This window comes from Medicago truncatula, chromosome 7 (assembly GCF_003473485.1).
Source record: "Medicago truncatula cultivar Jemalong A17 chromosome 7, MtrunA17r5.0-ANR, whole genome shotgun sequence".
Lineage (NCBI taxonomy): Eukaryota > Viridiplantae > Streptophyta > Magnoliopsida > Fabales > Fabaceae > Medicago > Medicago truncatula.
This window is the reverse complement of record NC_053048.1, coordinates 38,860,607-39,004,068: the sequence shown is the minus strand read 5'-3', so window position 1 is coordinate 39,004,068 and position 143,462 is coordinate 38,860,607. Positions and strand designations below refer to the sequence as shown.

Sequence of the window (143,462 nt, the reverse complement as noted above, 5' to 3'; positions counted from 1 at the left end):
AATTAAAAGAAAAGAAGGGAAAAATCAGTATCTCTGACCCATTGCCAATAGTTTCAAACTTCCTGACACATGGTAATTACCTTTTGCAGAAACCACATATACCCTAAACCAGAAATTTCCAGCAAATGAAGTAAAATTTATAGTGAAAAAAAGACAGATAAAATGCATTGTTTAATCAACCAATCCAAGTGAAAATTAAATTAAAACAGGGGGGTTTCAGAATCTCTGAACAAAAGACAAAATTTTCAAACCTTCTGACAAAAGTTTAACACCTTTTATAGGTGCTCTGTGAGTGGAAACCCCAGAGAGCACCGCAGAAGCCTATAAACCACACACAAAAAAAAAGAAAGTAAAAAGGAACAGGCGTAGCACCCAGCTACATATCCTCAGAAACCAGAAAACCCACAGAGAGCAGCAGCAGAAGCGAAGAAGGGCGGATCCCGCTGGTAGTGTATGGAACAGTTGGATTTGAAGAGGTTCTATTGTAAGATTAATAGATCACATTAGAATACAAAAAGCCTGCATCTCTAACCCATTACTTTCACCATAATATAGCACACAGAAGTAGCACCTAGCTATGAAATTGGCTGAAAACAACCAGCCACTGCAAAAGAGGTAAAAAACAAAATAGAAATAGCAGATATAGAACACAGCTACAAAACCTCCATGCACAGAAAACCGACAGAAATCAGCGCCAAATGCGGAGAAGGGCGGAACTCGCTGGAAGTGAATCGCACAGTAAAATTGGAAGCAAATGCTTTGTAAGATGTATAGATTGTCTCATCCAATCCATTAAAAATTGGTATAAATTTCAATATATTTATGGGCCAAAAATTTAAATTCTTTGACTTTTGAGTTACGTGGTTCAAGTGGCTTTACTCATTTACATACTTAAAGTTATGTGCTTTGAACAAACGAATTGAATCTAATGAGCCAAACCAAACTGTTAGTGAACTTTAAACGAACTAAACTTGAGTTGGAAAAAAAGTTCGTGTCAAACTCGAACCGAGCCAATTCTTAATGAATCAAGTCGAGCTCAAACAGATTCAATTCGACTCGACTCATTTCCAGTCGCAGGTGTATATATATATATATATATGAAACTTTGGCTCTAAGAAGATTAACATTCAAAAAAATAAATGTTCGATGGTTTCCTCCACGCCACAACCACTTCTTTTAGGAGTGTATGGTGTTCTATTTTGGTTCGATTGGATTTCATAATGTCTTGTTTAATGTAGTAGTGTTTGATCATGCTCATCAATTTGGAGTTTTGCATTTGTGTCGAAGCAAAACGAGTGATGAGTGTAACATAATTTGATTAGTTTATGTGCGGTCAATTTGAAAGAGGAAGAACAATATAATATTTCGGCAGAAAAAATTAATTTTAATCAATTGTTTCTTTTAAGGAATTTTGATAATTGTTAGAAGGCACCAAACCATACTCATGGTCCGGACCGACCCTTTAAATTTAGATGCCTTGAACGAATCAAGAGAGTGGTGTCCTTATAAAAAAAAATTCATAAAAAATGATAAGATTAAGAAAAATGAACCAAAAGACTATTAAATATTTCATTTGACATTGTGCAACAAAAACGCAAGTATGAATCTTTAAAGTGTGAACTAATTAGCAAATTCTTCCTCTTCCTTTTCCTCTTCTTTGATTTGTTATTGTTTCCTATAAAGAAAATTGACCAAGCATTTAAAATTATTTAAATAGTTTTCTCGTTGAATTTTTTGTTGCAAAACCATTGATAATTTGTTCAAAACCAAGGTTATTCACAAAAAATCCATCTCTTTATTATTCATTCCATATCATTATTTCAATTTAAGTGCCCCAATTAGACCGTTGATTCTTGCTTTCCACAAATTACTCATCGGTTCATTTGCTAACTGATTTTTTGGTACATGTAGTCAATATATTTTAATTTTAATATGTATGTAATCAATATTTTTTGGTTTTGTTACATGTAGTTAATTGATTTCATTCAATCACACCATTTATTAGTTTTGATTTTGTAATGCTCTTATAAATTATAATTTTGTCAGCAACTACCATTTTTTTAATGGTAGTATATATACATATATAGGTAGTAAAAATAAATTTTTTAGTGCCCCTAAAATTATGGTGCCCTGGGCTATCGCCCCCGAGCCCGTGCTCAGGGTCAACCCCTGCTCTTGGTTGTGGCTCAAATATAATGATGGGAGTTTTGGTTATCGAGTAAGTCACAATTTTGCCCATTGAAATCGTACGATTTGGACATTTTGTGTATTATTTTGGACACGTTTTGCACTTAGAATTTACTTAATGGTATTCCATTTTATTTGTAAAAATAAAATAAAGCGTTTATTTAAGTTATATTTTTTTGGTTTGGAGATGTTCGCCCCAAATTTTTATCGTTGTTCCTAGGCCATCTCCGGTGATGGTATTATATCGATTTTATATAAGGATGAATTCATTTCTTATTTTTATCGATTTTATAAAATGACATATTTTTTCTCTTGTCAAGTTTCTTTCTAGATTTTTTATTTCAAAAATGTTTTTTTTTTTGTTACTTAAATTTTTAGAGAATGATAAAAGCTTAATCTTTTGCAATTTTTACATAATATGATTACATTTTGTCCACGTTTTTAATTTGGTCTATGTTATTAGAAACATTGTTGGATGAAAATGAAATTGTATTATTAGATAAAAATTTAAAACATTGTTGTAAACATGGCTAAAAATATGGTGTTTTAGCTTTTGACCTTGATTTTAATGTAGCTTCTAAAAAAAAAAAAAACTTGATTTTAATGTAGAAAACAAAAAATTATATCCAAACCGCATTGGTTTAGTTTGGTTCGAATTTTATTTTTAAAAGTCAACCGAACCGAACCAAACCAAACCACACATTTTTTTTATCTTGTGGTTCAATGACTTTTAACCTTAAAACCTAACCAAACCACAAACTCCACTACAGCATACACTACTAAAAAATTGACATTAAAAAAATTCAATGGTTTCTTCATACCACAACCACTTAAACACAATCCCATTCGTAAAGACAATACTACGGTTCACAAAATTATCTTTACACAAAAGAGGTGCAAATATGCCCCTAACTCTAACCAACAAATTTATTGAATAACATAAATAAATTTCAACCTATCTGTTACAGTTTTGACTATGTCGATAATAGAAGGTGGTTTAAAATAAGTATCCCCACACAACAGTATAAAGTTGACGGCTTACAAGTGACATATTTATTATTTTACTTATGGCATATACCATAAGTGTCCCTCCCACACATGATTGTATTATTTTCTGAAGAAATGAGCTAGTGAGCATCAGTTCTCCCAAGTCCAAATATCGCAAACATGAACTTCATGAAACAATACAAGTGGACAGTGATCCTGGAAACGGACTCTGCCCATGAAATTCATTAGACCCGTTGAAACCTCGACTGCTCCAATTATATATAAATAATAACAAAGAATGAAATATGATAGCAATGTACAAAATCTTCAAATCCTTTCTGGCTTTGGCATTATTGCTGTCCAAGAGAGAACCCTTAGCGGATCTAAATTAAGAAATAGGGCTTGTCTCCAGTTGCGCTCAGAGAAGATTGATAGTGAAGGAAACATATGGGTGAGTATCCGCTTCACCAGCTAAGCCAGCCATTCCAGCACCTACCTCTTCATCGGTTTTCCAGTATGCACTGCACAAATTTATTGAAGGCACAATATTACCATGTAAGAATAGTCAATCAAATTAAGAGACAAATATTACAAAAGCAAAGACAATTAAATATTGTCTGTATGTATCAAAACATGAGAAGCAAGTTTTGGTAAAGCATAATACAGGGGATGGAGTCTCAGATTGAGTTTTTGAGCAGAGTTAGCAAACATAAAGTTTCCTAACTGTTTTTCTAGCATCTCAATCAATTATATTTAGAGAATCAAGAGAGTAGAAACGTTTTAAATTCCAAATAACTATCCACTAACCAATAACCATAACTTCTTACTTTCTAGAGTAAGTTCTGTATATTGGTCACAACAAAGAGACCAGTACAGTGTTTTGTGATTTGAATTTGAATAATAAAGAAGCATATATATTAAGCAAATATATGTGTTAACATATAAAATAAAAAATTAGTTTAAATTTAGCATTGTTCAACACCAAATATGTACATTCCTAACTGTCAAAATGTGAATCATGTTTGGAGTTTGAGCCTTTTAAAGAATTTCATGAAGAAGTTTCATGAAAGTCTCAGTTGAAGTACTGTCAAATTTGGCAGTGACTGACTCTTCAAAAATGTAAAATTTAAAGGCTTTCTGAAACTTTGCATGTCTTCCTTTATATCCAGCAAAAACAAGTGAACAACCCTCCCCCTCAAAGGAAAAGATAACGTGGGAACTTAAATCCATCAGTTAATCAGGCTTGGTAGTGTCTAAGATTACTACAAGCCATATAATTTAAATGAGACAGCACAAAGATTAATTAGCTACTTGCCTGTTTGAGCTATCACTCAACCCTTCAAGGATTGAACGTACTTTCTTCTCGGCTTTTACAGATGGAGCTAAGACACATGCCTGGAATAAACAGAAGACCCAATAATGATCAGTGGTATAAAAAAAAATTGTTTGGGGGGAGGGGGAAGGTGATAAGACCGAACTTCTTGTCTAGAAGAGTAGAGTACCAAGAAGGACGGAGGCAATCCATATCTCAGAATGCTTTCAGAAAATAAGCGCACAGCACAAAAGTGCATCCAGGAGCTGAAAACCTTCAAAACGTATAAAGTAAAAGTTGTCAGCGAGAAGAACCATGACATTTTAGAATAATAACACGTCAATCGTAAGCTAAGTCACTCCATAATGTCAGCCTCGGCCTGAGAGGCTAGTGAAAAACAGACGCATCAAGATATAAGAAGTACAGCTTCAAAATAGTCATTTAACTTAGCATACGTTTCCCATAACCACCTTGGTTTTTCTAATGCTATCTGAAAATTCAGTCTTAATATGTTCTTCGGTATTTCTACAAAATTAAATGAAATAATGAGCAAGTGCATAATACCTCTCCATAACTGGCATAGCACCATTGCAGCAGAGAACCCCTCAAACTTTCCTGATCTTGCATCAATTTATCCAACTCCTGCTTTCGGCCCTCATGTGTTTCTGGACTGTATTCAAAATCACGAATCTGAATACGAAGACAAAAAATTCCATTAAACACCTGTCACCAAATTATGAATTGATATTCGATACTAAAACACTCAGCATTATGTGTCTCACAAATTCCACTATACAGATATTACCAATATTAACAAATTGAAGACAATATGCAAAATTAATTAAAAGAAATACTTACTTGGAACCCTTTTTCACGTGCACTAGTTCTAAAATTGTCTGCCACACGATTGAAGAGTGTTACAGTATAAAGAGCATATTCATTATCCTCATACAACTTCTTAGAAGATCTTGGGACCTAAAATATTTAACCTAATTAGAAGTAGAACAAGGAATAAAGCAATGAAAAACAAAAGAAAACTTGGAATTATTCAAAGGTGTGAACAAACATTATTGGAATGTTTAGATGAATTACAGGGATTTTTTAGTAATAACCCATTTACAATAACCACAAGGAAGTAGTATTCATATTTTCTAGTGAATATGGATATATCTTACCACATAGCTAGTCAATGTTTCATAGCTTTCAAGCCAATCCTTCTGTGAATACTTAGAAACAATCGCAAGGAGGGTAGTTAAATGTTCTGAAGTTATAATGTCCTCTGGTTTTACCAAGTTAGAAAGATCACGAACTGCTAAGCTGAAATAGTAAAGCAGGTCAGCTAAGAAATAGGATACATTAAATTTGAAAACTACATAATTTGTAAAACATCCGCACCTTCCAGTTTGCTTTCGGTTTATAGCGTTGAGCTGACTTCGGATATTATTATACTCGGAAACACGGACCTGGCATGAAAGACAAATTTTCAATGCCCAAGTAGAAATATCAATCCACGCAATGCAAAATAAGTAGGGACTACAGATGTTCTTTGTAATATTTCTCATAGAAAAAAAGTTCATTGAATTATTATGAAATAGATCAAAGTGCCATACTATTATACTATAAGACAAATAAATCTTATATCTTTTCACCAAAAAGTAAATTAATCTTATATTAATTAAGGGGGAAAAAAGGACAAATAAATCTTATGTTGTCCATCACTCCATCATTGTGAAAAAGAAGAGTTGCTACCTTCAGAGTTACATATGCTGAAAACTCTTATAACTACAATTATTTGCTTCATCGGATTTTGGCATTTTATTTGCAGTATAACCAAGTGGACGTCAATTTGCTTCATCTGACAATTAAAGGCACATCAATTTTTTTTTTTAAAGGTAAATTATATGACAGGCTGGCCCGCCAAGCCCACAGTCTGCAAATGGCCGGGCTCAGATAGTATTTTTAGAGTCCATATTTAAATAGGGATTTTAAGCTCAGCACAATAAACCCAAAGTTTATTCCGGCTGACCCTAAAATAAATGGGCCGGGTAGAATGTTTTAACAGCTTTAGAGCCAGGGTATTATATGGTTGGGATTAAAAACATGATTCACTCATTTTTTTTCCCAACATGAGAGGATCCACTCCCCCCTTAGATCAATAAAGTATGTTATTTTATATCATCAAGGGAACAATTTTATTCTTAAATCTTATAATTTCAACCTTTCTAGCGAAATCATGCATTTGCTTTCTCATCACCTCTAAATCCAGATAATCCATATGCTTTATTATTTTTTTCATCTCCACCCATCTGTTTTATGCATAACAATTCCAAGATAGTCTTCCTGTTAGTTAAGTACTCCCTCGGTTCATTTAAAAACACCCCTTCTCTGAGTGTGAAAGGGTGCTTATAAAAAGGGATGGAGGAAGTATTAGCTATCAAATTTCAATATCCAAAACTTTTAAGTTTAAGATATTTCTTTAAGATAGCAGCATGTTTCTCATTCATGGCTAAGAGGGATAGAAGTAAATTCCTATGTAACTTCAGGAACTAAAATGAAATTCTTTTAAATACGAGAGACCGAGCTGAAGCCAACATTGCAGATGAGGACCAAACAGCACAAAGTAAAATTCATAGGACAAATCATCCAAGACATTGGGGACAACAAGAAAATTGTCCATATCTTCTACATTATTCTCTCAACAACTTCTACCCAAAAATCACCCAAAATAGAATCTAATGTAACTAAGGGGGACCCTTGGCGCAACAGAAAAATTGTTGTCACCTGACTGAAAGGTCATGGGTTCAAGTCCTGGAAACAACCTCTTGTGTAAAAACAGGGTAAGGCAGCGTATATTACACCAAATGGTGGGATTCCTTCCCAAACCCTGCATATGAGGGAGCTTCAGTGCACCGGGCTGCCCTTTTTTTAGAATCGTATGTAACTCTAATAGCGGCCATAAAAGAGCATGTTTCTAGAATGAGAATATTGTAAGTTTGTATACCCATCTTTGACTCTGAAGGTAAAGTAGAGAGAGAAAGGTGAATCCTTCACCATAGGTGTGAATTGGGAGGTGGTCTGATCTTGTTCTTTTTCTCAGCATTGGGAGATAAGCTTATGGCTAAAAAACTATCTCTAGACTGAGTTGTGCAATAAACTGATCTCAGTTAACAGTTCAATAGTGGCAGCACAGAAAAGGTTACATGAAGCACATGGATCAAAGTAGGAAAACTTGGCATATTTTTATCAACCAAACACAAAGTTCATAGATTCAATACTCTGCTCCCTGGGATTTGGATCTCTAAAGCATAAGGGTAACATTAGAAGGAAATATTTGATGGCAAAGCGGACTCTTAACAAATCAATAGTTTATGACAAATAGGGATATATTTAATCATTATAACGACCACTAAATTTCATATCAATGTTTGAGATCCTCAATTTGTCCCTCTTAAGAGAATATATAATCTGTGATCCTCTTCACTTTAGAAAAGCCAAGATTGTTCCCCTCTGGCATCAATTTAGGAATTAAGCATGTAATGATACTAATTACAAACCCAAAATTAAAAAGACCAAGCTCCACAAACTGATGTATCAGCTCTAAATAGCACATAATTACAAATATAAATGTTAGCTGGCCACATTGGGAGCATTTGCACTCACTGAGATTACAATCTTTCTCATTATTATATATTAGCTGGCCAACAAATACCACATATATATAGGGGTACTTCAACTCAAATATAAATAAGGTACAAAATTAAGAAACAGACAATCAATGGGGAAAGTAGAAAACCCGTAAACAAACAGGACCAAAATATGCTATCTAAGAAAACACTGAAGCTGTTCCGCAGACCATTCATATATGAAATATCATAAATTTAGTGCCCCACTAGTATTTCGTATATGAATATTGTGTCCCAGAACTAAACTTTTTGGATCCGTCGCTCATTACAAATTTTGCAGAAGACACACTGTTGAATCAGGTATAAATTGGTAGCAATAAAAAAACTCAATGAACCAAAAGAATGCAAAGACTTCAGTTAGCCATACAATAGGAAAGAAAGTTACAATAACCAACTAGTTGCTATCTCACTAGTTGTCAATTACGTATCGCGGAAAATTGCAGTTTATTCAAACCCCGGTCTTTTGTTTTTCTTTTTTCACAAATGAATTTGCGTACTTAATTAAAAAAAAAAAAAAAACTAGGCAACAGTGCTATAGCGCCATCACATCCGCTATTTCACAATATTTTGTGCTAAATAACATATCACAGAACACTAGAGATTTGTTCAAATTCTGCTATGCAATAGCCCTGTAGCTGCTATTCAACAACACTAATAGTATAAATAAGGGAATGAATGACAAATGCATATAATGTTATTATCACATCCATGAAATCAAACATATTGATCGAATCGAACTAGGACTAGAGATTGTGAAGAAAACGAAAAAACCTTGAGATCATCCTCAATCTTAGCGACTTGACTATGAATGCCATCAACAATCTCTTTCAAAGGCGACATAGTCGGATACTTAGCATCATCCCAAACAAATCTAGATCCAATACAAAAACCACAATTTCAGTAAAAAAACAACAAAAACACAGATTCATAGATCAAATATAAAAAGAGAGAAAACAAAACCTAGTCAAGTATGAATCAACAGGAACTCCATCAACGGTGAGACCAGCAGTATTAACACCGGAAACTCTCTCGAGTTCCTCAATCTGACGCCTGATCTTGCTCGAAACACCTTCCATGAAAGCATTAGACTGCATAAAAACGTTCGTCGATCAAATCAGAGGAAATTACGCGATTGAAATTATGAGAGATCGTGAAATTGAGAAAAGAAAGAGGAAAATCGGAAATTAACCTTGGTGAGATCATCGCTGAGGGAGAGAAGAGAATCTAGGGTTCCAACACGGAGATTAGGAATGTTGAACTGTGAAGAAGAAGATCGATGGATTAATTAAAAGGATTAATTAGAGTAATGAAGCGTGATGGTTAGTTAAATAGATAGTTACTCTGTAAAGAGGAGTATCGAAGGAATGCTTAGAGATATTCTGCTGCAATTGGTTCCAAATCGAAGATGAAGAGTTGTTGTTCTGGACGGGGAGAGACACCACCCAGTACCTGTTTGCCATTTTATTTTTTACGAGTGTTGGTGTTTCTGATGATGATTGTGTTTGTTATCACTGCATCTCAATGTCCAACTTCGTATAAACACATTTTATTATTATCAATTATCCATTCTTAAAAATAATAATACAAATTTTTCGTCCAAAAATAATGTCAGTTCAAGAAAATAGTTTTTTTTTTTTTTAAAGAAGAAAATAGTTTTAATTATTGAGTTTATTATTATTTTTGTCAAGTAGAAGGATGACTAAAAGTTAAACAAGAAATTTGAGGTAAACAACATCCTTGTATATTCGTCGGACATTATTGAGTTCAATTTAATGTCGGGTTTTTTTTTTGGGCAACTTCTTTACCGATCAATAAAATATGGGTATATTTCTCAAGAAACATGTGGGTATAGTTAGTTGAGTTGGCACCAATCAATAACATTAGGAACCATCTACTTATCTCGAGCTTGAATTCAATCATACCCATGATTTTAATTAAACACACCAGGATCAAACTCTTATTCTTTTGTCGTTTTCGAAAATTATCTTCAAGACTTTTGCTCAACAATCAACTATCAAACTCGATGAAAAAAAATTTCACTCAAGGAAGCAATAAGTTGAAGGAATAATTCGCACTCATAAACTTCATCATCATGTGGTGAATCTAATGATTATACCATGTAATATTACTGAGATTGATCGTTCCAACCATGTTGAAAATCTAACAAACATTGAGTGGGAACAATGTGACTAACTTCTTTTCATGTGGCTTCTCACCACTTTATCCAACTCTATTCTAATATGAGTTGTTTGATGCATTCATTCGTATATAATTGGGATAAAAATTCATGTGTTCTACAAAACACATATCACTACAAAGTCGAGACACTCCTATTTGAACTCAAGAATATCACGAAAGGTGAAAAATCAATTGTTGAATACCTTTCACGCATTCAAAACATTGAAGATACCCTTAAATCTATTGGCAGATTAAACTCGCATGATGAGAAACTTTAATTTATTCTAGATGTACTTCTTGTCATTGAAGCAAAGTCGATGATTCTTTCACATGAATCGAAAATGGAAAAGATGAATGCACATTCTTACCGAGCCTCTTCCTGTTGGTATTTTCCAAGCCTACGAAATTAAGGCGGATCCACCCATCAAATTTCAAGTAATCGCAAAAATTCTCTAATCATAATGGTGGTCGCGACGGTCATAATGGATCTAATCGTGGTTGCGGCGGTCACTTTTGAGGTCACTATAAAGTCTAGTTCAAAATTGGCTACAAAATTGGACATAATGCAAGCACTTCTTACCGTGCATGACCACTCAATCATGGACAATATTAAGGATGTTCAAAAAACTATAAAACTAAACTGCAAGTAGCAATTCGTGAATTGAACCATCGATTCAGTTCATGATTTACTAGTGTAGTTCGGTTCAACTTAGTGGTTCAATTTAGTTTTTTTTTTTTTGACAAAATTTTAGTTTTTTTTTTTAAATAGTCCAATATTTAATTTGGTTTGTATTTTTAATACTAATTATAAGATAATAATAACAATAGAAAACAAATCAGTCCAAAAAAATTAATTCAATTCAAAAAGTATATTTTATTTTTTAAAAAAAGTTAATTATGGTTCAATTCGAAAATATAGATCAGTTCAGTTTTTATGAAGAGTGGAAACAGTTCCGTTGGATATTTGTCTTGAACCGAACTATGAACACCCCGGTGGCACACTACACCGCATGGATGGAATTAATGGACCAATTACAGTCTGTGTTATGTAGACCTCCTCCTGGTTTTACCAATCCTCGTCGTCCATCTCTAAATTTTCAGTTAACACCACTTAGTCAACCACAAACTTGCCTAACTGATGTTGAAAGTCATGGTACATTGAGACTTTGTTTGGAAGTTTGGAGGGAAGAGGAATGAAGGACTTTGGAGGGAAAAAAAAAATATAGAAAAAAAATGAGAAATCTTTCACATTTTTTGAAAGAGTATTTATTAAGAGAGTGATAAATTAATGTAATATATTTTTTATTTTAAGAATAATATAACAACATACATATTAAATTTGAAGAATTCACATAAACACTCTCAAACCTCGCAAAACCCTCTTTCAATATCTTCTATTTTTTCCACTTATCCCATCTCCTCCAAACTCGCAAACAAAGCCCGAGTCACTGACTGAAGTGCAACATACCATATCACCAAAATAATTTCAGCAACTTTGTTATCTCAGCAGTCAGAGGTGATTTTTGGAGCAGTTGAAATCAAAGACAGATAAAGAGTTGACCAAATAAAAAACATGCATCAAGATTTGCTCCCTTAAAAATAAGAATATGGAGAGAATAGTCAATTGATGTCCGATTAATCGAGGTTTTGGACTTTGTCTCATGCCTTAGTTTTTTTTTTTTTTGTGGTGGCCGAGATTTGAACCTCAGACCTTACATATATTATGCTTTGTCCATACCAGCTGAGTTAAGCTCACGAGGACAATCTCATGCCTTAGCTGATTAGATAGATTACGAGTTCCCTTTGTTTCAGAATTTTTTCAAAATAAAAATCTATTTTTTTTTTCGTAAAAAAATCACTTTTTTCATTTTCAAGTGTTTGTTTACGATTTTTAAAAAAATCATTTTATCAAAAAAATCTATTTTGATCCTAAAATGAAAAGCTATTAGGATTATTTTTTTTTAAAATATATTTTTTTTCAAAAATAATTTCAAATTTTTTTTAAAATCTCTATAAAAAAATCTCTAAATTCTTTTAACATAAAATCTATTTTTTTAAAGTTGAAACAAACGATCCTAAATCCAAAACGTGGACAGAGTACTCATTTCCATCAAATTAGAGACATGGTAAACTTGGTCGATTGATGGAGAAATCAACAACTTAGCAAACTAGAAATTTTCTCAATCTTACATTATGTAACTTTTTATTTTTGACGATTTATATTATGTAACTTGTGCATTGTAAGTACGTCATCCATCCGGAATTAAATATAATAAAAAATGATTCAAAAAATAAAAATAAAAACATTTGTCTATTTAGTTTGTTTTTTTCCCTTATATATATTTCATTCCAAATGGACCAAGTAGCAAACCATGTTAGTTTAGCTTTACTTGATTTTTTTATGGTATAGTAGCAAACCATTGTAAGTACTAGTCATATAGATTTTTAATTTTTTTTTAATTTTTATGGTATAGTCATATAGATTACTTCGAAGACACCAACAGAGAAATGAACTTTAACATCAAACGATCTATACTGGAACATTCAAGATAATTTATGTAGATGTTATCCACCAAAAATTATAAACAATACATCGTAGAGCAGTCCCAACCTTGTTCAAGAGAGAGGAACACAAAAACATGTCCACTGACTACTCTTTTATTCTACACAATTCCTCCCATTGTCATGACAACCACAAAAAGAACAAAAAAACACACTTTCATCTTTCTTAGTACCAAAATGGAGGAACCCACCTTCCTAGTAACCATGTTAGTGCCCTTCATATGTAGAAATGACCTCAATAGAAGTCATCAAGTGACAGATTCTCAACAGAGCCAAATGTTTCAACTGATCCAATTCTTGAGTAGTTTGTCATTGATCCACCCAAAAAATCAAGTGGTGAATCATTTGAGATGGTTGTGTCATATATAAATGACATGCTTGTATCATTCATTGCAGGATAAGCTACATCAAAGCAACTTTTGTTCACCTCATAATCATCGACGAAGATATGATTGATTGTATCATTAGCTTCTTCCATATACTCATCTTGATCACAAGCTTTCTTTGCCTGAATTACCTGTAGTAATGCATATGACAGGAAAAAAAATACATGGTTAAGAAGAGATTAATGGAATTTTAGAATTGAAAAAGAATTAGTTCCCCTTAGTTTTCTTGTTAAGCTCATACATAATTGTGATTTTGATTATCTTGGTAAACCATAATGGAGTCTCCAAAGCGTAGACCATGTGTGCTAACAAAGTCTCCTGAAAATATTTAACAAACTAATATTTTTTTAAGCAAAGTTTAACTCTCAAATGGAATTAGAGAAGTGTTTTAAGTTAAGTCAACATACCAGTGTTTTCAAGTACATACATCCGACTGTTATTGTTAGGCCAAAACCTGCATTATTCAATATAACCTTATTATGAGTTTACCCAAATCGACTTTAAAATACAATTTCAAATGAGTGAACCATTCTTTATCTAACGGCTAAGATCTGCGACCGTGCATGCACGTGTGTGACTGTACATGGAATCAAATTCCGAATGTAATTTCATTCTGATCTTATTTTGTGGCTATGACAATTAACCAACAATGTATGAACATAGCAGACCTGTACTTGAAACTCCATACATGAAGACCATCTAAATCATCCATGCTGAGAAGAATTCCTTCCTTCGACTCAAGGACAGGAAGGAAAGCCTCTGCTGCTTTCTGCAAGTTATAATAAATTTATTATATTATAAGGTTATGATGGTTTTAAAATGTAGTTAATTGAAACTATTTTACAGATATTGCTACTGAGAAATTAAGTCTATAAGCAAAGGCCAAACCTTAGGCAACACCATTCTCCTAAGGGAGCTAACATCACTGTTCTTCAACTCCTTTTGGAAAAGGAATCTCAACCTCCTATGATCGATTTCCTAAAAACAGAATGAAAATTTTCAAGGCCATTTATGGTATTAACTAATTTAATGTAAAAAACAACATTGAACAAAAGCATTATAGTAAATGCTGCAAAAAGTTGGGACAAATTAGTAGTATAAAATATGTTAAACATTCTACAATTTTAGTGTAACTAAAAACATCAACAGGAACACCATATTATATTTATATCCAACATAAGAGCATCAAAGAGTAACGGTGGTAAAGAGGCAGAGTGCCCAAAGCATTGTCTAGCACGCCTTATGGCTATCTTGAAATACACAAATTCCCACACCACCAAATATTTAGGGAACCAAAAGTAGGAGTTTTCAGCTTCCAAGGACTAGACATTGACTAAGATAAAGACAATCTATAGTCAATAGTTCTTGTGATCACTCAATCAAGTCGATCTAAGTTATTGGACAGAGATCAGATGACTCACGTGACTTTCGCAAATTGGGAAGTTAGAATGACAGTTGTCCGATCTTTATAAATGATCGAGATCCCATCTTGAAGTGTCCGTTGACCCATAAAATCAACTTTTTTAATTCAATGAGTAACGTGTATATGATACAATCAGAGCTACCGTTGACCCATAAAACCGACTTCCAAAATGAGTAACGTATCATGACATCGTTGACCAATAAAATCGACTTTTGAAATGAGTAATGTATACATGTAATCGTTAACCCACAAAATCGACTTCAGAAATGAGTAGCATATACATGATATCGTTGACCTATAAAATAGACCTCGGAATAGAGTAACGTATACATTGATATAGTTAAAACAAAAAGACAAGGTCACCAAAATTCTATAAGCATTACTTCTACATATGCTTCGTACAAAACAAACCGATGAATAGTATTAATTAACATATGATCAAATTAAATCTACATTATATAAACTTTACTATGAATGAATAAAAATTATTTTGGTCATTGCCCGTGGATCCACGAGGCAAATTCCGTACAGACATAGATTCTGCCTCTTCTAGCAATGAGATAAAAGCCTCTTCCTTTTTCCATTTTTATACATATTATTACCTGGATGCGCAGTATTCTGACACAATGCTATACTAGTACAAGACATACACAAGTTTGAAAATCAAAATGTTTTGACTTGTGTCTAACAACTTCGTTTACTACACATCCCATACATCCACTTCCCTTTTATTTAATTATTATTGTATTTTTTTTTTTAACTAGATTGTTCTATTTAGTTTTATCTTCATTTTCTTGTGTGGGTGTGTATAAATCAGTGTAGGTATGAAAATACAACAATGTTAAATCATTTTAGAAAAAACTTCCTCATCCATTGTGGTTTGACCTAATTCCAGAGATTAGTCTTTATATCTGCAATTTGATTGCAAAAGATATTCAATTCAAAAAAAAAAAATTGGCACAAATCCTATTAATCTATTTGCATACAACTCTGCTCCATTAAGATCAAACTACTAGAATTAAATCTGTTCAAAGAAGCATTTCTCAACGTGTATTAAAAATCTATACATTTAACATAGGAAAAGCTTGTTGTGAAAAAACATATATTAAAATAATTGTGAGAATCACGAGACAAAGAAACACAAGTTTTTGCAAATCCAACTAGGACAGACAGATAATAAAAAACACAGATCTAAAATATTTGAATAAAAAAGAAAATGAAGAGAAAGAAAAAAAACTCACACGTGCGGGAGGGAGAGAATGAAAAAGAGGTGGAATTGGAGAGATTGGCACGTGCGAGGTAGTAGTAGTAGTAGTAGTAGTAGTAGAAGAAGGAAGATTTTTGAGATGAATAGTGATGGTAGAAGATGAAGATCTTCTTTGCCTAGCCATCCTTTTCTTCCTATGAACAGTTCCAAATGCAGCAGCAACAAAACCATGATCATGATGGATCCGTTGACCCGACCCGTTGTTGTTGTCTCCTTTCACGTTGACAAACCCTAGCTCATCTTCAACACCTGCCATGAAACCACACGCCTCGGTTTTCTGAACCACAACTTTCTTCTTACCTTCTCCCTCATCCATCATCATTGCTATCTATCTACTTTCTCTTTCTCTCTCTTTGGTTCTGAGTGTTTGTGCAGATAATATGAACGACGCTCGGCAATCACGAAATGGGTTTTGGGTTTGGTGTTAATAAAACAGATCAATGGTGTAACTAGTTGAGTGGAAGAAGTGAAAGTTGAGTAGTGGATGGATGATTCTGTTTTTTGTTCTATTTTTAGCAACAACAAGGATTTTTGTGAAAACAGTGAAACATTTTTATGACATTTGTGCAATCTGTATTCAATCCTCTCCCTTTACTTTTACCATCATGATATTTTTTTCATGACAAGTTCTTAGCTGTAAATGGGTTATGGGTAATGGGTAAGTTAAGTTATTAGTCTCTCAACTATAGTAGTACATACATACATACATATACTTGTGAATATGAACCAAATGTTATGACCGGATTCATTGGTTGTTTTAATTTTGTTTTGGCTTTTTCTTTGAATAATGATAATGTAGCTTAATTGCTAGGTATAGTTAGTGATGTGTATGACTATGAATGTGGCTGTATGTGAATGGGGAGTGAGTAAACCAGAGTTAAGTTTAATTGCATAGGGGTTAGTGTGGTGGTGATGGTGGTGGTTAGAGAATGACCAAACAATGAGTGACGGATGTATATTCAACAAAGACGAAATTTGTTGCTTCATTTTTCTATACAGGTGTTGCTAAAGTTCTGTACCTTGCACCAGAATTCAATGGCCTTTGTTTTAATTTCCATTTCTATTTCTACTATTAGTGGAGCTGTGAATCTTGCTTTCTTTCATCTTACTATACTACATTAACCATATAGTAATAATTTGAAATTGAAAGTTGAAAACTGGGGGAGACCTAAACTAGACAAATTAAAACAGGTAATAATATAGTTTTGGAGATTGATTGATATTGATATTGATATTGAAATTACTTGAGTGAGATGAGAGTGTTATTTTTGCATGTTATGTATATATATTTGATTGCCACGTCAGGTGTTAAGTGAGCACATGGTGATTTGATTTGAATCGTGTGAGATTTTGATATGATAAGAGACTATGGGCCACGTGATTGTTTTCTTCCTCTGAGAGGAGAGGAGGGGAGCAGAGTAGCATTATAATTGCTGGTTTTGATTTTAGTTTATTTTATTGAATATTGATTTTTGATTTATACAGTTGGTTGATTTCTCAAGTCATATGTGGATTCCAAAACTTTGTTGCCTCTCCACCTGGATAACATGCACAGGGGCTTTTTACTTGTCAATTAATGACATTGATCATATTAACTCCAACTAGTTGCGCAAAGTCTGCTCCTTCAAGTAGAGTAGTAACATTTGGTCAAAAAATAAATAAAAACAACTAGAGTAGTATTCCCTCTCCCTCCTATTATGATAATATACAATCAAAACAACTAAGTTTTACTTAAAAATTATGTGCTCCCTCCCTACCTTAATACTTGACACGCTTGACCTTATTGCGTATGTCAATACATAACTTTGAGTTTAATTATCTTGAATAATATATATTAGAAAAAATTATGAAAATTCGATATTTTAAAAATACTCATCGAGACAAATCTAAAAACATCTTATATGATATTATTTATCTTTGTATATTAATAGAAAAATACGATTAAAGTAAATTAGATCAAAATTGCACATTTTGAGATGGGTCATCTATTACGGAACGGAGGGAGTAATTATTATTTGATCAAATGTAACAACTTATTTCAAAGATAAAAATTTTGTTTATAAAATCCTCAACTAATTTATTTGGGCTAAAATAATTAAAGAGAAAAGGTGGGCTAAAATAATAAAAGAGAAAAAATTATGAATTCCTCAAATAATAAAAGAGAGCAATAAAAGTTAATAGATAAAAGTGGGCTTTATGGTCAATTTACTATTAAATAATAAAAAAAAACAATGTCAAAGAATATTTGTTTATAAATGTGATTGAAGAGAATGAATTTTCAAAATTTTATTATCGACTTCCTTATATTAGCACATAAAGATGTGCTTCCCCAGATATAAACAAATAAAATTTACAATGAGCGCAACACATATATTTAATGGATTTTTGCATATAAACAAAAAATACATATTTAATATAAATATTATTTTAATGTGTCCTCGTGACCATAATTGAGTTGTTAAGGATAATGCATTGCAATATGCAAGGGTCCGGGTTTAAATTTGGGATTCTCCACTTATTCATCTTGAAACAGGGGCGGATCCAGACTTTTTGTACATGTGGGGCTAAATTTTTAAAAAATAAAATAATGTATATTATATTAAAAATAAGAAATAACATTGTTTGGTACAATAAATTACATTGAGAATCTCGTCTCCTATCCATTTGTTGAAAATGAGTTAAAATGACATCATTGCTAAATGTTGCATTTGTTTGTTTCCACAAGTTTTACACAAGGATCTGAAAGCCCTTTCAACTTAGCAATTTTTCGGTCAGATCGAACACTGTAATATAATTTTTAAGTTGATGGTGTAACGCCACTTCCGACACAACTATAAAATCATTTCGATAAAACCCAATCTTCCTTAATAATTTGTTCACATCAAAAGCTACAAATGACTTTACATAACTCAAATATAAAATTAAAAAAATAAAAATAATGTAAAAGAGATAGTTTACTTATTTACTGACTTATTCTTTTGTGTTATATCTATTGTTTAAAAAAAAGGAAAAAGCATGTGGGGGAGAAAGATGAGAGACTTGAGAGAGAGCGACAGGAGACTTCATGGTGGCCGGCCCAAATTGGCTCGGTGGCAGTCGCGCCGGAGCTTTTCTCCGACAGAGAGGTTCATTGGGGGGGGATAGGGGTCCAGCCTGGGAGGCAGAAAATGGGGGGGATAGGGGAAATTGGTCTCTAGTTAGGTCTAGGAAGAGGAAAGCGACGCAACCGGAGGATCGAGGACGGGACAGGTCTAGGGAGGTTTTGCACGACAATCTTCCAGGAAAGGACTAGGGTCTGCGCGACATCAGATGAGGGTTTGGCAGGATCAACGACGTTCACATGGTGCAGACATTGGGAAGTCACGATGGTCATCTAGGGCAAATCGTGATCAGCAAGGTGCATCCAATGATGATTACAATATTGACAGACGCACTAAACTGATGCAACAAGGTGGGTTTCCAGTTAATCAACAACGTTACAGTGACAAAGAAAACTGTAGCAAGGCAAATTGCAGCAAGGCAACTTTCTATTTTACTAATTTCCCAGAATCTTTGCCTGTGTTCCGAGTGCGACAATATTTTGAGGTATGTGGTATTCTTTCCGATATTTACATTGCAAGACAACTGAATTTGCGTGGTTAAGTCTATGGATTTGTTAGATTTGAGTCGGTAAAGAATAGAGACAAGCTAGAACAGGCTTTGAATAATATCTGGATTGATGATTATCGTGTGTGGGCAAGGGAAGCTAGGTTTGATAGATTTGCTAAACTTGATGAGGAGGTTAGGGTTTCTAATAATGTTGTTCGAAAGGCTGGACAATTTCAGCCGGTGGTGTTAACCCATGGTGTTGGCATAGAGAATGTGAGATTGGGAAAGAAGGAGGAGGAGGTTAGAGTCGTGGCTGAAAAAAATATAGTGAAGGTTGGTTTGGTGGATGTTCATGTAGAGAAGAGGAGAAAAAAAATAAAGTCGAAAAATTTATATATAAAAAAAAGAAAAGAATGTTGATGCTGAGGGAGAGGTGGGTATAAAAGACGTGTTGAGGGTGGAGGAAGGGGCGAATGAGGTTGAAGGGAAGAAAGCTAGTTTATAGAAGGTGTCGAAGATGGAGGAGAAAGTTGACAATTTTTGTCCGTTTTTGTATAATTCAAAACCGGAGGACCGTGTTTGGGCTAGTGAAGGTATGGTGGCTAGCGTAGTGTCGGGAGACTCATCTTTATCTCTTCAACAAAGGGTGGAGGATGCAGGTTTTTCGAATGTAGTTGTAACTCCAATGGGAAGTGACAGGGTCTTTCTGTATTGCACGGGGGGTGAAGATATTTGGACAGTGTTCAATGATGTCGTACACTTTTTTGGTATGTTATTTTCGGATTTACATAGATGGTCATCTGAGGATATTATTTATGAAAGGGGAGATTGGATTATAATATATGGCATACCTGTTCATGCATGGAATGAAGATTTTTATAAAATCTGTGTGTCGGGGAGTGGTCGTTTTATTCGATCAGATGATTGCACGGCGGTGGATAGGGCGAGATTGGATTTTGCTCGTGTTCTTATTTCGACAACTTTTTTGGAGGTTGTTAATTATACTTTTGAAGTTGTTATTGATGGTTGTAATTATTTGTTAAAGTTGGTGGAGGAATGGGATTGTAATTTAGGGGAGGATGCATTTTTATCGGAAGAAGAACCGGATTCTAGGTTGGAATCGTTAACCTTCAAAGATTATGCTAGTTTGGAGGATTTAAACGGCGAGATGAATGATTTAGTGGATGATCTTAAAGAAAAATGGCTGAATGGGGCTGATTTACATGCTGGAATTACAAACACAGCAGCTGATCCTTCACGGGCTGTTGTTGAGTCGGAGATGCCAGGCGCAAAAATTTTAAAATCGGTTGACAAACTTGATGTAGGTGTTTCTAAGGTGGAGTCCATCCAGAATCAAGCCATTCTTAAAGCTGGTTCATGTTCGAAGGAGGCAAAGGAAATTTCATTTTCTATGCTAAAATCAACATCTAAACCGATCAAGTGCAAGTATAAACAGGCGGGTGTTGCTCTTAACTATTCTGTTGGGTTTATTAAAAGAATTGCAAGACTTCCATCCAAAGATAGAAAAGAAATTTTAAAGGTCTTAAAGAAACAAAATCGCAAAAGAAAATTGATGATTAAGGCTTCGAAAGCAGCGTCAAACTCGTTATCCAATTCTTCAAATAATTCTAATTCTTCTGTTAATAAAGATTGGGAGAATTGGGTTGTTCTTCATGGTAAGAAGGAGGTGGCAGCGGAGGATGTTAAGGATATAGGTAAGGCGTTGGGTGTTAATTTTAAAGGGGACAAAAACAACAGTTTTAATTTATTATCCAAGGAAGGAAAGAAAGAATGGAGGGCGGAGAGAGGGAGTTCGTTGTTGAAGGAGGGTGGGGAGGGTGGCGGAAAGGTGGGGGAGGAGTGTTAGGTGTCGGTGGTGCGGGTTTTTGTCGGGGTGGAGACTGGTGGAGATGAAGATACTTTCGTATAATGTAAGAGGTTTGGGCAGCTTTGAGAAGCGAGCAGAAGTACGTAATTTTATTCGTGAAAAAAACCCGTTTGTGGTTTGCTTGCAAGAATCAAAGTTGAGCATGGTTGATGATTACATCATTAATTCTATATGGGGTAATGTTGGTTGTGAATATTCTTATCAGGCTTCTATAGGGGCGTCTGGAGGTTTGTTAACGGTTTGGAATCCTTTATTGGTGGAGGTGTGGTGTACAATCACGTTCAGATATGTTTTGATTATAAAAGTGAAGGTACTTTCTACTGATCAAGATTTTATTATTGCTAATGTTTATGCACCTTGCGATACGTTGGCTAAACAAGATTTATGGGTCCGTTTATCTCAATTTTTAACTGCCAATGGTGATGTGAATGTTTGTGTTTGTGGGGATTTTAATTATGTTAGATCGGAGGAAGAGCGAAGAGGTAGAAATGTGGTTTTTCGACAGGTGGATGCAGACAATTTTAATAACTTCATTGATATTAGTTTTTTGATTGATTTACCAATATGTGGCAGATTATTCACCTGGTATCGGGGTGATGGTGAGCAGGTTAGATAGATTTTTGGTGTCCTCAAAATGGTGCGATTCTTGGCCTAATTGTATACAGGTTGCGTATCAAAGAGGTTTATCAGACCATGTTCCCTTGGTGTTGAGTGTCGATGATGAAAATTGGGGGCCTCGCCCTTTAAGGCTGCTTAAATGTTGGGCAGATTATCAAGGGTATACAGATTTTGTTCGTGATAAACTGAACTCCTTTGTTTTGGATGGATGGGGCGGTCATGTGTTGAAGATCAAGCTTAAAATGATTAAAAATTCTCTTAAGGTATGGCATCAACAACACTCAAAAAATATTGAATCCAAAATAGCGGAAGTTAAAAATCGTATGTCCTGTTTAGACTCAAAAGGGAAGGAGTTCAACTTATTGGAAGAAGAAACTCAGGAAATTCGTGAGTTGTCTGTCAAATTGCATTCATTGTCACGTGTGCATACTAGTATGAATTGGCAGAAAGCGATGATGAATTGGGTTAGAGAAGGTGATGCAAATTCTAAATTCTTCCATAATATGATGTCCAACAGACAGCGACGAAATTCTCTTCACTTGATTCATGTTGATGGAGTTCTTGTCGAAGGAGTTCAGAACATTCGTGCGGCTGCCCTTAATCATTTTGCCACTCAATTCCGTGCTTCAGAGGGTATCCGACCTGGAATTCAAGGTTTAAATTTTTGGAAGTTGTCTTATGCTCAATCAGGTAGTTTAATTCGTCCATTTTCTCTTGATGAAGTTAAACAGGCTGTGTGGGATTGTGAGAGCTTCAAAAGTCTCGGGCCGGATGGTATTAATCTTGGTTTTATTAAAGACTTTTTGAATGAGTTGAAAGATGATTTTATGAAATTTCTTCTCGATTTCCATCGTAATGGGAAGCTGATGAAGGGTGTCAATTCCACTTTTATTGCTATAATTCCGAAGGTGGCTAGTCCCCAGAAGCTTGGTGATTTTCGACCTATTTCTCTTGTTGGCTGTATGTATAAAGTGTTGGCAAATGTTCTTGCAAATCGACTACGTTCTATTTTGAGTTATGTGGTGTAACACCCCGTTTTTCCCAACATAAAAATTTCTTAACAAATATCAGAGTAAACATCATAAACAGGATATTACATTTCACATAATCATAAATAGTCAAATAACAATTTAACTTTCAACAAAATACTTCAATCATCGTAGCGGAATTATGTCATCAATCATCAATAAGTTTGGCACGCAGGCCTCATCATAATATCTCAGTTAAACAACTTAAATCATAATATCATAGTCAAATACGTAAAGGAAATGAAGCATGCAATCATAAACCCTATCATGTTACGTATCAGAGCAACCTAATCGACTCAGTGAGGAACACGTCACTCACAACAGCAACACAGCACTCTAAGCTCGATCACCTGCAAGTTACTCATACGAAGAGCAACATTTCCAAGCAGAAGGGGTGAGATTTCACAAAACAATAATATTAATCAATATAATTCAACAATCGTAATTAACAACATAAATCTTCAACATAAACATCTTAAACATCATAGCATCTTAACATCATTCATCATTGACTCGACTATGCGACTATGCAACTTAGACCTCTTTATGCATGTGGTACCAATTCAGGGCATGAGCCCCCATCGCTATTTGAGTATTAAAATATTTTCAAGGCATAAGCCCCCATCGCTAATTTGAGCTAATGCTCCATCGTGTTAAGTACTAAGCTCCAGGGCATGAGCCCCCAACATATGTATGCTAATGCATGGACTCGATCTCTTAAAACATCTTAATCATCATCTCTTATGTAACCAATAATTTGGAGGTTCAACATCATCTTGATCATCTTATATCAACTCATGCAACATAGTTAAATAATAATAGCAGCATAGGCAGACCTCACAATTTTTACCTCAATTTTTTTAGAGACTGATAAATGGCTAGGCGGAGTACCTTTAAAGATACAATTTAGTCGTCTTTATGATTTATCGGTGCATAAGGAGTGTTCGGTGGCAGACATGGAGCGTTGGGGGTGGGTTGAGGGCGGCAATGGGTGGGTTTGGAGACGGCGGTTGCTAGCCTGGGAGGAGGAGAGTATGAGGGAGTGTATCACTTTACTGGATAACATTGTTTTGCAGGTTCATATTCAGGACCGTTGGCGGTGGTTACTAGATCCTGTTCATGGATATAGTGTTGATGGGACTTATCGTTTTCTCACAAATTTGGAAGTACAGGTGGCTAATGATGCTTTTATTGACGTGTGGCACAAATTGGTTCCGACAAAAGTGTTGCTTTTTGCTTGGCGGCTGCTTCAAGATAGAAATCCTACAAGAGCAAACTTGGTGCGTCGTCTCATTCTTCAACCAAACGACAATTTGTGTGTTGGAGGGTGTGGACTATCCGAGACGACGGGTCATCTCTTCATCGGATGCGAATCTTTTGGTAGTGTTTGGGTTTTACTTTGTCACTGGCTTGGGTTTTCTTTTGTTCCTCCAGGTTCTATTAAGGATCATTACATTCAGTTTACTCATTTGGCGGGTTTGTCTAGATCTACTCATGTGTTTTTTAAGGTTATATGGCTTGCTTGTGTTTGGGCAATATGGAAGGAGCGAAACAACCGTGTTTTCAATGATACGGTTATTGATCTGTTACATATTGTTGAAAAAGTTAAGTTAAATTCTTTTCTCTGGCTTTCTTCGAATATTGAGCCTATTGCTTTCGGCTTTTACGATTGGTGGAGACATCCCCTTTATTGTATGGGTGTGATTTAAGTGTTTGGTCCTTTTTGTTTAGGTGGTGGCATCTTTTGTTAGGTGATGTGGTGTTGTAACAGATATTAGAGGATTCATCACTTTAGCACACCTTGTGCGGGGTGAATCACTCTGTTTTTGAGTAATATATTCCATTTTGATTTGTTCAAAAAAAAGCATGTGGGGCTTTAGCCACACATTACCCATATGTTTATCTGCCCCTGCCTTAAAATGCTGAAATTTTATTCATTATGTTATTTGATCGAAAAGAGACATTATTTTAATGCTGATAGTTTTCATTTAATATCTTTAAATATTTCAAGATATTACCGATGTAATTGTTTTTTTTATATATGTTAATAGTAAAAGGTATGTTAACTTTTATTTCAATTTTTTTTATTACTCAAAAAAATTCTAAATTTAGAATTTTTTAATTTAATTTGAAATGGATGGAGTACAATTTTTTAAAGAAGTTAAAATAAAACTATATTAATCAACGCATCATGTCCTCCTAGTACAAGATCTGCGAAAGTTGATAGTTGAAAAAGTTTACACAATTACAACAATAACCAAAGTCCAAAAAGAAACATAAAAACATTTTAAGTAAACGCTTTCAAACACATAAGAGGATTAAGCCTTGAAAGATGATAGTCGAAACTGAACTTGGAATATTCCGATTTCAACCACCAAAAAGACTGAAGCTTAATATTGTCAAGTAAATGTTTTTGAGTTTGCTCTTTTTGCTGAAAAATTTATTGTTTATTTCCTTTCAAATTACTCAAATGCAAGAAATCATAATAGATACAAAATTGATCGGAAATACATTGAAGCTCCACCAAGATGATAAAATTGAAGAAAATGGTCTAAAAGACACACCAGATTAACTGTGCCAAAACCTATCCATTGTGAAACAAAAATTCAATCTGTACCAAAAAAATCACAACGGGTAAACGGATGATCCACGTCCTTACAAGAACCGCACCCTCCCACACAAAGTTGTGCATTGTTTTGAAGCACACCTTGTTTGATTAATTAAGTTGTCTTTCGTAGGAAGGTGATTCCGAAGCAACCTCCAATCAAAGAGACTTACTTTCAAAGGAACCATCTTAGGCCAAATCATGTTAGTAGTCGCACAAGTGATTTTGTTCTTCAACTTGGACAAGTAAATTATAACACAACTTACTATACATTTTTGTGATGGATGAAGATGTAATTACTACTTGTCTTCATTATTGTCCTGCAAAACAACAAAATTCACGCCAACATTTTATTCCCAGTCAACTCAAACAATCGTCTAAACATGTCCTTCAAATTAAGGTTCTCCCTCCAACCATGGATCCCACTAAAATAAAGTGGTTAATTTGTCCCCGACATCACGCCCTTTGTTATCCTTAAACCAGCCCTGACACCCTCACCGGTACTAGTAAGATTTTTCTACCAAAATGAATCTAATCTCCCTACATCACCAATTTGACTCCCTTCCTCTCTGTAACGAGCCTTCAACAACCTATATCATAACGAACTCCTTTTCTCCTTCAAGCTCCTAACATCATTTATCAAGTAAAGATAAATTAAACCCTTTAATTCTCCTTACATTAATATTGGGTACATTACCCTCAAGTGATTATACTCCACTCGACATTTATGAATATAACTGATATCCTTTCCTATAAACATATTGGACAAATTCAAACATATTATTTACTCAATACAAAAAAAAAAAAAAAAAAAAAAATATTAAAAAGCTAGTAGGATTGGGTCGTTTGTGGACGAAAAATAAAAGATAGCCGCATATATTTGGTGCATTGAGGTGCGGATTCAAATTGATTAATTCTTGTTTTTCCACACTTAATTTGTATGATTATGTTAGAATATTCATGTGAGAATAAGTGAAATATTTAGTGTTTACTAAATATGGAATAATTTAAAGATGGAAAGTGTAAAGAATAATGCAAAGGTACTCTGGAATAAGAGTAATAATAGGAAGGAGAGTACATCAGAGATTTATAATTGTTTGAAGTATTGTTCACTCAATTTTTAGAATGTACGTTACTATAAAATGTTCAGAAGTTTTGTATTTTAGATATCACAACAAAAACAAATAGAGTGTAACAAGTGAGTTTATTAATTAGAAGTTTATCTTTCTTCTTAGACATTTTTCATACAAGTTTATTGTTCTAGCTAAGTTATTTCGTGTTCAGCTTTAGTAAGTGCATATTTCATATCATTATTAGAAGTCAAAATTCTGTTGCGGCACCACCAATTGATATCAGAGTCAATTGTAAAACTTTAGAGTTATAAAACTTTAATTTTTTTTATCCAATACAATGACTTTTACTAGTGGATCAGTCAAGGTAGGTAAATATGAAATATGCACTCACTAAAGTTGAACACGAAATAACATAGCTAGAACAATAAACTTGTATGAAAAATGTCTAAGAAGAAAAATGAACTTCTAATTAATAAACTCACTTGTCTAACAAAACTTTGAACATTTTATAGTAACGTACATCCTAAAAATTGAGTGAACAATACTTCAAACAATTATAATCCTATGATGTACCCTCCTTCCTATTATTACTCTTATTCCAGGGTAAACACTAAATATTTCACTTATTCTCCCAATTCAACAAAAAAAATCATAAAGTATATTAAATTTATTTATTAAAGTGATAGTAATAGTAATAACTATTAGAAGAATGCTAGTAACACTCACTTTTTAACACTCTCTCTAGCACTCTATCTTTTATTGGATGAAATCAATGTATGTCTCACTACTTTGTATGTGTTCAATTTTTAAAATGTAGCCCACAATGATTTAAACCAATAAGAGAGTGAGTATTATATAGGGTGTTCAAAAGAGAGTGTTGCTAGCGTTACTCTAACTATTAATATGAGAATTGGGTTAAGCAAATGGACCCAATCTTCTATAATGTGCCGAATTGTTGGTTTTGTAATTTAAAAAATTATGACAGAGCTTTGAAACTATTACCGGGGTGAGTCACGACCAGGTCGCTTTCTTTAAGACGTTTCGCGGCACTACCTAAATTGTGCAAGGTAGACTAGCAACCGCGCTGTCTCCAGGATAAAACAGCCCAGATTCTTTCTGTACGATTAAAGGTTGCACTGCCAGAAATCGCTCGAAAATAACACCTCAATATGGTTTCGAAAAACCACTCCAATATGGTACGAAGACCACTCGAGAAACCAAAGAAAGGAGGAAGAAAAGAACGGTTCATCAACACAAACCGAGGGAGATGAGAAGGGGAGAAAATCAGAGAAGAGGATTCGATTCTCGGTTTTGGAGTGAAGAATCCCATTCCCGAGCCCTCGACCCAGTAACGGTAACCCACGACGCGGAAACGTGGAGCTGAAGCTTGCGCGTGTGGAAAACGTGTGAGACTTGATCCTCCGCGTGCGGGAATCTCGAAGTAGCAAATAAAAAATTATTTTTTTCATTTTCCTGAGCACCAAAAAAATATATTTCTTTGAAGCCAAGCCAAGCCCGGTCCGATCGGTCGGACGGCGGCGTCGCGCGTGTCTTATATATAATTTTGGCAAGCGCTCACTCCGTTCACAAAAGTGGGTACCCCAAGCACACACCCTTGGAAGTGATATCCCACATATATAAACACTACTAGAGTGTGTGATCTACCCAATGTGAGACATAAAATTTTCAATTCACACTTTACACTAGTTTCTCCATCCTTGTGTTTACATTCCAAAGTCTCAACATAACAACTAGTATACTCCAAGTTTTTGCCAATATACACTAGTGTTCCAACACGAATTAATGTTCAAATTTTAACCGGGAGTTGAACTATGCTAACAATTGAGCATGCTCATTTAAAAGGTTGGAATAACACGTGGTTAGAGAGTGATTTCAACTTTGGTGGTGTGGGAATTCAAAGGCCTTTGAATTTGAGGAATGTTTGTGCAATTGCTTACTTTTGAATGAAGCAGTGAATTTAAAAAAAAAAAAATCATACTTATAGAGAGGACTATTTGTGTTGACTAGTTTGCTAATCATGCTTTTGTAAAAATGGAGAAAAAATAAATAAATATTGCTCATTATGCTCTATATTAATCATTTGATCTGTTGGAATCGTCTTTCCTTGCATTTGAGAGGATTTTTTTAATTACTGAATGAACATAATGCTTGCATATATGACATAGTGTGTGGATGATATAGTTGTGAATTAACGTGGGGATTGCATGATTATATGCTGATTTCATGATAATTGTGTGTTTTTTTTAAGGGCGTAGATTCATTTATCAAAAAGATCGAAAATCAAAAGATTGGGAAGACATAAACCTAACCTAGTGAATACAAGTTGTGTTCTCTAACCATTGTTTGTGGCTTCGAGTGCATAGGTTCAGACCCATTGCATCATTTTTTAAACGTTGGAGAGCACATGGAATTTACACCAAAGATCTGTCAAAAATTTGCTGCATAGGAGTGATTCATATTGCCACAACAACACATTATTCTTCTCTTACTTTCCAACATTACTAAAAAATGATATATTTATATTTCGTTTCATATAATTTCAACATTTGCATCATACAATTCTAATTCAAAAGCTAACTTGCCTGTATTCTGTTTCTAGTTTTATTTCTTTCATAACCGTCATAAGCTTGCTTAGTCCTTAAGAAAAGCAAGAAGCTTGAAACCAATCCAACAATTGAAATGCAACTCCACCATATAAATGTCTGCATATAGCATTTCCTTCCCATGCACATTGACATCTCACGCAGCCATATTGAATCTCTTCTGCTTGTGGCATTTGAGTCATAAACCAATGCTGCAAGAAGGCCATAAAGACATGAACCTAAAGGAATGTTTGTGATGAGGATATTGTGGTTCATACCAACACTGTTTGGACCAAATAATTCTGATGTAATAGAAACTGCGGCAGAAAATACAAAGCCAGAACTTAATCCAATTAAGCTTGTGCCTAATTGTAATGTTGTTTTAGTGCCAGATATGGCTAGTAAAATGAAGGCAATTGGTGTTGGTATCAAGGCTGCAGCAAACCATCCAGTTCTCGCAAAGTGTATCTTGCTGCATTTGTCATACAATATTAGTGGATTAGTTATTGAGTAGATGGAAAAATAATCATAGTTTCTTTTTCGCTATAGTTTTTGAAGAATCATATTCAATAGTTAATAAACATTTAACTAGATTCAAGGGTGATTTCATAATTGTGAGAAAATATAATATGATAGATACGACTCAGTCACTCACCCATTAAAGAATCAGTAAGCTTGCCATTTCATTTAGTTATGAAAATACTATTTCAAAGGACCTATGGATGTTATGGCCTCCTTAACTGGGTTGACAGAATTGTTTGGATTGACTGATTTGAGCTTATTTACAAGTATAAACAGCTTTGAAACTGTTTTGAAGAACTTATGGAAACTACATTTTCATATTATTTCCATAAGCTCTCAAAGATAGCTTATAAAAACAACTTATAACTTAACATGACAATTGTTTGACTTAATCTAAAAAAAGAAACAGATTGACTTTGTTTTATCTTTCGATATATAAAAAACTTATACATAAGAGCTTACATGATAAGCGCTAATGCTATAAGCACTTAGGGTGGCACCACAGTAGGCCTGTATACGGTCATTTTCTTATTGTACTATATACATGTGACATTTATCTTTTTCTCTAGTCATATGCAATTTGGTTCTGAGGCCCTCTTATGAAAAAATTCTGGCTATGTCGCTGATTCAATGGATGAGTGATCCCCACCACATAATATTTTCCAACAAGAATTATCATTGAATCTAGTCAAATTCTATCAAAAACTTTATAGTTATGCAACACTATTCCATGTAATTATACTTCTTTTAGCAACATATAAATTATCGTTGAAACTACAAAGACCTCTAACACATACCTGCTGAATAAATCAGGTACGGCTGCTAGAAGGCGACCAAAAAAGGAACATGTAGAATAAAGTGTGACAAGAGAACTTGTGAGAGAACCATGTCCAAGTGATTGAGAAATTTGGCCCAAGTTATTACTATAAACCAATCCAATTGTTCCTCCACAAAAATATGCAATGTAATATAGCCAAAAATCCCACCTACGAATCAACATCTTAGTTGTATGCTCTTCGCCAAGCATTGTAAGTTTCTCTTTTTCCAATACACTAGCAAAACAAAAACTCTTCTCTATCATCATGCTTTGTACACTTCCACTATTCATTGCATCATTATCCTCCATACTAATTAGTTCTTTGTGAAGCTCATGTTCATCATTATTGTCAATACGAGCGAAACTTGACTCATATAAAGAAAAGCTTGTAGGGAGGGTGAAACAAGACCATTCTCTTGAATAAACAATGTATGGCAAGAATAAAAGCATTGCCAGGAGAAAAACCGCGCCGACAAGGATAGCACGAGCTACGGTTGGGGACGATGAGAGGGAATATAGGAAGAGGAGGTAGATGCCTGTAACAAGGGCAAGGATGTTGAGGCAAAGGAAAATTAAGGAATCGCGGTCGCGACAATGAAGGGTGTCGGAGGAATTTTGCTGAGGCTGTGGTTGGTAAAGAATTGGAGGGAGTACTAATAAGGAAATGAGGAGAGGAACAAGGGCATTGAGCAAGAGATAGAGAGTGTCGTTGTTTGAGTTTATTGCATTGGCAATGAGAGTAAATAAAGCTGCACTTACACCATTGAAACTAACACTCAAAGATAATGCAAGTGAACGGTTTCTTGTGAAATTTTTTATGCATAATACATAGCAGACGGTGTTGAACCAGCAGATGCTACACCCTGCAATTAAGCACAGAAAAAATACCTGCAGTATAATACAAGAATATTGTTTTGTTAATATATAAATCAGTTTTTGAGCTTTTCCTAAAAGATTTATGAACATGTAAAATTTACGCTAATTAAAAATATGAGTTTAATTTATATATTTGTCAATTTAACTCATATTAAAAAGGTTTTGTTTTTACCCATGAACATAGCTTAGTTGGTATGAACATTACAATTACAATAAGTAAAGATTGGAATTCGAACCTAAAATTTCTCATTTATTCACCTTAAACGGTGAAATTTTGACTATTAAACTCTACTTGACAAAAGTTCCAAATCATTTATCTATTTTTAGATTAGGCAAGAGGTACACGTAAAGGGATAGGAAAGGAAAGAGGTAAGTGTATGCTGAGTGGCCAAGCCAAATTCATTCATGTGACATCCGTAACATAATGGAAAATTGTGTATTTTTGTAATAAAATGTGTGAAAAGGGTAATGATGTACACAAAATAAAACTTAAATGACTTATACTAATTTAGTATGATTAAACAACTTAAAGCATTATCTTTAAGCATTAGTTTCAATGATTTTTTTTTAAAGAAAGACTAATTTAGTTGTACACAAAATACAACTTAAATGACTTATTTTTTTGAAGTAAGTAAGGCACAAAGATTATCATACGTTAGTTTAGGCAAATAAAATGAAAAAAGGAAATCAAATCTTTCTTTTTGGTGCAAGTGTATCTCCCACTCCCACCCACGGTTAACATGTTTTCATTTTGTCAACTTTTGTAATAATAATTTTATAATAACAAAGATAATTATTGACTATTTAAATTGGTCACTGTCATGGTGGATATTTGTAGCGGAGGATAAGAATTGGTGGCCTCTCACCAATCATGGTGGGTCACCAGAACTGGTTACTCTTCTTCCCTTATTGTTACTTGTCTTGGAGGATAAAATGCCACAATGTTTGACCTTATCAATGTCTTACAGTAACATTTGTCAAAGAAAGATTGGATATGGCATATTATGTGTATTATTTGGATCGACAATCCTCTAATTTATAAAGTGGATGCTCTGGAATATGCAACATTACCCTTAACCTTTGAAAACTGAATACCCTAGTTTACGTATGTTTCTTTCAGAATACTCTGGTCCTAATATGGCTCTGATATAAAGAGCTTTACCAATTAGTTATAAAGGGAGACACTCATCTTACGAGCTCGTTTTGTAGGATTTTAGTTATGATCAACTCAAATTTTAAGATGGTATTAGAGTCTATTCATATTCATTGGATCATCTTCCATTTATATTCGCGCACGCATCAAACCCATATTGGATCATCATCCATTTATATTCGTGCACAAAACCCAAAGTGTTTGACATGAGAAAGAGAAAGTGTCTTGAAAAAAACTCCCGTCTCCCATTGAATAGAAATAAGGCCTGTATACATTGACAACCTCATCTAATCTAGTCATATCTGGATCCTCTAGCAACATTTATGATAAAAGTTATCTGAGCCGTAACTTAGACTCTTTGCATACTGTATGCAAAGAGTCCAAGTTGCGGCTGAGATAACTTTTATCATAAATGTATATTGCAGTATGTAAACACGGCCAAAATTACTGGTTGCTAGTTGCCAAAATTCATAACATAGTCAACAAGATTTCTACCACAAACATAACATGAGCTAAGAAAATGCAAAAATCGAAGTAGCAAAAGTTGCAATAACAACATAGTAGAAATTCATGACATAGTTAGTTATAAGTGATGAAAACTGACCAGATAATAAGGCAAAGTAATGAGTCTTTGAATGACAAGCCATTGAAAACCATAACCAAGAAGCCCTAAAAAAGCAGACATGATCAAAACCACCCACAATGGAAAATACATGAGTGTGACACCAGAACACCAACCAAATGCTTTCCCCATATCTGATGCAACTGAGAGAGAATTAAGCTGAAGCTGAGTTATATCAAGAACTGATTTCATCTCAGATGAATATGATGAGAAGTCAAAGTTTGTCCCTGTGAATGCTTGTATCCAAATTGTTGCTATTAGCACCACCCACTTTCTTGATTCTCCAACCATTTTTCTTCTTCCCTCTTGAAGATTTTCTCCAATTCCTTCTTCCAACCACCAAGAAAATAGGTGATGTATTATATCAGCTTTTCTTTTCTGTTCAAGGTGAATTTGATGATGGCTTGCTTAAAGAGATTAATTGTTGTTTTGTTTGTATTCATTTTTTAGTGAATTTTTCTATTTTTGACTATTGGTTGGTAGAGGAAGGAAAGTTGAGAAGCATGCCATGATTGTTGTACCTAAAGAGAGAGAGGGTAGATTAGTTGAAGGACTTTCTTCCTTTTTTTTTTTTTGAAGAAAAGGACTTTCTTCCTATTGTCTATAGCATGACTACGACTGGATAGTATTAATATTTCATTGAATAAAAATGCAAAAAATAAGCCACTAAAGTTTATGCATTCTAAATACTCTTTCTTGGATTGGCATAAAGTTGCGGTTCTCCATTGTGCCACATACTATGAAAGCTACATCATTTAAATGGGATAATAGAATAGAATTGGCATGTGATGTGCATGTTTTCCAACAATATACCCTACTTGGCACTAGTATTTAAGTTCAAGTGACGCATTCTTGTCCCTTAACTTTGTAAAACTTGTAATTTTGACTCTCCAATAAAAAAAATAGGAAATTGGGTCACCTAATTTTACAAAACGTTGTAATTCTGTTAAAAAGACGCAACATATCTAAAAATAGAGACCATAATTACTATTTTTTAAAGATAATAGCCAAAAGTGCAGTTTTTTTTAAAGATAAAGAGCCAAAATTGTTATTTTTTTTGGGTTTTGGAATGTTAGATGTTGAAAAGTGCATGCAAGCATAATATTTATTTTCAGCATAGAGTTTGAAAGAATTGATTTTAATTAAAAGTGGGTTTGATGTGAATTGATTTATGTTTGGATACACTTACTTAAAAGTGATTCTTATGAGTTATGTTGTTTGATAGTATGAATCAAAATTGATTTTAAATGTGCAAATGACCAAATTAACCTTTAAATTTTATTTAAAACTAAATATTTCAATTCTCATTTTGGATAATTATTTCAGCTTATCTAAAGTTATAAATGCATTTTTATTGGTTCATAAATTATATTTTTTTAAAGGATAAATTCATTTTAAAATAATATTAATTCATAAGATTTATTTTTAATATTCTTTTATCAATTGTTTTTTAATAAAATATAAGAATTAAAGAGTGTAAAAGAATAATCAAACAGTACTTATATGTTATATCCACCGTAATGGAGCACAACGTAAAAGAATGGACCAGCAGCTTTCAACCATGACAAACAACTTGAATGTTATAAAGGATAATAAAGGAACACAACAATTAATTATAGAATTGAATCTTACCGTGAATGCAAAAATTAGAAATAGCTGCTTCAACTTAAAAGTGATTCTAGAATGAAAATCTCGTCAAATTTTAGAAAACCAAACATGTTGCTTTAGTGGTATAATTGCTTCTGTCGATAGAAACGCACGCACGTCTAAGGCTTACAAACGGGAATCCAAACAAGCACTAAACATTATATCCATAACGTTTCAACATATTATACTTAGAGCATTCACAGTGTAGCTAAATCTTTCGGGTACTTAAATGACTTTTGTGTACACATCATTTATTTTAGAGGAATGCAACACTTTCTTTTGAACATCCTCTCTAATACTCACTCTCTTATTAGTTTAAATCATTGTAGACCTATACTTTAAAAATTGAACCCACACAAAATGGTAGGACATACATTGATTTCATCCAATAAAAGAGTGAGTAGAGAGAGTGTTCAAAAGTGAGTGTTGCTAGCATTCCTCTTTATTTTATAATTTTAAATGTTACTACTTAATAAACATTTCAATAAAGTTCATTTATTTTATACAATTTATTAAGTGGGGCCGTGAAAAGTGGTGAAAGAGATGAGTGTTTTCATAGTCATCATTCTATATGGATATCTAACATGGATGCCTATTTAGCTTCATGTGAAATATATGAAGCATCCATCATTGTGGATATTCTCGGGTTTCACTTAGATGACATAGTTTTTATGACATTAGTGTATTTTAGATGAGAGAAGATGATAGATAAATGATTAAAATAAATTATTTATATGAGAGATAATGATTGATTTAAAGAGAGATATGAACAATATCATCAATGTCGACAAAAAATAACGTCAAAGGAAGTGCATTCCAATTGAAATAAAAAATCACAACGTAAGAGTTTGTTGAGGCACAAAATAAAAAATTGCACAATATCTCACCAAAATAGCTACAAAACAAGAACTTTTCCAAGCTTTGAGCCTTGAGAGATCCAGCCGAAAAGATATTGATTGTCATGCATACGCATGCATGACTCATCGAGTTTAACATGCCTGAACCATAGTGTTCCCCTCATTTTGAGGGTTCCTTATGAACCAGTGTTTGATGGTTCCTTCACCAACAAAGTTGATTGATTGCATTGTCAATTCATATATATGTTTTGAAATTCTTCTGAAGCAATGGAAATAGGATGATAAAGAAATGTGAAAGGCACAACCACAAAAAAAAATATATATATATATATATATGAAAAGCAAGGAAAGCCTAGGTCAAAAATAGATAGTGTGGAGTTTTTAGAATGAAAATAGAAATATTGCATTGAAAAATGATGAAAAGTGATGAATTTAACTTTTTAAAAGTTAAAATATTTTTGAATACAATGCAAATTTACTATCTTTGATTTCCTTAACAAGTGTCCTTAGATTGTTAGCAACTTCATTTTCTAAAGAATTTTAATTGAAAAACTTAAGAAAGGTAATTCGTGGGTTTTGCACGATAGATGATTCGCACCACACAGCATTTTAGCAACCCTGATCTTGCTAGATGCTAGAAATAACAGAGACTATTAACTAAGCCAAAGGTAAAAACATCTCCAACCAATTCAATCAGTTCCAGTTTTATCTCAAATTAAGAATATCAATAATGTGTACAACGTTACAATTACAATGGTCGCAACAAATTCTATTATCAATAAATTCATGGTGTGGACTAATTAAATTAAAGAGCTTTCAATTACATCTAACTCAGCTGCCTCTAAGAAACGAGACATATCCATTTCCAAGCACTTTTGTTGTATCAGAGATGTTCTTAGCACAAGATTCCATTCCTATCTTATGAATGAGGTCAGGGATTATTTCCATCATCTTCATCATCACGGACGAGTTTAACACCATTGTACTTAAGAGCATTTACCACAGCCAAAATCTTGGTTTGGCTCTTAAATCCTTTCTTTTCTATTTCCTTATTTACATTTACATGAATACCTCTTCCTTCTCCTTCATTAAGCCCCTCAACTTTGAGCCGTCTGGCCAATACTTCCCCAACAACAGCAGCTGCTTTTGCATTGCAGGACCGGCCACACTCGAGAGACTGCTTGATGTCATGTTCAGCGGTGGATGATGTTGCTACTATTCGTCCGCTGTTTCGATCTACCACATTTGCAGTAATGTACTTTATTGATATGAACAATCTCAGCACATACCGTTTCGTTAAAGTCATTCTTCAATCATCTGATAAGTGGGTTTAAAATCAAGCACATAAATGATAAATCAGTTTCCTACAAACAGAAAGGAAAAAACAATGACAGAATAGGTAATGTCCCACATATTAAAGGAATTCAGGTACTTGATACACAGAGGTTAATTCTTTCATTTTTATTTTTTTTTCATTTCAAGACTTCTTTGTTTTAATTTGTTGAAAAGAATCACATTAATAATTAACAGGAAAACTATCGTCAAGGTTAAAAACAGATGCTCCGTTCAAGTATGGATAGAATCTGCTTTTTAACACCAAAAAAAAGTATTAGTAAAATCTAAATTTCAACTGCAGCAAACATGCAAGTACACATACTGTTTCAAAATAGAATGCAATCGAAGAGTAACTGACATGTAACAAACATACGATACAAGCATGTTCTTCTGCTGTCGGATGCAAGCCATAGAGATTAGATATAACCTAACATATGTATTTGGAGTGGGATTATTATAGACACCGGAACAAGGAAGAGGAAGAATACGGAAATGCATGGAAGATAATCTTCGAACAAAGCCAAAAATTAGCACTACTACCACATGCTTACAACTAGGGGCGGATGCAGACATTACATATTGGTGCAGCTAAAATATGAAGGAAAAAAGAACTAAGAACTAAATTATACTAAAAATAAGAAGCATCACATTGACCTTAATTGTTTAGCAAACTGAGCTACTTGTTTGTCTTGAAGCAATTCTTGTCTCTTGTTAGAATATCGTATGAAATTAACAAGCATATTGACCATACCCAAAAAACCGCTAACATAGCTATGAGTCTTAGCACAAGCAACAAGTGCCAATTGAAGTTGATGGGCAAAACAATGCACATAATAAAGCAGAAAAATGACTTTGTAAACACAATTGTACAAAGAAACCACCATGAAAAAAACAGAATTTCATCATAAAGAACATGCGCCAACTTCAAATTAATTGCGCAACAGCAACAACAACCGAATGAAAAATATAAGAAACTTCAACACACTGTGTACATAACACAACCATAAGCAATTTTCTAACAATTTCTGAACCATAAGCCATATTATAACAATAAGAGACTAATTTCACTAATAATTGAGTTAAATACAAAACTATATCATATAAACAATAAATCAAACACAAGGTGTGCAAGGCAAGGGAACCCAAGTAGCTACAGCTTATGCTTAAACTTGAAAGGTAATGATTAAAAAATACCTGTTATATGTATGAATTGAAAAACAGGGTACTTCTATAACTACTGAAATATGTATGAATTACTCTCTTCAAAAAATACCTATTATATATGGTGTCAATCCCACAGCTTTAGAGTGTAATCACGGAATTGCGGTGTGGGGTGGTGGCGGCTATCGCGGCAGCGATCGTATCCCCCGACTGCGTTTTTACGGGCAGTTCACTTCACTGCCACTCCAACTTGTTCATCATGAAAGGGAAAGGCTGAGTTTCCTAAAAAGCACAAAAACTCGGGTGTTTCTCCAATACGGCTCTTAATTATACATGTGCCCACTCATAGCACTCGTTAAAAACTTTAAAATGAAAACTAGAACATCGACCCTTGCTTTGGAAGATAATATTTGACGGTAATAAATAGCAAAATAATTTAGATGAATGTCATGATTGTAATATTAAGAAGTATAGACGTTGATATTGTACCATAACATAATTTTCCATAAGATATCGTAACGTAACATAATATGTTAAGTATAGTAAGATGCGTTATCATTTATAAGTAAGAGATTATGTTAAGTATAGCGAGACGAGTTAACGGTTATTCCTTTCGAAAAAAACAACATATAATTAGGAATATAATTTTATTTTACTTTAACATTAAATGCAAAAGTGTGGAGGGAAAAATTAGGTTAAGTATAGCGAGACGGATTAACATTTATAAGTAAGAGATTTTAAAAAAAAAAAAAATAGCATATAATTAGGAATATAATTTTATTTTACTATAGATAACCATTAAATGTAAAAGTGTGGGGGGAAAATTAAGTTAAAATTAGGTTAAGTATAGTGAGATGGATTGACATTTATAAGTAACGTAGCATAATAGGTTAGGTATAGCGAGACGGGTTAAGATTTATAAGTACGAGATTAGGTTAAGTATAGACGTGTTAACGGTCATTTCTTTCCAAAAAAACAGCTTATAATTAGGAACATAATTTTATTTACTTTAGATAAACATTAAATGCAAAAGTGTGGTGGAAAAAATTAGGTCAAAATTAGAGATGACATTTTGCATAAATTAAATCTAGAGTTAACATAGTAAAGTCACGCGAAAAAATTAGATTAAATCTAGGGCAACATTTTGCGTTCGGGTTAACTTTAATAAATAAGAGAAGAGATAAGAGATATAGTAAAGTCACGCAAAAAAATTAGGTCAAATCTAGGGTTAATACTGAGTCACAAGTTAACTTTTAGAAATAAGAGATGACATTTTGCATAAATTAAATCTAGGGTTGATATAGTAAAGTCACGCGAAAAAATTAGGTTAAATATAGGGCAACATTTTGCGTTCGGGTTAACTTTAATACATAAGAGATATAGTAAAGTCACGCAAAAAAATTAGGTCAAATCTAGGGTTAATACTGCATCACAAGTTAAATTTTAGAAATAAGAGATGACATTTTGCATAAATTAAATCTAGAGTTAATATAGTAAAGTCACGCGAAAAAATTAGGTTAAATCTAGAGCAACATTTTACGTTTGAGTTAACTTTAATAAATAAGAGATATCGTAAAGTCACGCGAAAAAATTAGGTCAAATCTAGGGTTAATATTGCGTCACAGGTTAACTTTTAGAAATAAGAGATGACATTTTACATAAATTAAATCTAGGGTTAATATAGTAAAGTCACGCGAAAAAATTAGGTTAAATCTAGGGCAACATTTTGCATTCGGGTTAACTTTAATAAATAAGAGATTTTACGTTCGAGTTAACTTTAATAAATAAGAGATATAGTAAAGTCGCGCGAAAATATTAGGTCAAATCTAGGGTTAATACTGCGTCACAAGTTAACTTTTAGAAATAAGAGATGACATTTTGCATAAATTAAATCCAGGGTTAATATATTAAAGTCACGCGAAAAAATTAGGTTAAATCTAGCGCAACATTTTGCGTTCGGGTTAACTTTAATAAATAAGAGATTTTATTTTGATGATTATGCATTCAACCTATTGAAATAATAAAAAAGGGTTAACAGTGTTTTACCCCCTGTAATATAGGTCATTTCTGATTTTCCTCCCTCTAAATTTTCTTTTTGGATTCTCTCCTTGTAATTTGAAGTTTTTTAATTTTGGACCTTCATGAACTTTGACTGTACAAAATCGATGATATGGTAGGGGGTAAACCGAAATTTGCTCAAATTGCAGGAGGCAAAAATTTTCATGTAGGTCTAAAACCAAAAAATCTTTAAATTATAAGGACGGAATCCAAAAAAAATATTTTGCAGGGGAAAAACCGGAAATGACCAATATTACAGGGGTAAAACTTTATTTACCCACAAAAAAGCAATCGTTTTTATTTAAGCTCATCAATTTTCTTTATTTTTATTTTAGAATCATTAATTATGTTTAACCTTTATTTAGATTGGTTATATTTTAGTGTTAATTGTTCAAACTAACCCTCTAATGTATACATAGTCTAAAAAATGATCTTGTAAAAAGAAAAATAAATATTTTAACCTTGTAATTTGATATTATTCTTATTTTTTACCCTCTAATATGCAAGAAGTCTATAAAAGTGACTTAGAAATTGAATTTTTTCATGATTTTTTACAAACATGTTTAAGATGTTAAAATACAAACTTTCACAAAAAAATTATAATTTTTCAACAAGAGACTAATTAATTATGAATTTTTAATGTACTCAAAATTCAAAAAAGAAAATAACTGAGATCTTGACCTAAAAAATAAATTTTGAGTTGATAGATTGTAGAGACATCTATAAAAATACATAGAAAGGAATTACAAAATTTTATAGCATTTTGAATAAACCTCAATTTATTTTATTTTTTTTAACTAAAACGTGCAAAATTACAATTTTGTTCCGATTAAGCATATTGTCACATGTCAAGTTTTGTTCCATAATTATTAGGCTTGGTTATAACATCGTAAGAATCTTCACCGTGGAATTTTATAGTTTTTAAACGAGAGACAAATTAATTAAAAATTGTTTATGAAATTCTTAATTAGGAGGAATGAAAATTCATAATTAATCACTCTTTTGTGGAAAAATTCTATTTTTTTTGTGCAAAATCGTATTTTAAAGTTCTAGACATGCCTGTAAAAAAGCATGAAAAAAATTCAACCTTTAGATCGCCTTTCTAGACATCACATATATTAGAGGGCCAAAAATAAGAAGAATCTCAAATTATAGGGTTAGAATATGTGTTTTTATTTTTACAAGATCATTTTTCAGACTATGCGTATATTACAAGGTCAATTTAAATAATTAACCCTATATTTTATAATGATATGTGAACCAAATATTTTGTTGCATGATTAGAGAGATCAATAACAATCAGATGTTCATTCATCAAATTATAATCTATATATTTATTAACTTCTTTATCACGTAACTTTCAATTAATTTGCATATCTCCTTCCACTACTTATGGTTTTTTGTAATAGTCTATATAAACTGGAAAATTTTAGTGTATAATTTTTCATATTCATCTCCTGTTTTATGTCCACCACTTATCTCACTTTCATTCTCTACCTATTCACACTTGTTTGACAATTACACTATATCTTAAAGCGTTTCTACAATGGTGCTATTGATACTACCAATTCAATAGAAAGAAAATTTCATTTTGGTTCTCATTTTGTACTTAAGTTATTGTTTATTCCTTATTTTTTTTCGGATGAAGGAAATATATATTTTTTACTATATGATGCTTGATATTTCTTAATACTCTTATCATACCATTATTCATTCAAAGTCGTTATTTGTCAACAAAGAAAAAAGAGATCAAAGTCACTCGACTCAGTCTAATTTAATACCAAAAATTTGAAAAGTGGTTCGACCATTAAATCAATGACTCAGTTACCCTCACCGAATCAATCATTGATTCAGTTTTTATGACATAAATAACTATTTTGATAAACATTGTATGCGTTTATTTTCGTATTTTAATCTCTGTATTCATTAAAGAAAGTTATTAATAAACTTTGGTTACAAGATGGAAAATATCAAGAGTGTAAATGTAAAATGATTTTTTTTTTTGTGGTCGGGCTTTGAACTCCAGACCTTGTATATATCATGCATTGTCTATAACGAGGATAAATGAACTATTTTATCACAATCAAGCTCCATCTCAAACTAAAATATTTATTTCATAAAAATAAAATAGATATTAGGCTAAAATATGCTTTTGGTCCCTGCAAATATAGCGAATTTGGGTTTTGGTCCTTGGTAAAAAAAAAATTTTGAAAAGCGTCCCTGCAAAATTTTTTGTTTTTTAAAATAGTCCCTGGTCCCATTTTTTCGATGATTTGTCACATTTATGCATACTTGGCAGATGCTGACGGTGCAAACATGTACATGTGGCATCCAGGTGACAATTATTTTATTTTAACTAATTAAAAAACATTTTAAAATATAAAAAAATTATGAAAATTTAAAAATCATTTATTTTAAGGATTGAATAAATTATTTTGGAAAACACACTGCACTTCTTCTTCACATATCCTGTTTTCCACTTCTTCTTCTTCTTCACATATCATTTTCTTCTCTTCTTCGTTTCACTTCTTCTTCTTCACACATCCTCTTCTTCGTTCCTCTTCTTCTTCGCCGTTCCATTCAATCCTTCATAAACTCATCTGTTTCAAATCGAAATTCCAGAGAACGGCGTGTCAAAATCCAGACCGAAATTCATCTAAATCTAAATCGAAGTTCATCCAAACCTTCATACAAATCCAAATCGAAATTCATCTTGCTTGCAATGATTAAAATGAACTCAGATTTGTCGTGGGTCAATACATGTCGTTGTTCTATCCCCCTCTCTCGGCGCCGTCGACATCTTTTGTATCGCTGTTGTTCATATTCGTTCATATTGTGTTTCTGTTCGATCTATTTCTTGTTTCCTCTTCAATATACGATTTGGTTTTCTGTTCAATCTGGTTAGTGTTGCTTGTTGTTTAATGCAATCTGGATTTTCCGTTCTTGCTGTGTTGTTGCGCGACACTGTTTGCGACAACATTGTTTGTTTGGAGTTTGCGACAATATTGTTTGTTTTGGAAATAGTTTGAGGCTGCAAGAAAGATGGAGAAAAAGAAGGAAATGATAATGAAGATTGATGATGATGATGAATGTGATGAAGATTTGAAGAAGATTGTTTATTTTCTTAGATTTTCTCCCTTTTCTGTTTTTTTAAATTAATTAAAATTAATTGGTCTTTTTAATTTCATAAATATATTTTCTGATTTTTTAATTAGTTAAAATAAATTAATTGCCAAGTGGACAATTTAACACAATCAGAAAATGTCAGGTATGCATAAATGTGACAAATCATCGAAAAAGTGGGACCAGAGACTATTTTAAAAAACAAAAAAATTTGCAGAGACGTTTTTCAGAAAAAAAAATTATCAGGGACCAAAATCCAAATACGCTATATTTGCAGGGACCAAAAACATATTTTAGCATAGATATTAATAAGCCTATTAATAAATAAATAAATAAAATATAAATCAATATCTTTCCTCACCAAAAAGAAAAGAAGAAATATAAATTTGAAGAATATTCCTTCCATTCTCCAACCCCCTTTCTAACAAAACAAAACCCTAACACAAAGAAGAGACAAAAACCTGCGCTAAACCCTCACTCATGGCTGAACCCGAAACCAACAACCACGAAGAACCCACATTCCCCACCAAACGCAAACCCGATCAAGAAGAAACCCATCACCTCCCCAACAAAAACCCCAAGCTAACTTCCACCACCACCGTAGACCAAGAAACCGAACTTCCCACCACCGTCAATTCTTCTTCCGACGCCGTTCCCAACAACGAACCCGAAAACAACACTGACGACGATGACGAAGACGACGAGGATGAGGAGAATTCCGATGAGGAGCCTGTGGTGGACAGGAAGGGAAAAGGGATTATGCGAGATGACAAGGGAAAAGGGAAAATGATTGAAGAAGAAGACGAGGATGATGATGATAGTGACGATAGTGATGACAGCGATGATGATTCTGACGGCAATGTTTCTGGTAGTGACAGTGATTTTTCTGATGATCCACTTGCGGAGGTTGATTTGGATAACATTCTTCCCTCTAGGACTCGGCGGCGAACTGCTCAGTCTGGAGTGCGCATTTCTGGTGGCACGCCGAATGCTGATTAGATTCTACTAAGGTTAGTGAGGTTTTAGATAAATTATTGATATTGTTAATTTGTTGTAGTGTTGTTGGATTAGTTCTGTTGTTGGTAGATTCCAAGAACCGGTTTCTTTGTGTTGTTTTTTTATGAATTGCTATTTCTCGGGTTAGGGAGGTTGTAGTGATATGATGCTATGTAGCACCAACATGACAAGTCTGATCAAAGGCGTGTCTAATGTCCGAAAGAACACCGACGCACGTCATTACATTTAATTATGCCATCCTTTCAAATAATTATTGGCGTCAACGTGTCAGTGTCGCGTTGTGTCCGGTCTTTGTGTAGAATTTTTAGAGAATTAGATCGTGAATGGAGTATATTAGATTGTTTATGAAGTTCATAACAATGCATGGCTTGTAAGAAATAAGAATTCCACATGACAGATTAATTGGGATGAAGACTTGCTGCTATCTTCAATGCCGGCTTTTATTAAGCGTGTGTAATCTACTTTTGGGATCCAGGCTGTAATGCATCGCTCAATAAACTATATACATGGAAAACCTGATTTCTGGATAACTTGCATTCACATTCAGGAGCTTTAAATTCATAATAAGCAATCATGAATTATACCCCTTTCAAAATTTAATATTAAAATGAAGTTGTTTATGCAAGCATAACAGTTGTGATTCTTCCGATTATATGATTGAAGTAAAAATAGCTCAAAATTATATGTTTCAAGGAGAAAGCACTTAGAGCCTAATTAGCTGTATCATGAGCTGTGTTGTGAATCCCAGATAGCATCGCGTAGCACCGACCCCTTAAAATGCTATAGCGGATAGTGGGATAGCCGCTATTTCAAAGACTAAAAATCATTTTAAGAAGTTAACATAAATACTCAAAAATAGACAAATACACAATTAAAGAGAACATCATACTTATTAATTAAAGAACCTGAAGTACTTTAAGTTATAAAACTTAACAGAGAAGAACATAACAGAACTGATCTGAAGTTGGAAGAAGAACAAAACGATTGTTTGTGAACAAGAACATAAAAAGGGTTCGAATTGACATGTATACCCTAAAAAAAAACGGTTTAAAAAGTATATTTGAGGAATTTTGCCCGAAACCGTAATACCAGACGCGATAAGGGCTTGGGGCCGCAAATAGCGTCCACAACAAGGACTATTACCGAGTGCAGATCTCGCAGGCCAAAAGCACCTTGCCGAACCCTACCACCGCTACGCTATTTCGCTGTAGCGTGCTATTCACAACATAGATTGTTAGTTAATTTTTTTTTGTTGCCAAAACACCTTTTTTCTCCTTAAAGGAGCCAAAACTTAAACTCTTTACTGTGAGAGCAGAAGCAGGGGAAAAAATAGAAGCATGGCTTGATGCTTTTCTTGTTGGAAATTAAAAGTAGAAGCAGGATAAAAGAAGCATAGAGCCTACTTCATAAAACCCCATCATTATGTGGTTAATGAAATGTTAAGATGTTTGTAACCTTCTCACGTATCTGAGAGGCTATTTCCATCAGAACCAATGACATGAAAGTCACAATGTATTAACCTTGTTTTCATGCCAAGCCTCACCTCCAGAAGTACAAACAGAGAAACACATAATTTTTTAAGGTTTCTGCATTAAATTTTTTAAGGGAAGGAAAGTGTATATGATGTGGCATAGCTTTGTCATAAGTATTTAGTTATTTGTGTTGCATTTGAGTATTTCTTAATTTCCTATCAAATTCATTATTTTGTGGAGGACGGCTACGGAAAAGGGGCTAGACTTGCTACCAATGGTTGGATTTAAATTGTTTATCTCTAGGATGGGGTTAAAACAGTTTACTTATTTCCAAGCAAAAATATGTTTATAGTACGCGGTTTACATAAAGCTATTGACTGCATTTTGGCTGTTCTAATTGTTTCTGGTGACAAGAAACCTTCATCACCTGTTTGTTGGCAGATTGTACACCCTTCTCTTATGGATACTCAAATTACACTCTTCTCACCTCTATCTCAGAAAATTACACCTCCCTTTTGCTAGTTCAAAATGTGTTACATTCTCTCCATTTTAATGTTAATTAACCTATTGATGGTGGTAAGTGACAATGAGTGACCTCTTGGCATTTTATGTTTCTTTGCATTCATTATTCAGGTCCTGTCACAAACTACTAGTTTTGGATACCTTCTCAGTTTTGGTACTTCGTAAAAAAAATCAAGTTTCAAACATTGCCCAAATCTTAATTTCATATTCTGAAGTTCAAGAGTCAACAATTGTGGTTCAAATGTAGTTGCTGATAATGTTAAGAGTACATCTTCATGCTAATCCCCTGAAGTTAAACTCGTCACAAAATCAATCATCCGAAAAATTTGGCCATCTGTTTAGTACCTCAAAAAATGACCAAATTGGTCTTTTAGAAGTTTGTCGCCAAATTAGTTTCTCAAAGTTATAATTATCATCATATTTGTCCTTATTAAGGATTAAATTGTTGACAATAAAATATGAATTTGTTGTCAAATTTAATCTTTGACGGACTAATTTTTTGACCTTTTAGACTTTGAGGGACTAATATTGTTAATGGATTTTTTGGAAGACTGAAGTGGTGAGATATGTAACTTCAACAAACCAACTTGAGGGATTTCTCTAATAGTAACAGCTGCATTAACACTAATAGGGTATGTTTGGGAGTTTGGAGGGGAGGAGAGTGTAATTTTTCTGGGTGCAGCGTGTAATTATTTTAAACAGAATAGTAGACAGGGTAATGTGTACATCTTTCAAAATAAGAGTGTAATTAAGTAGTAAACTCAGCGGCTATAACATGTAGTGCATGTGTAAAGGAGGCACATTAGGAGAGTGTGAGAGGTAGAGGAGTTGATATTGACTAAGAAATCATATAATATGATGTATGATCAACACTGTTTTATTTTTATTAAGTATAAGTCTGTCAATATATTATGATTGTATGATCAAGATTAACACTTCTCATGAGATTATGTGCATGCCTTCATATGATGCACTTGGCTTTCTATGAGTATTACAACTTACTGAGCAATAGTATATTCAACTTTCTCATGTTTCTGTTTATTATAGGACTCCTGACTCTGGTCTGTGCTGAAGATTTGAGTTTGTGTAAGAAGGATGGCGATGTTATCATCTAGGGGGTTATTTTGGCTGAAGTTACCCAACTTCCGTGTGACTTACAGTGATTTTTGTTTTCCATTGTGTACTATCCATTTTCTTTACTTTTTTTGGGATAATCCTCCTTTTATGTAAAAGACTAGAAGCCTTTTCATACTCCAAAACGTATGTCCTGGATGATTTACCCACTTTATGGAATTTCATTGATATCTGAATTTTATTTGCTTGGCTATTTTGCACGAGATATGGAATTTCATTGATATCTGAATTGTATTTGTTTGGCTATTTTGCACCATATGTTGATGTAGTGCTGGGACTGAAACCCACTAATCATAAAAGAGTTGGTGTTTTCAGTATATAACATTTTTTATGTGAGACAAACACTACTCGTTTTGAAATGCCCCAGTGTCCCTTTTTATCTATCTATTTAGACAAGCTAGTTAAATAAAACAGGTATTGTTTTGGCTATAAGGACAAATGACACACCTTGCATGTGTTCTTATTTTTTCATCACGGATGATTACACTTCATGCTGGTTGGTAATTGGTATCTTCCAACTTGTATGCAAAATTTGATTGCTCTGGTTTACAATTACTCAAACTCTGTCCGAATGAATACACAGGAACATATGCTAGGAGGGAACATGCTTGGCCAAGGTAATTCTTTTACCAGGCATGCAATGAGAAGAAGTGACAAAATGTGTTGGACCTGTTGAGTTGTTTCTTAACCCACTTTTTTGTTGGGTGGGTTGGAATGTCCAATCCTCAAATCTGCCTCGGAGATTTTGACTTTATCCACCCACAGTTTTACCTACATCCCTCAAAACGTTTAAATTACCCAAAACACCTTTTATTCAGACATTTGACTTCTGTGATTCGGTGGGTATATGTATAATTGTGGTGGTATAAATGCCAATTCTCCTTGACTCGTCCCACATAAACCCATCAATATTTATTGGTGAGCAAAATGGGGGTGGGTTGAGGATTTATGCTAGAAAGATGATATACAACATGTTTCGTATTAAATTCAATAATTTTACACTTTTTTGGAAATCAATTTGGTTACATAATATTATCTATCTATATAACTTGACACACAAATTTGGTTTTACCGTTTACATAATATTACGTGAACATGTTACCACAAGACTAGTATTCTTTTACCAAAAAAGAGAAGAAAAGTTTAAGACTAGAAGTATTGGTCTTCTATTAGAAAAGAAAAAAAAAACTAGTATTCGTCTTAAAATAAGTTATTTGTACATTTCGTGGTCCTTCTTATTCTTGCTAGCAGCTTTTTTTTTTTTTTTTTTTGTTTTGTTGGTACGTTGGATGGATATCAGCTTTTTACTGCATGCTTGTTTCAACATGTGCCTCTTGAAGTCGTCCTACTTAAAGAGAAGTTCGGTAAAACTCCACTTAAAACCAATTTGATTTGTTTTGTTTTGGATAATATGTTTAGGCCTATGTGTTGACCAATATATATCTAGAAATAGGATATAGATGTTGATGATTTCTCCTCCTTCACCATCCATCAAAAACAAGCAATTTGTTCCGATTAAAGAATCCGGACATGTAAAACAAAACCACATTTTTTACACGTTCTGATTGTATAATTCGAAACATTGCGTGTTTTGAAATATATTGAGGGGAAAAAAACTATTGTAGATGTTTAGGCCTTTAGATGACATAAGTTATACTAAACGAATGATTTCAAAAGAAACACAAATTAGTGGTATTTTGGATACGTACATTCAAACTCAAGCTAAGGGTAGGAAAAGAACCGGCCATTTATGTGTTGTGTGCTTTTTTTTCTTTTCCTGTTCATAGTTTGACCATGAAATATGAATATGGTACAGTAATTGAAAAATGGGAATTCTTTATGATGCACTAAGTTAAAAAGCACTGAAAAACAAATGGGCTACATGTGGTTAGGTTCGTAATTGGAAGGCTTACGTACGTGGAGCTTTTCCACGTATTAATGTATTGTTTAGAGACAAAGTAATGCAATTTAAAGATCAAATTACATTATTTTTCATAGCTACTTTATACAACTATTAAGTTTCCTATTATACGTCAAACCTCTACACGTACATATCAGTTTGAGTACTTTATACAACATTAAGCTTCTTATTATTCATATATTTAAAGATAATATATATATATGTGTAAAATGTATCCCTCTCATACTATATTTAAAAAACAATGAGGCTTTATATTTTTCTGCCTTTTCTTAATTCGTGCATGCAAAAATATTCTCTAATTCTTAATTTAGACCGGCTGAAATGAGCAACAAAGATATGCAATGGTATTGGTGGGTTTGGCTTTTGACACGCTTTTTATTTTTCTTCATGATTGATTATACAATACAAGGACTAAGTGGGTGACATCACTAGATCATTTATGTGGTCCTATATTCTCCCTCATTCCATCCATCCATTTCCTTCAACTTTTTTACTTTTCAATGTTTGAAATTGAAACTACCATCCATTTGTATTTGTTGGATTTGGCTTTGGGGTTTATCCTTACTACCAAAATTGAATGTTGGAGAGGGATACAATTTGGTGGCAACATAAGTGGGAACTTTCCCAACAGGGACTTCTTGTGTTTCATTTGCCTTTGAAAAAGTGTGAGATATATATCTAGTCAACAGACAAATAAAGTGTGAGACAAATTGAATTAGAAAGCAATTATCCTATTAGGATTCTTAATACTAAGTTTTTATTTGCTGAACTCGTCCACTTAAGTAGGGGGAAATGAATTACTAACCAATATTAAACCCTAAAAAATAATTGCTCTCTAATTTTTATGTCTCTATGGAATACAAAAAATTAAAAACTTTTTTTACTCTTTAATTTCTATCAATTGTATATTTTTTCGTAGTACACGTAGGTTTTAAAATGTTCGATTTTCGCACATGTCCAACGTAAAGAGTGTAGGCGAAATGGGTTATGTTCAACCATTTTCATCGTCCAAAAAAATGTGAGTGGATTGGACCATGACCATCAAATTGCTTTTAAAAGTGTAAAATTGATTTTGAGTTGTTTGGTTGTTTATGAGTAAAATTAATTTTATCTTTAGAATTAATTTTAACTAAAAACTAGGATTTATTATATCTTTGGATCTAAACATGATTTTTACATGAAAATTTATTACTCGATTCATTTTTATGTAATTTTATTCATATATAATTCAATTTAAGTAAAATTAACTTTACAAATTTAATTAATTTAACATTATTTTTTGTTACCGTAAAATCAGATAAACCTTTAACCAGTTTCTAATGTAGAGTTTCATCCAACACTTTCCCTCTGGTCTAATTCAATTATTTCAAACTTTTTTATAGGTGAATTGAGTCAGCATGCTAATATGCATTTTGGTTTTAATACTTTGATGAATTTTCGCATCAGTCTAATCTGAAGAGTGTAGACTTAGTATAACTGATTTAGTGTTCAAGTATGGCAGGTGTATCATCCAAAAAAAAAAATTAGACTAAAATATGGTTTTAGTCTCTGCAAATATGCCTCGTTTTGGTTTTAGTCCCTGTAAAAAAAAAAAATATTTTTGGTCCTTGCAAAATTTTTTGTTTCTGAAAATAGTACCCCATTTTTGTGATGATTTGCATATATGGCACATGATGATTGAACCCATTTTGTAGTTTTTGGTCCCTGCAAAATATTTTGTTTTTCAAGGACTATTTTCAAAAACAAAAATTTTTAGAAGGACCAAAGACAAAAAAAAAAAAATTACAAAGATTAAAACCAAAACGAAGCATATTTGCAGGGACTAAAATCATATTTTAGCCAAAAAAATTAACTAGTTAGACTTAACATATAGACTTAACTTGATTTCATATTCTCAGATGTGATGTGAGACCTGAACTGACCAAAAAAACGTTCATGTGCTATCATTATATTTTTTGAAAATTAAAAATAGAGAAATTGTATGATATAGTATTGTAGTTTATTTATCTTGATCTTCTAAAATTTACGTGCATTTCAAAAATACGTAATTAAATGGTACCCACTGAATCTAACATTTGATGTAAAATTACAATTTCCCTTGAATAATTAAATACAATTTCCTTTTCTTTTTGCTTGATTCGGTAACAAAAAAAAATAATATAAATGCTTTTGGTGTGGTTATTTTGAGGTGCATACATAATACTTCGTCATCCTTTTGCTTAATTAGCAATTTACGATATTTGATTTGATCATCTTCGTGTGTATTCAATCAACAATCAGTCAGGTTTGCTGCTACATCAAGTACCATATACGATCGAGAGAGACTTATCAGTTCAATTATTGAGAATAAGATCACTATATACGTAAGCTACGTACTCTCTTTTATGATACACTTTTTTATTTATCTATATAGTTTCATATTAAATCAAATGAAATTAATTAAAATAGTTTTATAAATCAATTGTAGTACAAAAAATTAGTTTTAATTTCTTTAAATAATAATTACTTTTCTTCAAGGTGATATTTACACGAAAAAAAGAATTAATCTAAGAGAAAATAATCAATAACAAAAATTAGTCGGGTGATAGTCATTTTGGTATTTGAATGTGTAACGAGTAGTTATATAGTTTTTCAATGTATCCAAATTTCAAAATAATTCTTAATTGCATACGATGTTAGTCAAAAATCAAAATAGTCTCTTACGTTAAAATGTCTAATTAATATTGACATATTAGTCCCCCAATATACTTACTTATTATCATATTAGTCATTATAAATACTTAATTAGTGTCATATAAGTCCATGTATGAATAAAATGAATGTCAGCGTTGATGGACAATTTCAATGTCAGATACTTTTTTGATTAACGAATTGCACAATCAACTGCTATTTTAAAATTTTAATATATTAAACGACTATTGTAACTACTTGTTATATGTTCATAGACCAAAGTGACTCGTACCTCAAAATTAGTCTTCATGCACTTCACATGGCTACAATTCTTCTCAATCATTGAGGGCGCAATATGTAAATGAAAACGATCAAGACCTTCGCCTTTTCTTTTTCATGCACTTTGGATTTCTTTTTCCAATTAATTTCTTCTTCTTCTTTTTTTTCAAGAATTTCTAAAATCTTTTTCTACTAACAATATTTGTAAGTGGAACTACAACTATTCTTAGATTCTAAAATATTTTGGCCTAACTATCCCAATTAACTGCAGATTGAAATCCTCTAACTGGTTATTTGATGCATAATTAGTGTGATTATTTGATGCATAATTAGTGTGATACGACAGTATATAAAAGTCACGTTCCTACGTATCCGTTGTTGAATTGTGCAAGTTAAAGACAAAATTGCCAGCTTCTAAATACACTTTATACAACTTTTTCCCATAAGAAAATACAAAAGTAATGTGGATGACTTGGTACATTTTGAACTCTCATTATCAAATGGAAAGGGACTTTCTGGGTCACATTTTAGCCATTTTAATATATAGGCTTTAATATATAGTAATAGAGTCAATAAGATATACCTCATTTTCTTCAACAACAAAAAAAATGATATACCTCAATTAACAATGAATAGGATTCAAAAACAGGATTATTGTTGTGTGATTGGCAGAATGAAGCTTATTGCCCAGTAGTCCAAACATGGATAAGATATAAAGCAAATAGGAGGGGTAGAAAAAAGATGGGTAATTGTGACTATCATATCATACAGTGTTAAAGAGTTGAAATGTTTGACCTTTTCAAAACAAACTAAAAAACAAAATGTTTTGCATTACATTTGGATGGTTTTAGGGGACAATTAAGTGTATGTTTGGTATGACGGTGGCGAGAATTGATTTTGATAGAATTAATTTTAAGAGAATTGATTTTGATTAAAAGTGAGTTAGATGTAAATTGATTTATGTTTGGATGCACTCATTTAAAAGTAATTCATATGAATTGATGTTGTTTGGATAGATTGGATTAAAATTGATTTTGGGTGTCTAATTACCAAAATGGGTTTTTTTTTTAACAACCAAAATGGACTTTTAATGTATTTATATTTATTTTTGTCAAAAAAAAAAGTATTTATATTTGGCAAATTCTATTGTACACCCAATAAATTTGGATGTATCGGTACACCAAGTCGTAAAATTAATAATAAATGAGTTGTTTTTTAGAAGAAAAATAATTATTTTCTATCATTGACAACTAAGATAATTAAATTTTATTTACCAAAAGCTTCGACGAAATAAAATTTAATTTTTAAGAATTTTTATTACTCGTAACAATGAATATTGATTATTTTTTATGACAAAATGTAAATTTTTTAATATGATCCTTATGAACAATGAAATGATGGTTTTTTTTTTATGAAATAATGTTTTCTAAAATATAAATATTGACAAATACCTTTTTATTTCATTAAAGTGATCGTTAATTTATATATTTTGTGAAACAAGAGTACCGGTACACTCAAAATTGTGAGTGTACTATAGAAATTCCCTTTATATTTATAAATAACAAATAAATTTTTAACTTCAATAAGGAACAGAAAGAAAACAACACGTTCACCCTCAAAAGAAAAAGAAAAACACTTTCAAGAAACTCTCTCATACCAATTGGATCCCCATTTATGCAAATCCTTCAATTTCATACCAATTGGATACCCATTGACATAGATCTTTCAATTTCTTGTATGTCTCTTTGATTTCTACCATTTTGATTTGCTTCCCGATCTCTCAATACCCTTCTGCCATTTCTCCTCCTCCCATATCTCTAATATTCTTTTCCCATTTTTTCATCACTCAAAGCTTGTGTGATGGCCTCAAACTTACCAAGGTAAAGAGAGATTTGTATGGCTGTGTGTTTCATAGAGAAAGGGGAACATGCAACTGGCTGAAATCTGGGTGATGTGAAGAAGAAGCAGTTGTGTTGTTTGTGTGAATATGGGTAGTTTGGTAAATCATCCTTTTAAAGTGAAACGTGATTGTTGAATTGCCGTGGAAGCTTCAATTTGTGGCTTCTGAAAAACCCACGTTTGGGACCAAAATCACTTTCTTGGGATTTGATTTTGCAAAACATCCAAACATAAAAAAAAATAATTGAAACGGTGTTTTGCCTTCAAAACGTGGTTTGGGGCGTGAAAACGCTTGACCAAACAAGCACTAAGTCTCACTCGTATACCGTCAATGATATACTATTTGATCTATCATCGTAGTAATAATTTAAGGGTTTAGATGTAATGAAATTAAGAGTGGAATAAATTTTTAGAATGCATAGTAGTATATTTTTCTTAAGAATCAGAGGATTAATGGGAATGTAGGAGGAAACCATAGTCCAATGTGCTTAAAAATTAAGGTTAAAACACACTCGCTCACTCTTTCCAAATTAAAAAAATTTCATTGCGATTGACTTATTATAGAACATAAATATTTTCCATCTTTTATAAATTTAAAGATATAGAAATATAAAAATGGTTTTTTTTTTTTTTTTGACAAGAGAAATATAAAAATGATTGTTAGTGGAAAATAGAGGCTGCTACATTTAACTTTAATTTGAATGGTTTTTTTAGGGTTTTCTCCATACATAAAAATTATATAGATCGAACATTGAACATTTATTTAAGAAGTCTAGAATGTTTTTTTTTTATGAAATCAATCAGAGCAATTTATTGTTGTTAATTTAAATGAATTATTTGTTAGAATTTCTTCTAATATTTCGTGTGCTGCAATCAATTGTTAATTTTTGTTTTAATATCAACGGACTGATGTTGTGATCCATTTGATGATGTTTAAGTTTTAATAAAAGTGATCAATAGATAATGAATTTTTGGGCACTTAATCTGATTTGTGTAGAAACATGGTGTATGCCCAAACACAAGGCTCATGATGGGTGGTACCTAGGGTTGCACGATTATAAATAGAGAGGCTAGGTCCCTTTGCCGTCACTCTGACTACTCTGCTCATTAGTGGTTTGCCCCATCGAAAACCCTAAGTTCGGAGCATGTGAAAGGCAAAGGAAGACTTTGTCCCAAATCTCGGCGAATTTGATAAACATGGTTTCCAAGCAAGTGTGCACTAATTTCATATAATAATTGAATCTTGATGATTAAATTGTTTACGTTATTATCGTATCATATAATAATAAGATCTAAAAAACTATTAGTAGAGTTAGCAGGTTTTGCAAAAAGAGTTAGACCTTTACAACGTGATCAATCAAAGATTGAACTTCGATCGAAAGAAGTGTCTATATTTTTGTATCTGATGCGCATGGAAAAAATATTACTTCCAAGCGTGAGAAATTAATTTATTTTGACACAATTGAGAAGAAGAAAAGTTTATCCTTCATGTCATGTGCGTCAGTGTTGCATAATGCATAAACCCGTAGTCACTTCATTGTTTGGTCATGGTTAATTTGGGAGTAATCATTTTAGAAGCAGATTTACGAGCCTTTTGGGAATGTCTGAGCTTGCATTTTGCGGTGACCATTCGTCTTCTTCCAATGTGGTGAATTTAAATGATTTGGAATAGAATCTTTGACCTGCCAATTAATTAATTAAATAATAAAATATAATCATATTCATATATAACTAACTGCCTCAACCTCAAGTCCAAAGAGACATATTGCCAGGAAAATAATAGAGAGTAGTCATCTTTCATGCACGGATCTGCATGCAGACTTGCATTTGTAGTATGCTTTGGATTTTCTCAATGTTTTTGGATTCCATCCAGAGAGTCAATCTTAATTCCTGCATTTTGATTGTGACAACTACAACATAATTTCCAAACAAATATCTAAGATAAAATGAAAACGTGTCTTTGATTTTTTTTTATATTATTAAAATGTGCCTTACTTAAAAATTGTTTATGCACGCAATTGTAAAGATTGATTTCTCAAGTAGAGCAGAACTTTAATCAATGACAAAGATCTCACTCGAAAGCATTTAGTTAAGTTGAAAAAAAATCTTTTACCATTCTATTCAAATATCATTAGGTCAAATTTTATTTTTGATTGATGTATCATTTTAATGTTCGAATATGTAAGTTCACAATAAAATAAAGCAGATTGTAAGGCTAGTTCAATTGATGATATCAATTTTGCTATGTTGAATATCTTTATTCAAATTTGAACTTGAGGAGACACATTGTCGTTATGTGTATGAGTTTAAGCGATATTTTCACTTTGCTTATATACCAAAATAAATAAAGTAACGAGAACTAAAAGTAAATAAAAACTTTATTATAAGATTAAAAGTAAAATCTTATCTTAGAAAAATGTAAGGTAACAAACGGGCGTTGGTTTAGCAAGCTATACAAGGTTTTGAAAACACAAAAACATGGGGTTTGAACTATGTTGACAAATTTTGATTTTCAATGTGTTCATTATTAAAGAGATATTCTATATTTTACTTAAGTTATCCTAATAAAAGATTAATGAATATAATACATAAGAATGCTTATAGATAAGGATGAGAGGAGGGATGGATAAAAGACACAAGTAATTTCCATACTAAAATGGATATATCTTTTTATATACAATTAAACTCAACAGTAAAACATATAGACAAATATGTTAGTATGCGTCTTTCTCTGTACATATATTTGTCAAAGTTAGAACAATGCAATTTTGATAAACTATACCACATATTCAATATTAAGATTTTAAGAAAGAGCATACTTCAAAGTCTCAATTCAATACCTCCCCAAACCAATCTACATTAAACGGAATATTAAACTATTGATTATCGAATAATTAATTATTAAACTAAGATAGCCTAGTAGGAAAGCGGGACATTTGGCTTGCTTGAACCATAATAATGAAGCATAATTTGACGTCGCATTGAGATTGAATTGAAAAGGGAGAGCAGCAATTATACATTTGGACAATATTGTTTTGGTCCATGATTATACACACAAACGATAAAAGAATTGTTACAAGTACAGATTTGCTTAATCGAGGAATGATTAATTAATTATACTCATACCTTCATGACTTTGAAAAAAACTTTAGCAAATGATAGAGATTAGTGGCGCACCCAATTGAACATTACAAAAACAAAAATTAACGTGAACAAAGAGGGGGTAATAAGAGGTTTGACGTGGGAGGTACTGACCATATATAGGTTACAAATAAATTAAGGATCCAGCCACATGTGTTTAATTAAAAATGGAATTTTCTGTCAATAAGATAATTTTTAAAATTTCAGAAAATTTTGTATGAGTTCTTCAATTAGTTGATGTTTTGGTGTAATATCTAAGCATGGGTAAGGGAAATTTGTATGTATGGATTTTATTGAAGTTTCTCACATGTTAGATTGAGGATCGAGATTTTTACTGTGAGAATAACCTTCAAAGCCGCTTGAAACAAAGTGATCAAACATGACAGAGTATTCTTACAATCAACGTGTTTTTTACTATTTGATTTGACATTTTTAACTACTTAACACTTAAGGTTGTTGATATTCTGCAAAAAGTTTAAAAACTTATGTATAACATTGCTGTGTCTCTCACGTCCATAAAAGTTATTTTAAAAGGATTAATTTTGTAATCTAGAAAGAGTTAGAGACACATTTTGCTACGTTTGCTTTCCATTTTTATGTAATTTTCAATATATAGTATGATTATTATTTTTTAATAAACCAAACCACCCTTGCTCCCTCTACATGTACAATACATTGAGTAAAAAAAATTAAGTACATGACTTCTAATATATAATACTCCCTTCGTCTCAAATCATAAATTGTTTTGGAGAAAAAATTATTTTAAATTATAAATCATTTTATAATACTAATAAAATATTAAATGCTATTTTTCTTAGGGTGCTCTTAGAGCACGTGTTAAGAATTCTATTAATAGCAAACATTTATTCTGAAAAATTAATTTTCAACTTGTTGTGAAATAAATACACACAATTTTCAATGCATAGTTTCTATTTTAGTTATCCTTAACATGTGTCATAAGAGTACAAGTTAACATTTCCATTTTTTCTTATTATACTCTCAACATTTAACGATAACTAATCTATGTTGAGAAATGTGTAAAACATATCGGAGGCAATTTTGACCCCTTGAATCTCTAAAATTTAATTCAGTTTAACTTCAAAATCGTCATATCTTTATTCAACTATCTCTAAACTAAATGTGTGGAATATGTGACCTATGTCAAGGCTAGCACCTTTAACTCATTAAGCCCTAAACATAGTGTAATCATCATTTGATAAGAAAAAACATGAAGTGAAAATATTCCACATTGCTTTTTTCTCGAGAAACAAACACTCCCTAACCCTCCTCATCAAGCATTCCCATTTTTTGGCATTGCCCTCTTTATTTTCCTACTATCATTGCCGTATTATTTTATAACAATTCGTTTTCTATGGATTGGCCAATCACAAACGAACAAATGCACACTCTCTCTCCTCATACATCCTCTGTGGTGTGGTTCTATATGGTCTCTATCATATCATGGACTTGTATTGAGAATTCAACCAGTGATGTAACTAATTACGTGAACATGTTACAATGGGTATGTTGCACCATAACACATTGAATAATCAAAGGATCCTATAGATGAAAACATATTTTTTTTGACCTAATAGGCAAATACTACATAGGAACAAGAAATCATGTGTAGTAGAGCAGTGTTAACATATTTATTGATCTGTAACTAGCATTTATTATTGTCATTTACTACTTGGCATTCATGCAAAAACCAACTAGCAATTGATGAGTATATAGATTTTGTCATTGTCAACATAAACAACATCATACATGTCCTTATTTTTGCTATTAAAAATGTCATTATTTGTACCAAAAGAAAAAGATGTCATTATATATCCCCTAAAAGAAAAATATGACATTATATATATACATACATACACACACACACACACACACACACACACACACACACACACACATATATATATATATATATATATATATATATATATATATAAACGCGTCCTTATTAATTTTTTCTACCAATTACTTAATCATTCGAAAAAGAACTTAACAAGTTTATGATATTTTCCTTAAAAAAAAAAGTTTACAATATTTTGAAAGTTCCAGTAAAAAATAATGATTTTAAAGTTTGCAAAAATAGTTTTTAATCGAAATCAATTTTATTTTTTTACCAATTTAATATTTATCTTTAAATTATTATTTCAAAGCGGTCACATAAGATATTTATTTTCACAATCCACTTGAGTTAGTCCGGTTGTGTTGCTTTTAAACTTTAAAGAATGTTTCATCTCAAATTTTATGTTTGATGTCAATTTTAGAAGGTTAATTTGACTACTTGATTGAAATAATATTATTTTCACTCGATTCTTTCTTTAGAGGAATTCATCTTAGCAAAGAGGAGAACATTTTGCTTCGTGTAAAAAGAGACATATCCACTTAAAAAAGATCACATCATTTTCCTTTTTATTTATTTGAAAGAAACTCATTTTCCTTTCTTTGCAAATAAATACTATATGAGAAAAATAATAACATAAAGTCTTTAGTTTCAAAGACTTTTTTTTATGATTAAATAACTCTGATCATGCAATAATAATTATAGTTGTTGGACCATGAGGAAGAGTCTTTTTAGGTTGACCCATCATATTGGACTACGAGAAACCATTAGTGAATTGTATATAACCTCTTCATTTAAAATCTTAAGACATTGAATTTACGATGAGCTCTCACCATATGTTGTTCAACCTCAACTCTTTTATCTAATGTGAGACTTTAACTCACGCTTGACATATTACATCATTCTCCTTTAAGTGTGAAACTCTATGCGTCCTTAATCCAACCTAAGAATTCTATCTCGTTCCCCGTAAAGTCAAATCGAGCCCTGATACCACTTGTTTGGTGGTCTCGGCTGGGAGCGTCGAAAGCAACAACGTTGCAATGCTCTACAGCCGCAAAAAAGCGAGACGTCACATCTCCATCCAAAACCTTATATTTTGGGTTAAGATGTGAAGTTCAAGTCACTTGTGTAGCTGTTTATGGTCTAACGTGAATGACCTCCGAGCTTCACTCGTGACCAACAATGGTATCATATATGACTATTCGACAAGAGTTTGACCGACTTCTTACATCGAAAGTTTTTCTGATAGTGGTGGTCATGCGGTGTGTCATATCGGTGCTTGTAACAACAACGATGCAAGTACAAGAGTACAATTTTGAAATATCATTAAATCTCAGAGAATGCAACCCTTAATAGTTTGTTACATTGTACATGGTTAATAATATAAATGTAAACCGAAACGTCAATGATATAATTAATATCCGACTTATTCACGACATATAACATATATAACACAAATTTCATACATTAAAAGCATCAAATTACAACTTTATAGAAACATCCAGGAATTAACATTAACACACATGCAAACACCATAATAACAATAATATTTAAATTATTGACACATTATTAGAGATGGTCGAACACATATAAATTATTCTAATTTGCCTTCTGCAAAACAGTATACAAAAACACAATTTAGTTCCTTCAAAAGAAACACAATTTAGTGGTCTTGTAACCTAGAGATCATATAAGATACCTAAACCCTCACCCATCATATTCTCTAATAAACCTCTTTGTAGCTTAACTGTTTGGTTTGGGTGTTTTGGAAAGGAGGAAACGAGAGGGAGCATTTTAATTTTCTGTGTTTGATTCAATTGTTATGAGGGAGGGGGAATTAGATTCCTCTTAGCATCATTTTTTACTCCCCTCCAAATTGGAATTTTTTGGAAGGGAATTGAGGGATGATAAAAAAATCATTTAGTATATGGACAAAATTATCCTATTTTCTTTTGTTAAAATACTAACTTGTCCTTATTATTTCTCTTAATTTTTTTTTTACCTATAATAATTGTGTTGCTTCTCTTATGTAACAGTGTTGTTGTAAAAATCATTTTTCGTTGCTCTTGCCTGCTATTATACATACAGAGAATGCTAGTAAAATTCACTTTTCAACACTCTCTAGCACTTACTATTTTATTGGATGAAATTAATGTATGTTCCACCACTCTGTTTTATTCAATTTTCAAAGTGTATACACACAATGATTTAAATCAATAAGAGAGTGATTATCAGAGAGATTGTTCAAGATATAGTATTGCTAGATATAGTATTGCTCGCATTACTCTGTGTAGAATGCTAAAGAGTACCCTCAAGATATTGGTTGAGCAGCCAAAACATGCAACTTTTTGTTAAAAATAATGTAATTATTACTTAATCAAATGAAAACTTATTACTCTATATATACAATTTGTCGGTATGTTGTTATAATTTTTTTACCTTTCACGTAACGGGTTGTTTTTTTTTTTTTTTTTTGAGAGAGGTAACGGGTTGCTATCAATAGATAATTTTGAATTGCGGATCTAAATTATGAGACTCTTACAATATTATAATAAGGGAAAAAAAATTGATTTATGTTTATAATAATATATTTATTTATTCCAACTATCTTATATTAATGTACAAGTTTTGAAACATCCTACAATTAGTACAACTGACACAAAAAGGGTTCAAAACAACGTATTTAAAAATTGGTGTTACACTCCATACCTAAACCCCTAGAGAAATTTTGACCTCATAACTTGTCTAAGGTAAATTAGTTAATGATATGATTTCTCCATTTTCTTCAAGAGTTCCTACATATTGCTCTGGTTTGGTGGTCCTCCTCGAATCACCATGACTCTTCAAACAAAACGTGTATATTAAATAAAGGTAAAATTACACAATTAGTCCCTTAACTTTATTTTAGGTAACACTTTTGTCCTTTATCTTTCTTTTGTCACGATTTAGTCCTTTATGTTATAAAATAACAACATAGTTATCCTTTTTTATGAAAAGAATAATCAAAAACTCCAAAAAAAAATCATCAAACTCATAGGCAAACGTAAATCTTCATCATACAAACCTAGAAAATCAAATTTCTTTGAAAAAAATCTCATAAAAAATGATAAGATATTGTCATTTTATAACATAAAGGACTAAATCGTGACAAAAAAAAGATAAAGGACGAAAATGTTACCTAAAATAAAGTTAAAGGACTAATTGTGTAATTTTGCCTTAAATAAATAAGTCTTATATCATTCACGATATTTAGATATTTTGTCTTTTTTGAGCTAAATTAATCTATTTTAATTAATAGATATTAAATTAGTTGATAATTTTTTAAAAAATAATATTTTTTTTTATAACAAAAATCAAATAAAAATATTGATAGTAGGTTAACCTGAAGTCCGATGGACTAGCTCGGACCGACACGATTTTTATATTGACCAAATGGGTTAGAAAAAAAAAAGCAAGTGCATTTTAAGCTCAAAATGCGAGCTAATGACCATTAACCCCGACCTATTTTTAACAGCTCTAACTCTAGCCAATCTTCTCCATCTTTTACCCGTTTTTTCTTTTCATTTTGTCTATTATATTATATTGGTTGATGTCCAATTATTGAATAAATCAAAACTATAACAATGGAAAAGGAAAATATAAATATCCTAACTCACAGTATATAGTATTAAATTCAACATAAAAATATTTTGAAGTAATAAGAAAATAATTGTATAATCCAACAATCGTTTTCTATTTGTCTGTAGCTATAATTTTTCCTCATCTCTCTCTTTGAAAACTCTCTTTTCGCAACAGAGTGCTATACTTTTGGCAGAGGGGTGGCTCACTTCGAAAGCAGTGACAAAGACACATGCATGTTCATCCACTCAACGGTCAAGATTCTCTCTATATCCCATCATTATAATCAACCTCCACCGTTCGATTCATCTCTCTATCATTCTTTCTTTTAACCTAGTTCTATTCTATAACCCTTAACCATGGTTAGTTAAATAATTCTTCACTCCACCATTTTCGCATCTCTCTCTCTCTCTCTAAAAAGCAAGTGCTTTTCTTCTTTCTCTCACTTTCTCAACTCATCTCTTCTTCTGGGTTGTGTTCTAATAATGTTAATTATTGTTTCTGCAAAGGCTTAGATTTTCTTAGATCTATATTCTATCTAAATTCAAATTTGCTTCTTTCAGAATCCAATTTCATCATCACAATTTTTAATTTTTTTTCATCTGCAACTGTATTTTCTCGAGAAATTTTGCGTTAATTTTGTAACTAACATGCAGATCCACGCTGAAAAATGTAATTTTTACAATTTTTATTAGTACCCTTTAAATTATTTTCACCTTTTGTTCTTCTAGATCTTTCATCATGTTCTAGATTTGAGTAAAGATCCGTTTTTTCCACTTTAATTTCATAAGGGTATCTCTGTGTTTGTTTAGATCTTGGGTAATTCCACGTGTTTTCTATCTTTGTTTTTATTGTTGAGAGAGAATGAAAATTTTCCACAAAAGTTGTGAAATTTGGATCTCTTGAGCGAGTGAGAGAGAAAAAAACATGAATTATTTTCCAGACGAGGTAATAGAACATGTTTTTGACTATGTGGTTTCACATAGTGACAGAAACTCTTTGTCTTTGGTATGCAAAAGTTGGTATAGAATAGAGAGATTTACAAGACAAAGGGTGTTCATAGGAAACTGTTACTCTATTAGTCCTGAGAGGTTGGTGGAGAGGTTTCCTGATCTGAAATCTTTAACTTTGAAGGGAAAACCTCATTTTGCTGATTTTAGTTTGGTTCCTCATGGTTGGGGTGGTTTTGTTTATCCATGGATTGAAGCACTTGCTAAGAATAAGGTTGGTTTGGAGGAACTTAGGTTGAAGAGGATGGTTGTGTCAGATGAGAGCCTTGAGCTACTTTCTCGTTCTTTTGTGAATTTTAAGTCTTTAGTTCTTGTTAGCTGTGAAGGGTTCACCACTGATGGCCTTGCTGCTGTTGCTGCTAATTGCAGGTGAGAAATGATAAATTTTGTGTTGTTAGTGTTACTAATTATGACTATTTTGATGTTAAGTATGTTTAAGAATTTGTTTTTGGTTTTATTGACTTTGTAATCTATCCGTACAATTTTGATTTGATAGTTTTATTTTTATGATAGCTGTACGGTTCAAAGTAGTATATTGCAGTTAAATTCTGATTAATGTTGTTTTTATCTTCTTGTACTATCAGAATTTCTATTTTTTGATGGATATTTGTTTGCTTGTGATTTCTGTGACGCCCAGTTAGAGAATACAAGTACAATTCGTTCAGCAAAATGGGTTGGGATGACTTTGAACTTAACTTTTACCCTATGTCTAGTTTTGTGGGCATTTGTAGTGTTCTCCATTTAGAATGAAATGAAAAAAGTACTATTTTTAAGACCTAATACATGTACTACTTTTTTGCTTATATTACATTTCAGAGGGAGTATCTTTGATGTTTTGTGATAATTCTTCAATTTATTATTATTATGCTGTGAATGATTTATGACTTGCGGTTTTGGTTGTAAAAATGTGTTCCTCAGGATTATCTTGTTTGTATGTGATATATGTGGGGTCAGGTATAACTGTGTTGAGAAATGTTTTGTTTTGCTGATTGAGAGTTTCATGTAGCATGTTAAGATTGTGTTCTTGACTTCCCATATGGCTTCTGCTTTTGTTCAAATGTAGGTCTCTTAGGGAGCTAGACCTGCAAGAGAATGAAGTTGAAGATCACAAAGGACAGTGGCTAAGTTGCTTTCCAGAGAGTTGCACCTCACTTGTCTCTCTTAATTTCGCTTGCCTTAAAGGAGATATTAATTTGGGAGCACTTGAGAGACTTGTGTCAAGATCTCCTAACCTTAAGAGTCTAAGGTTAAACAGATCTGTGCCTGTCGATGCACTGCAAAGGATACTAACGCGAGCACCTCAACTAATGGATTTAGGAATTGGATCATTTTTCCATGATCTCAATTCAGATGCCTATGCTATGTTTAAGGCCACCATTCTCAAGTGCAAGTCAATAACCAGTTTGTCAGGGTTTTTGGAAGTGGCTCCTTTTAGCCTTGCAGCTATTTATCCAATTTGCCAGAACTTAACATCCTTGAACTTGAGCTATGCCGCAGGCATTCTGGGCATTGAGCTCATAAAACTTATCCGCCACTGTGGGAAACTACAGCGCTTATGGGTAACTATATCAAGCTTAAAGTCTTTTCCTTTTACTTGTTACAGCATCCATTCATTTTTAGCTGTCGTTTACTTGTTTTACTTGTTCTAGGTTATTTAAACATTCCAAGTAAACATGAATTTGTAACCCTTGATTTGATGAAATTATTGTTTTTATCTTGCAATAATCTTAACAATTTATTGTTTCAATCCACTTATTGCTTTCTCTCCAGTAAATTCTCAAGAGTATTATTGACAACAGTAATTAATGTTGCAGATAATGGATCGCATTGGAGACTTGGGACTAGGTGTTGTAGCTAGCACATGTAAAGAATTGCAAGAATTAAGAGTTTTCCCATCAGCTCCATTTGGAAACCAAGCAGCTGTTACCGAAAAAGGACTTGTAGCGATATCAATGGGATGTCCTAAGCTTCACTCATTACTCTACTTCTGTCACCAGATGACCAATGCTGCTCTCATAGCAGTGGCCAAAAACTGCCCAAATTTTATCCGATTTAGGTTATGCATCCTGGATGCAACAAAACCTGACCCTGACACAATGCAGCCACTAGATGAAGGTTTTGGGGCGATTGTGCAGTCATGCAAGCGACTGAGGCGGCTATCACTCTCAGGTCAGTTGACCGACCAGGTTTTCCTTTACATTGGTATGTATGCTGAGCAGCTTGAAATGTTATCTATTGCATTTGCTGGCGAGAGTGACAAGGGAATGCTCTATGTATTGAACGGATGCAAAAAGATTCGCAAGCTTGAGATTAGAGACTGTCCTTTCGGAGACACGGCGCTTCTAACAGACATAGGGAAGTATGAAACAATGCGATCCCTTTGGATGTCGTCGTGCGAGGTGACTGTAGAAGCATGCAAGACACTGGCAAAGAAGATGCCGAGGTTGAATGTGGAGATTTTCAGTGAAAGTGAACAGGCAGATTGTTACGTGGAAGATGGGCAGAGAGTCGAGAAGATGTATTTGTATCGTACAGTGGCTGGGAAAAGGGAGGATGCACCAGACTATGTATGGACTCTGTAGGTGCATTTTAGGTTCAGTTTTATTTAATTTTTTCTTATTTATTAAGCTGTTTGTACTTTGTTTAGGCTGACTGATTAAAGCAATTTTAGTCCCCTCCGGATATTTAGTGGTTTGTACTTTGTTGTATTCTTGCACTTTGCTAGTTTTTATTATACATAAATATTAGACGCCATTTCACTTCTTTAATATGTTAATGCGTTGTTTTTACCTATGATGATGCAAGTGCTCTCTAATGCTATTCTATCTTCTCTGTTCATCTTGTTTGTTGAGCTGAAGCATATGAAGCACTAACTCAGTTGCTTTTGCAAAACCGGTAGTCAAGTCTTCTGAGTGAATGCTTAAGAATCCACCTTTACAAACAATTGTGTGGATGTGCGAAATATGCCCGTTTTATTGAGTGATTCTGTGTGTATTCATCGTATACAACTTCATCCGAGGCGACTATATTTTGGGAATACCAAACATAAACTCTGTAAAAGTATGGACAGTTTCATAATTGAGCTAACTTTTCGTACATTAAGTATGATTGTTGGACCACATAAAGTAATCAAAAATTTCTTTCTTGAGTAGTTAATATGGGTGCTAAGTTAACTTAATGTTGTTGTGATAACTTCCAAGATGTTCTAGGACAACTCGAGAGTGGTTACAAGAAGCAAAGCTAATAGACTCCAAGAAAAACAAAAGGAAATTTGTTATTGTATTGGGTTTTAACTATGCGGAAATAACACGAGGAGTAGAGACACCAATAGCATCAACAATACACAGCTGTTCAATCTGAAAAGTAGGATTATCCATGAAGATAATCCCATCCAAAGTGCATTCCAAGGTATCAGATACCCTGTTTGACTCTTTGTAAATGTGACGAATTCTAACTTGCCAATCCTCTTGAAGCAGACGCTGAATCTTTCTAATCAGACAGACTCCTACCATTCATGCTTCCAGTATCTCCCCCTCCGAGACTTTTAACCACCACCAACAAATCATATGCAATTCCACAATAGCGTAACTTTTAGCCCGAGCTGTATAAGCATCCGCTGAACCGATAGTTTTAGTGAAACCTCCCAACTATTTCCCATATTCATTTCATCACACTTCCACAACCAGCAACTCTGCTCTATCCGTGTGAAGAACCATCGGTGTTTATGCAAATCCTGCCCTCTGGTGACTGTCACCTCACTTGAACTTTTACACGAGGATTTTACATCAAACCAGTACTTGCCTTATCCTTCATGAGTTCATGTAGCTTCCACACACAGCAAAATGCTACGGTAAGGGAATACTGACCTAGCAAAATCAAGTTCAAATTTACCTTTATTCCTCCATATCATAAAGGTGATAACACGTAGTAACCCAGACAACACGCTATGCAAGCCCTCCGTCCAAGTACACATTAGCACCAATGTTCTTGATAATCCACTCATAAAGTAACCTGAGTAGAAATCCAACCTACCATGAAGAGGAACCAAATGATTCCAATCAAAACTTGCCACTCTACAATCTCAAAGGACATGTAACATGGTCTCCTCCACTCCCACACATTGATCGCTAGAACTTGTTCCATGATTACCTGCTGCACAACTTGTTTGTAATTGTAGGAGCCTTCCATACATCAACTGTCAAACAAAACTTGATTCTTTCCGGGACATCTAGCTCTCACACACACTTCCAACTCAGGTTCGAAGAGCTCAAATGATGACCTCGAAGCATATTGTAGGCATTCGAGACGTAAAAATTACCAAGCCTATTTCCCGACCATGCTCTAACATCCACACAATCATCACTACCATCAATATCAGCCTCTCAACCAGAGCCGACAGTAACAAGTTCAACAAAGTGATCACCTTCCAATTACCATCAATATCAAACCAAATCAGGCACTTTACAATGGATCGTGCCGTGATAAATTTTCTCTATGCTATCAGCTACGCAAGTTGGATCTCCCAACCACTTGTCATTACAAGCCTTGACCGAGCACCCATCACCAATAGCCCACTCTTCAAAAAGTGTGATATACGACCAAGAAGTAATCACTTCAATAAAGGAAAATGTGGGTTTAGCAATAATGGAACCATTATCAATCATCCCACACCCATGTTTACCTTTCAGAACACTGCACCACAAGCTATACATTTACCTCTCCTTCATCTCCCAACCCATCTTCACTAAACAAGCACAATTCATAGTAGGTGGACACCAAATAGCTAAACCACCATGCAAATTATGCAACATTGTGTCCCACTTAACCAAGTGAAGCTTCCTCTTGACCCCAAATGAAGTTACGCTGTAAATTTTGAATATTCAACAAGATGGTTTGAGGTATGTATAGAAGTAATCATCATACAATAAACAGGCGTTGTCTCGATGACCAACTTTGCAAGTGTCACTCTTCATGCAAAGGACAAGTTCTTTGCCCACATTTTAACTAGTTATTGGATGATAGTTGAAGTTTACCATTTTTATGCTCGTATAGAAATTCTCTTCAAAGAGACTTTCTAAATGAGTGGCGATCACATTTTGATATATATATTTCACATGAAATTGATGATCATTCATCTTTCCATATACATCTTCTATTCTAATCCACTTTTATAAGTTCGTCCTAGCATCTTCTTATTCTTGTTTGCGTTGGTGCATATCTGCAGTGGTTTTTATCTATAATTTCTTTGAATATTTAAAATCAATCCATGGAAAGTTCATAGTTTCACATCATAACAGTGGCCAAGAACTGCCAATGAGGTGTGATAAAAGAAATGATATTTGTACAACAAAAACTTTTTGACCAATGAAAAGAGAGAAAAAAGAAATTGTCTCAAATGGTTGTTCAAATATCACTACTCGTGTGATAAATGCATGAGAAAGATTCACATGTTATCCTACTATTAAGAATAAAAAACTTAAATATATCACATAAAGGTAAAACGTGCTTGAATTAGTATAAACCTTGATAAACATGTTAGTCTAGATTTTTCAATATAAACTCAACAAGTTTTGGTCTACAAAGGAATATTAGTTTTTTTTTTTTTTTGAGAAAAGGAATAGTAGCTTGGATTCAAAGTTTCTAATAAAATCGATATATAAAATAATCAATTTTTATTTAATAATATATAAATGAATAAATAAATGATATAAAGGTTTATTAAATATTTAGGTTGCAATTCCACACAGCAACTGTTGTTTACAGTTTCCAATAGATAATAAGCGTCCATACACGTAGATTCACAAAGACCACCACACCACAAAAACTTTGAACAACCCAAAAAAGGGCAAGTGTAAAAAACCAAGAATTACAAGAATGACCAAACATTACTGACCCATATCCCGCACAAATCAAGCAAGACATTACATTTGAGCAACATTTTACCCAGAGAGCTATAACCAACCAAAGTGCACCAAACTGAAGAAGACACAGCTTTCAATGTCTTCATAAAAAACACTCCTCTAGCATACAACAGCAGCAAAGCGCTGTCAAGCTGCACATATAAACGAACAAAGAAATCATACTCTCGAATTTATACTTCATAAAGGTTTTAAAAAGGATAAATAATATAAAAATGAAGCTAAAGATTTCACGTGATTTTTATTTAATTAAAAGTTGATGTTTCTCTACGGAGTTGTTTTATTTCGGCTTGAGACATTACTAGGTAGTGTCTCGCTACCTAGTACCTACGAAGGGGATGACCGGAAAGGCTGAGTAAAGTGTTGTAGAGTACCAACCACCAGGACGTCGGCTCTCACGGGCGGTGCTATGACAGAGACCAGGGCATTATGGATGTGCTCAAATCCTACATCAATTAGTATTGGATGCTTGGTGGTGCATTTAAGTGGCTTGATTCTTCCCCCTTGAGAACTAACTTTATGGAACCCAAGTGCTTAGATACTAATCAATTGGGGATTGTCTTGATTTTGGATGGTAAAGGGGCACCTAAGCGGGATTTGGTGGAGATAAGGCCTACTGCAGTTGTATTCCAATTTTGGGCCAAAAAATACCACCAACAACGGAGTATATGATCTAGGCATAAGTCCTCATGTTTCACAAATTACTTTGTCCCTCCGTTTCAAATTACGGAACCCTAGTGGACACTATTGTAATCATTCACCTTGAGGACAAGGTGAAACTTTTCGCGTGAGTATTGATAGACACTTGGTTGCGCTGAGAGAGGATAGGGTGATTTTAGTACAGACTAGTCACAAGGCAAGTTAGTTAGGAGAAGAATATGTAATGATTAAAAATAGTGGGAAGGAGGAGAGAAGGGCAGGCAAAAGGTTCGGAGTCATTTGGCTAGGGAGATTACTAAGGCTCTGCTTGGTAAAAATAGCTTTTAGCTGATAAGCTAGCTGATAGCTTTTAGCTGATAAGCTAACTGAAGTGTTTGGTAAAAATAGTGGTTCAACTAGCTGATAAATGTAAAATGACATAAAGGGTATTCTTAATTCATAATAAAAATTATATCAATTAATATTTAAGTATTTGTAATTTTGTAAACTAATTTTTCTTTAAAAAAATACTTTAAATTTCTTAATTTAATATATCCTATGTATTATAAATTAAATTAAATTTTATTCACTAAAATTTTATCTTATATTTATTATCATTTAAGTGTTTCCACTTTATAACACTAATAGAGTAATACTAATAACATAATAAAGAAAATAACACTTACCTCAAAAAAAAAAAAAAAAGTAACACTAATAGAGTAATAGTATTTCGTTTCATAAAAAAAAAAACGAAGGTATATATTTTTTCAAAAAAAAAAAAAAAAGGTCAGCTGATATATATACAAAAATTGGAATAAAGGGATAGTAGTCTTTATTACGTACCTTATTATAAAAATTGTAATGGATAAAAATGGAATTTAAATGAAATAATAAGGGTAAAATTGGAAGAAAAAGTGAGAAGCTATAAGCTCAAACGCTACTTGGAATAGCTTATAAGCTCGTGAAATAAGCTATAAGCTCATGGTGAAAAAGTGTTACCAAACAGAGCTTTTTTTGTCAAACGAGCTTATAAGCTATAAGCTAAGAGCTAAAAGCTCTTTTTTGGGCGTTACCAAACAGACCCTAAGTCTGTAGGTTATTCTTCTTTCTTTTCTTTGTAGTTCTGAGCTTAATCTCTTATTGGAAGGGGTTGCACCCCATATTTCTTGAGTAGAAATTATGGTACCTACCAAAGCATTCCCAGAAGCTGTAGGTTTACTAGACATTAATAAAACCAAGAAAAATAAAATTCTGAGCAACATGAGATATAGTAAAAGGTAGCACATGGTAGTCTAAAGTAATGTTACTTATGGTTTACTTATATTATATGAAATTTTGTAGTATTTATCTAGAGAATCTCAAGTAATATTACCCAGTTTTACTTTAATGTTATCAAATTTTACTCAATCAAAGATTTGTGAAGTGGACCTCTAAAAGTTATTATTCCTTGGTGATGGGAGGTGAACGTGGGGGGATATATCTACGGTTTACCTGAAGTAGTACAGAACGGCTGACATTGATCCAGCCAGTGTGAGTTTTATTTTATGCTAATCTATATATAAGGCTACAAGTTACCTTGTTTCCTATGCAGTTAGAAAGCTACTTCAAGTGGTCTAGGAAACTGTTTTTGCCTCGCTAATGCAGGCTCCACTTAACAGTATATGGTGACATATACTTTATACACTGCTGTTCTCCCAAAATAACAATGGTTACACATTCAGAACTTCCCGCACAGTTCTTAAGTTAGGAATGAGTCGGCAGCTTAAGTTAATAATTACCCAATTAATGGTATATGTTTAACATGTTTCATTTCATGTCGGCATCCATTCCAAGGCGAGTAATGTAAAAATGGGAAGTAGTTTTTGAATTTTAAATTCAAGATTATTTGCTATTTGGAGATTTTATTCTATCTCATTCCAACAAACAGAAGATTATCTTATCATATGATGTTTGGTTATATTAGGTCTGTAAATAAACCATTATTAAACCATCAACACCAGATTAAACATTTCATATTTTGTCTGCATAATTATAATATCAAGATTTCATCTACTATAACGATAGTCTCTGAAACTGTGCCAGAGGAGTAATCTTGGATTATTGTTTTGTACCAGATCGTATATCAGGGTCTAATTTTTTATCCAGCTACCGCACTATTGTTCCTGGCCACAATTTTCGTGCCCTTGACAAATTTCCCAAACAGAAGCACCTTCCAGCAATCAAATATGGGATGTGACCCCACATGCTATTACCGATTTGTGTGTTCTTTAGACACCTATTGGGACATTGCTTCTTCCTACATGAACGACGTGGGGTTCAGTTTGAAAGAACTCAAACTCATGTCTGTCTTGGTGGTTTAGTTAAAATGTATGTTTGAGCTCTTTCAAACCAAAATACAAGCACTGTGGTCAGTGGAATCCTGCTACATTCACTTGAATGTTATATGCATGTTAATAGTTGATATCCACCAGAGTGTTGACCAGTCAATGACTATGACATCAATGTTGGTCGTTGATCCCCCCAAATAATTTTTTTTCTTTGTCTATGTTTTTGGGCCTCTTGGTCTTGGGTGTGGTTATGGATTGGTTTATGGGTTATCTTATCTCATTTTAACTTCTAAACCTCATACAAAGTGCATTTTAGCAATCTCCAGGTTAGAGAAAATTGTGTTAGCCCTAAAGCTTTCAATTCCTGATATCTTTGCTTCATTCTTCATCATTTTCATATAACCAAACAACAAAAAATGTACTTGTCATTTATTGTAAGCTCTTGCTTTGAGTTCCTTACTTTGTTACAAGTGCTATCAATGGCAGATATGTAAGGTGTGATACTATCTCAGCACAGCAGCATCTATTTCGGCCACATCCGCAATAGTGGCGCTACACCAAACAGCTGCGCTACTGCACATCCTGTGGTGCCACTTTGCATCGCCACTATTGAGTGCTATCTTCTACTAGTTACATGCTGTTTTCGCGTGGTTCCATATTATAATCCTTGACTTCACATGTTTCTTGAGTAAGTTTATCATTATCATTATCTTCGACAAGGGTTTTCGAGATATCTTATCCAATTTTAAACTCTTAAACCTCATAATAGGTGTACTTTCTCCAAACTAGAAGCTTGACATCCTATTTTTCTTATTCATTACTTAGGATTTCAGAAAATTGTGTTAGCTCTAAATTGTTTTAATTACTGCAAAATTACTTGGCTCAATTTCTCTTTACTTTTCCCTGGCCAACAAACAAAAAAAGAATTCCCTGTCTTTTCTTATTAGCTCTAGCTTTTCGCTTCCTCAATTGCTACCGTCAATGTTTTTTGATGAGCTACCTTCTATATTATATCGAGATCAAGGACTTCACATCGTATGTAAAGCATTTATAATTAACAAACTTTGTGTTGGGTATGAATTTAGCTTTGTTCTTTCTGTTTGTTTCATTTATTTGTATCCTACATGCCAAACGTTTTAATGGATCGATTCTATCGACCATAAACTTAAAAATTATATGCAATGCAAGTCTATACGAGTCAAATGCATGTAATTCTACCCAAATTTACACAAACCAATTTTTAATCAAGTTAACTCGATTTCGGTAGCCAAAGCCATAAACTCTACAATTCTATCCTATAAATTAATTTCACAAACATGTAGGTATAACCAATCAATCACAAATATTGATATGTAAATCAATCAAACCAAATTTCCTTAAACCTAGCAAATGTCTCATCACATCTTCTATTTCTCTGAAATTAACCTATCAAATATAATAACATTCCATGGCAATTAAACAAAAACCTAAGCACACGCTATCAAAATCAAATATCAAACAAAATCAATATACAAAAATAATCCCCAAAATAAATCAAATTGGGGAAAAGATAATAAAAAAGATAAATATAATTGAAACATACCAGCCTTGGAAGAAAGAAGTACAACCGGAGCCGTGATCATTATCATGACAATGATGCTGAACATGGTGGCAATGGTAATTCGGAGGAGGTGGTGGAGGAGGATATCCATCATTGAAATAGCCCTGATAGCTTTGATATTGAGGAGGATGTTGCGGTGGGTAAGTTGCGTATCCAGGTGGTGGTGGAGGAGGGTAGCCTTCATAGGAAGGTGGCGGTGGTGCAGATGGGTAACCCGGTGGCGGTTGTGTTATAGGGTAGCCTTGTGGTGGCGGATACGGAGTCCCGTATGGCGGAGGGTATGGGTCTTGCGGTGCTCTCTGGTAGTCGCTCATTTTTGTTGGATTAGGGATTCAAGGAAGGGAAGGGAAGACCTGTGTGGTACCTCTTCTTGCCTTTCTGTCTATATGGGTTGGATTGGAGAGGATATAAGAAAATGAAAGGCAAAATTACATTTTAGTCCCTTAACTTAATTTCAGTTAATAATTTGATCTTTTATCTTTTTTTTCATTTCAATTTGGTCTTTTTTATCCATTTTCATATGAATTTTTAAGCTTAAAATTCATGATTTTATTTTCTTATGCTCTTTCAGTCTTTAAATCTATGATTTTCGTTTATGTTTGAATAAGAATATAAGATTTGAAACTTGAAAATGTATTTGAAAATGGACAAAAATGATCAAATTGAAATAAAAAAATAAAATAAAGGACGTTACCTGAAATTAAGTTAATGGACTAAAAGTGTAATTTTGCCAAAATGAAACGTAAATTATGAATTGGATGTCCGTCTAATTGAGATCCAACGGTTTAAATTCAAAGTTGATGATTTTACTTTTTAAGAAAATCAAAATATATTTTTTAGCTGTTTGATTGAGATCAGACGATCATAAGTTGATGACTGCGTTACCCAAAAAAAATAGGGTGTCGGAGTTATCAAGTACAAACGTAAAGTAGTGAAACATGGAAACATTAACAAGAATATACTTTTTCATTGTTAGATTCAAGCCCTCCTTAACAAAGCTAACCTCCTCAAGAATATGATTTTCTTTCATCGACATGATTTTTGTCAATAGCTTACAGACGTCTTTTCAAGTTGATAAACAACGATGATTAGAGCTACATCAAGTTCGTATAGTACTCAATGTCGCCATCAAATCAGTTTTGACATTGATCATTGAATAACGTCTTTTGCACAAAGTTTTAATCCATGGTATAAAGCAGCGAATTATGCAATGATGACGACAAATTTTGTTCTCATATTAAGTGAGAATCACGTGATCCAATTATGAATATGCCTCTGCAACTTTCATCCAGTCGCCATGAGGACGACGTCATCCAATTTCACCAATAAAATTGATGTCATCTGTGACAGGCTGCACATTATTCTACAAATAAAAAACAAGCTTGAGCAATTTTTATGCGTTTTTTGTATAATTTATTGACGGATTGTAGTGATGTCCGTTGTATGATTTTAAAAAATGTGCTTGTTTCCGCAACGAAAAACATTCAAAGAAAAAAATGGATTGACGAAGACTTGGTTTGAAGAAATTAAATTACTGTCATGGAAATGGTTATCTAGCAAGCTGCAGAGTTTCATCTACACTTTCAATCAAAGGTCTTTAAACCTCCTGGAATGTTTTGGAATAAAAATTGAATAATGGGGGAGCCTTGATATCGGAAAAGGTAGAAAAGGTTACATCGAAGTTGTCTTAGCGGGAGCTGGTTCTGTGCATTGTTAGTTAATTCACAGATTGCTTGTTCATCATCAAATTCATTTATGCTTATTTCATCCAACCTTTTTCATCATTCTATGGGTTGAATGATAGATCTTAGATCAAACTTTAATATATATATTATTTAATTAATAGACATATAACTTTTTTTAAAATATTAGTGATTGAATTCGAGTCCAACCACCTATTTATAGAAACCAATTTAAAAAGGTAAGGAAAATTTAAAAGACGGACACATTTTTTTGACAAAAGACGCACACATATATGATCAATTTATTTATTCATTTTTTTTAAACATAAAAGATTATTACATTTTATTATTTAAACTATGATCAATTTATTCACTATTTATAAATAGATGCCAAAACTAATTGATCAAATTGTGCGCCTTGAATATTATCGTTCAAGGCATGTGAGGAGAGCGACGGGGAGAACGAGGAGGACGACGAATAGGGGACTTAGGAGGAGAACGACTAATAGGTGAACGAACAGGGGACGTAGGAGGAGAACGACGAACAGGAGATGGAGGAGAATTATGAACCGGTGGCGGAGGAGAATGTTGAACTACGGGTGCCTCAGGAGGAGAAGGTTCAACTGGAGACGAAGGAGACTCAGATTCCGGTGGTGGAGGTGAATGTTGAACTGGTGGTTCCTCAGGAGGAGAAGGTTCTTCAGGAGACGGAGGAGACTCAGATTCCGGTGGCGGAGGTGAAGGTCGAACCGGTGGTTCCTCGGGAGAAGAAGGAGGAATAATATAACCTGAAATAGTCATAAAAGTTTTGGTGACTAAATCGATAAATAATTTTTGTTGTTGTAGTGTGTGCAATATAAAAATAAAAATTTAACTTACTTCCACACATGCCTCCTGGTGGAGGAATTTCACTTCCACAAGTATGAGCAGCATCCACAAATTTTTTCATGCTGATAATAACCTCAATATTTCTGGGTATATGTTTGCAGAGGCAAGGGATATCAGCCGTTTTCATAACTGCACAACACGCATACGAAGGTGGAATTTCTGGCCCTAAGATTTGGATGTATTCAGCACATTCAAGCAAAATGGCTGCCCTAGTACGAAATGAGCATCCTTTTTTATCAACATCCGACGCAGTGATCCCTAACACTAAGATGCTTGTAGCAAGCACCAATATTGCAAAACCTAAGTATCTAATTCCCATGCTAAGTATCTCTTTGCTTAGCTAGGATGAAGGATTATGGTGTACTATTGTGGCATTGGAGAATAGTTTATATAGAAGGGTGGTGGAGTTAAAGCTTGAATGCATTTTTCATAAAAGTAACTTTTTATTTTTTTCACTCTTGGTCAAAAAAAACAATCTTAGCTTTGTTGATTAATTCAGTCAAAAAAACAAAAAAAAAAGATTTAGTTTTTATGATCAAAATGTTTTTGTCATTAACTAAGTCAAAGTTTTTTTATCATCATTTATAGGATGTAAAGGGTTTGGACAAAACCGATTAAACTGAAAAAATAAATCAAACATAAAATTTACATGACATTCTTTGATCCGGTTCAAAACCGAATAGAAATAAAGTAAACCGAGTTGTTTTGGTTTTGGTGCTCCGGTACAAGAAAATATGAGATTGACTACCAAATTTTTAATACGAACTTCATTAGTATCTAGCATATGCACAACCTCTTTTTGGGTTAATTTTTTTTCTCCAAATTCATCTCTTTATATTGAAGATATATTTTTAGAATGGAACGTATAGTGTAGTAAGACTTTGATACCATTGTTGTTGGGTTGTTTTATTCTCTGAACATCATGCTTGATAGTCTACTTACGCAATTTTGGACAAGATGACAAAACGTCTTAACGAGCGCGGCCTAGTCCGCGACTTAACCTAGTAATCTCTTTAGTGACCAAAAATAGCTTTTTGAACTGTTTTTTCAACTATTGTTCCAGCAATTTTAAGACGTTCACTACAAGAATTCAATGGATTTGCATGTGTCAAATGCCCACACAAATGTAAAAAAAGGCCACACAAAGGCAAAAGTGCATCGGATATTTGTCCCACGCAAATAAGGGTCTCACAATTGCTTGCGGCAGAATTTGTAACACCCCGTTTTCTCAACTTGAAAATTTCACATATAAATCAGAGTATTTCAACATAAACGGAATGTCACACTTCTTTTCATAAAATCATAAACAAAATAAAATAACTATTTATCCTTCAAATTCAACAACATATTATTTATTACATCGCAGCGGAATTTATTCAACATTTAAACATCTTTGGCACCAAGGCCTCAACATAAAATCTCTTAAAGTTATTCCAACAACATGTTCATGAAAGTTCATAAAATAATACGTAAGGAATAGAAAGCAACAACAAAATTCTCATCCCATTACGTATCAGAGCACCTAAGACCCACATGAGAGAATCGACTCACTTCAATGCTAAACTTGATTACCTGCAAGTTACTCATACGAAGAGCAACATTTCCAAGCAGAAGGGGTGATATTTCACATTCAATAATAATAAGCATATAATTTATCAAATGCATTTAACAACTTAAACTTCATCAATTAATAACATTAACTCTTCTTATAATGCTTCATTAATAACTCAATCAACTTCTAATCATTATTAACTTCATATTCATCGCATTATATACATCATCATATAGCACATAATAATCAAATCATAACCATCATCATATAACGACATAATCTTCACATCAAAAACATCATCTTATAACATAAACAACACAACATAATCATCATCTCATAATAATATAAACAACACTACATAATCATCATCTCATAATAATATAAACATAATCATCATCTCATAATAACATAAACAACACTACATAATCATCATCTCATAATAATATAAACAACACAACAAATCATCATCTCATAATAATATAAACAACACAACATAATCATTAATATTCCATGGTTTATCATCAACAACAACTTCAACGACGACAACTTCAACCTGACAACACAGCTACATGAGAGTACACCACCTCTTATAAAACAACAACGTAAGAGTACACCATCAGTTATATAACAACAACGCAAGAGTACACCATCTCTTATAGAACAATAACGTAAACAGTCACCAACAACAGCTTCAACTACGACTTCAACAACTTAGATAACATTAACAACTTAAGACTCCAATACTTTAGAAAGACAACTTACAATTTTACAACTTAGACCAACACCTGTAACTTAATCAATATGCAACAGCAACAGAAACAGCACAAGCAATTCACAACATAACAATATTAATGAAAAACATCAACAACTTAAACATCATACAATTCCACATAAGGCATATAATTATTTCACATAACCAACAACATTAATCATCTTAATTTCAGACTCTCTGAAGAACATTAATATTATAAACAACTTCGTTTCTACCCTAAGGACCAACTCACAACATAGGTTAAATACTCTTAAACACCTTAATTGAACTCATAGTACTTCTAGTTTTGAGGTTTGGAATTATCCCATAAGTTTTGGATTAACTTAGAAATGGTTATGCTGAATTTTCATAAGATTTCACTAAGACCTCCTTGGAGTATTTTCATCATATCTCAAACACCAAAAATCATTTTCAAGTCAAACCAAAGCCACTGGAAAGCTAAGACAATTATCTACAACTTTCATGTTTACACCAAAGGCCAATTCAAAACAGAAACATGTGAAAAAGACGCAAGAACGCGAAACAGGGGATGCTGTCAAAGTGCAGCTCGCGGGGCGAGTAAGTTTACTCGCTGTGGCGAGTTGCGACGGAAAAATCTACGCAAACAAACCAGTTTTCACTCCAAAAGCCCCAATTTCATCAATCCAAATCTCAAATTTGATAGGAAACTCAACCTATGTTTATTCTACAGCCTGAACTTCAATTCTTATGTTAATTCATTGGATTACCTACTCTTTAACAATCAATTCCAAACCAAAACCTAATTTCTCTAATCATCAAAATTATCACCTACATCATGTTAAATCCAGTTTTCAGAATTAAATTACTTAGAATTAGAGAAAGTTAGTCTTACCCTTACCTTAGGTTAATCGATCGAACTCTACAAGATTGCTCCTCTTCTCACAAGATTCTTCTCTTCTCTGACTTCTCTCTTCTCTTGGTTTTCTTCCTTTTTCTCCAAAAATAGGTTTCACGTAATCCTTATTTTCTAATTCTAACTCTCCCCTTTTATGTAAATCCTTAACCTACTTATTTTCTCTTATTTCCAAATCTGCTCTCCAAGTCTCAATATTCTATTCTAATATATAATATAAAATACTTCTATAACGAATAACAAATATATCTCTATAACAAATATATTTCTATAACATATATATTTATACACCAAATAAGAAATATATTTCCATAACAAATAACATATATTTCTACAACAAATCATATATATTTCTACAACAAATAACATATATTTCTACAAAAAATCATATATATTTATACCAAATCACATATATTTCTACAACAAATCATATATATTTCTACAACAAATAACATATATTTCACTAATAAATATCAACATATAACATAACAAAATATCACTCATCTAATTTTCAAAACAGCCCCCACAACTTAATCTTATTTTATTTTCAAATCCTATTATATTAAATAATAAAATAAGCCACTTAATAAATCAACAACACATCACAATAATCATATAAACCACATAAGTCATAAAAATAGACTCTAAACTCAATAAAATATTCAAATAATAAAATAGGGCGTTACAGAATTCAGACCGCTGCAAATCCCAAGGAACCGTGGTGGCGGACTAAAAGCCGACGCAAAGTCCAAAATGTTTAGTTTTTTGCTTTTTTTCTTTTTCCTTTGTGTCAGAATAAGGACTGCCGCAAATGCTATGCAGTATTAGCGGCAAAAAAAAGTCGACAAAAATTCTAACGATATTGAGAAAAGATATATGATATATACACATTTAATTTTAATAATTAACATTTTTTAAAATAATTGTCTTTAATAAGAACTATTCCATTAGATAGTATTCAAAATGTATATTTACATACTAAAAACTATTTCATTAATAATTAATCCGTTATTCATTATAAATTTTTGTCTATAACATACTTTAACTTAAATATTCTTTCATTTTTCAAAAACAAAATATGCTTTAACTTAAATATATCTATGATTTTTATCTCTAACATTTTTTTTAAGATATATATAGCTAAAAAAATTTAGATGTAGAGAGAATGAAGTAGAGAGAAGAGATGTTCTAAAAATGATGTTGAGTGAGGCTATTTATAGAGCAAAAAAGTTTTCAACCAGTTGGACATTTGCGTCGGCAAGGACCGACACAAATTCAAAAAAAATCATGATCAGTTTGGACATTTGTGTTGGCCATCATCCCGACCCATTTTTCTCCCGCCAACTTTTGCGGTGGAATTTTTCTGGTGCAAATCCCATTTTTTCAGACCATGCTGGACATTTGTGTGGCTTTCCAGACCATGATATTGTGCGTTGTCCATTGATTAGTGAGGCAAGATCATGTCATTGATTCTATAACGGTCAAACGATCTCGACCCTCCATTTTGGTTGCCTGTTGGTTCTTGCACTATATAATAAGTGATTCATCCTCGCTAATCCTTACATCAAACATTACCTTGAGTTGTCAAAGAACTTTTTTCTCTTCTCCCTCCTTCAGCTTGTGTTGACGAGCTCTTTCTTTTTTCCTCTAATTTTTGTCCATTTGAATTCAAAGAGTGTCCTTAAAATTATAGTCCCTTCAAATTATAATGTCTCTACGAAATTAAGAATGACCTTAAAAGCATAGTCTGTTTGATAATTTTTGTCCTTTCAAAATTAAGAGTATTCTTAAGATCATATTGCTTTCGAGATATATTGTCCCTTCAGAAATAAGAATGATCTTAACAATATAGCCATTTTAATATTTTATGCCCTTTGAGAAGTTAGATGTTAGAATAGTGAAAATATCATATTTGAACGGCCGCAATACCGTAGTAGAGTGGTCACGGCGGTACCACATTCGAGTGGTCTTGTACCATATTGAAGGTGTATTTCTAAAACGGATCACAGAGTATAGTAGGACTTCGATGCAGTTGTAGTCAAGTTGTTTTATCATGTGGACGTCATGATTGATTGTCTAGTTGCACAATGTTAAACAGTACCACAAAAGTCTTAAAAGAGCGATTTAGCTCAACTCAATAAAAAATAATTTTTTAAACTATTTTTTCAACTATTGTTTTAACAATTTTTAACACCCCCAAATCAAACATACACTTCAAAAGAATGACAATACAATACGACCATCATCTCGACAAACTCACCTCAATCCAAAGATGTACTAAATTTCAAAATACATAGCCATGAAATGAAATAGAACATTGTGGACTATTGGTGATGTCATCTTGAGTAGAGAAACAACTGCTCCACCAGAATACGTACCTATTTTGACAATTCTTTTTCATTAAAAAATACGATGATTACGCGGTTAAGCAAACAAGCACATGGTCGGTGGAATTGCTTGAACTCTGTTCCTACAACAGTAACACGTAACATGTTACATACCCTTCAAATCCAACCATCTTTGTTTCCTACATAATTCATTCAACCTTGTTCTGAATCTCTCATCACAAACTTTTATCTCTTCCTTTTACATACAACATGAACAACAACAACAACAACAACAATCAAAACCAATCATCACCTGATGAAAACCCATTTGCATCACCAACACCACCATCATCATCATCATCATCTGTTCCACTTCCACCACAGAATCATGCAACAACTGAGAACTGGGGAACACACATGATGGGAGCACCAGCTGTACCAAGTAGTCATCCAGACAACAAAAAAGCAGCTTTACAAACTGCTTCTGCTGATGGACAAGGACAGCCTCAGGTTCATTACTACCAGCAAGACCATCCTTACGTGCAACACAGTCCTGTTGATAAGCCTAGCAGTAGTCCTATGGAATCAATTCTTCATATGTTTGATTCTTGGAGTAAAAAAGCTGAAGCTACCGCCAATAACATCTGGCACAATCGTGAGTAACTAATTTTATTCATTCCTCTATATTTAGATAGATTGATAGATTTATTTTAATTAATATAGTTAATCCTCCTTTACTTCTAGAACCTGTTTGAATTGACTTATTTGAGTTTATCTGCTCGAAAGCTAGACCGCTAGTGATATTTTATGAAATTTGTTTTAAGCTATTTTCATAAGCTCTCTAGGATAACTTATGTAAAAAAAATAATAAAAAAAAAAACATTTCAATTGAATTTTATGTTTTGCGATAGAAATAGCTTATACTGATAAGCGTTTATGCTATAAGCTGCAAATTAAGTTGTTTATCCAAATAGGAACCTAATAGTGTAGCATCTCACAATTTGGTATTGAAATTAATTTATAAGCTGATTTAGCTTATTTTCATAAGCTCTCTTAAGATATCTTATACGAAAATGTTATAGAAATAGGTTATACATAAGTACTTATCATAAAAAGCGCTTATGCTATATGCTGCGATTATGTTGTTTATCTAAACAGGACCCCTAATAATAGTGTAGCATCTCACAATTTGGTATTAAAATTAATAGTCTATATGTGAATTTAGCTTTTTGTGCGAGTCAATTTAATAGTATTGAAATTATCATGAAAGACTAATACAATGTTTTCTAGTATTTTAAATTTCCAAAATTATTTCAAATTTTGTTAATTCTACACCAAGTTGGGTAAATTACTTTACTTCAATCATTAAATTGGATCAAGTATATATGTAGGGGAGTTTGGAGCGAGCATAACGGTGAGCTACCACAATTTTGACAAAAACTATATTTTGGATATTCAACAAAATCACAATGCCAATGTGATTTTGCCTAACTCACTACTCATCCAAACATACACTTAAAGGGTGGTTGAATCTTGGATTTTTACATGATGTTTTTGTTATTGTGATTTGCAGTTAAAACAGGGCCTTCAGTGTCTTCAGCTGCAATGGGGAAGATGAATCTGACCGTAAAAGCGATATCAGAGGGTGGATTTGAGTCACTCTACAAACAAATATTCACTACTTATCCAAATGAGAAGCTGAAAAAGACATTTGCTTGTTACCTTTCAACAACAACAGGGCCTGTTGCAGGAACCCTTTACTTATCAGATATTCATCTAGCATTTTGTAGTGATCGCCCTTTGAGTTTCACTGCACCCTCCGGCCAAGTGACTTGGAGCTATTACAAGGTACTCTATTTATTATATTTACGAACATTCCTTGTCAAAATTTGTTTAACTTTTCTAAGAGCGAGAGGGTCAATTAGAGGGATAACTACATAGAGTTTAATGATTATATACAGAGCGTTGATAAGTAGGTAGACACTCGAGCATAGTATAACGGAACAAGAGGAGCTGAAAGTGTAACAGAGATTTGTACTTTGTATCTCTAGTTCAATGCATAATAATAAAGGACAAAAGTCAATTTGTTGTTGATAAACATAATTTGCCGAATTCAGTGATTAATCCCGTTCTCTTGTGTGTTCATTTTCTAACTTCAAAACTGGATTTGCTATTGTAATTGTATCTTACCAGCAATATTGTTAGCAGAAAATGCAAATCGCAACAATGAAACACGACCATTTGTTTATGCAATTCAGCCAATTGTGCCTACCTCTGCCACTATAGAGCAGTTATAGTTCCGTATATTACTTGAGTGAATTAGGGTTTACCATCTTACAAGTCATATATTCACTGCAGTCCACATTACAAATTTACAACAATAGTACAATATTAACTAGTTCTAGTTTCGCAACGCTATGCTAGCTCAGCTCCCCCGTCCCTTGTCCCTCTTTTGTGTCTATATATGAGTCATACTCAACAAATATCTATAAAATAAAACATAAATACATGATTCTGTAAAATTTCTATTACAACTTTCTGTAAATAGTCTTAAACTATGAAAATTGAAATGAATGTTTGATATGGTGTATGAAATTTGACTTGTTATGTTGTGTAATAGGTGATGGTGCCTTTAGGGAAGATTGGAACAGTTAATCCTGTGATCATGAGGGAGAATCACTCAGAGAGGTATATCCAGATTGTGACAGTTGATGGGCATGATTTTTGGTTCATGGGTTTTGTCAATTATGATAAAGCAGTAAAGAACCTATCAGAAGGCATCTCACATTTTGTTGTGTCAGGCGTTGCCGCACCGTCGACTAACTAGTTCTTCAAGCTGGAATTTTCCCCATTTTTCTTAGAGTGTGTTTGTGATTGTTTTAATTTCTTGTTTAAAAGGTATAGTATTGTATTTTATGCTTGAATCAGTAGTTGATTATGTAAATTTTGTAGGGACATGTATGCTAAACTTCATTACTCCACAGTTAATATTGATATATGTTCTGTATCATTTCTTCCTCTAAGGTGTTATTGCAATTTTACTTTTCAGTTACTTGTATGCTCCAATTTGCAAAAAAAGTCAATTTCATGTGGAGAGTAAATAAAAGTGTTTTGCTTATGTCTTCTTGTAGGATCATCTTATTTTTGGAGAACAAACATGTAAGTTTTGTTTGTTATACGCGGCAAGCAAATAACGGTGTCGATACTCTTGCAAAGACATCTGCCAATTATATTACTCACACCATTTTTAAGTAGGGAAATGATATTTGTACAACTACGTTGTGACAACTTTATCTCTCACACTTACATTATCCTCTTATTCCCTCTCTTCCTTTTGCTCTCTCCATTGTTTTTAATTAATGAAAAGAGAAAAAAAGTTGTCACCAAAAGTTGTATGAAATGGTTGTTCAAATATCACTACCCTTTTGATTAGTATAAATGAGTAAGTAGAAAGAAAGGAAAAAAAGTTAGAAATGGAACGAGTTGGATGTCTTTTTTTCTATTCTAGCTGAAAATGGAGGTTGCAGTTGAGGTTGGTTTGGCTAGGTAAGTTGGGGTTGGTTTGGAGATCTTTGATGTGACTTATAATTTATTTCTTTGCAAAAGAACACGTTAACTTATATTATTTCTTCCTCTCAATAAACTTTAAGTTTATTTTGGTCAAAAAATCTCTTAAATTTATTGATAGTGTTTCAACGCCAATTATTTTGCAACAAATGTTTAAAAATATATGTTTTGTTGATTTAAAAATTTAAATATTACTCGTTTATGAGAATGCAGAAGCAATTTTATGACCTCGAACAACTTATGAGTTATTACCACTTCAAATCACTCCTTTCTTATCCGTGCATTGCCCGCTTAATGAATAACTGCACAAACCTCATATTTATATAACAGATCAATACGGATGTAATACTAAATGCCCTTGGATATTCATTTACATCCCTACAAGCTACACTAATTTTTTTTCATTATAGTTAGTGTTTTATTAAGTTGTTGAAGTTGGAACCAGTTTGTATCAATCATTTTACCATCATGGCACCGAAAAAACAGAAGAAAAATTTGCAAGACGAGAAACAAAAGATAAAACTAACAAATTTGCCAACCCATATGTCATGTTCATAAATTTGGCATGTTACATTACAAAGAGAACAATCGCATGAACATCTCAATCATCAGATCGAATAACCTATTGTAAGAAGAAGAAAAAACTTCAAGCATGATGGAAAAAATCGCATGAACATCCCTTGATTAATAGTATAGCTTTCTAATAATACTCTCATCTCGTCTCATAATCTACTTTTTTTACTAATGTATAAAGACAAGCGTTGGTATATAAGATGTTTAACATGTCTCAATGAATTTTTTTAAAACATCAATTTTTTATAATTTGTAATAGATAACTAAAGATGTGATATTAATCAAGGGACTCGGTGCAATTGCAATCAAGCGTGGTTTGATCTATTTATAATTCAGATGTTGAAAATAGCATCCTAAAAATATTGTAACCAAATTTGTAAACTGTTCCTAAAACCAATTTCACGTTAAAAAAGTAAAAAACACAAATGAACAATCAAAAATAATTTATAACTGTAGATTTTATTTATTTAAAGTTATTCAAAATTGTTGATTTTCAACCAAGTAAGCTGGACTCACATGTAAGATTTTCATATCAGGTTTCTGTCCATAGACAATGGGAAACAAATTAGACAAAACTGATACCAAAGATCAGTTGTATAAGCAATAATCAAATAATCCCAGAACAAAGGGGTACTTGCAAACGCATGTTTTGTTTCAGTTTTTCTTAAATCAAGATTTTGTGATTTTTCTTTGGACAGCCGACAAAAACAAAACAACGTTTTTGGACAGCAAGTTATGGAAAAGGGAAGAGATATTTTAACTATCTAAAATGTGAACAAGAAAGTTGTTCAACTAAGGTTAGAGCAAGATGCAAACGGAGACACACGATGAAAACAAACTCTAGAGTCTGTCTGCTTTTATCTACAAGCTTGTAATTGACGTGGTAAACTTCAGAGTACAAACTTGTAGATAATTTACTTGGTAAAGTGGCTAATTTGTCACCCACGAACAACAGATTAGAGGATCATTAGAACATAATAATAGATGGAAATCAGTACAAAATAGCTATGAGATCACTTGATCAATTGATATACTTTTGCTAACTAAGATCCATACCATTCATGTAAGAACTGAAAACAACTGTTCAGGCTATGCCGTCAAGAAATTAAAATTGTTCTCTCACTAACTCATTTAACCATTCATTCAAAAAGTTCAATAACATGTGTTCTAACTAGGTGAAAACTGACCGCTGGCAGAATATCACACTCTAGTCTCTGATGTTTGATTGTAAAGGTACTGTTTTGTGAAAGATTAACGCTTCTTCTTGCTTCCTTTTGCACCTGATTTTGATGGTGTAGCTACCAGGTACACAAACATGACGATAATGCTGATTACCGAGATTAGAGATCCATACTTAGCCAGCAACCTCTGTAGACAATAACATTTTGACATTAAGGGAAAGAAATTATACAATGATGATACACCCCGAAAGCAGTTAAAAAAACACATCATGGAGAAGCTTTTAAGTTGTGGCGTAATTTCCTCGTGAAACGCATTAGGAGAGAAAGGCTGGTGAGCGAAACACAGATGAAGTTTAGGGTGATCTTTAGTGGTGTTCAAATCATATATGGTACAGTTGTAAAAATAAAGATGAAGTTTAGGGTGTTTGGAAAGAAAAAAAAGGTTTTCTAATTCCAATTCTTACTTTAACTTAAATTACAGTTTTGCTACACTGTTTTCATTTTGTTTCCTATTTTCAAAGGTTTGTACAAGAAACAATTAAAATGACTTTTTCATATTTTAGCTGTTTCCATTGCAAACCTTCGTAAATACGGAATAAATTGATAAATAAGGTGATAGTTTTGTGATTAAAAGAATATATGTTTTCTGAAACCAAACAGACCCTTATTGTTTGCATCAGTACTCCATTTCTCAAGGATATAAAAACTTCCAACAGAAATGTGCATGCGACCCACTTTGTCCTAGTCATCATGCTTGACCGGTAACTTACAAAATCAACTACCGAAATAGGCAGCCCTTATGCTAAATTCAAATTTATATAATCAACAAAAAAAATTGAAATTTGAAATTTCAGAGCATATAATAATTGTCCATACCTTAGCCTGCGAAAGCCAATCCAACCAAATATTAATACATGAAAAAGAAAAAGCAATATGTCAGTCAATGCAAGCAATTTAGATTGATTCATGTAAATGTCAAGTAAACAAGAAACATACCCATTCAAACTTCTTCTCAGGAGCCCTATCAGCAAGAACATCTAAAGGCAATATGGGAGTTGAATATGCCTCCTAAAAGCAACAAACAATTATGAGGGGAAAAGTTCACTCACTAGAAAGAAAACAGACAATATACAACCATGCCAACAAATTAAACCTGTAAAGCAGCACTTGTGGGGACACGGAACTTGATGATAGCTGGTTCACCGGCAAATACTCCCTTTGATTTTGCCTCGAGCTCAAATGTGTGGGAAAGGACACCACCACTGCAAACAATATGACTTGTTAGTAAAAAATAAATAAACCAAAATGCGGTAGAGTGGTAATTGAAGAGTGGCAAAAAATTGTTAAAACGGTTAATATGAAACTCACGCGTCAAGCTTTTCCCATGTCTTTGAAGTGGTACCACTGATTACACTGAAAAGGTCACTTGTCCAACTATCATCTGACAGACTCACGTCATATGCCGTCCTTTAAAAAAAGAGCAAGAAAAATGATAAGTGAATATCAATTGCAAAACTTAGAAGGTTACCAAATGAAAATACACCACAAAAAATTAAGTTGTTTTTGAATAACATACAATACTAAATGCAAAAACTTAACAAGTCAGACGATAAATTATACAGCTTGTTATTCAATTCAACACAAGAACAGCATGCAAAGTCATATATTATCGATTTACACCCTTCTCTGCTAGCCTACCATAATCAATGTCAATAACTAAACTCAATTTTACATTTTTGAACTACCCTCTAACCATTTCTTACAACAAGTAAAACAACAAAACAAGCAATGTAACTTGCAATGCAAATGCAATTCACAAATCGAATCACTCGCATGTGAAATCAGAGTTAGCATTAACTTAAGCCCTTTAAACTCCAATTGAATCTTTGAAATGCTCAATTTTCCACATCAAGTTTATGACCATAAATCAACAAATCACACACACAAACTCTTCACTCTCCATCTCTGTGAGCAGTTCACAAATCAAATCACTCGCATGTGAAATCAGAACTACCCTTAATTTTCTAATGATCAAAACGGAAACAATCAAAAACTCCAGCATCAAATCATTTCCTTTCACTTACTAATGCATGCAAGCCAGAAAAATCAGCAACCAAAATTAAACATTTTTCTCAGTTCATCCTCGTAAGTCATACCCACATGATCAAAGATAACCATTTTACCTAATTATCAATAACACTTCTAAATCTAAATTAAAAATCGAGATCCATCACAGATTTCTTGTCTATACCAACATCAAATCAGAATCCAACAGCATAAACAAAAGCATAAACACATGTACAAAATTGAATAAAATCCACAAAAGCCTAATTCAAGCAAAATCAGATACAGAAATGAATAATCAAAACATGCATGCAGATGAGAAAATTGGGATCTGAAATTGAAAAATTGAAAATAAAAAAGAATAGATGGTTATAGATCGGAGCATACGAGGTTCCTTGGTTGTAGATATCGATGGTGACAGAGACTCTTTCAGCGCCAGTCTTGAGCCTGTTGAGAGAGGCTTTCTTGTGAGCGACGATGAAGGGGACATCGGAAGAAGCGTGCGAGCATAGCAAGAAGGAAGCTATGAGGAGAAATGCGATCAGAGGTTTGGAGATTGGATCCGCCATTGATACTCGCAGAGAGAGACAACAGAGAGAGAGAGAGAAATGAAGAGAGAGAAAGAGAGGGAGAGTCAATGAGGAAGGTAGAGAGAGAGGAGATCTCGTGGGAGTGTTATTTTGATGTGTGTGTGGTGTATTATAAAGTTGTCATCTTACAAATACTTCAACCACTAGGGTTCGTATCATAGGTGCAAACAAATGTATTTGAGTGTACTCCACGCGCAACTGCTTAGACGTGTTTAAGAACATATTGAATTGTGGATATTTGACTAATCTAAAAATGATTTATTATCATCTCATTCAACTGATTCTTTTTTGTTGGTGCTAATCCTCTAATTGTAAGGGAAAAGTTTATAGTAATTTGAAGTTTGATTAAAAAGTAAGTAAAATTTATTTAATAAATTATTCTCAACAAGAATTGAACATGAGTTCTCTCGAACGATTCGTATTAATCATTTAAGTTCAATCACTTAATTCTCATCCAAGTGATTTGAGTACAGTATTATCATAAATATAACGTGAAATATTTGGTCAAAAAATAAATATAAAAGAGAGATATAATAGTTTGAGAGTGATTAACATTTTTTACAAAGGGAGTGATGCACATGTTATTGATTAAATGATACAATTCAAAGAAGATAAAGAAAAAGTGTGGCATTCACTACGGACAATTTTTTTTTACACATGTATAAATGATGGTACAATTCAAAGAGTAATAATATTCCATAAAAACTAAAAAATGAAATTGACTCTAGACAATTTTGTTTTTTTACAAATGTGATATTAGTCAACTTCGGTCAAGAACAAATCGATTGAGAAAACTAAAAATTCGAAACTCTTGGTTAAAATAGTCATTAGTTAGGTTTTATTTAACTCACAGTCAAATTCTTAATTACCAAAATATCATCTCCAAAGGGTTAAGACCTAAAGAAAACACTTGAGTATATATTAGTATAAAAAACAGTTTAAAGGATATAAACTTTTGGAGATGCATTTTAGAGCCAACTGGGTGACAAAGATTCTGATTACATTAATTTTCCACCAAAAAACATAAATACCCTTGTTTGTAAATAGCAATCAAATTGATTTTTTTAGTCAAAATTCAATTAATTTGAATGTTAAATTTATAAACGAAAGGTTTTTTTTTAGAAAATTTATAAATGAAAGGGTTAAACTATTAAAGACTGTCGAGAAATATACATATTTGTTATGAAACTATTAGAATAAGAAGAACAAGATTAAAGAGAAGAAGAGAGAATAGAGAGAGAAGAAAGAGGATTATATTATTTTCTTGTGATGTATAATTAGGTTACATATAAGCTCTATTTATAGAGAAATACAATGACTTTGGGAGCAAGCACAATATGGCCCAATAAACTAACAATATGATCCAATAACCCAATTGTTATATGGACATCCACTTGTAATATTCATAACACTCCCCCTTGGATGTCCATCTCGGATATGCCTCATTAAAACCTTACTAGAGAAAAACCCAGTGGGAAAAAATTCCAATGAAGGAAAAAGAGTACAACATCCTTTTGTGTTATAATCTGCCTCGTTAAAAACCTTACCAGGAAAACCCAATGGGATAAAACCATGGTTAAGGGAAAAAGAGTGCAGAACACATCTTTGTCTCCCCCTCATAAAGACAATTATATATGAGACGAAGAAGTTTAAACAATCTTTTATGCTAGTTACTCAAAATCTTTACTTGACGGTGACTCTGTAGAAAGATATGATATATCTCCATACTCTTCTCCAAATTAGCAGCTCTTGTGATATCTTCATATTGAGTTGTTGAAATAACCTCCTTTTAAAATTAGAAAACCACAAGTTTCTTGTATGTGTGAAATCATAATCCTTAATAAAGAGCATTCTCCACTTCCTTGACGTAGTGCTAACATTTTGAAATGATCGGATAATATTGTTGTTTCTCTAAGATACAAATTGTATGTTTGACTTTGCTGCAATATCTGTATTTACTAATATTGACAAAAAAATACCGCAATATATATATAATAAGCAAAATGCGTTCGTGTCCTCACCTGACCAATTCAAATTGTTCATGATTTTCTTGAGGACATGATCTTTACTCACATCAAGTGACATCACAATCATTCTAGTACATAATCAATTAGATTTGTCCATAAAAACATTTATATAACAAAATTTAGAATCTCTTCAGGAGTTCTAATATATATACGATTATAACAAATTCATTTCAAATCCTTAAAATGGACAAATAATGTCATCTTTCCAATAGATTTGATATTACGTTTCACTCAAATGAAATCCTTCAAGTAGTTTCATATAATACAAATAAATTGTAGCACATTTTCATATAATTTGAGCCTTTCATGTGCTACTGAACTTAATCAAGTATGAAAAAGTTCTTGGATTCACTTCTGGTGAATATGTCTTTTAAAATAAATGGTAGACATTTACCAATTCACTTCAGGTGAACATATCAAACTCTGTATATATGTAATTTACCATACTAATTCCTTTTTCGCGCGAAAAATCATATATAGTCATTTACCTTCACACCTTCAAATGTGCAAACTACAAGTCCAAACAAAGTATGCTTCATGAAACGAGTTTGATTTCAGTAGAATTGTCTCTTTCCATTCTGTAGATATTTTATTTATCTATAATCTTTAGTCGACTTTAACACATGATCCTCATTATTACTTATCACATAGCGCTATATTATATGCAAAAACACATCAACGTTGACTTCATTTCGGTTCCATCTCATTCCATTCAGATCTTGTATTCATGACATAATTTATCAATATTTTATTAATTTCAGGTACCTGATTAGTTCTTCTGGAACTGAAAAATCAATTATGTCAGAAAACTCTTTTAGAGTTTCTATATCCTCGTTTTGGGTTATCTTTCCTTTAAGCTCCTTTTCTTATTCAAAGCCTTTTATATTTGGAACCGATTGATCTATCATGCTTCAGGCATGATGAAGACTCATTTGCAATATTAGATTATCCGATATGGACATCTATTTCGATTGGAGAATACATTAGCAGCTAATAAGATTTGTTTACCTTTGCAAATGAGTTATATTTTGAGGATCAAGAAGAGACAATAATATTTCCTTTCAAATAATTTATTTGAACTTCAGGTTCACAATTTTTAGCTGCTTACCATCTCCCCCTAATATTGGAAAAACCAAACCATCAATTGATAATCAGCCTACTAGGCTGTAAACAAGTTGGCTCAATACAATTAAAGATAGATGGAGATTTATATCAAATACATTTTCCCAATATTCTTTCAAGATTTATCAAAATGCATTATATTGGAGCAATTGTGACATACACAACACATCCAAAAATTCACTTGGATGAAAAATATCAGGTTGTTAACCTTAAACCAATGATAAATTAAGGGGAGAACTTACATATAGTAATGTGTTGGCTTGATGCATATCAATATCTCAAGATTATTGATTTCCAAAATTGAGTCTATAAGGCATGATCTCATAACCAAAACAGAGTATATAAGGTATGTTCTGATAAGTATCAATCATACAACTAAATTTAGACGTCTAAAGAATGGATCTTCCAGTCCATTTTATTAGCATATGCTTGTTCAATATCAATTTCAATTGAAAAATGATACTTATCAAATGATTTCTGAAAATTTCAGAAAATAAACTCTTAGTCAAATTTGTTGAGAAAATAATCTCACAAACTTCTGGTTGTGAATATACATGTGATCATTTAGTTGATGCATCGATTCAAATCATATAATATTCAAGTACTTCACATGATCAGTGTATTAATTTAAATAGCACCTTATATAAGTGAGGGACTCGTTCTTTTAAATTGTCAACTCTATCTGGGAAGTAGTAACACACAATAGTTACTAGATTGAAGAATCTTCTGACTCTTCAATATATATCCATTTTTTTTCCAAATAGTTTATGCATCATAATAGATCCGGGATAACCCAACCGGTCTTGCCAACGATTTGTAAACTTATGGTTTACAATAATATGTGCTTCCATTGCACTAATAATATAATATGTAAACTTCAGGTTTATAATAATATTTGATTCATTTGTTCTAATCCATTTGAAATTTGAAACATGATTTGTAAACTTCTAGTTTACGATATTATGTGCTTCCATTGCACAAATAATATAATATGTAAACTTCAGGTTTACAATAATATGTGCTTCCATTGCACTAATATAAGTGTATTATAAATAAGAGACAAAATAAATTTTCACTACACTTATTTTCTCCAAAGTATATCTCGTAATATAGAGATTTTTAACATTAAAATTTTATGAGAATGCAATCTCAACGTGTAATGTAACAATAAATTAGCTCTTTGGGAGCCTTCAATAATTTATTTATTTTGAAGTGCAATGCTAACATTGATTCCTTGCATCATAAATTATGAAATATACTTTTGGCTCCCCCAAAATGCATGATTGAAACCACATTATAGTAGAAAATTTAATAACAATAAATTCAACTATCATAATCATGCTATAAATCAAATATTCAATTTCAAATGAAATAAACTTGAATCTTATATATACGAGAGAAAAAATCATGTCAATATTGATTCACTACATGTGAATATAAATATTTACCCATATATTGTAGAATCAATATTTCTCAAAATTAAAGAATCAAACCTTTGTATAATGTACTACCAAATTGAATCACAAAAGTTGAGATTCATTATTAAAATACAACAAATCTTCCACAAATATATATCATAACCAATTATATAGCATTTCTTTATTTATTTTATAACTAAATACAAAGTTTATACACATAAAATATGTGAATCAATTTTAATTTCAAATAGAAATTAAACAGTAGGATATAAAACATTATTATTTTTTTTTAAATAAAAATAAATTTCAGAACAAATCAATTCACCTTAATTAAATTAAATCTAAATCTTTATTTGCTAACAACATATTTCCGTTTGATGTTATAATGATCAAATACTCATACTTAATAATTCAAAACAAATATTCGTATACATGACATTTATGTGCATATCGATAATGGATCATAAATAAGTTTAAATCAAAATCAACAAAGAATTGCCCAAATTACATGAAAGCACAACCATAAAAATAAAATATTTATTTGTCATCAAAAGAAAACACAAATATTGAATAGAACAAATAGATGTACATATCTCCTTATAAGAAACTTCAGTTTTTCGAAAGTATAGAAAATTTTCTATCGTGAAGTCAATTTGCTTCTAAAAATAATGATTTTATCCAATTTTTATTTCAACACAAAAAAATTGTGACAATCCACTAAAACAAAATACATGATTCTAATTGGTGTCTATCAATCAAATTGACAATTAATCCATAACAAACAAGAGCCATAAAGTCAGACAAAAAAAACGGAATTAGTTACATTATCTTTTTGAATTAGTTTCTTATTTTGAAAAAGTAAAAATATATAGAATTTAGAAAATAATTCTTGGATCAAATTTACAAATAAAAGATAATTGATATAATTTGAATCCTTAATTTTTTTTGTAAGAAAATAATTACATCTTTAATTTAATATTATATTTGAAACAAACTCAAACGTAAAGATATGTTTCAAATCAATAATAATAATAATAATAATATATATATATTTGGAAATAATCTACAATTAAAGGAAACAATCTCAATCAAATAGAAATTTTTAAAATTAAACCAAAAAGATAAATAATAATTTAATCAAGTGATAATTTCAACTGAATCTTAAATTAATATAACATGGAAATTTGGTGGAAAAAAAAAATACACACCAATTCACAAAAGAAAATGAGTTTTTTCAAGAACTTTTTCATGAACTACTCACAATCAAATCAATTATTTGTGCAATCCATGCATTACTATTGAATTCTTCAGGAATTCATGGAGAATAAAATTGGTTGATTTTTAAGTTTTTTGTACGATCCTTCATAGATGTATCACTACTGAATTCTTCACGAATTCATGGAGGATAAAGATTTGATTTTTAAGTTCTTTAAGAACTATGCAATAAATTTAAACCATAAAATAATTATCCAAGCAATCCTTCCTTCATAGATTAACGTTTTTGAATTCTTCAGGAATTCAAAGAGAAAATATTAAGTTCTTCAGGAACTACGCTGTTGAATTCTTCAGGAATTACTAAGAAATTCACAAAGAATATTAGTGAGTTCTTCATGAACCACACTTTTGAATTCTTCCAAAATTCACATAGAGTAATATTGACTTCTCCAGGAACCATATGATAGATCTCTTTGATTTTATAATACGAGATCAATCCTTATGCAATACTTCAGGAATGCATATGGAATAAATAAGCACAATAATATAATACAATTCACATAATAGTGGTTCAATGTATCTCTAAGAAACTGATTCCAATTGATTGAATTATAATAGTATAGTCTATAATCATCGATATGAAAATTAAAACTTATTTTCATATAAATAGATTAAAAAGAATTACATACCTCAGTTGGTTAGAGTCTCGTGCTGATAACGTGTTATGAAACTATTAGAATAAGAAGAACAAGAACAGGATTAGAAGAACAAGAACAAGATTAAAGAGAAGAAGAGAGAATAGAGAGAGAAATAATAGTGTTGATTTTTAAAAGAATTTTCAATAAATGATAGTCCTATAGACGTAGAGGTGTATTGGATCATGATTCTAAGGGATTTTAAAAGACTTTTTTTATCATGAAAAAGTCTTGTGATATTCAATCAAGACTCTTTCTAATTTAAAAAAAGTCTTGTGTTATTCAATAAATTTTTTTTGTCATTTAAAAAAAGTCTTATGGTATTGAATCAAGACTCTTAATCACTTCAAAAAAAAGTCACGTGGTATTCAAAATCATTCAAATTTTGAAGGATTGTTTAATAAATCAGATTTTGATGGATTTTGTGGGATTTTCTAGTGAAATTTTAGCATGAAAAAGTCTTCCATAAAAACATGAGATTTCTTAAGATTGTTTTTTTCTTTTAAGATTTTAGTATCTCTCCATCTCTCTCCTCCCTTCTCTCTTACTCTCTCTTTTCCTCCTCCTCCTCTCTCTCTCTCTCTCTCTCTCCCCTTCCTTCTCTCTCTAGCTCTCCCGTAAAAAACATCTCTCTCTCTAGCTCTCCCGTAAAAAATCTCTCTCTCTGATTCCTTCTCTCTCTCTAGCTCTAGAGGAACGTGATAAATAAAGAGGAACGTGATAAATAAGTCAGGATTGTTGGACTTGTTGAACTGAGTTTTTTCTGTGGATTCCTTTTAAATTTGGATTTTTTTTTTGTACGAAGATGAAGATGAATGGAGGACATGAAAGTTTTGCGTAAAAAAAAGGGGAAGAAGAGAAGGTAGTGGAAACTGAAGGTGAAGGTGATTGTGGAAGGGAGATGACGATGAAGATTATGGGTCAACAAATTGTATTTTTTTTTTAATTGAAAAAACTCAAAAATCATCTTTACCATCAATTTTTTTTTTTTTTAATAAATCTTTACCATCCTTCATCATAAAATTGATTGATGAACCCATAACAGTGATGTTTGTCCACCCATAATTATGAAAACCCAACATGAATTGATAAATCCCTAACAACAAACATAAAAATCTTGTTTTACATAATAAAATCGATTGAAGAATTCAATTTCAGGCATACTAGTTAGAGTTCTTTAAACCCATTATGGGTTTCAAACCCATAAATTTCATGCATATTATTATTGGTTTGATTGATGAACATGTATGAAGTTGTGAAGATGGGAGTTTTTTTTGGGCTTGTGTCTTACTATTTTTTTAAGTTGGGATGAGGATTATATTGAAGATCATGAAGGATAGAAGCGAAGAAGATGAAGAAAGGAAAAAAAAAATTAGTTGTTGGTGGTTTTCTATTAGCTAAAATATACCTTCATGATCCAACGGTTATCTTTTAAAAAAAAAAAGATCAAATGGTCAAAATATAAGGTATATGCTGGATCATATATAATGTTGGTCTACCTTATATGTTTATGGTTAAAAACTAACGGAGATGACCAAAATAGATAACAGCAGAATATATAAATGATCAGTTTGAGACGTTTTTTAGTCAGGCGACCAAATTAAAAACCAAAAATAAATTAAGGGATCAAATGATGTATTAAGTCTTTCTTATATTTGCAAATATACTCTTTTTTGCTTTTATTCTTGTAAATTTTTATATTTCTTTAGTCCTAAACAAATACATTTTTTTTTAGAGGAGGAATATATTGACTTCAAGAGTAAGATTTTGTACTTACTCCAAATCTTAACCATTAATTTTCTTTTAATCTGATGGTTTAAAATTAATTATCATTATAATAACGTGAACCAGATTTAGATTGACATCATTGCTCCCTTAATCTTGATTGTTGTTACGCCTGTTCTCTATTTTCTCTCTTTCATGGTGGTCGCCAATGGAAACCAACAACAAACTTTAGGTTGGATGAATTTCATTCAATTCTCATCGGAATCAATAAAGCAATTATAATGATAAAATAGGGTTCCTTCTTAACCAAACATATAAGCCTGAATCATAAAATAGATAGCTACAAATCTTTCATCTATCGGAAAAAAAAAGGCTAGAAATCTTTCATAAGGGCATTCATGGCCACAAATTTGTGCGTGAGCATTCCAAATATGGTAAAGAGGTTTCACATTATTATAATGGTAATTAATTTTAAACCATAGGATCAAAGGAAATTCAATGATTAAGATTTGGAGTAAGTATGAAGACTTACTCTTGAATTCAATATATCCTTTTTTTTATTTATTCTTGTATTGTGTAAAATGAGGTAGTTCACAATCTGATGGGGTTGCCACATCATCATATAATCTCATTGTTTATTCTTATGTGTCACGTTGTGTCGAACAGTTTATTATTAATGAAATGATATAATATAAGCATCTTTCTTTCAAAATAAAATTTTAGCTCAACCGATAAAAATATTGAAATTATTGTGTACTTGTGTTGAAGTTCAAGCTCCGACACTTCCACGTGTATGTGTGAATTTATAATGACTTTGTTATTTTTTTTCGAATTCAAATAATGTTTATAACATCTTCCTTCTCAAATTTTTAAATATAGACATGTGTATACCAAAACTCGCACCACTATTTTATGTCTCTACTTTTTCACCTTTATTATTCGTCAAAAGTTTTGGTTTTTCTTTTTCTCTTAACAACATGGTTGTACCCTAATTTTATTCGACCAATTCAACTTTTAACACAAAAGTTACAAATATTCATCATACATTTTTATACCTTTGTTTGCATTTCTGTTGTAATAAAAAAAAAGTAAAACAATTTTTGTGAACTGAGTTAAATCGATAAAGAAACATTGTATAATTATAATATATACAAGAGTCGAGTTTCAAATCTCATACATTCTATTTAAATAGAGAATTTTTAGTCACTAATTCACTTGACAAAAAAAGTAAAACAAAAAATAAAAACATAATGTGACAAATAAATAAAGTGATGCATGCATGTAGTTGTTTGCAACATGCTTGTGTCTCTTCTTCATTTTCTAAATAGAGCTATATTCTTCACTAACATTGCAAGTTATCAAAAATTGAATTTGTTTCTTTCCTCTTCAATGTTTCACCGTTTTTCAAGCAACAAACAAGCAAAGTCGTCAATTAAATTGGTTTACCTTTGGTTACAATGATGTACCCTAACTGATTTTTAGTATAAACATGAACTAAAAAATCATAAAAGAGAGGAGGCTGAAAAGAGGGTAGAGTTAGAGAGGAGAACCATAAAAATTGAGAGGGGTAGAGATAAGAAAAAGAAGAGTAAATGTAGAACCATATACCTCTAGCCACACACATCACCACTCCAGTTTCACTCATATGTAAATCACCACCATGAAACTCCATTATCACATAACCCACGGTTTCAAATTTCAATCACTGCAACCCAAAAAGAAAATTTTCATCAATCACCACCCTCCATTCTCGTGTGTTTTCTGAACAAAATTCTACAAAGGGCTATCGAGTCCCCCTTTTCTTTTTTCTTCTTCTGTCATGTTCACGTTAAACTTAAAATTGTTATCTAATTATTATTACGCCTTATTGTATTGCATTTATCTATTTAGGCTCTACACTAATTTTCTTTTCTATCGCTAATTTTATTGTATAGTTACACATAACTCATTTTAATAAATTTGGTGACGACTTCGTTGTTCTCGAAAGACCCTCAAATTCCATGTCACAACTGTTGATGACCTATCTAAGAGGACATTTAGATACTCAAATCTAACATAGAAACCATTTGTTATAGTTTTTTTTAAAAAGAAAATCATCGTTGAGAATATTATATTTGTTTGTTACGACTTTTAAAAAAAATCAGAAAACAACTTCAATGATAGTTTGGTTTCTTCATCCTCATTCATACCATAGTATGTTACCCTTACGTCTAGCTTTCATTTAGGGTTGTAGGTTGCTTTATTTTAAGAAAAATCACGTATGTTTGCATTTGCAATCATTAGTGTATACATGAATTGAAAAAGAATCTTCACGTAATAGCAAGTCATTCAATTCACGTGTAGTGATGAAATGAGTGGTTAAATGCATAAATTCATGTGAATTCAATTCTCGTGCACTAAATTGAGTTCGACGTGAACTGATTACGCGGTTCCTAAGATTTGGTACATGTTAATTTTTACGGAAAAAATCACTTAAAAATAGTTTTTTTTTTCCAAGTTACCCCTTAATAATTGGGGTAATTTAACCTTTTCAAAGAAAAATCAATTTTTTCATTTATTTTCTTTATAATCAAATATCATTTTCATCTCCAGAACATCAAATGTTTTCATCTATTCCATTCAACATATGATATGTATTATATTCGTTCCATAATCAAATCATTAGGGGTAAATTACTCCCGATTCATCAAAGGGTAATGTAGGTCTCACGATTTTGGTTTTTTTTCTTAAAATCAATTACCATTTTCATCTTAAGAACATCAAAATTCTTCATCTCCTTCGTTCAACATGTAATCTCCATCTTCTTCGTTCTAGAAGCGAATCATACTCGTCATTAAGAATAAATTATCCTTAATTCATTGAGGGGTAATGTAGGTCTCACCTTAAAAATTTATTCATCTAGCCAATGGAATATTAATATAAGACTTTGTGCTTTAATTTTTAACATTTCATCAAACTTTTCATCTCCAATGAATGAAAATCGAGAGATAGAAAAAGGGTTTTCCAAAATTTACATGTGCAAGGGCAGTTTTGGTATTATACTAAAATTTTAAATATCTTTTGGGTATAATCAGATGATTTATGGGTGTAACTAGAAAAATTCTTAACTATTTGTTATACTTATTTCTCCTTCACTTTTTTTAATTTATTTATGCATTTATTGTCAAATTTATTTTATTTTTCCTTAAAAAAAATTATTATATTGTATACACTTTATTAGACCACATTTTCTTAATTTTTCTTCTTCCCTTTAGGTCATTTCTTTTTTATGGAAGAAAAAAAAAAGTTTTACCATCGATCCCCGGATGAAGTTTAAAATCCAAATAGTGTTCATGATGCATCCCTTCTCAATTCCTTAAATACATAAGTGTATTTTAAAACTCATACCACACTTTTTTGTCTCTTTTCACCTTTGTTATTCTTCAAATTTTTCTTTTCTTTCTCTTAACTATATTATAGAAAACAGCAACAAATGGCCATCAACGTAGGTTGAAATTTCGATGATCTATATTGTTTCAAACGCCTAAAACAAGTTACAAGTTGTTTATGGCAATAAGTGTGTTCGTGGTTGTGGCTCCCAATGTCACAAAGGCAACTATTACAGTAAACAACTATGTGGTATATTGTTTCAGAAGTTTGAAATGCTTAAAGTCATTGTTGTTTCAACAAATCATTTGTAGCTGGTTTATGTAGTGTTGTTTAGAGGGTGAAAACATAATTTTGAATAACAAAGATGAAAAAACAAAACAAAAAGTTGCGGCAGGTTTTGAGATATACTACTGTGAGTAATTAAAGAATTGAGAGGGCTATATGCATTTTAAACATTGTTTGTATTTGAAACTTCATTTGAGGAATGGTGGTAATAAACTTTTTTTTTTTTTTTTCTTCTTCAAAGAATATTGACTGAAAGAAGATGAAAGTTTTTATGTGGGACGTATTGTTAACGCATGGATGACACGGGAGTATCAACGACCTTTAAGTACAATTTGATTTGATTATATGTTTACTTTTATTTTTACTTTGAGAAGTAAGGTTTTTTTTTTCCCTCAAACAAAAAATACTAGTGGATCCGGTTTAAAATTTATTTATCAAAACACCCTAGTTAGGTTTTTTTTTTTGGTCATTTAGGGGGGGTATCACGCCACTGTAATTGGCGTGAGATATTTATCTGCAAGTTGCCCTAATTAACCCTAATCCCACCTTTTTTGATCAGCAAGATTCAAACCTTAGAGCAAATGACTTCATCTCAACATTATGATCACTAAGCCACTGCCAATTTTCTTGATATGGTTATGCTTCCATTAATTGATATCCAATATCAAATACCCTTTTTAACAAACCAGTAAATCTCTCTTTTGTTACCCACTATCACATTATCCATAATCCACTAACCATCTATTATTTATTATCTTTATCTTTATATGTATAAATGTTAGACAGTGATGCAAGTTGCCCTAATTAACCTTAATCACGCCTTGTTTGATTAGCTTAATTTTTTATTTTTTTTATGTAATCTTTATCTTAATATATATAAATGTTAGATTTTGTAAAAAAAAATATATATAAATGCCAGATAGTCTCCAATCTACCCTAATTAACCATATTCCCGGCTTTTTTGGTGGGTCTAAATAATTATTTTCGAAAAAAAAATATTTGCAAGGAATCAAACCGGATACCCATAACATAACCTTAGAACTTTTACCCATAACATCTCCATAACTTTCATAGTGTGTTATTTATATAGAGAGAAATGTATTTATTGAGATTTTGAAAATGAGAAAAACATTCGATAATTTCAAAAAATGATAAATCGTAGAGAACAATTGTGATTTATATTTTTGCTTTTAAAAAATGAAATGTAATATATATTTAATACTATGAATAATATATATAGTGGTCCACCATTGAAAATTTCTGACTCCGCTACTGTTCTAGACTGTTATTATTAAATGTTTTCTTTATGATCTCACAACCACCATTGATTAGGTAGTTGAAAAGTTGACGTTTGTGGACTAGGTTTTTAGCCACACACTTCAACTTCTTAACTGTCTTTTTTATTTATATTTTATTCAAAAGGGAATATATTAGTATGGACTTTACTTCTTTTTTGTAATTTATCGTTCTTAATACATCTGAATTTTATAATTTAAAGGTACAAAATGAGTACTACCTCCGTTTCAAAATACATATTTTCTTTCCTATTATTTTTAGTCTCGAATTGTTTATCCCTTTTATAATACAAATGCAACAAATACTAATTTTGATTAACATACTTATATTTATTGCATTTCAATTTTTTTATAACTACTATATTAACTATAATTAATAAAAAAATACTTTAACAAATAATATACATTTTACTATTAAAGTCAACAATATAATCTATTTTTTAATAATAATTGTGTAAAACTCAAATAAGAAATTCTTACAAATATTTTGCTTCAAATTGATTTGATATAAGTTGCAATGTGAATAGTCATCAACGCTTATTCGTCTAAGAACATCTACAATATCAGAACAAAATTTATGTTCTTCAAGCATTTTGGTGGGTCCACCATTGTCATATGAGGATTCAAGAACAACCATGTAATTTTACTCTAATGCAAAACTACAAGGTTTGTTCTTAATTTATTCTAATTGGGTCCCTCAAATCAGTGTTCTGAAATGTTCTTCAGGGAGAACCGTTCTCCAACTTGACATCCATGTCATTCCACTCCAATGAAAATATGGGATAGAACATAGAAACAAGTTCTTATGGCCTCAATAACATAGCATAGAACATATGCTCTAACTACGACCACGTGTCCAAACAGTTTCGGGCATCCCAAACACCAAAAAGCACCAGAAACTTGTTGTTCCACTTTAATCTTTGCTATGAAACACCAGAAAATGACATATTTACCTTTATCAATAATTAACTGCCGTTAGATCTACGCTTTAAAAAACACCACTTCAACAATTAACTCTCGCGGAATAAGAAATATCGGCAATTAACTATTGTCAGGTAAGTTTTTTAACAATCTCCAAAATGGGAACAACAATTATCAAAGCACCAACTCCCTCCAAAAAGCCCAAAGTCCCAAAAACTGTCACACTGCCACTCAATCCAACAAACAAAACAAAACCACACAGACAACACTGAATCTCTTCTGTACATGAAGCAAGTAGCAATAGTAAGAAAACGCACATGCAATCAAAGATTCACTACTACTGTCTACTCCACTTCATCAAATCATATCCAAAAAGTGACCAAAATATCTTTCACCCTTGTCCCCACTACACACTAGTCCTACCTTCCTTCCGACCTACATTACATTACTCACTTTCCTCATGCTTATCATGTGCCATGCCTATGCTTATGCATCTTCATACACACATAAATAAATAAATCTACTAACTTCACTACACTATACTAAATTAAATTCTTCATTCTTCTTTCTTACAACCAAAGTATCCTCCTAAAACGATGTCGTTTCCGTGTGACTATTGCGACACAAGAAGCGCGGTGCTATATTGCAAACCAGACTCCGCGAAACTCTGTTTAGTTTGCGACCAGCACGTGCACTCCGCAAACGCACTCGCACTCAAGCACGTGCGTTTCCAAATCTGTCAAAACTGCAAAAACGACGCCGCTTCAGTTCGTTGCTTCACCGAAAACCTAGTTCAATGTCACCGCTGCGATTGGAACTCTCACGGCGGCGACGACGACGACTCCACCTCTTCATCCTTCCACCACCACAACCGCCGCCGTATTGAAGGTCTCACCGGTTGTCCATCCGTTCACGAGATCGTTTCTACCTTGGGACTTGATTTGAAGCCGAACGACGCGGTTTTCGTAGCGGAATTTGAAGGTCCAGTGGTTCCGGTTGTGAAGAATAGGGATGAGGTGTATGAACAGGTGGTGGAAGTTGCGAAGAGGAAGAGGAATTTGGAGGAAGATCAAAATGAATTGAGATTCAATGATTGTTGTAATGATGTTGATGATTTGTTGTTGCTTCAGCAAACTCCGTTTACTTCTTTGCTTAATTTTTCGTCTGAGTTTGATGTTGGTGTTAAGAGAAATAGTAATGATTATGGAAATGAATCTGGTCTTCTTCTTTGGGATCGTAATCCGTCGTATCAACCTCCTCAGGTTTGTTAATGCGTTTTTATGTAACTTTTTTAGATTAATAAACTTAAGATATTTTATAATCTTTCTTATAAATATATGTTTTTTAAGATAATAACAGTTTGTTTTTTTTGAGAGGAAGATAATAGTAGTTGAAAAGGGATAATATTTTAATTAGAAGCTTCTTCTAGAAGCTGATCTAGATTTTGCCATGGTATATGAAGTTTTGTTCCTTTCTTTGTGGTTAAAGTTTAATTACATTAAGACCCTAAGTCCTAGATCAATTGACAAAAATGCCGAAATTGTTAGGCCAGACACGGTGACCGAGGTTTGAAACTGGTTTCTCCAGTTGCATGTGTGTGAGTTTTCAATGGTGATTGTCATTTGGTCTTTCTAAAAAAAAGGTTTAATTACAATACCAAGGTTTGATGGAGTTTGGTATAGCAGAAGGGGTTAGACCGTGTGGCAAACCAAGGTTCAATTCTGGTCGAGAGAGAAAACCTTGATTGCCAGTCAAATATTTTACAGATTCACACAGTCGGCATATTCGTGGTCATTGGATCGAGATAGAACACTTCAAATTTTAATGCAAATTTCCACATTTAGTGTTCGGCAATGCCTTGAATAGTATTACCTCTGGTTGAGGGAATTTCTTGGAAAAGTGTTTAATGACTGATGGGTAAATAATGAATTCGAGTAAACTAGGCTGCATCGTTGGTCACTAGGGGAATGAGGTAGCATTGACATGAAAATTTGGTTTATTTTCTTGTGATAATATATTAATAATGTATGATTTTGTTCTGAACTTTTACTTTTGTTAATAGGCTTTTAGTTTTACTGGAATGAATTTTTCTCATTAGTTTCAGTTACCAGGACCATTTCACCTCCTTACCAGTCTTTGCTAGTTTACTGTTCCTCTCTTTCTGATACTTGCTTTAAGCTTAATTTTTTTTTTTGAAGATTGTTAATTGTTTGGTTATAGGGTAATGCAGGGTTGCAACAATCTCTTGAAAAATACAATACTCCTACTTGACAATGAAATTCGTCATTTTTTATCTTAATGCATTGTCATCTTGCATTATCATTTTGATAACCATCTTATTTGCAGCTTTCTGTGATTGCGTGATTGAAGAAAACCAACATATGCTGGAAGAGCTTTATTCTCAATGTAAAATCTCAGTTGAGATCTTGGAAAATGTTGTTTTGTTTATCTTACCCTTGTACCTTCTTTTGAAATATTTTTACCTGTCCTTAAGTTAGGGCCATTTAAGGCCATTGCATTTTTCACTCTGCATTAATTGAGTTTATTACGGTGTACTGCTTCAACTAACATCATGATATATGTTATAATTAGTCTTTGTACGTTTGTGCAGGTCTGGGATTTTCAATTACAGAAATCAAGAGATATGACATATGATGGTGTAGAAAATGCTTCCTTATCGATTCCAAAATCATTACAAGATGTGCACAATATGAATTGCTCAACACTTGGTGATGATATTCTATCAAGAAATGTAAGCCATTCTTTGTAGATAGTAGTTTTTCAATTCGTGCTAATTTATAATATAGAAAAAGTTGGAACTGCGAGCTGAAATTTCTGAGGGAAAATATAATCTTAAATTTTGGCGTCTGGAATTCTAACACACTTAACAATTTTTCTGGCATTAATTCAACTTTTAATATGGTACGCACATGCGCTCTCTTACTATGTGCATCTCTGAGCTTAATGTATTAGGAATCACCAAAAGTCTACCAAGGAATTAATACTACCCTACTACTTGTCAATTGCTGTAAAGTGAGAGTCATTGGATTGCAAACTGTTTAAGGAAATTTGATTAAAATGGTTGAGTGGATGATGCAAAGGCATAGTGACTCTGCATCATTGATTCAAGCTCTCTAATGCAAGGACTTTGATGGAATATACAAATGTTATATTCTATTAATATACTAGTATGAGGTTCTGAACATTTTTATTATAATGAAATCTTGAATTTTTCTTTTTAAAAAAAAAAACAATTTTGAAAAAGAAAGTTGCGTGGGTTTAATAGCTTTGAAAAGGAAACCTATACATACAGACAAAACTATGGGCCTACATTGCTTAGATTCAATGTACAGAGTTCACATGGGGAGGGACAATAGAGGTCGGCAAGATTTTATTGCCCAAGATTCATAGCAAATCTTCCAACTTTCTTTGTACCTAGTTCAACATTAAAGCTACAACAACTGCACCGTTAAGTGTTAGATAATATATTATATTATTATAAGCACTATTTCCACATGATTTAGCCTTTATTTACTACATTGTCATATATTTCTGTCTTGTTTGGTTTATCTATAGGGAACCAGTGCTTGACCAATTGTTTGTCTTTGCAAAATTTGCAGAATCAATCGGATCAGTCATCATCAAGCCATGTGAAGAAGAAAGTAGAAAGCAACAAGAAAACTAGAGATGGGTTGTCTTCTGAGTCCAAATTGATTGAATCCATAACATACAGTGGCGCCGACAGTGTACCAGTTATGGAACATCTTTTGAGTGGGAGTGAAAATGTTAGCAACATAAATGCCAAGATTAGCTTGGAAGAGCACACAAGGAATAGAGGGGATGCCATGTTACGGTACAAGGAGAAGAAGAAAACTCGAAGGTACTATTTCAATTTTCATGTACTATATGAAATGTCATAAGCAAATACAAATCAATATATATATATAGAAACCTATACGATTACTTATCCAAAATAGAATGATTGGGGTGGCCAACTATAAAAAATAAAAAATGTAATATAAAATTGAACCCCAAGTTAAAAATAATAACACACTTGGAATATGCACTTATGTGCTTATTTTGAAAGTATCACATTTTATCTTTAGTTTAAAGTTGTGGCATCGAACTTTGCACAGGTTTGACAAGCACATTCGCTATGAATCAAGGAAGGCTAGGGCTGATACGAGAAAGAGAGTGAGAGGGCGATTTGTTAAGGCAACTGATGATATTCAAGAAGGATGAGTTCCTTCCAAGTAACCTCATCCCATGGCATTGCCCTTATAATATTATATATATATATCAGAGAAATATTAACAGGTTCTAGTTTTCATGAGGAATTCCGTCAGGATTGATTTATTGATTTGATTCTTTCTTGGTAAGTGATTTAGATGAATATTCATTACTAACTATAAACTTGCCACATTATCAACTGACTATAAACTTTCTCCATTTCTACCTATAAACTTGCTGTGTCGTTAAACCAACACTCCTCTAAGCATCTCATCACACTTGCCACATTATCAATTAACTCTTATCCACCTCAACACATTTCTTCCTTTCAGTTTAGACTTTCATACAAACTAGCTTATTTGAGCTCCCAACCTAAACCTGATCAACTCCTCATTGGGGTTGGAGGACCTATGTTTGCTACCTCTTTTGCTAACTAGCTCACCATTGGGTTGTCCTAGCTCAACCCTATATTCGCCACCTCTTCTGAGTTGTCAATGTTTTTTCCTCCATGTTTGTGGTTTACTAAACACTTGTTTGGACTCCAAATCTCGCGTCCTGATGATTCTCTGCCGTGCATTTCCTGAAGCTACTAATTGTTGTGAGACTGGACGTGTGTTTGCTTTGTTTTCGTTGTGTAAACATACACACACAAAATGTTTTAGTATTCTCAATTCAGTTTTCTTTATTATAGTTATTGTAATTATAATTTCAATACTTTATTCAGCATCTTGATCTTCAATGGCTTTCATAGTTTTGAACTCGCAGGATCTGCTGTATGATTTTACTGATGTAATAGGAAATCAAAATTGATATTGACAGAGCAAGTGTGATAAGTTTCTATAATATATCAAAATGAATTGTGAACTAATTCGTGCAAATGAGTTTTTATAATATAATAATAATGGTATATACATCCATGCCTTTATGTTCCTCTCTCCTGTACCTATTATTTTGGGGTCCTTTGCCATAGGAATAAAGCAACAACACTGATGCTAATGCATTTTTATATTCAAAGGCAAGGTCTGAGAAAGCAACATAAATTTTTTAAAAACTTTAATCTTTGTAGATTGCAGTCAAACTATAGTTATTTAAAATCATATGGACCTATCCAAAAGAAAACTTTGGAGCAATAACTTATAAGAAAAGGTAGCAGTAGCCAGCAGAAGCATCAAAACTATTGAAGCTATATAAATTCTAAGACCATGTACGAGGGCAAAAAAATTTCAATACCATGCAACACCCACTTTTTTAATTCCCAACACTCCACATCATTTTCTCTCTCATAATTTAATACCCATTCAATTTTTACCTCTCCAATGGTTTTTTTCATTCAACATCCTACCCCACCACCTTTTATTTCTTATTCTTATTTAATTTTATATTTTTGTTTTTATAATTACCTAAAATTATCGATTATAATTAAATTAAAATAATACAATTAACTATTAATTTTTTAGTTTTTTTTTGGAAAAACAAAATTTTGTAAAATAATTTATTTTTATTTTCTTAACTTAAAATGCGACACACAAATAACTTAAAATGCAAGACAACAAACTAAACACGCGACCACAAATAACTTAAAATGGAAGACAACAAACAAACTAAGCATACAACACACAAGTAATTTATTTAGTACGATACAAATCATCTTCAATCACTATACATTCCAAACTTTGTCCATATGTGCTTCACTAGATCTGCTTGCAATTCGTGATGAACATTTGGATCACGCAACTCGGATCTAGCACGCACATGATTTGCAAAAGTGGGTAACACCTCGGTGGAGTATGGTTGCGGTGTACTGGATTCACTTCCATCAGATTGCTCAAAATCGGTCCAACGTTGAGCATATGTATCTCGTTCATCCTCAACAATCATATTATGTAATATGATGCATGACCTCATGATGATACCCAAATCGGCTATGTCCCACAAGCGAGCTGGTTCACGGATGATTTTAAATCGAGCTTGAAGCACTCCAAAAGCACGTTCAATGTCCTTCCGACATGCCTCCTGATGTTTTGCAAATAACTTATCGGGTTCACTTTGAGGAAGTCGAATCGATTTGACGAAAGTTGGATAAGAAGGGTAGATATCATCAGCTAGATAGTATGTCATATTATAGGGACGTTGATTCACAAAGTAATTCACCCTTGGAGCCTTTCCCTGTTCCACATCATCAAACACTGGTGACCGGTCTAGAACGTTTATATCGTTCAACATTCCCGGACATCCAAAAAAGGCATGCCAGATCCATAGATCATGAGATGCAACTGCTTCAAGAATAACTGTTGTGGTTCCCTTATCCCCCCAGGTGAATTGACATTCCCATCCTTTAGGACAATTTTTCCACTCCCAGTGCATGCAGTCAATACTCCCGATCATCCCTAGGAACCCCTGCATTTCACTAACATGTAGTATTTTTTGCAGGTCATCTTGGGTTGGTGCTCTCAAGTACACTTGCTCATACAGTCGTATGATTCCTTTGCAGAATCTAAGTAAGCACTCCAATGCTGTACTACTTCCTATTTTGATGTATTCATCGACCGCATCTGCTGCCACACCATATGCTAACATTCGCATTGCTGTGGTACATTTTGCTAACGGTGATATACCTTCTTTATTGGCTGCATCAACTCGTTGGGTGAAGTAGTTATCACTACTTGAAAGGTCTCCAACGATTCGAAGGAAAACATGTTTTTGCATCCGGTACCGACGACGAAATATTGCATTGTCGTATGTAGGCTCATTAGCAAAGTAGTCGTCAATTAGTCTTTGGTTTGCCGCTGCATGATCTCTATTAAAATATTTTCTAGTACGAGATGCACTACCTTCCTCTAATTTTTTTCGACGCTGAATAAATCGGTTGACGATATAAGTGTCTTCAACATCACGTTTTTGGAAGCAGGTTTCGATATCAAAAGGGTCCATTGAGAGTTTTTTTTTGGAAGTAGATATGAATGAGATTTGTGAAATTGGAAGTAGATATGAATGAGATTTGTGAAATTAGAAGTAGATATGAGTCCCTATATATAAGTAAATTGTGCGGTGGACACTGACGGATTTGAAATAAGTTATTGTATTGTATTAAAGCAAAAAGTGGAGATAATTATTAAAGCAAGCAAATAGTATGTGAAATAATGGGCACACAGTGGGCATAATTATTAAAGCAAATAATATGTCAAATAAGTCACGGGGGACTAGACAACACTAGGGACTATCACTGAGGACTAGACAACACTGACATTTATTAAAGTAAACATTAGGGACTAGACAACACTAACACTTATTAAAGTAAACATTGAGGACTAGACAACACTGACAATTATTAAAATAAACATTGGAAACTAGACAACACTGGCAATTTTGACCGAATACAAACAAATATTTGACTGAAATTAATTTCAAAACAGCTCACGCTCCAACTCCTCCAACAACGCTTTTTTCCGGTCATCAAGATGCTCTTCGGAACTTAACTTTACATACAGTTTCATTTTCTTCAATCTTTTTTTCTCCTGTTGATTCGAGTTGAACTCTTTCAATTGTTCAATCTCATGCGCCTTGATTTCTTTGAATTGAACCCACTCCTTTTCCACCTGCTCCAAGCCATCAGCGTCCTTACTTTTCTTTTTACCTTTTCTTTTAGCTGCCTCCCTACTCATTGGACGAGCACTAGATCTTACAGAGTCCTCGTGAGATCTCTTAGATCCACTACTTCCTGACCCAACATTTCCTCCCATTTGGCTACCATAACATGGTTGATCACGGAGAGCGCGCCATTCTTCCTTTAAAGTAAATTGAACATTCTTCCCACATGCAAATAATTCCTGCGCTTTTACCAAAACATCATCTTCCGACCAACCGCTTCCTTGCAAACGCTTAACACTTTCATAAGCACCAATCCATTTATTTATTACTTTGCTCATATAATTAAAACGGTTTCGGCAAGCAATTATATCACGCGGAGGATCGAATGAGCAATGCTCATTGCAATACTCAGCAATTTTACCCCAATATGCTTCACTTGTCTGGTTTCTCCCGACAACACTGCATGTTCCAAATTTTATCCACCCACTAATTAGCACAAGATTTTGTTCGGTGTTCCATCCTGGTTGCGGATTTCTCTTGCTCTTAGGAGTTGTATCCTCTACAATTGGAATGACTTCATTAGCTCTTGCCATTCCACCACGATTTATTTGTGTTGAATATTCAAGATATTCACCAACACTCTGAAAATTTTCATTCATCATTGGCATATAACCATTAAATGGTGGTGTTTGAGATGGATATCCCATCATAGATCTCTGTTATGGATTAAAGTTGTTTGGAAAAGAGGATGGGTGATTGAAATTTGATGCAAATCCAAAATTATGCATGTTTTGAGAATGTTGATTGGAAAATTGATTTGGATTTTGAGGATTTTGGTTGGGAAATTGATTTGGGTTTTGAAGATGTTGGTTGGGAAATTGATTTGGGTGTTGATAATTGTTGGGATTTTGATAGCCAAATGGGTAATCAGAAGAATTTTGGGTGTTAAATTGATTATTATTGGGATCCATTTCACTAAACAAAGACTAAAACTTCAAAAGAATGGCTAATTATAAGATTAAGAGAGTGAAAAATATGATTTTTTTTTCTGTGTCCAAATCAAATGATCCAAGTCTCTATTTGTAGAGAAAAAAAATTACGAATTTTGGTGAAAAAAATAAATAAATTCATTTGCAATGAAATAATTGAGAAGATAAAAATCCAGCCAGCCAATCAGAAGGCACCACGTGTCCTGCATTATCCAAAAAAAGCTTCTCTCTCCGCGTCTTCCTTTCCGCGATGTAACGCCCTCTTTGAATTATTAGATTTATTTAATTATTTAATTGAGTCTAAAATTTATTAAGAAGAGTTTAAAATATATTTATTTGATTATGTGATTTATTAAGTGGCTTATGTTGTTATTTAATAGATTAAGATTTGAAAATAGAAATAAGATTGAGTTGAGAGTTTGTTATGAGATTTTAGAGAGTTTAGGGTTATAAATAGGAGAAACCTAGTTTAGAAAAAACATAACGTACGATCAATTTTGGAGAAAAGGGAGAAAAAGCCGAGAGGAGGGGGAAGACCTAGGAGTGCTGCGATTTTCATCTATAAGGTAAGGGTGGGACAAACATTCAATAATCTTAAGTCATTGATTCTAAAAATTGGATTTAACATGTTGTAGGTTTTAGTTTTTGAGAATTTGGGAATTAGGGTTAAAAGTGATTAATTGATGATTTTCTAAAATAATGTTTTTGGTCAAGTTTTATATGGTTTTGAGTCTCTTTTGATTTATATAAATGTTTAGACAAACTTTGGGATCAAATTTGGGCATAGGGAAGTTAAAATTGGGATTTTGGGGTGAAAAGTGTGTTTTTCCCGAGTTGCTCTCTGACAGCATGTCATGTTTCATGTTCTTGCGTCTTGTTCACACGTTTCTGTTTTGAATTAGCCTTTGGTGTAAACATGAAAGTTGTAGATAATTTTGTTAGCTTTCCAATGGCTTTGGTGTGGCGTAAAAATGAGTTTTGGTTTAGGAGTTATGATGAAAATACTCCAAGGAGGTCTTAGTGAATTTTTATGAATTTCAGCACAACTTTGTCCGAATTTGAAATGAAAACTGGTATTGATTGGTACAGAATTGGTCTTAGGTGTAAACACGAAAGTTGTAGGTATAAATGTTAGCTTTCTAATACCGTTGGTTTGACTTCAAAAGGATTTATAGAACTAGAGTTATAGTCAAATTACTGCACGTAGGTCACAGTGAATAATTGAATATGATTGATGAATTAGTATATGAATGTATATGTTGTGAATACGATATTGTCCATGATTGATGAAGTGTTATATGTATATATGATGTTTTAAGATGTTGATTATTATTTGATGTTGTTATATTGTGATATAATTGTATATGCATTACTTGAATTATATGTGAATAATTGAGACGTTGTTGACTTGCATTTGATATTATTATGTCATGCTGTTTTTGTATACTGTTGTGTTGCTGTTGTTATTTAACTAAGCTGCATGAGTCGGTCTAAGTTGATTAAGATGATGAAGTTCCAAATTATTGGATTATATAAGAGGTTGTCGATTTAAGATGTTAAGAGGTCGAGTCCATGCATTAGCATTTCATTGTTGGGGGCTTGATGCCCTGGAGCCTTTGCTCAATTAAGTTGAGGGCTTGATGCCCTGGGAGCCTTTTTACGCTCAAATAAAGTTGAGGGCTTGATGCCCTGGGAGCCTATTTACGCTCAAAGATTGGTACCACATGCATGATTAGAAGATTAAGTTGCATAGTCAAGAGGTTAAGTTGTCAAGTTGTCAAGTTGTCGAGTTGTTAAGTTGTTAAATCATGAAATTGTTTAAAGCTGTGATTCTTTATATGAACTATTAAAGAAGTGAATTATGATATATTATTATCTATGATGAATATTATGATGATTACATGATGTTGTCTATGAGTTGTTAAATATGATTGATGATGCTTATGTTGTTAAATGTAATTGATGAATTATATGCTTAATATTATTGTTTGTGAAATCTCACCCCTTCTGTTTGCCCACCATGGGTAACTAACAGGTAACCAAGAATAGTTGATGTCGTGTGAGCTTTCCTTCTCGTGTGTCCTAGGTGCTCTGATACGTAACGGGATGGGAACTTTGTTATTGCTTTTCTATTCCTTACGTATTGTTTTTGAAGATTTATGACTATGTTTTTAGATTGAATTTTTATGCGACATTTATGAAGAGGTCTTCGTGCCAAAGACTGTTTTAGTTATTGAAATAAATTCCGCTGCGAAGTATTAAAGATCTTGTATTTGAATTTTAAAGGATAAATAGTTATTTATTCAGTTTATGATTTTAAGAAAAGAATGTGACATTCCGTTTATGTTGAAAAACTCTGATTATTTATGCGAAATTTTTATTTTGGGAAAACGGGGTGTTACACGCGACGCGCCCTGTCGGCGCGTGTGCTGCACGCGCTCAGCTTGGCAAATGAAAATGCGCCGCGTGGCCCCCTCATCAGATTTTCAACTAGTTGAAACCATTCATCATCTCTCTCCTCTTTCCTCATTTTCAATAGGCAGCTCCAATAGTTTCAACTACTTAAATTTGCTTTCAATACCCCCATTGTGGGTGGTCTAATAAGAACATGCAAAACCAAAAGAATTGATGAGAAAACAAAAGAAGCATCGCAATTTACATAATGATGTTGCTAACACAAAGAACATTGCCTGATATAGCAATCCAAACAGTGATCGAAAACGAGTGAAAGACATAAAAATTGAGTTCATTGCATTGTAAATACTCGATGAGTTCATTGCATTGTTTAATACTTCGTAATATGATATGTTACCCTTAAATTCATCAATGAAGATCGACTTTTAATAAATACTTGTTTAAAAGTTTCTTAAATATAACATAGAAATAAACAATTTAAAGATCATTTTCTTAAATATAACATAGACCCACAGTGAATTTGCAAAAGTTAGGTGAGTAATCGTGATTTTGCATAAGTTACACTCCGTAATTTTTGTAAAATAATGGTTGTTCACTGTGATTATAAAACACTTGCGGTGATAATAAACAAACACTAAATATTACACCAAGACAAAAAAATAAAATAACAATACTTCCATATTTTATATGAATAAAAATAAGAAAAATGCTAACTAATACCTCCGGAACACTCACCTAAAGTGGTAAAATTTTATCTAAATTTGTGTATTTATTATCTTAGAAATTGAAATATTAAACTTTTTTAAAGAATGATTTCTTTATTAAAATTTTTTAAAGAGTGTCACGGGGCACTCTTTCTTAAAAATAAGATAAATTATAGTAAAGTAAAATAGAACCAAAATCAAGTTGATTTATGGTGCATTTTTTTTTTTTAGAGGAAACTCTATTTTTTTATTATAAAAGAAACCACTTTTGTTATATTAACATTAACAACATATTTATTTTAACAAATTAACAAAAGATAACAACATACTTATTTTAACAAATAACAAAAGATAACAACATAGTTTTAACAAATTAACAGAAGATATATTAACAACATACTATTTTCCAGTAAAAAAACATGTTGGAAATATGATACGTCACCAACCTTAATTTCAGCAATGAAGATCAACAACAAAAGAGACAAATATGGTACCTATAACAAGACAGATTTGGAAACAAATTAAGAGACACGAAACAATTGGAGAGCATGCACATCATCATCAGTGTTAATTTAATCCTAAATATTTTCTCAAATCCTTGTTATCCAAATCCAAAAAAATTTGCTATTTCTACAAATAATCACATCATAATCTACAATTTCTTCTCTTTTTTACAAACAACCACGTTAACCAAAACACAAACACATATGAATATCATACATTGTTATGGTAATGATAATGCGTTATTACAATGTCGCATTCAACACCATCAATGATGTTTTAACCTCTGATCAGAGTTTGGTATCTTCAAGGTTTTATATTTGTGGCATTGTTTCATAATAAGACAAGAAAAAGTTTTGTTTTTGTGCTGAATTCTAGTGATTAGAGGTGATGGGTCGTTGCCCATGTTTTGGGTCTAGAAAGAAGGGAAAAGGGAAGAATGATCAGGAAGATGAAAAGAACCTTAAATCTGTTGGGAGTACTGTTTCTGTTTCTGGAAGATCTTTAGGTACATTTTTCAGAATATCTTTAATTATTATGTTCATTTTGTTTACAACTGTTTCTTTGTTTTTAATTTGTGTTAATTTTTTTTAATTTCATTTTGATATGTTTAGGTTTAAACCATTTATTATGTTAGATTATCCTTCAATAATTCCAGTTTTTCTGTGTTTTCCATCATAAATTTTGACTATGTTAATATTTTAGACAAATTGGCTTGTTAAGTTTGAGTAATCGGAAAAATGACATTTTGTGTTTATAGTTCTTAAATGGTCTTGGTTGTTGTTATCATAGGGTAATTTTTTGTTTAGAGTTGACAAAGCACACATTTGCAAAAGAATATACATATACACAAACTAACAAATTAGGGTTTAGGGTCAAATTTCATACTCTCTTGACTCCGATTCAAAAGAAGCATTAGCATAATATTAAGTTCTAGCAGTGGAAGTAGTATTCTTTATGGGAAGGTGAATCATCACATGCCATTTGACTCTTTTCAGGATAAAATAAAAAGAAATGATGTTTTAACATCAAAATTTTGATGTCAAATACGGTGCCCTTTGATTTTTGTGTATTTTTTAAATGTGTGCAAGTTATACTAGACGAAAAGTAAGAGACAAATAGAGATAGACATAAACAGTGTTAGTATTTTGATGTTTAAATAACACAACTCTACAATAATGTATTTTTTGCTTCTCGTTTTAAAAGAAAACAGTCCTTGCGAATTTTTGAAATCTTTTCAATGGCTCTAAAGTCATAGGTACATTTTTTAAATCTTTTCAACAGTCCTCCTAGTTGAGCACATATTTGCTTCAACTCATATCAGAAATTCCTTCTTTTTTAGCTCCTCAACTTTCATGTCTTTTATCAATTCTGAAGGAAACTTTTTCATATGAATTGCTTAATTGTTTGTCTGCTTAACGTGGAAACTCGTTTGTTGCTCCAACTCTCAATTTCTTCTGCTGAGTTTATCATTGCTTTGCTCTAGTTACATTTCTTTACTGTCATTCTTTCACATGATAATTTTCAGAAGATAATCATATATAGTGCTTGTTTTGAGCTGAAAGACAGCTCCAAACGATATATTCTGCATAGTTTCTACCCCTCGCCCCTGCAGCTATATCTGGTTCTAGATGTTATATATTTTAAATGTCTCCTTAACAATACAAATTGATAAGGGATTTTCAATTTTACTTAAATCTAATATATATTTTGCTTCCAAAAAGAGTCACCTAGATATGTGGACACATTACATATAATTTGTCTAGTTACAGAATTGTTGTTTAAACATCTTATGTCGATTTAGATTATCAATTCATCTTTCCTTTTTATAACACATGATATGATTTATCTTTGCATTGAAGGAGGAATAGCTTGCTTAGACTTTCGTTGCAGTAGTTTAGAGTTGTACGTAATTTTCATTCTTAGACGATCGCAAGCTTGATTGAATTTGAAAATTTATACACACATGTACTGCAGTTGACATAATATGGTTTGATACAGAACGGAGATCAGAAGCTACTACAGCAGAGAATACCGACATTTCTAATAAAGCTCAAATATTTACCTTCAGAGAACTTGCGACGGCAACAAAAAACTTTAGGGATGAAACCTTTATTGGGCAAGGTGGATTTGGAACTGTTTACAAAGGAAAGCTAGGTAGCACTGGTCAGGTATAATTCAAAGGATGGACGATTTTTACATGCTTCTTCTTTGCAATGCTTATAAACTGATCCGCAACACAATTTAACTATTTTATTAAACTAAAAGGTTTGGAACATTTGATCAGGCTGTAGCTGTTAAAAGACTTGATACAACTGGTTTCCAAGGTGAGAAAGAATTTTTAGTGGAGGTTCTCATGCTCTCTCTTCTACACCATCCCAACCTTGTTAGTATGATTGGTTACTGCGCGGAAGGTGATCAACGACTTCTTGTCTATGAATACATGCCTATGGGATCCTTAGAATCTCATCTCCATGGTAATGTAATGCAACATTTAGCTTTTTTTTACATCAAAATGTTACTTATTACTAGTTACTCCATCTATCTACGCTCATAGGAAATTTATTTGAAGGCTCAATCTATCTTTCCACTTATATTATACTGTATTAGTTACAATTTTGTCGGGTCACTTGCAGATCTTTTGCCGGATAATGAACCGCTTGATTGGAATACGAGAATGAGGATAGCTGTAGGGGCAGCAAGAGGACTAAATTATCTTCACCATGAAGCGGAGCCTTCTGTTATATATAGAGATTTGAAATCATCCAACATATTATTGGATGAAGGATTCTATCCAAAGCTTTCTGATTTCGGCCTTGCGAAATTCGGTCCAACTGGAGATCAATCATATGTTGCTACTAGAGTCATGGGAACACATGGTTATTGTGCACCTGAGTATGCAACTACTGGAAAATTAACAATGAGATCTGACATCTATAGTTTTGGAGTTGTGTTATTGGAGCTAATTACTGGACGTAGAGCGTATGATGAAACTCGTGCCCATGACAAGCATCTTGTTGATTGGGTAATTACATATACGTTTATAATTTTCCATCTGTGGTCTTGTTTAATAGCAAACATTTTCTCAAAATTTAAGTAATAAGAATATATTATTTCTTGATTTGCTGCGTTAATCAGCTATAAGCAACTCTTACTCTCAAAAATCGGCTTCTGTTTTCATTTTATGTTTTCGCTTTTAATTGCAAAACTAACATTGTTAACAAAACTCGGTTTTCTAATGCGTGTAGGCACGCCCATTGTTCAGAGACAAAGGGAATTTTCGAAAATTGGTAGATCCACATTTGCAAGGTCACTACCCTATATCAGGTCTAAGGATGGCCCTTGAAATGGCACGCATGTGTCTTCGAGAAGATCCACGTCTCCGGCCTTCTGCAGGCGATATAGTACTTGCCCTAGATTACTTGTCATCCAAGAAATATGTCCCAAAAGCATCCGAAATAGTTAGCCCAGGAGAGATGGAGCACGACGAATCCCCCAATGAAACAACGATGATTTTGGTTAAAGATTCACTAAGAGAGCAAGCTCTTGCAGAGGCCAAACAATGGGGGGAGACATGGAGAGAAAAGAGAAAACAAAGTGGCCAAAATAGTCCTGAGGAAATAATAAGGAGGTAAAAATAGTAATTTGATGCAGATTAGAAGTGGCTGGTGTCAATAAAGGTATAAGAAAAATGTGAACAATCTTCAAAGTTTAATTGTAGCTAAATAAAATAGGTTGGTGGCAGCTATTTTTTTTAGAAGTGTTGTTTAGGCACTTGTGAACTAGAGATTCAATTTTACATGTTTTGATATGAGGTTTTTTAGTATTTATTTAACATGAAATATGAATTTTTTTCTCAATATTTCTATGTTCCAACATACTACTTAGGAAAACACAAATTGTTTCCATTTTTAACATGAAATAGATAGCAAATTGATGGCATTATGTTACTGAGTTTCACTCATGTTAATATGATCAGACATTTACGCTAAAGTTTGAAATTTCCAGCTGAAGTTTTGTTCAACTATAGAAAGACCATGGTAGTGGATATTTACAAAAATATCCTTGCTCCTATGAATCTGTATCATTTTTGCTTTCAACTTTTCAGTAACATTTACAAAAATGTTACGATAGTAGAGGGTTAAATATGTTTTGTTCTTATAAAATTATAATAGTTCAATTTTAGTCCTACAAATAATTTTTTTTACTTATTTTTAACCTTTTGGTAGTGCTAAAATTACACAATTTTGTACTTTACATAGAGTAAAATAGAATCTAACACATGCAATGAATATTGAGTGTTTATAATAACAAGTTGAACTTAAATTTTTGGGGTCTTTTTCCTGCATCTTACCAATTTTGCTTGACTAGTGGATACAAATTATGGCACTTAGTGGAGCCATGCCAACTATATTAATAAAATGATGACTTTTTTTATTTTTTTTATCGGAATTTGTTTTCTACTATTCATTGTTGGGTAACAGAGAGAGCTCTACAAATTTGGATCAGGACATGTGTATTTTAACTTACTCCCAAGTTTATGGTATGGGTTCAATTTGACTTTGCTTCTTTTGGGGGCATATGTTTTTTGGAAATAGAAAATTTACCAGATTTTTTCGTCATTTTTTGTGTACTTCAAGCTTATTTTTCTTTTGACTAATTCAGGTTTTTCGAAAGGCAATTCAAGCTTATTTTGTTAGGAAAAAAACATAATCTTATTTCATTAGATAATAAAATGTTGGAAAATGTTAATACAAGCTGTACATCAATAAACAATTGGGAGCTAGCTTTTAATGAGGCTGTCTGTTTTAATTCATGAGCGACCCCATTTACCTGCCTCTTAAATTCAATCTTAGAGTTGTTAAAATATGAGTTGAACAATTGTCTACAATGGTTAATGATATTGTCGAACTCGTTGTTATTATTGTAACCCATAGCAGCGCTTGAGAGAATCATAACACTTCACCGACAATCCGACATCAACTGAACACAATGCGGAGAACTATGTGATTTTTGATAGAAAAAGTTAATTATAAAGAATCAAAACAAAAGATTCTGCCAAAAAATTGAAATAATATCTCTTATTATGATTAGTGCATATGCATAACAAATTTTTTACTGCTACAAAAAGGTAAATGCTAACGAGTATTCTTAGAATACTCTTTAACAATTTTTAAATAGTACTACCTCCGTCCCTAATTATAAGACCCTTTTGAAAAAAAAATTGTCCCTTTTTATAAGACCCCTTTGCTATTTCAATCAACAATAAATAACATGTTGAAAACATAAACCAACTCTCTCTTAAAGGATAAAATTGTAATAACAATAGTAATTACAAACATATTTAATACAAATATCCACTATCTTAATTCCCGTTATTTTTTCAAGGGTTTTTCTATCATGTGCAAATTTGCACATGTTAAGAAATTTAAAGTGGCAAGTTTATCTTGAAACTTGTATATTCTATATTAAATAGATAACTTTTTAATAATAATTGGTGTTTTCCAATGCAAAGTTGCTACATTTAGTTTCCTTAACATGTGCAATATTGCACATGTTAGATAAACCCTTTTTTCAAAAGGGTCCTATAATTAGGGACGGAGGTAGTAAGTTTTTATAGAAATTGATGAATTCGATTTATTGGAAATTGAATTATTTAATTTTTGCTATAAACATTTTCTTAATTAATTACAGATCTTTAAAAAATGTTTGTAGGACATCCGTTAACAACAAATGTTTTTGGGGAAGAAAATTTTAAATTGGAAATAACATTTTTTGCATTTTCAAAAAGTTGACTTGTTAACTACACTACTTTTAAAGACTAAATTTCTAAATTTATTTTCTTAGCGATTGTTTTAAGGACATTCATTTGCATTTCCTAAAATTGAATAGTAGTTGAATGGAAGGATAATTCTGTTTATTTTTTTCCTTTTTATGTTGATCTTCTTCTTAGCTAGTCATGCCTATTCAATCATGCTTCTTTTCTTTCTGTTCTAAAAATGGCAAAATAAAAAACGCCTATAAGTCACCTAAATGAAATTTCGTTTTCATTGGCATGGTATTGATAGAAAATGATACTACTAGATCATTGAGAACAGTGATGAGGGACAGGTTAGTTAAACGATGGCGATCTAACTCAGTTGGAGTATAAAGTAGAAAGAGCCACACAATGTTCATCTCAAATCTTTGACAAAGATCTGCATAAGAGTCCTTACTTACATTGATCGTATCTCACTCTCGGTTTTATAACTTGAGAAATGTTGACAACACACATTTCATTCAATACATCTACGACGAAACCTAAATATTGTTAAGTTTAAATTCAACATTTTAAAAAGTTTTATATAGCATATTAATCTATTTAAAGATTTAAATCATATTAAGAGATTTAAATAATTAATCCGACATATATATATATATTATTATTCGACATGCATACTATCAATTCTTAAATGAATTTTTCGCATACACATCACTCATTTATAATTTTTTAATTAAAATGCTTGTTAAGAACTTAATTACTCAAACTCTCTAAAAAATCCATAAAATAGTTCTCATTACCAACTTTACATCACTGCTTTTCAATTGTGTGATTGTTGTATAAACTTTATCTCTTTTCTCTTTTCTAAACTTTAGCCGTCACCATTTTTTCTGGTCTATCAAAGATGGGTAATTTTATAGTCAATTTTGATTCAAAATCATACCTCCATATTGTTTTTCTTTCTTTTAGTTGGATAAGTGATTTCCACATATTTTCGCTTTCGTTGTTTTTGCGATTTCATCGTCTCAGCGCGATATTATTTGTTTTGATTTTCCATCTTTGCGTGATGTGTTTTTGATTTTTCGTCTTAGTGCGTTGTTTATTTTACTCACGTTGAAAAATTAGTTTTGATCAAGTGCAAATTCAATAAATGATTTTAATGCCGTCAACATTCCAAATTCAAAGACATAAATATAGTCATGGTTATAAGTCTATCTACTTTGTCTTTTTGATGCTCTTAATATATGAAATTGCGTTTGTTCGAAGATTATCATTATTCTTTTTAAAAACTTTAAATTTGTATTATACCAATGTATTTTAAATCAATTTGAAGAAATGTTTTTATTTTTGTAAAACAAATTAAAATGTACAAATTGCACAAAATAAAACACCAAAAAAAAAAACTATTGTGATGTGAAGTAAATCCCTTGCAAATTGCAATTGCCTTTTCCACACAAACAAAAGTACAAAACCAGCTCTCTCACACACACACACACACACACACAGCCCAATCACTAGTCACCACAAAGAGAGAAAAAAAAGGAAAAAGAAAACTCTTTAGATTATATAGTCACATTACTACATTATTATTACTGCAGTAGCACCTTCTGTTCTGTCCCGACCAACCCCTCATGCGTTGTCGTCTCACCGGCGCAACCCATCAACTTCGCCGGAAACTTTGCTCAAAAGGGTCACCCAATTCACTCATGGCTCTCAATTCTCAACCTTAAGTTTTCACCTTTATTTTCACCTTTTTGAGCTATTTTGGGTGCTGAATCTTTGAAATTTTCGAGGGTTGTTCAACTCTGAGCGGTATGTACGTGGTGCCTCCGCCGCAACGATCTGATCCAGGTTCAGGATCCGATGGTTTGCGGGTTTATCAAGCATGGAAAGGAAGCAATGTTAGTACCACTCATTCTGGATTTCGTTTTCTTTTTGTTGTTATTTGATTCACCCTTTTTTACTTTTATTAATTGCTTATTCAATTCGTTATTGGTTTGTCATAGTTCGAAAATTTTCACATTTTTTTGTTGCAATTATTTGATATGCTTTTTAATTTTAAGTAGCCTTTCTTTTGTTGAACTTGTGTGTGTAACTGTAAGAGAGATTATTTTTACTTTATACCAGTATTGTGCTATGAAGCACAAACACTGACACACTAACGCGCAATGATCAAAATTTGAGAAAAATGACATAATTCAATGTAAATACATGTCTGGTGTCGGTGTCGGTGTCAAACTCACACGAGTCTGACACCAGACAATTCAATCAGAAGTGTCGATGTTACATAGGTATTGTGTACATAACATATGTTAGGGGTGTTACCGTTTTGAAAGGAGTTTATGTATTGATTAAGAGAAATAATGTTTACAAAGAAATGGATGGATATTTGATATTTCTTAGCCAAGGAATTGATTTATTATGATTCATATATTTGAAGGTGCTTTTCTGTTTTGTTGTGTTGCTTTTAACTCGTACTGAAATAGTTTGAAAGCTATACTTGCTTTGGAGTTTGGACATGATGGGAAAGGATCAAAGTTTTGTACAGTTTTTTGAAACTGTAGAGAATCTTCAGTATTAAAAAAACACTTCTTTACTCACTGTTATGTCTTTATCTGCCATCTCAGTTATGTTTTGGATTATAGGTGATTCTGATCTATCATAAATATGGAGATTCTTATTTGTTGCTTTCATCTTTTTCTTGCAGAAATTTTTTCTTCAGGGAAGGTTCATATTTGGACCAGATGTGAGATCATTGGGGCTTACAATTTTACTCATTGTTGCTCCTGTCGCAGTTTTCTGTGTCTTTGTTGCCAGAAAACTATTGAATGATTTTTCTGACCATTGGGGGATACCCATAATGGCTGTTGCAGTTATTTTCACAATTTATGTGAGTCTTTTACCTTTATATGCTACAAGTTTTTTTTTTTTTTTTTTTTTTGGTTTACTGCATTGATAATCCACGGTGATTAGAAGAATGAGAAGCATTGCTTTCAACCTCACGAAACAGATGATATGTTAGTATTGAGCTAATCTGTTAACATGTTCATTTTGGTATAATTACAAAAACAAAACTAGCTGTAGCTATTGCAAACTAATATGCTATACACACAGCAAACACAATTGTACAATCCTAAGCATAAGTAGTAAGTGGATTCCATGGTCATCTTATGCCATAGCACGGGTTCTTGTCCTTGTCCGTTTTTATATGAAAGGGTGATAATTTGTTCAGGAAAGGGATAATGAACATCCTCTGCTCTGTGGCTATTATGAGTGGAGCCCTCTAGAAAAATTCCATGGAACAACAATGTGAAGCCATGGGAACAATTTATCCATAGAAAGTCTACAATAGATGTTTCCCCTAAAATATCCGAATACCGAATATTCAGTTTTAATCAGAAACTTTAAATGATAACATTTTATAGTAGCATGCTGCCATAAAAAAAAAACACTTCTTGCCAAAGCCTATGAAGATAAAATGCTCCAAGCAATGGGCATTGACTGAAGAACCGCCACCAAATACACCAAAAGGCCTACTCAATATGTAATGGCCTGAGTATTGCAATCTATATGTAGGATGTTAATTTATGAGGCAGTTTTGAATTTCCAAAGTGTCCTTTTCTACTTCTAAAGGTGAAATGTCAACATCTAGCTTTTGGTTGAAGCACCGGTTACAAAAACCTTATAATTGCTAAGATGAAGTTGCATAGATTATGTGTAATTTATTCTTTTCATTTGGTTAATGACTTTTTTGATATTTATAAACGGATATTTACATCCTTGCAACAGAAAATTTTGCAAGCTCCAGTGACATGGGGAAACTAGAACATAAGTGCATGCCTGGTTTGGTACATTCTTCCATTTGAGCTTGAGCGTGTGTCTTGATGGACAAGTCAAGATATGACTCTGATAGGAATCAACTGATATGACTATAGAAAATAGGGAAAATTCTCAGATTACAGTGGAATTCCCAAAGTGTTATAGAGACTCTGAAATCTCCATGGAATTCCCAGTGTTAGAGACTCTGAACTCTCCTAATGCCTTAATGGTCCTCAAGTCTCTACAATTGAATAATATCCCGCACTCTAAATCTGTCATCTCATTTATAGGCAACATGCCTGCCTTATTTCCCTTATCCCAACTGACTCCCAAATTAACCCATAAGTAATCAACTAACAAAGGTTATCTTTTTCAAAAAAAAAAAACTAAGGTTATCTATCAATAGTCTCCCCCTAAACATTCACCTTGAACCACACTTTATAGTTCAAATGATTTGATGTCAATCCAGCTGTTGTGGACCATTCATCCAGATTTAAAGTTAAGCTCCTCTAATTTTTTTGGGCTTGTGACCATTTTGCCATCATATGTGTCTGATTCACTAGGGTCTAAGACCCTGTTCCAAATTCAGCACACTGCTCTTTACCATGTTTCCTGAGAGTGACACCACAACCCACTGTCCATGCATCTCAGTCATGAGACTTCCCATGGTCATTGTACCATGTGCAGGGTTTGTTGGTGGAAGCTTGCCTACCATAGTGTGATGCCACTCAAAGATTTTGCGATTGTAAAACTACAAACCTCCTTGATTCACCCACCCACAAAACCGCGGCTAACGTGTTGTGAGTGCCACAGCCAGATGGCTCCAGCAGGGGACTCTCTGCTGCTACGTTCAAAATCCATAGCTCCATTTCTGTTGAAGACCTCTTCCCTGCCAAGAACGTCCTTGCATTCGGTAGCTCAGGTACCCACCAAGACTGTTGCGGTTCTCTCAATTTGTGATCCCCCTTCGCTTCTCCCTTGAGATTCACACTTCTTGCCATGTTCTTGTGTCCTTCCTGGATAATTTGACAGTCTCAAACGTTCCACCATTATCCAGAAATATGTCCTTGCGAATTCTGTTGGACGTTCTGTCTGGTCTCTTCTCATTCCCTACAATCAGCCAACAAGATTCCATTTTCTTGACCTCATCTTTGGTTGTTCTAATTGTTTACCTTCTTGTTTAATCCTTCTAACCTTGATTCAGAATACTTTATGTCCAATATGTTAAACAGCCTTGATCTTATGGTCACAGACCATACTTTCAGCCATATCTTCTGTATAACTGGATTGTATTTGTTTTTAGAAATAGCATAACAGTTTTTTTTGCAACTCTAAGTGTTTATACTTAACTCATGTGTCTGGAAAATTATAAAATCACAGGGTTTAGGGGGTTAAATTGAGCAAATAATAGAAGATATGTTATGCAAAGTGATAATACTTTAAATTAATAATGACATTGGCTTCGATGATATTCACTCTACCTAATGCAAAGTGATATGTTATGCTACAATTGGGTTATGTTATTTTTATCTCTGTTTTCAGTTTAAAATTGTACATGTAAAGAATTTATTTTGAAAGGTTAATTTTGGTGTTTCATGCTAATTCTTTATTTTGGTGTTTGGCTTACTAGTTGGCAAAATGAAGTTCCATTTCCAGTTATTAATTTTTTATTCCTTAATTACCGGTGAAGGGAAGCTTTGGCACAAAAGTTGAAATTGCTGCCGCGTAACCTATGTTTGTCTAGGAGGTCATAGGTCCAAGTTTTGGAATCAGCCTCTTGCAAATGCAAGGTATGGCTGCTTACAATGGATCTGACCCTTCCCTAGACCCTGCCTAGACGAGAGCTTTACAGCACCAGTTTGCTCTTCTTTATTGTGTAATTAGTGGTGATGACCCTATCATGAAAAGGCGGGGGCATTATTTCACCATTTTCCATTGCTATGCAGTATGCACACTATAAGATATTCCTTCCACACAAATGCTGATGCTAACATCTTTTCAGGACTTGGTTCTTCTTTTGTTAACATCTGGTCGAGATCCTGGTATAATACCACGCAACGCACACCCTCCTGAACCAGAAGGTTTCGATAATAATGCAGATGTTGGTGCCGGTCAGACTCCTCAATTGCGGTTGCCACGGATTAAGGAGGTTGAGGTCAATGGTGTTGTTGTCAAGGTCAAGTACTGTGATACTTGCATGCTTTACAGGCCTCCTCGATGCTCACACTGCTCAATCTGTAATAACTGTGTAGAACGGTTTGATCATCACTGTCCATGGGTTGGCCAGTGTATTGGGCTGGTAAGTTGGATCTTTTGCAAATTTTCTCTTTTTAATGAATTCTTCATAATTTTTTCTTCTGATTACTTTTCAGTTCAAGACACTCTTGATTATTTGATATGTATGCTAATGCTTGGACAATTGTTATGCAGCGTAACTATCGCTTCTTCTTCATGTTCGTCTTCACAACTACGCTACTTTGTGTATATGTTTTTGCATTTTGCTGGATCTATATTAGAAAAATTATGGATGCAGAGGAAACAAATATTTGGAAGGCAATGATCAAAACCCCAGCCTCCATAGTTTTAATAATTTACACCTTCATATCAATGTGGTTTGTTGGTGGCCTTACTGCTTTCCATTTATATCTGATTAGTACAAATCAGGTAAGATTTTTTTTAATCCACATGCTTTAAATTTTAATCTAGCTTTTCAAATATATCTACAAATTACTTGATGTATGTTCTGTTGTTCTGGCAGACTACTTATGAGAACTTCAGATACCGATATGACCGACGAGCAAACCCATATAACAAAGGAGTGTTGAATAATTTCAAAGAGATATTCTGCATCAGCATAGCCCCCTCAAAGAACAAATTCAGGGCAATGGTGCCAAATGAACCGGCATTACCAGCTCGATCAGTGAGTGGAGGATATATGAACCAAAGTTTGGGAAAATCTGGAGACGACATAGAAATGGGAAGGAAAGCAGTATGGGAGATGAATGCCGGAATGGATGAGTCGGATAGTCAATTAAACAATGATCGTGCAACTATAAAAGATGGCGAGTTATCTTCTGAAATTAGGACGACCGTAGATGAAGCAGTTGACCGTGTTGGAGTTCATCCTAGGCGATCTAGCTGGGGAAGAAAAAGTGGAAGCTGGGAAATGTCTCCTGAAGTGTTAGCCTTGGCAGCCAGGGTTGGGGAGCAAAATCGTGCCGGTGAAGGTAACAGTAGTAGTACGCGAGATCAGTCTTAAGCAGCCGTTGCAGCAAATTGCCTGGCCAAAAGGGACATGAAGATTTGATTTTATGGTAAAAAAAAAAAAAAAAAGTTTACGATTTTCATGTGGTAACTATACAACAAATGTATTGTATGTGCAAAATGGAGGGCTGTAGGTAAATGCAGTGTGTTTGTATTGTAAGTGTTGTTTTAGCCTTTTCTGCTTGTCAGAAGGAATTGTTTGGAGTGCTGTGAGTGGGAGCTTTGTCTTGCTTTGCTTGTTGTTGTTGTTGTTGTATTTATGCTTACCAATCAATTAGCCTTTGCTTCTTGGGAAGTTGCTGCTGCTGGATGCCATTGGCAAGGAGTATTATTGAGAGTCCATCATGGGTGAACTTTGTCAAATGAAATTATTGCCAACTTATATCTGGTGCTTGAATTGTTGAAATGTAGTTGGTGTGTTGGATAATAAACCTTTCAAGAACTTTGATGCCTCGCTATCTTTTCTTTTGTTCCTCTACCACATTAGCATTGTTGATATTCAAGAAGGTTGTGTCCACCCTGTAGTAATGACACAGCCAATGGATTTAGATTTTAGGGTTCATTAAATAAATATAATAGGTCACTTTAAAAAAAATGTTTTTGTTAAAAAAGATGAAGTAGATAAAATAGTCACAAGGAAGGGGGGGTTTGAATTGTGACTCTTTAAAAATTATCCTGAAACTTAAAAATGATTCTCAAGTTGTTTACTTGGAATTATGTTAACTTTCTGACTTCAGAATGTTCTGAAGTTCATAAACAAAATTGCTTAATAAAGTATAAGTGTAAGTGTGTGTTGTGTATACTGTAAATAAAAGAGTATAGAGAAGAAAGAAAGAACACACAAAGAGTTATAGTGGTTCACCCAATGTGGGCTAGTCCACTCCCCACAATCCTGTGAGAGTTTCCACTAAGATGCTTGAGATAACCTCTCAAGTCCTGCACCTTACAATCTTGTTCACCTGAACAATTACACTCCTGTATTCTCTAAGCCTCAGCAGGCTTGCACCTTCTTGCTAAGTTAACCACTTAGATTTTACAACCTTTGCTCAACCTAACACTTTAGGACCTCTAAAAGCTAGATGAGACTTTGTTACAATTTGTATGGAAGTTGGGTGTTTGTAAAACAAACAATGAAAGAAGAAGAAGAGGTTATCCTACAGATAACAAGAGTATTGATTTGCACTAAGTTGATGAAAGACTTAGAGATTGATCAATTTCAGTTTGCAAAAGCTTCAAACAAAATCAGAGTTGTTTTCTTGTATGCTTTGCAATGGTGCAAGTTTTGCTAAGGCCAAGCCCTCTATTTATAGAGTCCTTGGGCTCATATAGCCGTTGTAGGGTGTCCAATGATGTTATGCCATGTGTCCTGGGTCCCACAAGCTTTAACTTGAAATTCTGGGCAAACATTCTGATCTCTGATGAACATCAGAATGTTGTTGTGTTCATGATGATCTTCATCTGGGTTCATCACGTTCTTCATCTGGGTTCATCATGTATGAATGAACACATGAAGTTCTGGGCTATGCATATGCTTTTCATATGAATTTCTGGACAATAACCAATGTATGGACTTTTCTTCATACATCAGAATGTTCCTTTCCCAGATTTTGTCTTGGAACCGGTGCAGGAGGATTTAGTGGGATTCTGCATCTTCATGCCCATGCTTTGAGAGATTGTGTTGTCCTTGTTCAGTACCAACTCTCAGACGTGTCTATCTCTTGTTGAAGATGACAGATTTGCTTTGCTTTTGCTTTTTGCTTTTCACCTACTGTACTGTTCATAAAGTAAGCATGAGCTGAGCTTGAACATTCTGATCATCAGAATGTTCCATCTGTTTCACTTAGGATGATTTGTAAGACTATCATTTGATGCAATCAAATCCTAATAGTGAAACAATAATGAAGAGCAGTGATAATAACATCTAGGATGATATTCCTTTGTGAAATATTCCTAGTACATCAATGTTCATAGTCTTAAATGAACATTGAATGCCTTCTTTGACATAACCCTTGTATATGCCTTTATTGCTTGATTGATCCATGCAAATGTACTCTTCTGGACGTATACCCATGTCACATGTGCCTTGCATGACCTTTGATCAAAGTTCTTGAGACTCTTGGCTTGTTTAAGAACAACCTTCTGATCTCTGCTTGAACATTCTGATCTTCAAGCAACGTTGTGATCTAACTTTCTGACCTCAGTGTTAGATCATGAAATCAAATGTCCTTTGATTTCTTGATTCTTGGTATGATTTAAACCTTGTTTCTGTCTTAGTAAAACACTCAAGAGCACAAGTTAAATACCAAGGAATTAATCAAAGTCCATTAATTCTTTAATCATATTGGTTTATTATCTTTAAAATTAATTAGGGATTTTGCCTCAACAATCTCCCCCGTTTTGAAGATGATAAACTTATGATTTAGGATTAAGGATTTTGATTATATATATGAAAAATAACAGAGCTTAAAAGTTTATTTTAATGCTCCCCCTCATTTTTATAATCCATTATGCAGAGTTTTTAAGAACTTTAAAAAGCTCCCCCTCAATTGCATAATAAAAAATGCAAGATTGAACCAAATTCAATATTCATTCATTTGATATAACATGAAGTACATTACATGAAAAGATGGTTCAAAAACAAAAAAAATCAAAGTGCATGTGATCAAGAAAAGCAAAAGATGGAATTTATAAATTCCAATATCAATTGATCACCTAGACCTACTTAGGGCCTATAACTAAAAAAAACTTAAAGACTTTGAATCCTAAAGCTTCTCCCCCTTTTGTCATCTGCAAAAAGGATAGGGAGGATTTCTGAAAAGATTCATGGAGTGGAGTCTCCAGAATCAGAAGAGGGTTCTGCTTCAAAGATGGAGGGGTCATCAAATACTGGAGGTGGAATGGCCAAACCAGGAGCATGGACTTTGACAGTCCAGTCAGCCAGCACACAAGCAATTTTGTGGGTCTTGGTGGAGACTCTAAGTGCCCTTGAGGCTATCTTCTCTGCTCTTGAAGGCTTAGCAGGTTCAGCAGGACCAGAGGCTTCAGCTTGCTCTCTGTTTGCAGACACAAAGGTGTTGAGAGAGTCAAATAAAGCAGCCATGTTTGGAAGTTTGCTTCTTGTGGTGGTCTTCATTTGTGGTGGTGGTGGAGTGGATGAAGGAATGAAAGGTGGAGTAGGAAGGTCAGAGACCAAGAAGTTGGTAGCACCTGTAACAGAATCCATGGTGGAGGATGATGGGTTAACATTCTGACCATTTTGGGCCATGAGCTGTACCTCCTCAGAGGGCAGAGATCCTGATGCCAAAGGCATGGGATCAACTGACAACTGGCTATCTGGAGGAAGTTCATTTGAGGCATGCTGATCATCAAGCTCTTGATTGTCTTGATCAGCCATGACATGAATATCTTCATCATTCTGGGCTTTAGTTACTGCAACATTCTGACGGGCAGAAGTTTCAACCTTCTGAACATTCTGAACAGCAGGAATTTCAACATTCTGACCTTCTTGAGCTTGCTGAGTTGTTTCTTGTCCATCTTGAAACACTTCACTATTGAAGTCAGTGTTGATATCTTCAATATTGAGATCAAATCCAGTTGAGAACTCCACATCTTGAGCTTCTTCTTCAATGTTCATATTTGAAGCTAAGAGCTCAGCCACTTCCTGAGTTTCTCCATCAACATTCTGAGTACCAAACTCAGTATTTTCTTCAACTCTTTGATCATCAGGATTGGAAGCAGCATCTTGAGGGATTTCTTCACTTTCCTCAGCTTGATTGACTTTCTCAGCTTCTTTTTGAAGAGATGCATCATCAACCTTCTGAGCATCATCTTCTCCAATCAAGGTTTGAACTGCGAGCTTCCTTCTTCAACAATCTCCTTTGCAAGCTTGGAGACTTCAGAGAACAAATTTTCTGCTGGTGGAGAGGGAGTTTTGGTATCTGTAATCTCTTCAACCCTTCTTTTCTTCACAGCTTTCTGAACATTCTGATCAGAATTTCTTTTACCAGATCCAGAGGGTCCAGAAGTTTTGGAGGCTGGCATGTTGGATGAAGTAATATGGAGTTGACCTAAGGTCTTGGAAGAAAAGGTCATAAAATCCAGCTTGCGTTTCTCTCCTTCAAGGGACACTTTTGCCTTTTGAAAAATGGAAGTGAGATGCATTCCATAGGGTAGTCCAGCAGATGTTTGTTTTATGGCTAGGCATGAATCAATCATGTGTTGAATAATGATAAAACACAGATTTAACTTAATCTTTTTCATGAGATGGTAGATGAAACAAAGATCTATGTCAGAGACAAGTTCAAAAGATCCACATCTAGGTAAAAGACAATGCCTAATCATGTTGTGAAGAATTTTGGGAGTATCTTCCAGGTTTGTGGAGTTAAAGGTGTGATTTTCTTTGGTGTATTTAACTATGAGTTTGTTACGGTTAACTCTAGACTCATCAAACCAGAAGCTAGAGTATAGCTGATTACCTTCATTTGGAATTTTGAATGCTTCAGAGACAAATTCCTGAGTCATCTTGATCTTTACACCTTTGACTGATGAGATGAGAAACTTCTCATTTCCATTCTTCTTTTCCTGAACTGATAGGTTGGAGTAGAACTCTCTGACCAAGTCTTCATAGGTGTGTTCTTGAAGAGTTATGAAGTTGGTCCATCCTTGAGGTTCAGTGAACTCCTTCATATTCCATGCCTTGGTTTCCAGACTTTCAAGGTTGAAATACTTGGTTCTGCTCATAGGTCTGAGAGCAATTTTCTCAGCCCTAGATGCTCTTAAGACAGCAATGTCCTTACCTTTTCCATGCTTCTTGGATGAACCTTTTTCCTCCTCAGATTCATCTTCCCCCTCAGACATAGAAAAAGCTTCAGTCTCAATCTTCTTTCTGCTTTGATAAATCTTTTCTGCAGCTTTGGCCATCTCCTTTCCATTTCCACTTTTCTTTGAAGAAACTCTCTTTTCTTCATTTGGAGAGCTCTCTTCAGATTCACCATTTTCATCACTCTCTTCCTGAGATGATGAGCTTTCTTTGGAGGGAGAGGGAGTAGCAACCTTCTTTCCTTTCTTTGAAGATGCTCTCACTGATTTTATCAATTCAGAGAGAGTTTGCTCAGAGTCTTCTTCCTCCTCTTCCTCTGGGTCTTCCTCTGTTTCTTCCTCAGAATCTTCAGCAATACTTGAATCTTTCTTCTCTTCATCAGATACTAGATTCACGTGAGATACCTTTGGTTTCTTCAGAGGTTTCTTCATCCTTGTTGATCGTCTGGTAGGATTGGTTCTAGGTCTAATGGATTTAGAAGATCCAGGTTTTGAGGATTTTTGAGTTTTGGGTGCAGAAATGATTTTGTCCTTAAGAATGGTGCGTAAGGGAGTTTGATCAGAGGTTTGATCAGCAGCGGTGTTGGATGGTGGTGGTTGAAAATGTTCTTCAGAAAGTCTTGGGGTAGTTTTGGTTCTAGCCATTTTTTCAGAAAATGAAGAACAGAGCAGTTTGAATTTTTTGCGAGGAGAGAGATGAGAGGTTAGGAAATGAGATAGAAGTGAAATAATCAGAGTTGGTAACTGATTATATAGACAAAACGTGCAAGAGAAAAAGAATAGTAGTGATATGATGACAGTTAGCATTGGAAAGGATGAAAAACTGTCAAAAAGCAACGCCTAGGAGAGAGAAAGGAAAAAGTAGCCGTTTGGGAAGATGAATGGATTTTGGATGATTTGATGGTTAAGCCATTACATAGTGGTTAAACCTTAAACATGACTTCTTATAACCAAGCATTGAATGCTTAAGATTATGGAGGGATTTTTTGAATAAGTCAAAACAAGATCTCACGCATGAGATTGTTTGACCCAGAATTTGGGTTCTGAACAAAAAAAGTTTCAAGAACATCATGAATGGATAAACTCAGATGAACATACTTGTGACTGTTCTGATCGTATGAATATTGCAATGAACATTCTGACCTGATGAACGTTCTGAACTCAGGAACATTTTGAACTCAGGAACATTCTGATGAGAGTGAGATAAAGATGGATCTATCTGATTTGTATCAGATGACATCAAGGGGTTTAGTTTAAGGCCCTTAGTGATCAGTAATCAATCTTTATTGGGATTTTTCATGATTAACAATTTTTCTTTAAGAAAATTGAATCTATCCTCAACAAGGGGTTTTGTGAAAATGTCAGCCAATTGATTTTCAGTATCAACAAAGCTTAATGCAATATTCTTTTTCTGAACATGGTCTCTAATGAAATGATGTTTTATTTCAATATGTTTAGACCTAGAATGCTGAATAGGATTCTTAGAAAGATTAATTGCACTTGTATTGTCACAATAAATAGGAACACTTGTGTACCTTAGAGAGTAATCTTCCAGCTGATTTCTTACCCATAAAATTTGAGAGCAGCAGCTAGCTGCAGATACATACTCAGCTTCAGTTGTGGAGAGTGCAATAGTGTTTTGCTTTCTGCAAGACCATCCAATCAATGCTTGTCCTAAGAATTGACAGGATCCACTTGTGCTCTTCCTCTCAACTTTATCTCCAGCATAATCAGCATCACAATAGGCTACAAGATCAAAACTAGAACCTTTTCTATACCAAAGGCCAAGATCAGTAGTACCTACTAGATATCTAAAGATTCTTTTAACTGCAGTTAAGTGAGATTCTTTTGCACATGTTTGAAATCTAGCACATAATCCTACTGCAAACACTATATCAGGTCTGCTAGCAGTCAAATATAATAATGAACTTATCATGCCTCTATATTCTTTTTCAGAAATAGATTTTCCACTCTCATCCTTATCTAAACTTGAAGATGGATGCATAGGGGTGCTCATGATTTTTGCCTCATTCATTTTATATTTCTTAAGAATGTCTTTGACATACTTTTCTTGACTTATGAAAATTCCATTTGAATGTTGTTTGATTTGTAAACCAAGGAAAAAACCAAGTTCACCCATCATGCTCATCTCAAATTCACTTTGCATAAGGTTGGAAAATTCTTCACACATTTTTATTTTAGTAGCACCAAAAATGATGTCATCCACATATACTTGAACAATAAGCAAGTCAGTATTATGTGTTTTTCTAAAAAGTGTGGTATCAATTTTTCCTCTTGAAAAACCATTTTCAATTAAAAATGTACTAAGTCTGTCATACCAAGCTCTAGGAGCTTGTTTAAGACCATAAAGAGCTTTTGTTAATTTGAAAACATGATTTGGTTTTTCTTTGTTTATGAATCCAGGTGGTTGACTTACATAAACTTCTTCATTTAGAAAACCATTTAAAAATGCACTTTTCACATCCATTTGAAAAAGTTTAATACTTTTATGTGCAGCATAAGCAAGAAGAATTCTGATGGCTTCTAACCTTGCAACTGGTGCAAAGGTCTCATCATAGTCAATACCTTCTTGTTGGTTGTAACCTTGAGCAACTAACCTTGCTTTGTTTCTGACAACTTTACCTTCTTCATCAAGCTTGTTTCTAAAAACCCATCTTGTTCCAATGATGGTTTTATCTTGATTATTTGGAACCAAGTTCCAAACTTTGTTTCTTTCAAACTGAGAAAGTTCTTCCTTCATGGCCTTAATCCAAGAGTCATCAATAATGGCTTCATTGATTGACTTGGGTTCCATTTGAGAAATCATTGCCATGTTGTTATCTTGAAAGGACAATCTGGTTCTTACACCATCAGTTGTGCTTCCAATGATTTGATCAGTAGGATGATCCCCTACCATTCTCCAGCTTCTAGGTGGACTTTGAAAAGATTGATCCTGAACATTCTGATCATCTTCTTTCTCTACTGTGTTCTCAGTATTTTGAACTGGAACATTCTGAAGTGTTGGTACTTCAGTGTCTTCATTCTCTTTAGGTTTAGAATGTTCATCATATTCATCAAATATGATATGCATACTAATTTCAACTGTCTGGGTTTTTAGATTGTACACTCTATAACCTTTAGAAGTTGTAGAGTATCCTAAAAAGATAGCTTTATCTGATTTAGGATCAAACTTACCCAATTTTTCTTTATTGTTCAGTATGTAACAATAGCAGCCAAAAATGTGAAAGTAAGATATGCTAGGTTTAATATTTTTCCAGAGTTCATATGGGGTTTTGTTAAGAACCTTTCTTATAGAAACTCTATTCAAAATGTAACAAGATGTGTTAATGGCTTCTGCCCAAAAGTAATTTTCAACATTTGATTCATTTAACATTGTTCTTGCCATTTCTTGCAAGGTTCTATTTTTTCTTTCAACAACTCCATTTTGTTGTGGAGTTCTTGCACAAGAAAAATTATGTTTAATACCATTTTCATCAAAGAATGTTTTGAAGGATGCATTTTCAAATTCTCCTCCATGATCACTCCTAACTGTGATGATATTATAACCTTTTTCATTTTGAACTCTTTTGCAAAAGTTTTGAAATGCTTCAAAAGATTCATCTTTATGTTTTAAAAATAGCACCCATGTAAATCTGGAGAAATCATCAACAATAACAAATCCATATCTTTTGCCAGTTAGACTTGCAGTTTGAACAGGACCAAACAGATCAATGTGAAGAAGCTCTAAAGGTTTCTGAGTTGAGATAAACTCAATAGTTTTAAAACTACTTTTTACTTGTTTACCTTTAACACATGCTTCACAGATTCTGTCCTTTTCAAAGCTAATCTTAGGCAAACCTCTAACTAGATCAAGTTGAGAAAGTTTAGCAATGGTTTTCATGCTTATATGACCAGCCCTTTTGTGCCAGATCCATTTGTCTTTTTCAAGAGACATAAAACAAGATTCAGCAGGCATATCATTTAGTTCTAAAACATATAAGTTCTTTCTTCTTGAACCAGAGAAAAACAATTTGTTAGAGGAGGTTTGTCTGACTTCACATATGTTAGGTTTAAAGATAACTTCAAATCCACTATCACACAATTGACTTATGCTAAGTAGATTATGTTTTAAACCTTCCACATACTGAACATTTTCTATTCTAGCAGAGTTAAGATTACCTATAGTACCTTTACCTCTGATTTTACCTTTGTCATTGTTTCCAAATGTCACTAGTCCTCCATCCTTCTTTTCAAAAGTTAGAAAACAATCCCTGTCACCTGTCATGTGCCTAGAACAACCACTATCCAGGTACCATGGTTTTGTTCTTGCACCCTGAGGCAAGACCTACATTTGACAAGATAAAAATTTTAGGTACCCATGTAATGTTGGGTCCTTGAGGGTTAGTTCTTCTAAGAGATCTTTTCTGAAAGTAACATTCTGTCTTTTATGATCAGATTTGTTACAGTAGAAACATGTCTTCTTAGCCTTTTCAGCCTTTTGTGAACTTTCTGATCTATTGAGATGAGAACGTTCTGAACTAAGATTTAAATTATTTTGTTTGATAAATTTTTTCTTAACATGACATACTGATTCATTATGTCCATACTTATCACAAAAACAACATTTAACTCTTATTTTAGCTTTAGGTACAAAACTTCCAATAATTTTGCTTGGATCCTTAAAGCCTAAGCCAGATTTCTTAGTACTTTTATTTTGAGATCCTACTATGTTTTGAAAAGTTTCTGTAGATTTTATAAACCCTGTCAGATCCTTTTTCAATGTTTCAACTTCCTTTTTCAAAAGTATGTTTTCCTTTTGTACTTCAGAAGGTACAGACATAATGCCTTTTTGTTTTCTGTTTATCTCTCTTTGTTTTTCTGACATGTCAAAATGAGAATCTTGCAGAATTTTTATGGTCTTTCTGGACTCATCATACTTGTTCTGAAGTATTTCTTTTTCTTCTTTTATCTCAGAAAGTTCTTTGATTAAAGAGTGACATCTATTAGTTAAGAAGTTTGAATCATATAAGAGACTATCAATTTTGTTTTCAAGATCTTTATATAAAGAATCAGTTTTATAGATAATTACCTCTTCCTCATCATCTGACTGAGCCATCAGTCCCATGTCTGTATCTGCATCTTCTTGAGAATCTGATTCTTCCATGTCATCCCATGTGATCATTGCTTTCTTCTTGAAGGGAGGTTTTCTCTAAACCTTTTTGATGTCAGGACATTCATTTTTGAAATGTCCAGTTTTGTTGCATCCATAGCAAGTGACTTGACTTTTGTCAGCTTCAGTTTTGATGCTGATGTTGGTCTTTGGAAACTTCTTTCTGATCTGATTTCTTCTCAACATCATCCTTTGAATTCTTTTAGAGATTAGTGCAAGTTCATCTTCAGCTTCTTCTTCATGAACTTCTTCTAACTCTTGTGGTTCTTGCACATCTTCATCAGCAACTGATGGGGTTTGCTGAGATGCTTTCAAGGCAAGTGTTCTTACCTTCTTCACTGGTTTGTCTCCTTGAAGTACAACTTCATGAGCTCTTAGTGAACCAATGAGATCTTCCAGGTTCATAGATTTTAAATCTTTGGCCTGAGTGATTGCAGTGACCATAGGTCTCCACATACTTGGAAGACATCTCAGAATTTTTCTAATTCTATCATGAGTGGAATATGCCTTTCCAAGAGATCTCATTTCATTTACTATTGTAGTAAATCTTGCATACATCTCATCAATGGTTTCATTTTCACTCATTTCAAAGACTTCAAATTTTCTGACTCCAATGTCAATTCTAGTTTCTTTGACATGAGATGTACCCTCATGATGTATTTTCAGAGTATCCCATACTTCTTTAGCATTTGTACATTCATCAACTCTTTCACTTTCTTCCATGGTTAGTGCACATGATAGAAAGAGTCTAGCTTTAGAGTTTAATAATACCTGAGCTTTTTCATCTGTTGACCATGCACTTTTTGCTTTGACAGCTCCTTCTTTGGTTGTTGGAACAAAATCTCCATTTGTGATGACTGCCCACATATCATTGTCTTGAGATCTGAGAAAGAGTTCCATCTTGCCTTTCCAGAAGTAGTAGTTTGATCCATCAAAGAGTGGTGGTCTATTTGAAGATCCTCCTTCAGCTATGTACTTGACTTTAGACATACTTCCTGAATCTTTTCTCTAACACTTGTTTAAGTGTTCAAACCCTTAGAGCCTAGCTCTGATACCAATTGAAGTAGATAAAATAGTCACAAGGAAGGGGGGGTTTGAATTGTGACTCTTTAAAAATTATCCTGAAACTTAAAAATGATTCTCAAGTTGTTTACTTGGAATTATGTTAACTTTCTGACTTCAGAATGTTCTGAAGTTCATAAACAAAATTGCTTAATAAAGTATAAGTGTAAGTGTGTGTTGTGTATACTGTAAATAAAAGAGTATAGAGAAGAAAGAAAGAACACACAAAGAGTTATAGTGGTTCACCCAATGTGGGCTAGTCCACTCCCCACAATCCTGTGAGAGTTTCCACTAAAATGCTTGAGATAACCTCTCAAGTCCTGCACCTTACAATCTTGTTCACCTGAACAATTACACTCCTGTATTCTCTAAGCCTCAGCAGGCTTGCACCTTCTTGCTAAGTTAACCACTTAGACTTTTACAACCTTTGCTCAACCTAACACTTTAGGACCTCTAAAAGCTAGATGAGACTTTGTTACAATTTGTATGGAAGTTGGGTGTTTGTAAAACAAACAATGAAAGAAGAAGAAGAGGTTATCCTACAGATAACAAGAGTATTGATTTGCACTAAGTTGATGAAAGACTTAGAGATTGATCAATTTCAGTTTGCAAAAGCTTCAAACAAAATCAGAGTTGTTTTCTTGTATGCTTTGCAATGGTGCAAGTTTTGCTAAGGCCAAGCCCTCTATTTATAGAGTCCTTGGGCTCATATAGCCGTTGTAGGGTGTCCAATGATGTTATGCCATGTGTCCTGGGTCCCACAAGCTTTAACTTGAAATTCTGGGCAAACATTCTGATCTCTGATGAACATCAGAATGTTGTTGTGTTCATGATGATCTTCATCTGGGTTCATCACGTTCTTCATCTGGGTTCATCATGTATGAATGAACACATGAAGTTCTGGGCTATGCATATGCTTTTCATATGAATTTCTGGACAATAACCAATGTATGGACTTTTCTTCATACATCAGAATGTTCCTTTCCCAGATTTTGTCTTGGAACCGGTGCAGGAGGATTTAGTGGGATTCTGCATCTTCATGCCCATGCTTTGAGAGATTGTGTTGTCCTTGTTCAGTACCAACTCTCAGACGTGTCTATCTCTTGTTGAAGATGACAGATTTGCTTTGCTTTTGCTTTTTGCTTTTCACCTACTGTACTGTTCATAAAGTAAGCATGAGCTGAGCTTGAACATTCTGATCATCAGAATGTTCCATCTGTTTCACTTAGGATGATTTGTAAGACTATCATTTGATGCAATCAAATCCTAATAGTGAAACAATAATGAAGAGCAGTGATAATAACATCTAGGATGATATTCCTTTGTGAAATATTCCTAGTACATCAATGTTCATAGTCTTAAATGAACATTGAATGCCTTCTTTGACATAACCCTTGTATATGCCTTTATTGCTTGATTGATCCATGCAAATGTACTCTTCTGGACGTATACCCATGTCACATGTGCCTTGCATGACCTTTGATCAAAGTTCTTGAGACTCTTGGCTTGTTTAAGAACAACCTTCTGATCTCTGCTTGAACATTCTGATCTTCAAGCAACGTTGTGATCTAACTTTCTGACCTCAGTGTTAGATCATGAAATCAAATGTCCTTTGATTTCTTGATTCTTGGTATGATTTAAACCTTGTTCCTGTCTTAGTAAAACACTCAAGAGCACAAGTTAAATACCAAGGAATTAATCAAAGTCCATTAATTCTTTAATCATATTGGTTTATTATCTTTAAAATTAATTAGGGATTTTGCCTCAACAATCTCCCCCTTTTTGAAGATGATAAACCAAGGTTTATTAGTCCCACTCTCTTAATATACAAATAGTTTACAAAAATCACGAGTATTAAAAAAAATTGTTAAAGTATTAAATTTGTTTGAATGTAAAATTTGTAGATGATCTTTTATTTAAATAGAAATTATTTTTCAAAACATTCTCTTTAATTCGCTAAAATCTACATGAATTCCATCAAATTTATATGAAACCAACATAATTTGATAGGATCAATATAAATTTTAATGAATCAAAAAGAACGTGTTGAAAAATATAAGTTGTTAGCACTACTAATCTGAATTCGAAAAATAAGTAATTATATGAAAAAGAAAAATAATTTATAATATATTCCCTCCGTTTTAAAATGAGTGTCGTTTTAGTAAAAAAAATTGTTTTAAAATGAATATCATCACTTTTCAATGTAGAATTATTATTTTACTTCCAATTATACCCTCTAATTAATTTCCAAAGCATTATACCAATAATAAATAAAGTTAGTTTAGTAAAATTGTCATATCATTTAACATTATTATTAGATTTCTTAATTTGTGTTTAAAAGCTTTAAACGATGATCATTTTTAAACAGAGAGTATAAAGTAGTAAAATAGTACTATTAGAAATGAATTGACGTGACAT

General features: G+C 33.0%; 16 protein-coding genes across 18 annotated transcripts; 7 read left to right on the top strand and 9 right to left on the bottom strand.

Moving 5' to 3' along the window:
• Positions 1-3,001: 3,001 nt before the first annotated feature.
• LOC11429113 (V-type proton ATPase subunit C) lies at positions 3,002-9,699 on the bottom strand. The gene is made up of 11 exons (XM_003624424.4): positions 9,510-9,699; positions 9,359-9,427; positions 9,130-9,257; positions 8,941-9,040; positions 5,882-5,949; positions 5,662-5,803; positions 5,345-5,461; positions 5,051-5,176; positions 4,677-4,760; positions 4,490-4,569; positions 3,002-3,695 (listed from the first exon to the last, which is right to left on the bottom strand). Exons 1-11 carry the CDS (start codon positions 9,627-9,629, stop codon positions 3,593-3,595), a joined length of 1,137 nt encoding a protein of 378 aa, XP_003624472.1. The 5' UTR covers positions 9,630-9,699; the 3' UTR covers positions 3,002-3,592.
• Positions 9,700-12,878: 3,179 nt separating this feature from the next.
• On the bottom strand, positions 12,879-17,095 carry LOC11427060 (B3 domain-containing transcription factor FUS3). Its single transcript, XM_003624422.3, has 6 exons — positions 15,960-17,095; positions 14,184-14,273; positions 13,964-14,064; positions 13,703-13,749; positions 13,537-13,613; positions 12,879-13,426 (listed from the first exon to the last, which is right to left on the bottom strand). Exons 1-6 carry the CDS (start codon positions 16,305-16,307, stop codon positions 13,145-13,147), a joined length of 945 nt encoding a protein of 314 aa, XP_003624470.1. The 5' UTR covers positions 16,308-17,095; the 3' UTR covers positions 12,879-13,144.
• Positions 17,096-24,063: 6,968 nt separating this feature from the next.
• Positions 24,064-24,816, top strand: LOC112416693 (uncharacterized). The gene has a single exon (XM_024771019.1). The coding sequence runs from the start codon at positions 24,064-24,066 to the stop codon at positions 24,814-24,816; it is 753 nt and encodes a 250-aa protein (XP_024626787.1).
• A 4,415-nt stretch (positions 24,817-29,231) lies between these two features.
• LOC11436257 (protein NUCLEAR FUSION DEFECTIVE 4) lies at positions 29,232-33,938 on the bottom strand. The gene is made up of 3 exons (XM_003624420.4): positions 33,361-33,938; positions 30,708-31,615; positions 29,232-29,860 (listed from the first exon to the last, which is right to left on the bottom strand). The coding sequence occupies exons 1-3, from the start codon at positions 33,667-33,669 to the stop codon at positions 29,380-29,382; spliced, it is 1,698 nt and encodes a 565-aa protein (XP_003624468.1). The 5' UTR covers positions 33,670-33,938; the 3' UTR covers positions 29,232-29,379.
• A 2,623-nt stretch (positions 33,939-36,561) lies between these two features.
• Positions 36,562-38,742, bottom strand: LOC11436256 (uncharacterized). 2 transcript variants are annotated; one of them, XM_039828331.1, is made up of 3 exons: positions 38,491-38,742; positions 37,576-37,644; positions 36,562-37,199 (listed from the first exon to the last, which is right to left on the bottom strand). In XM_039828331.1, exon 3 carries the CDS (start codon positions 37,186-37,188, stop codon positions 36,814-36,816), a length of 375 nt encoding a protein of 124 aa, XP_039684265.1. In that variant the 5' UTR covers positions 37,189-37,199; positions 37,576-37,644; positions 38,491-38,742; the 3' UTR covers positions 36,562-36,813. The 2 variants fall into 2 exon arrangements, with proteins under 2 accessions (XP_039684265.1, XP_003624467.1); XM_003624419.4 differs by lacking the exon at positions 37,576-37,644 and having other exon boundaries at positions 36,571-37,199; positions 38,491-38,741.
• A 5,215-nt stretch (positions 38,743-43,957) lies between these two features.
• LOC11436791 (pheromone-processing carboxypeptidase KEX1) lies at positions 43,958-47,927 on the top strand. The gene is made up of 2 exons (XM_003624418.4): positions 43,958-44,569; positions 47,618-47,927. Exon 1 carries the CDS (start codon positions 44,040-44,042, stop codon positions 44,556-44,558), a length of 519 nt encoding a protein of 172 aa, XP_003624466.2. The 5' UTR covers positions 43,958-44,039; the 3' UTR covers positions 44,559-44,569; positions 47,618-47,927.
• Positions 47,928-63,444: 15,517 nt separating this feature from the next.
• LOC11429111 (protein AUXIN SIGNALING F-BOX 2) lies at positions 63,445-66,867 on the top strand. Its single transcript, XM_003624415.4, has 3 exons — positions 63,445-64,466; positions 65,161-65,656; positions 65,912-66,867. Exons 1-3 carry the CDS (start codon positions 64,015-64,017, stop codon positions 66,677-66,679), a joined length of 1,716 nt encoding a protein of 571 aa, XP_003624463.1. The 5' UTR covers positions 63,445-64,014; the 3' UTR covers positions 66,680-66,867.
• Positions 66,868-69,800: 2,933 nt separating this feature from the next.
• On the bottom strand, positions 69,801-74,969 carry LOC25498958 (cysteine-rich and transmembrane domain-containing protein WIH2). The gene is made up of 2 exons (XM_024771493.2): positions 74,564-74,969; positions 69,801-70,149 (listed from the first exon to the last, which is right to left on the bottom strand). Exons 1-2 carry the CDS (start codon positions 74,893-74,895, stop codon positions 70,101-70,103), a joined length of 381 nt encoding a protein of 126 aa, XP_024627261.1. The 5' UTR covers positions 74,896-74,969; the 3' UTR covers positions 69,801-70,100.
• Positions 74,970-76,557: 1,588 nt separating this feature from the next.
• LOC11443083 (pollen-specific leucine-rich repeat extensin-like protein 1) lies at positions 76,558-77,508 on the bottom strand. Its single transcript, XM_003624413.2, has 2 exons — positions 77,143-77,508; positions 76,558-77,051 (listed from the first exon to the last, which is right to left on the bottom strand). The coding sequence occupies exons 1-2, from the start codon at positions 77,468-77,470 to the stop codon at positions 76,696-76,698; spliced, it is 684 nt and encodes a 227-aa protein (XP_003624461.1). The 5' UTR covers positions 77,471-77,508; the 3' UTR covers positions 76,558-76,695.
• A 5,130-nt stretch (positions 77,509-82,638) lies between these two features.
• LOC11442633 (GEM-like protein 5) lies at positions 82,639-85,728 on the top strand. The gene is made up of 3 exons (XM_003624412.4): positions 82,639-83,331; positions 84,250-84,524; positions 85,297-85,728. Exons 1-3 carry the CDS (start codon positions 82,947-82,949, stop codon positions 85,501-85,503), a joined length of 867 nt encoding a protein of 288 aa, XP_003624460.1. The 5' UTR covers positions 82,639-82,946; the 3' UTR covers positions 85,504-85,728.
• Positions 85,729-87,772: 2,044 nt separating this feature from the next.
• LOC11443082 (translocon-associated protein subunit beta) lies at positions 87,773-90,755 on the bottom strand. The gene is made up of 6 exons (XM_003624411.4): positions 90,449-90,755; positions 89,366-89,464; positions 89,151-89,259; positions 88,994-89,065; positions 88,874-88,879; positions 87,773-88,184 (listed from the first exon to the last, which is right to left on the bottom strand). Exons 1-6 carry the CDS (start codon positions 90,628-90,630, stop codon positions 88,068-88,070), a joined length of 585 nt encoding a protein of 194 aa, XP_003624459.1. The 5' UTR covers positions 90,631-90,755; the 3' UTR covers positions 87,773-88,067.
• A 14,278-nt stretch (positions 90,756-105,033) lies between these two features.
• LOC11438557 (zinc finger protein CONSTANS-LIKE 15) lies at positions 105,034-109,798 on the top strand. Its single transcript, XM_003624410.4, has 4 exons — positions 105,034-105,985; positions 107,335-107,475; positions 108,344-108,603; positions 108,860-109,798. Exons 1-4 carry the CDS (start codon positions 105,320-105,322, stop codon positions 108,963-108,965), a joined length of 1,173 nt encoding a protein of 390 aa, XP_003624458.1. The 5' UTR covers positions 105,034-105,319; the 3' UTR covers positions 108,966-109,798.
• On the bottom strand, positions 109,670-111,884 carry LOC112416692 (uncharacterized). The gene is made up of 2 exons (XM_024771018.1): positions 110,942-111,884; positions 109,670-109,737 (listed from the first exon to the last, which is right to left on the bottom strand). The coding sequence occupies exons 1-2, from the start codon at positions 111,882-111,884 to the stop codon at positions 109,670-109,672; spliced, it is 1,011 nt and encodes a 336-aa protein (XP_024626786.1).
• Positions 111,885-112,357: 473 nt separating this feature from the next.
• On the bottom strand, positions 112,358-113,248 carry LOC11440992 (glutathione S-transferase T3). Its single transcript, XM_003624409.4, has one exon. The coding sequence runs from the start codon at positions 113,246-113,248 to the stop codon at positions 112,358-112,360; it is 891 nt and encodes a 296-aa protein (XP_003624457.4).
• A 3,796-nt stretch (positions 113,249-117,044) lies between these two features.
• LOC11429110 (probable serine/threonine-protein kinase PBL7) lies at positions 117,045-120,983 on the top strand. Its single transcript, XM_039827393.1, has 5 exons — positions 117,045-117,658; positions 119,152-119,321; positions 119,438-119,627; positions 119,787-120,175; positions 120,399-120,983. The coding sequence occupies exons 1-5, from the start codon at positions 117,541-117,543 to the stop codon at positions 120,783-120,785; spliced, it is 1,254 nt and encodes a 417-aa protein (XP_039683327.1). The 5' UTR covers positions 117,045-117,540; the 3' UTR covers positions 120,786-120,983.
• A 3,434-nt stretch (positions 120,984-124,417) lies between these two features.
• Positions 124,418-130,452, top strand: LOC11427059 (probable protein S-acyltransferase 7). Of its 2 annotated transcripts, XM_003624406.4 has the most exons (5): positions 124,418-124,812; positions 125,619-125,801; positions 128,733-129,029; positions 129,161-129,394; positions 129,489-130,452. In XM_003624406.4, the coding sequence occupies exons 1-5, from the start codon at positions 124,726-124,728 to the stop codon at positions 129,987-129,989; spliced, it is 1,302 nt and encodes a 433-aa protein (XP_003624454.1). In that variant the 5' UTR covers positions 124,418-124,725; the 3' UTR covers positions 129,990-130,452. The 2 variants fall into 2 exon arrangements, with proteins under 2 accessions (XP_003624454.1, XP_039683432.1); XM_039827498.1 differs by lacking the exons at positions 124,418-124,812; positions 125,619-125,801 and adding an exon at positions 128,502-128,520.
• The last annotated feature ends 13,010 nt before the right edge of the window (positions 130,453-143,462 follow it).

Coding starts and splice junctions, on each gene's coding strand:
- LOC11429113 (XM_003624424.4), bottom strand. CDS start 9,629: ATGGCAAACAGGTACTGGGTGGTGTCTCTCCCCGTCCAGAACAACAAC. Junction 5,950..8,940: donor AGATTGAGGATGATCTCAAG/GTTTTTTCGTTT, acceptor CTTTCATGCCAG/GTCCGTGTTTCCGAGTATAA. Junction 5,177..5,344: donor CACGTGAAAAAGGGTTCCAA/GTAAGTATTTCT, acceptor CTTCGTATTCAG/ATTCGTGATTTTGAATACAG.
- LOC11427060 (XM_003624422.3), bottom strand. CDS start 16,307: ATGATGATGGATGAGGGAGAAGGTAAGAAGAAAGTTGTGGTTCAGAAA. Junction 14,065..14,183: donor GGAGAATGGTGTTGCCTAAG/GTTTGGCCTTTG, acceptor TATAACTTGCAG/AAAGCAGCAGAGGCTTTCCT. Junction 13,614..13,702: donor GTATGTACTTGAAAACACTG/GTATGTTGACTT, acceptor AAATATTTTCAG/GAGACTTTGTTAGCACACAT.
- LOC112416693 (XM_024771019.1), top strand. CDS start 24,064: ATGGAGCGTTGGGGGTGGGTTGAGGGCGGCAATGGGTGGGTTTGGAGA.
- LOC11436257 (XM_003624420.4), bottom strand. CDS start 33,669: ATGGTTGGAGAATCAAGAAAGTGGGTGGTGCTAATAGCAACAATTTGG. Junction 31,616..33,360: donor TTACTTTGCCTTATTATCTG/GTCAGTTTTCAT, acceptor ATTATACTGCAG/GTATTTTTTCTGTGCTTAAT. Junction 29,861..30,707: donor GTACCTGATTTATTCAGCAG/GTATGTGTTAGA, acceptor TGACAAATGCAG/CAAGATACACTTTGCGAGAA.
- LOC11436256 (XM_039828331.1), bottom strand. CDS start 37,188: ATGACTTTAACGAAACGGTATGTGCTGAGATTGTTCATATCAATAAAG.
- LOC11436791 (XM_003624418.4), top strand. CDS start 44,040: ATGGCTGAACCCGAAACCAACAACCACGAAGAACCCACATTCCCCACC.
- LOC11429111 (XM_003624415.4), top strand. CDS start 64,015: ATGAATTATTTTCCAGACGAGGTAATAGAACATGTTTTTGACTATGTG. Junction 64,467..65,160: donor GCTGTTGCTGCTAATTGCAG/GTGAGAAATGAT, acceptor GTTCAAATGTAG/GTCTCTTAGGGAGCTAGACC. Junction 65,657..65,911: donor GGAAACTACAGCGCTTATGG/GTAACTATATCA, acceptor TTAATGTTGCAG/ATAATGGATCGCATTGGAGA.
- LOC25498958 (XM_024771493.2), bottom strand. CDS start 74,895: ATGAGCGACTACCAGAGAGCACCGCAAGACCCATACCCTCCGCCATAC. Junction 70,150..74,563: donor ACTTCTTTCTTCCAAGGCTG/GTATGTTTCAAT, acceptor TTATATGTGCAG/CTTGACAGCGCTTTGCTGCT.
- LOC11443083 (XM_003624413.2), bottom strand. CDS start 77,470: ATGGGAATTAGATACTTAGGTTTTGCAATATTGGTGCTTGCTACAAGC. Junction 77,052..77,142: donor ACCAGGAGGCATGTGTGGAA/GTAAGTTAAATT, acceptor TGACTATTTCAG/GTTATATTATTCCTCCTTCT.
- LOC11442633 (XM_003624412.4), top strand. CDS start 82,947: ATGAACAACAACAACAACAACAACAATCAAAACCAATCATCACCTGAT. Junction 83,332..84,249: donor CAATAACATCTGGCACAATC/GTGAGTAACTAA, acceptor TGTGATTTGCAG/TTAAAACAGGGCCTTCAGTG. Junction 84,525..85,296: donor TGACTTGGAGCTATTACAAG/GTACTCTATTTA, acceptor GTTGTGTAATAG/GTGATGGTGCCTTTAGGGAA.
- LOC11443082 (XM_003624411.4), bottom strand. CDS start 90,630: ATGGCGGATCCAATCTCCAAACCTCTGATCGCATTTCTCCTCATAGCT. Junction 89,260..89,365: donor ACATGGGAAAAGCTTGACGC/GTGAGTTTCATA, acceptor TATTGTTTGCAG/TGGTGGTGTCCTTTCCCACA. Junction 89,066..89,150: donor CCACAAGTGCTGCTTTACAG/GTTTAATTTGTT, acceptor TGTTGCTTTTAG/GAGGCATATTCAACTCCCAT.
- LOC11438557 (XM_003624410.4), top strand. CDS start 105,320: ATGTCGTTTCCGTGTGACTATTGCGACACAAGAAGCGCGGTGCTATAT. Junction 107,476..108,343: donor ATGATATTCTATCAAGAAAT/GTAAGCCATTCT, acceptor CAAAATTTGCAG/AATCAATCGGATCAGTCATC. Junction 108,604..108,859: donor GAGAAGAAGAAAACTCGAAG/GTACTATTTCAA, acceptor AACTTTGCACAG/GTTTGACAAGCACATTCGCT.
- LOC112416692 (XM_024771018.1), bottom strand. CDS start 111,884: ATGGACCCTTTTGATATCGAAACCTGCTTCCAAAAACGTGATGTTGAA. Junction 109,738..110,941: donor ATGTCGGAAGGACATTGAAC/GTGCTTTTGGAG, acceptor CTATTACATCAG/TAAAATCATACAGCAGATCC.
- LOC11440992 (XM_003624409.4), bottom strand. CDS start 113,248: ATGGGATATCCATCTCAAACACCACCATTTAATGGTTATATGCCAATG.
- LOC11429110 (XM_039827393.1), top strand. CDS start 117,541: ATGGGTCGTTGCCCATGTTTTGGGTCTAGAAAGAAGGGAAAAGGGAAG. Junction 117,659..119,151: donor TGTTTCTGGAAGATCTTTAG/GTACATTTTTCA, acceptor GGTTTGATACAG/AACGGAGATCAGAAGCTACT. Junction 120,176..120,398: donor ACAAGCATCTTGTTGATTGG/GTAATTACATAT, acceptor TAATGCGTGTAG/GCACGCCCATTGTTCAGAGA.
- LOC11427059 (XM_003624406.4), top strand. CDS start 124,726: ATGTACGTGGTGCCTCCGCCGCAACGATCTGATCCAGGTTCAGGATCC. Junction 129,030..129,160: donor TTGGCCAGTGTATTGGGCTG/GTAAGTTGGATC, acceptor ATTGTTATGCAG/CGTAACTATCGCTTCTTCTT. Junction 129,395..129,488: donor ATCTGATTAGTACAAATCAG/GTAAGATTTTTT, acceptor TTGTTCTGGCAG/ACTACTTATGAGAACTTCAG.